The sequence below is a fragment of the Anser cygnoides genome, chromosome 4 (genome assembly GCF_040182565.1).
Source record: "Anser cygnoides isolate HZ-2024a breed goose chromosome 4, Taihu_goose_T2T_genome, whole genome shotgun sequence".
Lineage (NCBI taxonomy): Eukaryota > Metazoa > Chordata > Aves > Anseriformes > Anatidae > Anser > Anser cygnoides.
The window spans coordinates 23481766-23605146 of record NC_089876.1 but is presented as its reverse complement, the minus strand read 5'-3'; the positions used below and the strand labels follow the sequence as shown (position 1 = coordinate 23605146).

Sequence of the window (123381 nt, the reverse complement as noted above, 5' to 3'; positions counted from 1 at the left end):
TGCCTAAGAAGCACCACCTGTGGCAGGGCTGACTTGATTTTTGAACTGCCCCTCCACAGAGCTGCAAGGCACCCAGTTGGCCTAGGAGCTGCATGGGATCATCTTCTGAGGCAAAATTAATAAAAGGATATGTAAGGCTGAAGCAAGGAGAATGGGGGAAAAAAGCTGAACAGTTTGGGACAGTAGGAGCCTGCTCTCCTGACCCTCAGAGCAGAGAAGATAAGGCAGGAGAGACCCCGGGCCTGTAGTGCTGGAAGATGGCGGAAGCCTGTGAAGAGACTTGCCGGCAAGGTTTGGAAACTGCTGGAGTGAGTGAGTGACTTCTCAGTTATTCGGGAGCAGCGGGGTGTGGGTTGGTGGTGAGTTTGGATTAGAAGTTACCTGTGACAAGGATTGGCCTTAGCACAAGAGTTGACAGATGCCTGTTATGTGCTTAGAGGGACTTAAAGCACCATCAGAGCTTTTGGTTGACTAAATGTGTGGGGAGTCACTAGTATACGTAGTCCATATGCAATCAGTTGATCTGTGATTATTTTTTGTTGCTTTAAATATCCACTACTCTTGGTTCCTCCTTACCTCTCTCCAGGTAATATGGTGTGATGTTTGCATGGAATAAGATATTTTGAAGTCATCAATGAAAAGTAGTGAATATGTGAAAGTACTGGTCTTCAGTATCTTGACTTACATTCAAAAGAACTATCCTTTAAAAGCAACAGCTTTAGGAGAGTGTTGAAATACCCATGTAGTGTATGCTATTTTCTGTTTTTCAAGGTTTTTACTCTGTGTGTGGAGATGTACGGAGGGATATGGGAAGGAGTGTGATGGTCTGTAAGCAGGGAACAGGTTTGGGGTAGAGCAGCTGAAATATGTATTTGTTGGCAGCAGAGGGAGCTATTGACGTTTTTATTGGCAATTCAAGAAAACTTTCTAAAGCGTGTGTAAGTGTTAAACACAATAGCAACAAAAAGCTCTAATTTAATCAGTGGTACCTCAGCAATTGCATTTTGCTTCCCCAGGCTGAGTGCCTGGGTCTCTTGTGCCCCAGGAGCCAAAGGGGTGAAGTAGGAGCCGGGTGGCCTTGGCTGGTGGCAGCCCTGTCCCTGTCCCCATCCCTGGGGCTGGAGTCAGCCAGGAAGTGGCTGTTGTAATTATTGAGAGGAACAACGTAACTTCTCCTGAAGCCAAATTTTTAATCAAAGTGATGGGCGAGAACAGGATCTGCGTGGCTCATGACAATAGCGGCGTGCATCAGCTGCTAATTAACAGAAATGCATGACTCTGGAAAAGTAATTTGCAATTGGGGTGGAATCTGTGTATTTATTTTTATTTTGATTAATGTTGGGTCTTTTCTTTTTTGAAGATGCTAGCTGAATGAGTTTCATATGCAAGTCTGTATAAACAGGAGATTAATCACTAAAAACTAACAATAACCCAAATCAGACAGCGGCTTTGTTCTGGCAAAACAGGCTGAATACTTTTTAGAGTAACCTCTGTATCACTTTTATCTACCAAACTGAAACTTGTTGAGTTAAAAACGTGTAATATTTCCTCAGTCCTGGAGATTTTTTTTTTTTTGAGGGGGGGGGGGGGGTGGATATGCATTGTGAAGAAACTTGTACTGCTTTTGGCCACAGCAAAGTCTTTTCATATAGCATATCTTGTATCAGAAACACTGAAATTTGCATGGATTTTTTTTTCCTGAAGATTGCATGGAGAAACTAATCTGATGAATGACCTTGTGGTCACTTGATACCATCTTGTTGCTGGAATTAGTTCTCAAATGAGAACTAGAGGAAAATAAAGCTTTATTTAGATATCAACCTCTAGACATGAAATAGAAGCAACCTGTGTTATTAATTCCAAGAGATTCTTGGCCAAATCCCTACAGTTTGTCATCAAAACTTAAACAGTATTTTCATTTAATTGATACATTCATGTTGGTTGTAGTACTCAGTTGCATTGCCTCTGTTGCTTACCTTCCTCTCATTTCAGATAAGTCTCGGTAACTTACTTGCTGTCTCATGGTACAGCTCCAGGTGTTAAAAGCCAGGGAGAGCATATGTGGGCACAGACTGGAAATCTGGCCATCCTTGAGGTTAAGATGAGAGGCTCGCCTTGCTCTGCTTCTGCAGCCTCATAAAAATGAAGCTAATCTCTGGCTGAGTAAATAGCAGCGAACTCAGTGAGCAAACAAATTAACTTGCAATCTTCATGTGACATGGTTTTATTGTGGGGTTGGTTCAGTACTTTTTGTTAAGTCATCTGCCACCTGACGTAATATCGGGATGGTGTATTTCCTGAAAGACTAGTTTTGTTGGTTTTGCTACAGAATAAGTTTTTATTTTTTTATTTTTTTTTTAAGTTTGTACGGAATAGAGTTGTCAAGCTGTTAAGTCCTGTTTGATCTGTAGTCATTTCACTTGTGATTCAAAGCAGGGAATGGTGCAACCTCTGCGCGGTTTTGTTCACGATGATGACTGTGAGATGAATGCTTGTGAGCTGTACTTCAGGAACTGGGTTAAAAACAAAATAAAGATATCCATCATCTTTCCAGATTGAGAGAATCCTGTTCTCTGAATGAAGTCGTACACGAGAATATTGTTCTTCTCTGACTACAGAAAGGGAGGGATGGGGGAATGGGTAAAGGAGTTCAGGCAGTAAGTTGGTTGCTCCCCAAAAGAAGTGGTGGCCAGACTGGTTAATAAAAATCTGTTGTGAAGCTGGATTAAATTATGTTTAAAAAAATAAAATTGTATTTAACAAAAATGAATTAACTGCTTGTGTTGAGGCATAACATCACTGTAATCAATATCAATTTCTTAGAGAATCCATGGTGTGCATCTAGCGTTTTTCAGAATTTCAGCATCTTGTTGCTTGAAATTGAAGAAATCCCAAAGCAGCTAGAACACTGCTCACTCAGTAGTAGCTGACACAAGAGTATAATCTGTAGGTGCAGACTGAGTATTTCCTGGTTTTCCAATTTGTTCAATGGTTGCGTGATCTGAAGTCTACAAAGTGACTGTGAAGGTTCAAAATGAAGGGAAGTTTAAAACACAATTTCCCTGAGACCCCAAGTGAAATTGTTACTGGGGAAAGAGTCCTGAGATTGAGTTGTCTGGCCCTGTATGAAGTTTGGAAAGCCTGTCCAGGGAAGTTGCTGGTGAGTTTCTACTTTGATTTCACGATACTAAGAAAAAAAAAATCCTTTGCCAAGGACAGTTCTTGCTGGAAAGACCAGTGAAAATTTTTATCCTACTTCTTCTCAGTGCTAAACACTATATAAGATACAGGTGTACTAAAACCCAGGACACAGTGTCTCAAACAATTCTGTTGATAATAGTTCTTCTAAAAATAAATTATTTTTCCATATAGAACACCTTTGATAAATATACTTTCTTGTTTACTCAGCATGTTAAGGAAGTTCTAATACATTTAATTTTGAATTGCTACTCTTGTGCAATTTAGATTCAAATTTCCATCTCCGTGCAAGAAGAGATGTCACAGTTCAAGATAAAATGTTAACAGAAATCATTTCAATGCAATTAAAATGTACAACTTAGGCATTTGAATAAATGCATGAAATGCCATATACACGGACCCTAATAAATGTTGATATATTATGTTCTGATTTAGCAAAATGTGGTACATCAGCAAGATTTAATCTTACGGAAAATTAAATCACATTCAGGAAATTAAAAATGCATATACAACACAAGGGCAGGATTCATTTTGATATTTTTAAGTCAGTGTTTCTTGTTTCGTGATTTACATGATGATAAAATTCATGTTTTTAGATTACTTAAAAGCAATCATATCTGAAGTATCTTTTAGCAAATAGGCTTTCTATTTCTAGATTTTAATTTTTAATGGAGAGTATCCATAGCAACGCTTCCCCAGCCAATTGCCTTTGTTCTTTAAAATAATAATAATAAAAAACATCTGTGTGGAATTTATTTATTTCCAGGTTTCTGCTTTCCTGCTCTGATCCTGTTTGCTGAACTGAAGAATTCCACAGTATCACTTCAGTTTCTCTTGTTGCTCTGTAAATGAACTTGCCCCGTAACGTTTTCTGTAGGAGTTAAGTCAATTCACTTCCTTGAGTTGGGTGGACTGGGCTGCCTTCCATTGTGGGTGGCATACTTGGGAATATTTGTGTAGTTTTTGCGAGAAGTCTTTACATACACAGTTTATTCTAGATTCCAGAAACTTTTTTGTTACTTTCTCTCTTTTCTCAAGATATTAAACTTTATTTTCACAAATGTCTGACCTAAGTGTTCAAAAGCCAAATGGCTTGTTCAGGCTGGCAGTGTTCACATTTCTTTGTGTGAACATCTGAGAAGATTGAATAAGACTTGGTTCTGACATGATTAAAAGCTGTTTTCTAATAGACGAAATTGTGGAATTTAGAAATTATTTCTGAAACAACTGGTTCCTCCTGTATGCTCGCTGTGCAGAACATACCGTAATGTGAGAAGTGGCTAGGGGTTCTAGCCACTTTCAACTGTGAAGTGGTGGAGCAGAAGGGAAATAAAACTATATACATATGTTTTTAATATATTCATGTAATAACCTGCATACTGTTAAATAGGAGATGAGGAAGTCTGAATGTTGGTGATCCCTCATTTTTGTTTTAGGAAAGCTTTCCATATCCTGCAGACTTGAGGGATGCAGGTGCCTCGTTGACATTTTTGGTAAGGAGGAGCATTGGCTGGGTATTTTCCATGCAGTGAATATACTCATTTCACACTGCATTTCGTCCCTCTTGCAGTAGAGGCAATGGGAACTTGGTCCACAAGAAATAGGATATTTATGGCCTGGATGGTCTCCAGCGGAGGATGCAGGTGCAGTGCCCTGTGTTAACGGGCATTGGCCCTGGTGGAGAAGCGTGGTCTGGCATATCTGGGGAGCTGGTTTTGGTTTGACCATCCCTCATGGGTTTGCTTTACTTTAGTGCCTGGGGAGCAAGATAAGAAACTGCTCTTTATTTTATTTATATATATATATATTTTTTTTTGCTTAAGTCACGTTTTAAGGTTCGTGTCACGGTACGGCAGGCCCTGGGGCCTGTTCTCAGGCCTGGCGGTGCCCTCAGGGCCCTGACAAGCTTCTGGAGCACACGGAGGCCTGTGGTGCTGTCGAGTTTTTCCCCTCTGTCCTGGACACCTGTCCCTGCCACCTCCCTGTGCCCTGGCGTGGTGTCTTGGCATGACTTTGTGAGGGGCTGGAGCGGCTGAGGGGAGGACGGGGTTTCCTCTTTCAGCATCGGAGAAGTTACACTGCAAAGAAGAGGATGTGCTGGGAGCGCTGGAGGTGGATCTGATCCAAGCCGAGCGAGAAGAGGTAAGTAAGGGAAGTGTGCACTGGGTCCACCTTGGCCTGGTGGCCGTGGCTTTGTCATTCTGTAAATGCAACGTGCTGGTAGTCTTCCCCTGTCCTTCGGTGTTACATGAAAATGCTTAGGACTGCCTACTAAAAGCTGGTACTTAACGTCGCTTCTCAGCCTCGCGGATCTGTTTGGAATCTGTGTGGTGATTTACTATTCATGTATTTTTAAAAATCACAGTGGTACGGATAACTCCCACTGAAAAAGGAGGAAAAGGGTAGAGGAATCAGATGGTAAACCATGCTGTGATTCTTGACATAGAAAGCTTTATTTTAAAGGTGAAATGTGGTGACATTTTAGTCTGTTGCTGACTTTAAAGTCTCAGCTTCAAGAGAAATAGTCTTTCAGTTGCACTTAGGAGTATCATTTATGTTAAGAGAAAAAGAGATCTTTGTTTCTACTTGCAGTATTTGGATGAAAAGAGGGAATCTGCATTTAAACAAATACTTTAAATATTTACTTATTACTGAAAATGCACTTTTTAACACTCTCATAAGTGTTAATGGTTAGACCAGCATTCAGCATATACTGTTGGCAAATATATAGTTGATGCTTTTTATGTATCTAATGATATTTTTTATGTAACTGTTGTATAATCAGAATATGCATAAAGTACAAAAGCCACCAGATAATTTTTCGTAAGTTTAAAAAAAATTTATTGAGTGCTTAACAGGCTGAGAAACCGTGAAATCTCAGTACAAAGTTTTAAGCACTTTCTCTTTCAACCATTAATATCCCACTTTTGATGAAATGACAGCACCAAGTTGGTCTCTAACTCCTTTGCTTTTCACAAGGAATACAACAAAAGTAACCTACTAGTCTGAAGATCAGAGAAATGGTAGACATACCAGGAATGCATCTCCGATATTTTGAGGTCTCATGTTTAATTCAGCTTGTAAGCTCGATCCCTTTCCTGCTGTAAGTTTAGGGACTGCAGACAAGTCCGCAGAGGTGGGACCACACTCATTCTTCATTGTTTGCCCATAAGCAAAGCAAATCTTGCTGGGGAGCCTAGAGACACAACCTGTTTGCAAACTGTCATGTTAGGGCAAGTGATGTATGCCTGGAAAATTTAGCAGATTTGAGAGGTCTTGGGTTGTAGTTTCACAATAGTTTAAATCTACGAAACGAATAGGACTGAGTTTTGATTCCTCTCCAGCACTTCTGATAGCATGTGTGCAGTTCTTATGAGCTACTTCAGCTCATTAAACCACATGAATTACCCACTCTTGAATTTTACTAGGTTTCTGCTGTTTTAATGAACTAAAACAGGTCACTGGGGTATCAGATTAAGTCTGGGGGAGGTATAACAGAAGAGGTAAGGTTATTGTCCCAATCCCAGATGTATGTGCACAGATTTGGGCCTAATCTAGAGTAGAAACAAAAGGAACCAAGACCATGCTGAAGTGCAAGCCACACTGCCATCCCCATTTCACACTGCATCCTAGAACTTTGGGCCAGTTTCGTTTGTGCTAACATGATGAAAATCCGTATTTTCTGTAGTTCAGTTTTAAATAATGGAATTTCTCTGGACCTGGAATACACGGTGTGCACAGACCCTCATGAAAGTCAAAACTGAAGGAAACATTTGCATGAGACCTTGTGAGGTGGGGACACAGCAAAATATCCTGTGTGGAAGGAATGATGCTTTGCCCTCCTGGTTGGCCCTGTAGAGAAGAGCCTATCTCAGGCAGTAGGAATTAAAAGGCTGTGTAAAACAGCTGAAGGGACAGAGATTTAGTCCCATCTCTGTTTACATATGCTGTTTGTAACAGCTGACTACATGTACAACACATGCATTCATGTAGATCCAGAAATAAAATCTGGATCTCAGCCAGTGTATTAGAAAGAAACCTTCATCTAGTATTCATCATCATCCTCCAGGTCTTCGCCTGCAGTTGCAGCTTCCAGTGCAGCCAGAGCTGCTGCTACTTCTGCGTCTTCCTCCTCGATTTCTCCGTTGATGTCTTTGTGGCTGGGGTGTGGGGGTGCCTGTAGTGCTGTGGTCACAGCCGTGGCAGTGATACCATCAAGAACATCCTCGCTCAAACCTGCGGAGTCAGTTTTAGAAGGTTCAATACTGCTTTCCTTCGTACGTGAAGGTGGCGTTACACAGAGGCCCTGGACCTGTGTGGCTGACGGCCTGGTGACTTGGTCTGAACATGCACAGTTGACCGGAAAGCTGTCTTTTTCAACATAGTTCTTGAGTCTGTTGACGTTTTGGTGATAATCTATATCTGGCAGCTGTATGGTGGTGTTTTGTGTCTCCAGCATCGCAGTTCCTCTGAGAAAGACACTATCTTCTGCAGCCTGGGCCTTCCCATCCTGAATACTGTTTGGCTCATTGCGGGCTGCCTTCTTGTGGCCGCCTACTCCTAGGTCAAGCTCCTGGCCACGCTCATTCGATTGGGTATAAAAGTCTCTAGTGCTGGCTGAAGGAGGCTCTGCTGACTGGCTGGAGGTTCCCTGCTCACTGGCTTCTTTCACTGGGTTTGTGTTGGGACCGAAACTGGGGCGCGCTCCAGCGCATGAGCTACCACCATTGACTGCAACATCAAGCTTTGCAACACATCTCCCAAGGCCATCCTCTTGAAAAGCGTCGCCTCTGTGGTTCCCGAGAGTTCCTTGTGTGCTATTTACCCGATTCTTGTGTTCTGTTCCATTTAGCTCATCCTTCTGAAGTTCGTTTTTGTGATCTTGAATTTCACTGTTCTGCTTGAATTTGAATTTGTTGCTGCTTTGCTCATCCCGTTTGTAGCTGCTGACTTCATGAATGCATCCAGGTGACTGTACTTCTTCTGGATCAAAAATATAGCTGGAGTAAGAAACAAAATACAGAGGAAATGTTAATCGTTTTTCCAGTTCCTACTATTAACAGTGTAATTATGCTTAATTTTTAGCTGGAGGCCTTGAGGAACCTAAACTGAATGGACATGTTGGGCCATGCTGTAGTCTCCTGGGAGTGACAGGGACTGACCCGTGCAGTGAGGTTCACCAGGAGCATAGGAAGATATCAGAACCTTCTGCTGGCTAGTGCATGCTTCCAGCTTTGCTTATTTTTTTTTTCCTCTGGAGGGTGGATTAGCTGATGATTAGTCATCATATAGATAATGATCTATATCGTTAATTGATGTGCGCTCATATAGTTGCCAAAAATACTTCATTTTTTTTCTGGTGCTCTTCCTCTTAAGTCTTGCCTTTTTGTCCTTTTTCTGTATTTGTCCCCTCTTTCTTTTTTTACTTAGTTTTCCCTTCTGCTCTTAACTGTTCCTTGACTTATTCCAGAGCCTCTCTTTTATTTCTCTCATCCCCTTTCTCTTGTAGGACCAGTTTTCTTCCCAATTCCTTACCTGTTCTAGAAATGTGGCCAAGGGGAAGAGTAACTGTCAAGTGGGGCTGCAGTGTTATTTCTAAAACTATCTAGTCTCCCTCATCAGGAAGACTTTTAGTATGGAATTGTTCCCACAGCTAACTATATAAAAAAGCTACGAAGGAAGCATGGGTCTGTAGCTCATGTTCATTGTTCAGGAGAGAAGGAGGATCTGACCAAGCCTGTGCTCCTCATTCTGCTGAATTGAGGGGAAGCTTGTGGTAACTACATGAGAAAAATCTTTTTGGTAAAGTTGAATTTTCAGTGCTTTACAGTTCTTCTGTGACTCAGGAATTATAGAAATGAACCTCAATTACAATAAATTAAAAGGACATTCAGGGGAAATCAGTATGCCTATGCTCTGGCATGACTTTAAAGATACTGTAGACTTTGGGAAAACTTAAACCTTGTAAATGGGCTTAATTTGAGCAAGAGGTGTAGAGGAGCACAAACATGTTTTAATGTTTTTCTTTTATTCAGTCTAAGCAACTCTTACTCTGTTGTACCTTTGTATCATTTTGCAGCACCTGCACCCCATCTGGATTTTCTTTAATCTGAAAAGAGAGAGAGGGAAGGCAAGGGAGAGGGGAAATGAGTGAAGCGTTATGAAATTAATGCATGGGTAATTGCATTGAAAATGATGCTCATGTTTAGAAATGTTTTATTAGCCAAAAAGGAAACATGCCTACGCAAGAATGGATGCAGTACCGTTCAAGATCTTCGTAGCTTGCTATCTTGCATTGACAGTGGCCTGTAGTTGGGGAAGAATTCAGGGAAGAATTTGAGTTCTTTAGCAGACAGTGGTGTTCACCCAGAATGTTTTCCTAGTCTGCAACAGTTTTATGATTTGACGACGTCTAAGATGGGGTAGTAATGTGTTTTTTCTGTTTGTTTTTGTATTTGATAGCTATTGATGGATTTCTCTTCTATAAATTTATCTTGTTTCAAGTCTTAGTTTGTTTTCTGAACTCAGGTAAATTGCTTGCATCTACAGCATCCTTTGGTGAGGAGTTGCACCGCTCAGCCTTGCCTGTGTGAAGAACCACCTGCTTTTGTTTGACTCGAACCTGGCTCTTACTGGCATTATTTGATGCCTCCTACTTGGTGTATTGGAACAGGCAGTGTACATCACACCCTGGCGTCGTGGTAGTACAGGTACTGTACTGCCACCTTCAGCTCTGATACTCGGCCTGAAGAATCCTCATCTGTTGGAATGCTCCCGTACTCACGTTATTTCAGGCCTTTAGATTCCCCTTCTCATCGCTCTCTGGATCTCTTATGCTTTGACATCCTTCTTGAATTAAGGGTGGGAACCACAATGCTCTCAAGCTGTGGAGAGCCACAGATTTACTCTTAATTACTGCTGTCCCCACTCACTTGGGAGCTGTCGCAGAGACAGCTACTGAGCACTGGCATGACCTTGCTGTAGATCTCTCTCTTAATCCTCTGGTTAGACACGGACGTGTTGCTGGCGTGGGCACTTTCTTACAGTGTTGTGCACCTGTGTTTTACTACAGTTTGACTAGAGCAGTCAAACTGCTCGTGTCCTGCTACATCTCTTTATCTTGCAAGCTTTCTGTATATGTTTGTCATTGTCTGATCCAGCAAGATGCTGAAAGCCACCTGTTAAGTGGTTCATATGTCAGTCTTTTATTATGGAAAGAAGTAATTTGGACCCTTGAACTTTTATGTTCTCAACCTAAAGTGAAGGCACAGATCTAAGCATCTGAAAATCCTAGTAAGAAAATTATTCTTAATTTTACAGGTTGGGTCTATCTTAGTTCAAGTTGATCAAGCCAGGCCAGTTTGTTAATGGTCTGTCTGTTATTATTCAGGCTCTTTCTTTATCTCTTGGTGCTCTACAGCCTTACATACTTTTGTTGTTGCCTAAGGACAGCAGCTCACTTCCCATAAGACAAATCAGTGGCGTAAGGTCAGGGTATTTTCTAGAGTGAGTTATTCAACGAAGGAAAATAGTATTGATTTATTTGTGCCAGTTCAGTTTTCCCCCAAACCGCCCAGCAGTGATTATGCTAGCAGAAACTATAACACTGTGTCAGTTTATTGTCCCAGTTTCGCCCTCAAAATCTGACTTCTCTGCTGCTAGCACTGAACGTAGTGCCTGGAGGCAAGTCCCTTGTTCCTGGGCCTGGATCTTCAGCAGCTGGCTTTAGCTAGGACGCAGCTGCTCCTACCCATGCTTTTTGTCTCTGTGCCTGAACTCTCCTGGAGCAGGAACTTTTTTAAAGGAGAAAGCAGCTTGGTGTAGCTCGGTGCCTGTCAGGATGGTCTGCATGCCAGCTGCTTTGCTTCCTCTCGGACTGGGGCTGCTTCTCCCTCTTCCTTAAACGCATTCTCCCGTGTTGCACCCCCAACAATATCTTATCAGGAGTTCTGATGCAGGGTTTTTTGTCTGAAGAGTGTGCAGTGACCACTTGAGGTGGCCATGCCCTCTTTGCGTGCATCGTAGAGGCACCGGGGCAGGTTTGGCAAGCTACGAGGCTCGTTTGAGCTGGGGCACGTAGCCATCTTATCTAGACAAAGCAGAGGTCTTAACTTGCTTTGATTGTTTTTAAAGCTGAATTAGTTGTAGCCCTTCTTTAGTTTAAGACTGACTTGAAGCTTCAGTAGAGCTAAGCTGTATGCTGATGCTTTTGACTGACATCTTTAGTTTTAGCTTAAGCCTGCTTCTAAGCCAGAAGAACAAAAACTGCTTAAAACTGACCAGCCCTTGATAGGCTCAGCCTTCAAGTCTCGGCGCGTTAGGGTAAGTCGCAGTGACTGCGTGATCTCCCTTCATGGGAAAGGCAACGTATGTGTCGTATGCTGAGCCCCTTTCTATACAGGCTAAGCTGCTGCCATCCCTGCCATTTGTCATAGGCTAACAGCATGCAAGTATTCCAGCTCGGGTAAAATCACGATGACTTCGGTCACTGTCAGTCACCACTCGAGCCCACTGAGCTGCCCACACACCCCTGGTGCTTCACTTTAAAGTTACTGGTTTGGTGAAACCAGCCTGGGTCTGTCTGCAGCTCTGCGAGCAGATCCTGCTGCTTCTGCTTAATCTTTGCCCTGACAAATTTCCTACTTAGTGCTGATATTTATAATGTTTTAGGATTTTTAAGAAGAATCTCACTTATAGGTTTTAACTATTGGGAAGTGTTAATTGCTGTCCTTTATTCTGTTGTAAAGATGTTTGTTATCTTCACAGAAAGCAATTATAAATGGAAATTACTGTTCTTATTTTTATAAGAAGCCCTTTCCTGTTTGTGTTTTTTAATTACAGCTACTGTTTGAATTATCTCTGCAGCTACTGCATTTAAGCTTTTCAGCTGATTAGTTACAACTGAATTTGTCCTCTGGCATGAATGAGTTATAGCATATGGATATATTTTATGCTGCATTTTTATGCTTATAAATTATTTCATATCCATGAAGTAGGAATACAGTTTTACAATGTCACTGTCTAAACAACGTTGTTTTTTTTTTTTTCCCCTCCTTGCCCTATAAATAGTCTTTCAAGCCAAGGTTGAAAAATAATTCTGGGGAACAAATTGCTTTCATAGCATGAAAAGACATACTTTAATCCTACTTACTTTGTTTTAGGTAGCTTGTTCTAAAGACTTCGGTATTGTGTGAGGTTCATAGTTCCGCTAACAAACAAGTAGCATTGATAAGCTCCTGTCTGGAGAAGTCTGAATCGAGCACGTTATGCAGATTTGCAGCAAAAAAGGGTTAGAGAGCTCAAGCGATGGGTAATTATCTGTGACCGAGTTTAAAAAGACATCTAGAATAAGACATTGCATCCTTTAATGTTGTTCCAACTCTGTCTTTTTATAAGATGTTTATTCTGTTGGATATTGTTATTCTGTGCTGTTAAATTAAGATGCTTTCAGATGAACATGACATGATGCAGAATACTGTCTTGCAAAACACTTTAAGGGTTTAGTTAAAAAAAAAAATAATAAAAAGCTGCCTCTCTCAAGTGGCAATAAAATGCTTGGCCTTAACATTTAGATCCTCAGAATTCGGGTCAACCTGTTCCTAATCCCAAACACCATTCTTCCTTGATCACAAAATACTTAAAAGCCTGTACATTTCTCAGTGGTTGTTACACAGTCACTTAATTCTGAACATTAGCACCTCTCTTGGCATTAAATCTCTACTAAAATGTTAAGTATAGATTTACAGATTGTACTCATTTATTTTTTTAAGACTTGCACTTGGAGCATTTAGAGGGAAGAATTGGAGCTGTTCAGGAGAAAGGGACGAGGGAGGCCTGGGTTTAAATTCTTCCTCTCTGCTCAATTTTGAACTTCTGCTTTTCAGCTTTGAGAAGCTGCTGAATTTTCTAAAGGTCTCAGAAGCTGAGCTTTTACCAGTTTCTTCAAAATACCACATTCCTGCAGGATGTATGTTTTCCCCAGCTACCCCAGCAGACCCTGAGCTGGCCGTATGAAAAATACTCTAGATGTATTTTCTTGGCAGTGTGTTAAATGAGTGTTCACAGAGACACCAGGAAGACCTGATGTTATGAAAGAGTGAATTTTTCTTGAAGAAAATTTTATAGAAAAGCAAGTACTTTCAAATCAGTGGGGAAAAATGCTGCTCTGGCTGTTGAAGAGGTTGTAACCGGATTTAATCTGAGGAGAGCAGAGCACCAATCCTGTCAGTAAAGTACATGCTGAAAAGAGGGAGGCTGTAAATGTTCTGCTGGCGGCACCTGCTAGGAGAATGGAGCGGGGCTTTCCTTAGTGTGAGACCTTGCTGGGGATGACACGAATGGATGGTGTCTGACTCCACAAATGTGAGCTTGCATTGCAAGGCACAGTGCGCTTTAAGAGGTGTCTGCTTTGCTTCATCAGATTTGAGAAACACAACGTATCTGATTTTAGGTTATGTAATAACACAGCTTCTATTGTCTGTTTATACTGAAGCTGTGTTATGAATAAACAAAAAGCAAATGATAATGTCGTGAAAAGGGAAGGGTGCACATTGTAGAGATTAAAAACGTGTTGACAACCTTTCTTGATATTCTTGGAAGTTTACATGGAAACAGAAGAAGGCCAATATAATATTTTTCTTCAAAAGAACAGAAGTACTACACACCATGATTTATTTTTAATCCCTCCAGAAGTGGAGGCATAAAGGTAAGGAGAGAGTTTTTTTTTTTTTAAATATTATAAAATGTGAACATTTTTTGTCCCGAGTTTATAAATTCTGTCTCGGTGTCTCTTGATCTGGGTCATTCTTAAGCCTTTTTCCCCTTCCCTTAAGTCTGGTTCTGAATGAGCTTTTGCTGTTTCTTCACCTTTTCCCTCTCCTCCCTCATTTCCCACTCTAGATTGCAAAGTAACCTGTTTTTTCCTGAGTGTATTACCCAGGCTGCTGAGCCTGGGTGCCGCATCTCCCAGCGGCCTGGGATACGTGCCTCTTTCTGCTCGCTTTCAGGCAGAGGCACTTCTCACCCTGGGCCCTGCCCGTGTCTTTCCTGTCAGTCTGCTGTGGTTTCTGCTCCTCAGCGTAAACCTGCCCAACCTCTGGGTACAAAAAAAAAGACACTTTTTTTTTGAAAGTGTCTGCAGAGAAACATGTAAAGAGGGCATATTAAGGAACTGGGGTGGGAATAACCTCAGACAGCTCTCGCACTTGGCAAGCTTCTCCTCGCGGAAGAGGCACGGCTTGCTTCTGTGCTGAGGAGGCATTCCCTCCTCTCGGCAGACTTCAGAGGCTGTCCGCACCGTGTGCCCAGGCCTGAGAAAGGCTCAGGTGTGCCGAGGCGTGGAGGAGGGACGTGCCATGTGCTACCGAGGGGTGGAGGCAGCGGAACAATTGCTGTGGGTGGCAGGTAATATAAAAGAAGCATGGAAGGACTGTGGGACAGATGGTAGGGCTGGGAAGAACTATAATTGGAAATGTAGGGAACTAGTAAACATACACCAGAAAAAAGCACCAGCCTGTGGTAGAGGAAGAGAAGGATAACAGGGGGAAGGTTGTAAAGGAAGGAAGAGCAGAGATATAACTTTGCTAGCCACTCTGTATGCAGGCTGAACACTGCTTTTGGGTGAATAGCATCTGTGGGAATTATTCACTTCGCATAAAGTACAGACAACTCTTCACGTCCTGCTTTTTTCCTGACCATACTCGCTCTTCTGAGGGCAGACTGTCTCCAACAGGAGTGAGAATTGTTCTGGGCCCAAAATGCCTTTCTGCTAATGCTTTGTGGAAACTGCTACCACTGATGAAAAGCTTTGGAGCTGCCAGATAAGTGCCTTCTGCAAACAAATTGCTTTCCACAAAACTCCAGATCAGCTCTGTATCCGTACCTGACGGTCACAGCACAACTTAACTGGAACAGCCATGTTTAGCATATAGGTGACAGTCAAAAAAAAAGTGAAAAATGAAACCATAAAGCAGGGCTGATGTCTTTCAACGAGTCTCTGGATTCTTTGGCATCTCTTGCTGTAGCGCAGTTGGTACGAAGGCGACAATTTGATAACAAGTCTGTGTTTATCTCTGCACTAAGGCCAGTACTCAGAGCTGGGCTGAAATCTCTCTGCTTCCTTCTGACTGATTTTGGGTCTGGCAGTTTGTTTTAAAAGTGCTTCAGGGAGCAACTCAATCGTCACATAGCATCTGAAATAAATGAACCAACCTGAGGAGGTATCAAAATATGGTCCCTTATAGAAAATAGGTCCCACCTCATGGGTTGTTTGTACTTCTTAGCTTTTCCATAGCTGAATTGCTTTCAGGTTCCTTGTTCACACTTCCTTTAACTGTAGTATTGAAGTATCAGTCCCAAGTTGCAGCCGCCTTGCAGCCCAGCCCTGGTGGGACTACATGCCTGTGCCGCCCCGGTCACCCAGTAAGAACTGCAGATTGACTCTCAATTCAGCCCCTGCCATCTACACTGCTCTGCAAGAAAAGGAAAAGGTGCCAAGTGCTTCTCCTGGTGCAGCGTGGCTTATCCTCCTGTTCTGAGGATGGCAGGCACTATATTTGGGAGCAAGGAATGTTGGAGTGTCTGCCAGAGAGATCCTTGTGCTGTCCTCCTGCCAGCACAAGGTTATTGCCAAGGTTGCAGTTGCCTGTCCTGCCCTCATTACCTCATTACTCCTGCCACTCCAACGTGCTCTTTTCCATTTACTTTACAAACAAAGCTGGGGAGCTGATCGGCCGACCAGCCACTTTCCTTCTCTGCTGAGGCCTCATTTACCCACTGAACTGTTCATGTGCACTGCCAGTACTGCTAACTGCGAGGATAAGTTGGCAGAGGGACCCACTGAGGACCCTGTTAAACTTCTTCAGCCACGGTGGTAACTTAGGGCAGTCACCTTTAGCTGTGTGTGTCTGTTGGTGTTCTTGTTCCTTTTCAGGTTGTTTCTCCTGGTTTTCACCAGTAAACGTCATCACTGTGTGAACGCAAGTAATCCTTCTTACACGACCTGCAGCTGTTGAGAAGAATCCTTACATATTTTTAAGATGATGATTAGAATTGAAAAGGGAGAGAGGTGTCAAAGGGAGTCACACAGGCAACTGCACATTCCCATTTTTATGGGATTTTTTACAGGTATTATCAAACACATTTTTCTATGAAAATATCATTTGTGATTCTATTGCATTGTTGATATTTCTTCATTTTTTTCTTATAATAAAAAATATTCTTTATGGCTTGCTTTTGTCAAAACCCCTGCTTTTGCCAAGGAAAAGTCAAAATTATTTCATGGCCTTTCTTTAAAAAAAATTCTTTTCAGAAAAAATCAGAAATCAAAAAAATCTCACACCATGTCATTCAACAGGACTATACCCAATGTATTTTACCATCTGCTGTCATCCAAACTTATTTCATTCATCCATGCTTAGAGGACCTTTTAAAACTTCTGACTTATCCTTCATTCAAATTTATCTGAAATGCTCATATCCACACCCTCACTCTTTAATTTTTCTTGAAAGAAACAGAACTTGCGACAGTGTGACTCTCCCAAAATCTAACCTTTGCAATCCAATGATGAATTTTCCCTGCTGCTCCCCTTCTTTCCTCCCTTGCCCAACTAAATTGGGCCTGGGGCTGTTAGCTGTTTGGGGCAGTGACCTGATTCTTGGTGTTCCTGCGATCGAAGTGGCAAATCTCTGGCTGATGTCACCCACTAGCACTGTGTACAGACAGCAGCTGTTTGCTTCAGTGAAGGAGGAATTTTGAGTATTTTGTGTGCTGTTCAAGGCATGAAGTTTAGGGTTGTTTCTGGGTGTAGGGACTTAAACATATTATTTTTGCTTATTCCAAGAGAAGTCATGAAAGTGATTTAGACTGGTAGTTTTTTTTGCAGGGGGGAAAAGTGGCTTTATCCAGGGCTGGTATCAAAACCTGGAAATTGTTGTGCCTCAGAATCGTGCATTGCTCCTTATCTGGGAGTTATGGGACTCTGTTATGGCTCCATAAATGTTGATGCGTTATGTTCTGATATAGAATAGGTCTCTCACTGAAGAAGTGGCTCCAATGTCACAGTGCTGGTTTTTCAGCAAGGTAACAGCTGGCACCATAACAGAATCCTTAAATGACAATGCTGTGCAAGCAGTCATAGCAAGGGTAAAAACAAACCGAGTCACATTTAAAGAGAACTGTTGCTAATTAGTTTAGCCCCATACTTTTCAGGAAATTAGAGCAAAGCAATTTAGTATGAAGAAACACATAACAAACACTGTGCTTGCCCAATGAACCATCACTCCAGCATCAGCTAATCACCAACTACGGCCTACTCACCAAATAACCAGTGGGAGTAATGTTATCGTGATTTTAACATCTATCTGCCTGTGGCATCTGAAATATGTGTTTCAAGTGTTTCTCCAGAAAATTTTCAATAGTAATTGACAAAAAAATTGCTCTTCATCCTAGGATCACATTAGCAGTAGACATTAATTATCATATACACAAAATAGTGCAAACTGTGTTATATATCCTTGGATTATTTATAACAGCATCCAAGGGAGGGAGCAGTTCGCCTAGCTGAGAGGTCATCTCCTGTGCAGGAGTTAACCAAGTCCTCTACTTGTGGCGTTTCTCAGCACTGGGGAAAAGCATCTTGCCAGTGTGACGTTCAACTACAACCTGATGAGAAACAAAACTGGCAGGCAGGCTGCTCAGAGCAATGGAAATACCTTCTTACATTCCTATTCCTACTGAAGAGCCGAGAAAAGGTCAGACTTAGCCTGACTCTGCTGATACCAGAAAAAATATGTACTAATTAGCTCATGTACACATAGTTCTAATACCAGTACAGTTGGCAGTGGCAACACATGCTGGTGTAAATACCTTAGCTGGAATGGGGAGCATCTGATTTCATGCAAATGCAACATCAGAAATGCTTCCCTTCCCTACCACAGCTCTCCCCAGGCCCTCAACTACCTAGCTACGTCTTCATCAGGTCCTGATGGTACTTCTGCCCTCACCTTGCCCCCTCACCTCCTTGTTTTTGCAGGCAGCAGCTTTGCACCAAATGAAGGCGCAGAGGCAGGCAGGCCCCAGGGCAGGGAGGTTTGAGCGCTGCCAGCACAGCGTGAGCACACCTGCACTTGTTTGCAGGTGCGCTGCCAGACGGGGAAAGGAATGAAAAGTTTGATGCTATCAGGTTTACAAAAGGTGTTTTGTTTTGAGTTGTGACTGCTGGTTATTGCCTACGCAGATCTTCCACCACGTGTAACAATATGCATAGCTGTGTTAAGTCCTGCTAGCTCCTCCTCAAAACGTCCTTCTTTCCAAGCCAGGAAGGTCGGCCAGATCTTCTGCTTTCCCCCCGCAGCTTCCTGGTGGTATTGGGCAGTACGTGAAGTCCCTTGTTTCATTCTCATTGTAGCTGTTCCCCTCGCCTTCATAGCAGGCAGCTTTCCCCTTTCTCCTGCAGGCTGTTAAAGGATGAGATGTGCCCCGGCCAGCCATCTTCTGCCTCTCATTGCTCTTACATGTAGATGAAGCTATTCTTCTCACCTGCTGGGGTTGGGTGCTCAGCTCCCAGCCTGTCTTTAATAATTCCTCCTTTTCCAGCCCGTCATCCTGGTCCACGTTCAACAAACAGGCCCTGGTGCTGCGGGTGCTGCACTGCTGGGAGCAGCAGGCCTGCGGGCAGCCCCTGCCCTGCCTCGCTCAGCTCCCTGGTGTGCCTGGCCCCTGACAGGCACCGAGGCCTGTAAAATGGGATTGGGTCAGTCCTCTTCTTCCCCTCTATCAACTTTGAGGTTGTTCTTTTACTGTTTTATTCTCTGATCTCTGTGGCAGCTGCAGGGCTTTGCTTTAAACGCCTCTGGAAAGGTGGAGCTCTTCGTGAGGCCCCTGTTACTGCGGTGTACAGGCCCGCAGTGCACGTGGGACACGACTTCGAGGTGATCTGAATGTGCCCTTTTTCTCTTCTGTTACCCTCCTCACAATTGATTTTAAATATTGAGAAGACCTTTAAGAGGAAATGCATTCTCTCTGGCTAGTTCCTCGTCGCTCACAGCACTAGGTCACGGAGCACTTCCCTACCGCTGCTATTTACCACAGAAAATGTTTGTTTTATTTCTGGTGATTAAAAGGAAGAGTCGGGCAAAGGGTGAAACTCTCACAATCATTAGCCAGTTTGCACAAAGGAAAAACAAATATAGCTCGCAGCATAAAAACACTCATTTCCTCCTCAGCCAAGCTTATTCCCTACATCTGTTCTTCCCCAACTTACATCACTGTCTGGTGTTTAAGTTACTGAAGTTCATATTTCCTGTCTTTTAAAGTCGTTAATCTTATATATTATACTAATTTGTTCTGTAATGGTGCCCAAACCCCAAGTTGTATTTAGGGCCATATTGTGCAGACACCAACGTAGGAATGCACTGTTTCCCAAGGGATGCGTGGTCTAAATGTGTGACAAGGCAAAAAATGGGTGTGATAAGCAGATGGTCATGTACGTGTGAAAGAAGCAATCGGCAGAGAAACTGTGTTTAGGGACACAGCTGGAGCCTTAAAATAGCTGTAGCCAATTTTTATGCAACTGAGAGAGACTGTGTCTGGAGTCTGATCTCCTTCAGGATGTTAAAGTGTGTCTCGGCAAGCTTTGCGCAATTATGCGCTTTGGAGAATGGAGTCTGTGGTTCCAACCCTTGGTCTGAAAATCCCTGGTTATATCTAACGTCTTTTTAAAACTCTTAACGTAGAAGCAGCCCTAGAAACAGGGGCTGAGCCTTCTTCACATGCTGTCGAGGACGTGACTTTGAGACTGAGGGTCAAAGGGAACCAGGGCTCCTAATTTATGAGGCAATTTGCTAATCCTTTGAATACTAGGTAAAATAATCACAGCCTCCCCGGTGGTTTTGACTGGAAGCTGCAGTGGCGGCTGTGTTTTAGGTTGAACATTGTGCTCTGTGTCTGAGCGAGATGTGGCCTTAGGGCACCTGCCCGGGTTTGTGGCCTCAGCACCACATGGAGTTTCAGGCCACAGGAAATTTGGCAAAGTCACAGCCTACAGCAAACTGAGAGCTCATGAAGCCCATAGGGAAACCCAGCTGAAGTGCCTCGTCCCTCCTGGCCTACATGCATGTGAGTGCTTGATTATAACCCTTTGCCTCTTAGACTCCCAGTCCTATCATGTATTTGGCTGGGCAGCCTTTCCTGAGGCCTGATACAAATAGTTTCTTATCTTACAGTGCCCAGATGAGCTTGGCAGGGGGTGTTTCGCTGACACGTTTTAGGGTGGTAACAGGAGGTTGCTTCCTGGTTCTTGCTAGAAATATCTTTACTTTGAGCTGTTACCTAGGGCCTGTCCTTGGTGCACTGCACTAGGTGCTTTCCCCCTCGACATATCAGCTGGAGGATCAAATACCTTAAGTTTAACTGCTCTATCCTGCTTCAGTGATATTCTGTTTCACTTCCTTCCCGTTCAGTGACCTGGCCTGAACAACCTGAAGACCATGAGCCTTTTGCCCTGCGTGCATCCATGTTCTGCATGCCCACATGAGAAGCAATTGTACCCTGAAATCAGTGGAGACCTTTTGGCCTCCTTGAAATCTTGATGAGTCCCTCCATTGACTAATTAAGACTAGTTGACTATGTCACTGGAAATACTGAGGTTTTTATATATGTGCTCTTGTTCTTTAGACTTTTTTTTTTTTTCAGCTAAGAACTGAACTATTTCCTAAAGCTACATACAATTCAAAATTTGATGTCCTCCCCTACCCCCCCTTTTTTTTCCAGTAGGTTCATCAGAGCTATCTTTAAAATAATAAGGAAATGACCTAAATTAAAGGTCTTGTGATAGCCTCCTTACAGATGCTTCTATTTCTGTGTACAGGGTTAGCTGGAGGAGTGAAATTTCAACCTCTGGATAGAAGGTGAAGTAAAGAAGAAAGGCTTAAAAACTTTATAGGACTCGACACGTTTAGGTCTCCAAGAGACAGAGAGGGTAGAAGCATGGATAGACGTGCTAGAGGATGGAGAGAATAGAAGCATGCTACTTGTTTCATCAGTATATTAAAAGCTGTGGCAAATTATATGAGCACAGAAAATTCAACTGTTGCTGGGAGATGCCAAAGGCATCTGTTAAGGACAGTAGCAGTTGAAAGATATTGCTGCCCCTGGTGAAAGATAAGATTTAGCTGAAATTGAGAAAAGGCAGATGCTGTGGTCAGAAAAGGTGTGTTTGGGGAAAACAAAGTGTGTCAGGGGCTGAAGTTGTATCTGGCCCTTGACAGACTTGCTTTTGGCTATGTCCCTTTTTGGCTGCATGTGACTTGAGGAAACTCAGGTGAATTTAGAGTGCCTGAAGAGGCATAGCCAGGGTATCTCAGTCGCTATGTGCGACTGAACCACACAGTAGTGCCAAACTCAGGTACTCAGCAGAAAATGAGGGCACTGCTGGTCACCCAAGTTGCTGGTTTGAACTGGTATGGCAGTCCCTAAGATCCTGTAGTGATGCAGGATCCATGTGGTAATGTGAATACAAAGCAGATTCTCTCCTGGTTCTTTTGTAACTGTGATGTGGCCTTAGTTTCCTGCACCCTCACCAGAGGGGACCTGGAGAATGCAAATAAGGGCAGAACCTGCCTTTCAGAATATTTATTACTTCTGGGGCTGAATGAACCAGAAAGTGTGCAGTTTGATTTCCTTTGCAGCACTGACAGGAAAGCAAACAAATCCTTTGACTTGAATTTCGTATGTCAGCGCAACTGGCTGTGGAGCTGCTTGTTTTCTTCTCTTCTGTCTCAGAAGTCATTTTTCCTTAGACTTCCATTTGCAGAGTCAGCCAAAGACTTTGAGCCTGTTTACATATAGAAGTATTTTGTAGATGTGGATTGATTCTCGAGTGAGTATTTATTTTTCTCTGTTTTGTACCTTCTGGAATAACTTAATTTTTATTATGTCAATCATATGGATACTGAAATCAATGAGAAAATTCTACTTTGGACATTAGGAAACTGGAAAATATTGGACAGTGAGTGTGATAGCTAAAGCCTACTGCCACAGGATGAAGTCTGTGAGAACAACTTGGCAGGCCAGGCTGGTTCCCTGCTATGTTATGTGATTATGCTATGACACTGTCACATAGCTGCCACTAGCTTGCAGCATAGCAGCACACTGTACATCACTATGAATCAAGCTCCTGGATCTTAGATTTCATCCTTTGTCTGCTGAAAACTGTTGCTCTATTTGCTTTGTGAGCAAAAAAACAGGGAACAGTACTGGCCTTCTGCAGCAACAGGGGGGCTACCAATAGCAGAACCTTTAAAAACAAATGCTGTTGTAAGACTTTGAGCCTTCAGGTGGTCTGGGAAACACTTGGAGAACAGAGGAAGAGGAGAAAGGAGAGAAAGTGGAGACCTCATGTTTTAGATTTCATAAAATTCTTGTAAGCTGAAAGAAGAAAAAATACAAAATTTATGAAAGCAATTATTAAAAGTAAGTGCACTTAATGGTACAAGTTAATTCATATGCAATTTTGGTATCTTGGCTTCTTAAAAACTTATTTTTTGTTTGCAAAGCAGTTTTGTGGATAGGCTCACTGCTTCTTTTTCCTTTTTGTTTTGGTAGTGGGCATGAAGAGACGCTGCTGGAATTTAGCAGGCCTTTATCCTTCAATTTTGTCGTGCATTTTTACGTGAGGGAACAATACTCTGAAAGTGGGCTCAAATGCCTATGGAGATTGCTTCAAATAGATATTGCATATATGCCTTTAGGCTTGATCGAGGCCAGGTAGGATATGTGATCTCAGCTGTGGTATTCAATTGTAGCTTTGAGTCCCCAAAATTATTTTGCCCTGAATATTTCAAATGCTTCTGGTTTGTTTACATCATCCAAAGTATTGCTAGTGGCAGGTGTTGTAGTGGTGGTATACTGTTCTGAACATCAGCCTCGCTTAATACAAAGAGAATTGGATAAAGCCCTAAGCAGTTAGCATGACTCAGTGGTTCTCTTCTAGTAAAATAAAACAAACTAACAATAACACCCTAAATCCAACAACAACAAATGGTTCAAGGGGCTTGCTTAAAATTGTCAGGATATTGGGTTTGACCATTTGATGGAATAACCTGCAGCTCTTTGAAAGGGGGCTGCTAGAAGTCAATGTGCTCTCCCTCTTCAGCCAAATCAATTCTCTTGTTTTCCAGTTTGTTCTCTTTCCCCAAATTCCCCTCTTTCTTTCCCACACTGCACTAGTTTGTTCTTCCCATCACCTTTTGCCTTCCTTTCTTCTTTTTATCCTTCCTCCTTTTTCACCTGTGTTAACTGACCTGTCAACTTTGTGTTCCTGTATTTCCTTTTTATGGTGTTTAACTTTTTCTAAACTTCAAAGTGGAAATCTGTCACTTGTTACAACAGAAATATTAGAGGTTGGAAAGAAACAGTTCAGAACCTGCTCTGTCACCAGTGCCTATAGCTGCAAAGCATCGTCGTTAAAAAATAAGGTACTGCAGAGAGAAGAATAATCTGGTGACGTTCTCCTTTGTGGAGTGATGAAGTTACAACAGTGAATGACCAGTAAGTCTTAAACCTACACAAGAAGAATAAAAAAGAAGTCTTACCTTTCAGATTGTACTCCATCGACTGCTGGAAAGGTTTGGTTTAAATATCTTCATCCTGCAATAGTAAAGCAACGCTTTGAGTGGTTTCTTTGTGTGTCTGCACAAGTAGGATATGCTGAGGAGCAGGCGGCCTGCCACAAACAGTGTGGAAGTATAACATCCTCCTCTTCATGCCATTGTAATTTCTTAATTTACACAGTGACCAAACAAATCACTTGAGTAATATGCTCATCCCCTTGAGCTGAACTGGAATGCTAACCTGCTTAAAGTGAGCATGGGCTTGCCTGCTACAGTGGATTAGGGCTCATGTAAAATGTTTACACTTATAATAACAACAATAAACTTAGAAAATCTTCAAATATTATGGGAATTCTTTTTTCTTTGCTGGCACCCAGGATACTTATAGTATCAGCTAAAACTGCAGTATCCTTGTTAGAAGTTTCTCCTTCAGATTTTCATAAACTTTGAAATTTAAGAAAAGCCTCTGGCATTGCACCAATGTTCAAGGTATCTCGTAAAGCTATTGTTCTTTCAGATACGTGTGCCCTAGGCTAAACAGAAATTTTGGTAAAATGTTTTCTATTAAGGGTTTAGAGAGAGATAAATTTGAGAGATAGCGATAGAGTTAAACTGAAACAGTGCGGATGCTTTTTCTCCTTTAAAAATATATATATATTTTTGTGTTTCTTGTTAGGGAAGGGAAGGTGGACATATGCCCACATGGATCTGTGTGTGCATGCAAACCTGTAGCAAACATTAATCCCTAAGTCAGGGTCAGATCTGTGAAATGGTCAATGTATTTTACTGTGGGTTCAAAACTTTTGCTATGTGCTTCCTTTCATCCTTAGCATCTCCCTGCCTGGGTAGCAATAACTTGAAAAATCTCAGTGCAGCTTATGTTACAAGCTTTGACTCCAGGTAGTTATGCTTGCACCACCAAGAGAGAGGCTTCCAAAGGCTTTGAGATCCCTTTCAGCAGAGCTCTGAAAGCCTGAAATATGGCTGAAAACTAAATGCTCTCTGCCGAATTCAGCAGCTTGTGGTTTGGGACCAAATTGAGGTGGCCCCGATATCTGCTGTGAGTCATTGCTAAGGAGACCCTGAGCACGTTTGATTCATTGCTCTGCTCTGTTGCCCTACAGCGAGCCACTTAACTTGTCTTGTATGCTACCATTTCACATCCTTCTCAGAGCTTAATGTTTGGGCAGCACTTTGGAGATTTATGGCGCTATTCCGTCTCATTATAGTGCTGCAAAGGGCTGAGAGTGTTTCTATGCATCTGCTAAAGGTGCTGTTGGTACTTTAGGTGGAGTAAAGAATAAAGCTCACGAAGACTGAGTCATTGCGTCTTCCTATCTTTATGTGACTTTTTTTCTGGGGGTCTTCTTGTCTCTTTTTACCTTAATTCCATTCTTGTTTGATATAGCTGTCATCATTAATTACAAAGTAGTTTATTCTATTTACTTTTTGTTCTATTCTCTAATTAATCTTTCTTGCAGTGTAATTTTGTCTCGATGTTGTTATTTGCTTTGTGTAAGCCATGCCCTAAATGAAAGCAAAAATCCCTGCAAAAATGAAAAGCAAAATCCGTGGCCTCTTGCCACATGTTGAGAGGATGCAGATTTTATTTAACAAAGGCAAAAGATGTATCCTGTTTAACTCAGGCTTACAGAGCATTCTTATCCCCTGTGAATTGCTTTTGTCTGTTGAACAAATTCTGAAATAGTAGGTCAGCTATAGGGTTTTCATTAATTTTTAATTGGGTTTTGTGTGTTTATTTTAAGTCTACTAGGAAATACGTTTCTAAAATTCCCTAGAAAAGGAAAATGCCAAAAAGGAGAGCTGATACAGCTTACCAACAGCTATAACTTGAAAGCTTACCCGTTATATTGTGTCAAGTGATAACTGATTTCACTGTGATGCATGTCACTGGTTTTTGATCTAAACATAGAGTTGTTTGTTTGTTTGTTTGTTTTAAGGAATGAATTACTGAAGCTGCTTATAATGTTAAAAATGTGCTGAAAGCTCAGCATCAAATGCTGGATGCTTAATGGAATAAAATGTGCAAGGCAGGATTTCAAGTGAATCAGTGGTTCATTTTCTCTGTCAGACAGGATCAGACATAAACCAGGCTATGTTTATACTTAAACGTGAGTTAAAAATATCTTCTTTTCATTGTATTTGGAGCTTTCTTCTCTTTTACGTAGTGATAGCTTGGAAAACGGTTCTTGTTCCTGCAAATTACACTCAGACATCTTAACTAAATACTCTTTTTTACCATCGTCTTTGCTTAGCAACATCCCTTTTGAGATATTCTTGGAAACTTAATACTTGTCTGATGTGTACAACAGTGTTCATAAATCAAGGAATGTCGCCACATCCTGCTCTCTTACATTGTTTAATACTTTTCATATTATTGTTTCTGGGAGAGAAGCACAAAGCCTCACGCACCCACTCACTCCAATATATTGCAGGACACAACTACAAATGACCTGAGCCCCAGCCTTTGGAGCACGGCTTACCATGGTGGTGCAGGTTGCCCCAGCGCGTGAATCGCATCCACATGTTTGTCATGGACCCAAGCAGCAAGGAGCTTTCACATTCCAAAATAACCTGGAATTTAAACAAAATCATTAGGCTCTCTGTACTTACGTTGTAGAAGCTCCTATTTGCATTTTCCATTTCATTTGGTTGCTGAAAACAAGCTATTTCAAAGTCATATAGTCAAAATCTAAGTGCAATACCCCAGGCCTGTTTTGGCATAGCCCCTGGGTACGCTTCAGGTCCTGAGCATGCTTTTTGCTGGACAAAATTAACATTTTGGGTGCCGTAAGCAATTATTTCCAGATTTACCTTCCCGTTCTGCGGTTGAGTCCTTTGCTAGGCTTGCTTTTAATTTTTTTTTTTTAATAAAGTTGCATTTGTAAATGCTGGACAGCTGATCTTTCTCTGATCTACATACTTTCCCACTCCATTAGGTGCTCCCAGTGTGAAGTTTTCAAGCACCATGCACAGGTCCTGTGCTGTAAAATGTTGTGTAAAGCCAGCCAGTACTTTTCATAAGAAAAGAGCCTTCCTCACCCTAAGGATCAAAGAGGAGCAATGTCTGTGTTACTGAGAACAGCGATACAGGCTTTGACTTATTCTTTCCAGAAGTCATAACCTGCTCCTCCAAGCTGATCTGGAGATAGCTGACTGTAGACATTTCTTCTTTTCTTTTGTTGGTCAGAAGTAATAGAACTCAGTGCTGTCCCCAGCATTTTCAGAAAAAATGTTCAGCTGTCATCCGTGGTTTTAATTTATGCCCTGAGACTTGCACCCCCCTCACAGTTTCCTTCCCTGCTCTGTTAGCCTTGGTCCTGCCCCCCCTGTACCTTTGTGGTATTGTTCAAATACTTTCTCTGCTGCAAACTCCAATAGCTTTTAGGGGGATCTTTTTGATCATTTCTACTCATCATCTCAATTCAAAGTTCAGTGGAACGAACCTCTGATTTACATGCATTCTTTGTGTTTCTGCCCATGTGTTTCTCTGTAATTGTTTGCATATGGTTGTATTAATGTGCTCTTTCCTGAAGACAAGCTGAGACGGGTTTCATATGAGGGATCCTGAATGAAATGTAGACCCACTGCTTGTTCATGGTAAAACTGTGGCTGACCTTGCTAGGAGCGGGATCAAAGCCTTTAAGAGTCAGTCTGTTGCAAGATAATGAGAGGGAGAAATGTTGTGAAATCAAAGCTGAATTTGAAAATCCTAGATTGTTCCTGTGAACGCTTAGAGTCCAGAAACAGCCTTTCAGCTGTGGGACTGCACACTTCTCCCCGAGGCTCTGTAGGGACGAGGAACAGTAGAAATGTAGAGAACTGAATGTCTTGCCTAACTAGGGAAATTGAAGAGGGAGAGAAATGAGTAGTCAGTTTTCTTACAAAAAACACTTAAGAAGTCAAATCGGGTTGAGGTTAGTTATCCTTGCAATCTTTTTTGCACTCAAAGAGATTTCCAAGGCTTTTAATATATTTATCAGTACACTAGTTCCTGAATACTGTCATTGTGTTTCTTGTAAATATGAAATGTGTCACTGAAAACAAGAAATATGGAAACAGGTGAGATAACCACGCATCAGTTAACATGTAAATGAGCACGTTTTAATAATTCTCTGAGATCTGATGGATCTGCTTGATTTGTGGAGAACTTGAGCAGTAACAGAAAAGCTGTTTCCCGAGTAGTGAAAACAAGCTGATGAGAGGAGATATCTTGATCCACAATTGAAAATAGAAAAAGTAGGCTGAAAATAGAAAAAGTCTTCCAGAAGAGCCCTGTGGTCTTGCCATTTCCTGGGTGCATGGGCTGAGCTTCCAGTTGCCAGCAGTACGGGTTGAGTTTTGCTCAGTTTGTTGTAAACTGAAAGGTCATAAACTGCTAGCGTGCTGAATGGTAAGAAGTGGTACGTTCAAATAAGCGTGGGGATTTCTGGAGAATTATCGCCTTTCCATTAGCTAAGACAGCTTAGGATGGTGCCGTCTGTTTAAATGATCTTGCAGTCCATTATCACGAGTCTGTTGGTGTCCAGATACAGGTTCTTAGCTGTAGCTATCTTTTTGTGAGGCCACTTTAGATCTCTGGTGAAGAGAGAGATTTTTATGTTCTATTTGTCCCACTGCTTTTGCAAATCATGCTGGCTACTGTGTTCTATCTCTTCCTGGCAAGTAATGACCACGAGCTGTTTCACATGGTGGTATCTGTCATACAAGGTTTTCTGCTTCCTGGACCATGAATCACAACAAAATAAATTTACGTTTTATGAAGTGTCATGAAGAATCATAAACTACTTCATTGGAAAGAACCTCTGGAGTTCATCCTGCCCAACATTTACACAGTGGAGGTCAACGCAGGTCTACAGCTTTCTGCAGAACATGCAACACCTACGTTTAGCTCATTAATGCAGGGGAAGCTTTGATCTTTATTGGCAGTGTCCGCGACAGCAGCAAACGCTGGGCAGGTGGTGCGGCGTCAATAAACTCTGTCTATGTTTGTGTAGTTCTTTGTTAGCAAAGATCTCGCAGAAGTCTAGGGTGAAAGTTCAACATCTGAGGTTTTCCACTCCTGTAAAAATTTCCTGTTCTTAGATTGGGCGTTAAATTTGTGTTCCAGTTCCTTACCTCCAGATTTCAGCCCAAAATGCTAGCAATCTGTCTCCTCTTTAAAGAACCTGGAAGAAGAAAAGAACATATTGAGGTTTTGCTGAATATCGGTATTGACATATATTGTATGTGCTGTGGCATCTTCCCTCTAGAAAAAGTTTCTGTTCTGTTCTACTTGTGGCGATTTATCTGGGTCTGTTGTTAACAAGACAGTTTATCATTGTTGCAATAGATTACAGTTTTTCTCAGATACCATTTGTCTCTCATTTTAAAGTTATTGTCAAGATGACCAAAATAATGAGTAGATAAGCGATGTCTTTTGAATGGGACCTTTGAGAGCTTCATCCTGCCGGTTGCTTGGGCACAGAGATGTTCAGGTACCCGGCTCCTGCAGGTACTATTCAGCCAGCACTGAGAAGCCGTGTCAGCGGAACAGACAGTTTGTTGTGTGGAGCACCTTCCTTTGCTTTCTAGAAGATGAGGATATGCACAGCCTTTCATATGATCAGAATCTGAGAAATCAACCTACCCAGATGCTTAAAAATTAATTAGGGGCAGAAAGAGCAAAGCCAGCTCCTGGTTCCTGCAGCTGTCAGTGCCCATAAATCAGCTGTGTTTTTCCTTTTGAAACAAGGCAAGAGCATGAATTTAATTAATGGGTTTGACTTGCTCTGGAAACACAGAGTAGTCACCCTCTCCACACCTTTCACAGATGCTGCAAACATACAAATGTTATTGTGTATTTACTCATGAATGCCTTCCAGCATCATTGTGCTAGACACAGCTGAATGCCTCAGGCAGGTGGCAAGCCAATGACTGCAGCAAAGCCTTGTTCTTTGGGCACCCAGATCGGAGCCACAAAGGAGCAGCAGGTTGGAAGTGGCACTGCCGTGGTTCCACCCGAGTTCTGCTCAACAAAGGCATCGGTAATGGCTGCTGCAGAACACTGTGGGGAGAACAAACGGTGGGTTTGGGCTGCTTTGCATGATTGGGAATTAAATTATTAAAAAAAAAAATCATGGAAATATATCCTACCACTTTGTTAAACAAGCAGACCCAAAAGCTTATTCTAAGTTGTCCATGAAGTGGATCATCAGGAATCTCTCTGACTGTATTGTTTGCTTTTTCTTGTATTTTTAATTCTTGTTACGTGTAAAGAAACACAGAAACTGTCGAACTTGATCAGACTCAAGTTCAGTCCTGTAGTGAGCATCAGATACCTCTAAAGAAGTTGCGAAAATGCCTGTCAGGGAGATGCTATTGTGCAACTTTTACATCCATCAAACGTGGCTTACATCTCTTGCGTTTGAAGACTTACATTATTCTAAAAGTTAAATCTTTTTTAAACTTATATTTTATCTGGTCATACTCCCTGTTGTAGCATAAATCTGTTGTTTTCCCTAGAAACCTTATTATATTATTTTTCCTCAGAGATAAATGTATAGATACCAATCGCCCAGGCCAGTTATGCTAGAAGAATAATTTTGTTTGCTCGATTTTGAATTAGGCCCTTTTTTGATCTGTTTGGGTGTTTCCTGGTATTTATATTAGGTAACCCTATATTATATAAAAGGATTATATATTATCCCTTTAGTCTACAATGCAGTATATGTTTTCATTGCCTCTCTCTAGGCGCCTAGAGAACTTTGAAAAACGTATACTACAAAACACAGCTTTTTTGGAATAAACAGTTTTTCAGAGCATTATTTGATCTATACGGGTTGGTGGTTTTGTCTAGTGTGGATGTTTCTGAGAGGCTGAGTTAATCTGCTAGCAAAGACATTTGAAAAACAATAGAGCTTTATTCAAACACTGAAAAGTAAGCCTGAAGATAGGGAAAAATGGTTGAATGTTGCCTTTTATTCCCTGTGTTGCCTACAGGTGTGAGAACACCCTGGAAGCTCTGGAACAGGATGGCGCGCACTCTGCTCTGATGACTTGAACCCTGAGATGTCGTGCTAACACCATCAGTCCTAATTGTTTGGTCTTTCTGTCTTCCTTAAATCTAGGGTTTGGGGGCAGGACCTGTCTGGGGATTCCAGGAGAATCAGGCCTCTAAGTTTCAGAACAAGATTACCAGACCTGCGATGAGTGCATTTATGAATATTTATGTGGAACTTAGGATTCAGAGCGAGTGTTGAGCGCAATCTGCTGCACATTTTAATCAGGAAAAAACCTCAGACCTCTCTTCCTTTCCCTGACATACCTTGAAAAGATTCACAGCTCTCAGTTTTTAAACACTCTTGCCAAAACAAGAACATCCATAACAAGTTTCAGTCACAAAATGGGACTTCATTGCTAAGTTTAAGTGTTTAAACGCACTTAGGACTGTACTGGCCAGCCCCTGACATTGGTGATTCTGGGAAATGTTCACGAAGAAAGCCAAACACCAGGCAACGGGTGTGCTAGGTCTTTGTGTTTGTTATAAGAGAGCATTTTTTCATCTAACTGTAGAATAAATATTTTAGCTTTCTCTATATATAGCAGCTTTAACCAAAAGACTTTAGCCATTTCTTAAGTTAGCATTACAGCTATACCTGGCAGTGCTTTATCGTGTAAAATCTTCATCAACCCAATTTTATCAGCACAACTGCCTGTAAAGGCTGTGTTGCATGCTCTGGGATCCTTCATAAGGATGGTGGAAAAAGGAAATAGTCTTTCCTGCTGTTGGCCTGCTCTCATTATTGATAAAGCCCATTTTCAGAGTAAGGAAAGGTGGAAGAGGCTGTGTTTCTTCTACCCTTTTTTAACATAGTTCACAGCACACGTTAATGTGCACCCAAATTTATGGCAGCTTAACCTTCGTGCTGCATGGTCTGCCATGGATCTGCAGTCCCTTGGTGTGGATCTGCTGCGGATCTTCTCCTTGCTTGCATTTGCTGGGGAGCTTGTGTCCTCTACGTTCTTACAACAGATTATTTTACTGGTGGGGGAGAAGGGGAGGTAGGTACACTGCCTGCTTTGCTTTTTTCCACTGCCTTCCTTAAAATTGTCCGGTGCCTCTGATGCGCCATACATTGCCACATGCAAACGTGTCCGTGTGATTAGCCAGCCTTGCCAGCTTTGATCTGGGTTGCAGCTATCTTGCTTAGGACCTGGATTTTGCAAGCAGTACTCCCAGACACCCAGTCATCTCCCAGCCTCTATTTTCAGGCAGTGGTGACAAAGCAGAATCTAATTTAGATACAAAAATTCTGAAGGTTTCTGAAGAGCGAATGTACAGTCATAAGCTCTTCTGCAGGCAAAGAGCCATGGGGAGCCTCCTGTGGAAATGGGATTTCCCTCCGTTCACATTTCTGAGGATGTGGAAATGGATGACACTAAATCCTGGGTTATAATTTAGACAGTGAGAAGATTGCAGACTGATTCCATAAGTAGAAAAATCCCTTAAGTAAACACATAATGTCTATAATCCTGTCAGTCAGAAGATTAGAGATGCAGTCAGATACTAACTTATATAAATGGCTTAGCAGCAAAGATTGTGCTAATAGAGGTAAGAAACACACTGTGCTGAAGGCCAGGGAAATGGGGGAACTCTGAGGAATGGTATTTCCTGTATAAGCAGACGGTGTAACAAAATGTTCTGAGCTAAACATGACTCTCCTAGCGCAATATTTGAGATAACTGTCGTTATGTAGATTGGTGGCTGAAAGCAGCCTGCTGTGCTCAGCTTTCATTCATATATTTGGATAACATATGCAGCCTTTAAGGCCCCAGCTTCAGAGTGGGACTCGTTCCTGCAGTTCCCAGTGGTGTGAATATCGCACTGATGTAGCCGAGGAGCGAAGCGACGTGGGGTAGCGGCGCTTCAGCTGCCATTTTAAGGATTCAGTGCTATCAAACACAGCCTTGGGAGCAGGCTTTCCTGATCACTTTTGCTATGTGTGTAACATATGTTCCTTGTTGCTGTGGTGAGTGCTTGGAAAACCCTACATCACCAAAGCTAGTTGTTTTATTTTTTAAGTACGTATTCCTCCAGGTAGAAAGAGCAGCTGTCCCCAAAGGTCAGAAAATGATACCACCAAAGCAGTCAACAGCTCTTCCCTCATCTCCTCCTGGGCTGCATGCTGCTTACAACAGACCAGGACCAGCCTGCGGTAGGGTAGCTCTTCCGGGTGAGAAATCTAGGTGTTTATCATAAACCTTAATTGCATATAATGGCCTTAAAGGTACATAAAATCTTGCCAAAGGTAACTTCTGGTCCATTTTCAAGTTCTAGCTTCAATAATGGCAATATTTGCAGCCTCCAGCCAAATGAAAGCCCAGGAGAATGTATCAGTAGAGAGTCCTCTGAGCAAAGCAGGAAATAACCAAGATGAAGACTTTGAAAACAAGAACATTTCCCTAATGTGGTCTTTAAAGCTCATTCAATGTGGGTAGCAAAGGTGTTTATCAGGCAAACTACTGCAATTCAATTAGACTGACCTAATTTTCACTCCTGCTCTCTCTGCTGCAGATTTCCACGCTGATACCATTTAGCTTTAAGACCACGCTGTGGCCTGGGTGAGACTTGGGTTACAGCACCGCTGACTGCAGGAGTTTAAATACAGGAGCTGCTGTCAGAAGGGGCGTCTTGTGTGCGTGTTCCTCTCAGCTGAGAAAACTGAAGGAGGACTGTTTCGGTTTGGGCAGATGAAACTCCTCTTAAAGGAAAGTAAATGGTCTTGTAGCACAGAGCAAATGCTACTGGCTATGATTTATGCAATTTGTATACTTTTTAAATTAAAAGTGGAGGCTATAGGCCCATTCATCTATATTTTACATCATTATCTTTGTGCTGACTGCTCACAGTGACACACAAAATGGCACACAAGTCTCACTAAACACCTATCCACTTAGTTGTGTGCATCACATCCCACAGTTAGCAGAATTGCTTATGCATTTCAAGCAGTTTTATCTAGAAATAGAAATTCTTACTGGGCATTTCTTCAGCAGCATCTGTTTTCTTTATTTAACTTAATTAAAAGCTGCTTTAAAATGCATTGACGACATCAACATTTGGATAAGATTATGGAGTGATGGTTCTGGATTCCAAGCCTTTGAAATATAAAAAAGTTCTTTTCGAAGCATGAAATTACTTTTTCTTGCAACCTATTCCTTAATTTAAAATTAATCCTATGAGAATGATAGTCCAAGCATCTATTTAAGACTGAAGCCTTGTTTGCCCACAGAAATGGCACTGTTGTGAAGCAAGAGTAAACTAATCAGCGTAAACCAATTTTAAATCAGCGCATCATTCTTATGTAGAAAATTGCTTCAGTTTAATTCTGCCAGTGCAACACCATGCTTTCATTAGCGCAGTGTGTGTAGTATGCAGTGCTCTTTCCGTGAGCAGCTCCGAGCAGCGGGTTTGCAGCTGAAGCAGTGCCACTGCAGCACCTAACCCAGGCTGGACGCTCGCCTCTCCTCTGCTGGGACACCCACGGTGCCCAGGTCCAGACTGGGCTTGCCACGTGTTGGCATGTGCTTGCAGTCTTCACGTGCAGAATTGATACAAAAATGTTAGCTTTAAATGATGAGAGGAATCCTCTTCGTTTGCAGTCTTTGATTACATCGTCTATAAAGAAGGCCTCAAGCGTAGGCATTTATTATTCTGTTGTAGGCTTAATTTAACTAAACTGGTGTGATTTGTATGTATTCCTGGGATTGTAAGGAAACAATGTGAAGCTTAGTCAGGAGTCCTTTTGATTTTACACTGACTAATGCTATGTAACATATTTTGAATCAGCTTGACTTAAGTTTTGGGAGGTGGTTAACGTCTAGCAAAGGCTTGCATTTTCTGCGAGGTACAGCCATTACTGAAGTTAAGATATTCTCATCAGATAAGACTGATACCAGTCCTTCAGTCATGAGATCTGTTTCTCGCAATGGATGGCTCTCTGGATTTTACAACCATCAACTTTTTAATGTTAAAATCAGTTAAAATTAAAATCCCGGGCCTCGGTAACACATCCCAAAGCCAATATTGACACTGTTGTTCTTTTGCAAATCACCTTTAATTTAGGGTCTAAGTAATTTACATGAACTAACATGAATATTATTCCCTATAATAAGAACTACTTTCCCCTCAACTGCTCAAGTTTCTGCAGGCCCTACTGGTAGGAATGTCTGTATGGCCTGGGAACACTGGAGCACGTAGGGGGCTTTGTGGTCCCTGACTTTTTCTGTTCCTTGTCAGTCTGCAGGCTGATTGCCAAAGACCTGAGCTTCTGTCCTGGTTTGGATCAGTGTGCTGGTAAGAAGAGATGGTGAAGTGACAGGAAAGGGGTTGAGTTTCTGATGGAGACGCAGATAGCCAGCCAGATTCTATCAAATCCTGCCTTGTTCATGTCAGAAAGACACTAGAAGTCATTTCAGCTAAGATAGACTGGCAAATCTGCATAAAAATGTAGTTGTTACTTTCCTAACCCTCCTGCTATCTGATAGAGTTTCAGTCTACACGGCTCATTGTGGTGAGGCGTGGAAGGTGTCTGAAGAAATAAGATATTTTTGTCCTTTACAGGCTTTTTCACACTATGTTATCTAGGTTATTACCTCTTGAAAACCTTTAAATGTATCAAACTTATATTTTTTTATTTCCTCTATAGCAAAGCTTTCTTTCAGTAAAAGTCATGTATGAGTGACTTGTGGTGTAACTTCCCATCACAGCTAAATTTCTGTGATGCTGAACTGCTGCCAAGAGACAGCCCTACTCTCACCAATTTCTTTGAGCTGTTCTGTATGTGTGAAAAAAGAAAAAAATATATATTTAAAATTCATGATGGACAAAAGTGCCCTCTGGGAAAAACAAAACTAAAAAAAAAACACACAACAATCTGCTGTGGCTAAAGCTTCCTCTGATCTCACAAGGTGAGAAGAGCCTGTGAACCAGATGCCTTAAAACCATTGCACCATCCTAGGCAGTTGGAGTGGGTGCCAAAATGCTGTCCCCTTGGACATTGGCTCTGGACACAGCCTCTGGACCAGCAGCTGTGGGGAGGTTTTCCTGAGAGGTGAGAGGACACAGAGGCAGCACTCCACTGATCTCCTCCTTCCTTCCTCAAACAAGAACTCTCCCTATTCAGGTGGCAAATAATAGCGAGAAAACAACAAGGGAGTTTGCGAAACTAAAGCCACTGTTTAATTTGCAGTGCCTGCGCTCTTGTGAAATTGGGTGAAAATGCCAGCCCTGCTACAGAGAGGCGGGGAGTGGAAACCCGTCGTTGCTATTGCCTCCAGAAAGGAGTAGATTGTGTGTAATGTTTTACAAAAGAAACAAAGTTTGGTTAGCGTGTACTACTTTGAAAGATCCCTGATATTAAATATATATACATATACACACACATAATACATTATATTTGTAACATATATATATTGCTTTTTCATATAGTAGAAAGTTTTACAGACATGAAAGGGGTGGAAGCTTGGAGATTCAGGCTTAGGGAAAAGACGTCTCCATGGGCAAAGTCAGAGGAGAAGGAAACAGGTGGCAAACATTAATATTAGGGTAATTAGCTGTGTGGGTTGGGTGGAGCAATGCTTGGGGAGGACAGCTTTGTGGCTAAGAGGCCTGGCAGCCTTCTTGAGGCCCTGCTGTGGGCACCCTGGCCCCAGGTGGGCTTCAAGAGCGCGGCTCTGGCCCCCAGCTCAGGCCACAACCAGCTGCCACCCTGCTGTGCTGTTTGGGTTATCTTAGTGCCTGTTATGTGCTAGGTCTTGCCCCACAAAATCGGTGTTGCTGCTTAATGTCCTGTTACTGGATGTGACGGTGGCTTGCAGGTGGCAGATAGCCTTTTGTCTGAGCAAGGCAACTTGATGTTCGTGGGCCTGCTGTTTCCTTGGCCTCCAAGAGCCCCTGCTGCTGGGTGAGCTCTAGCCCCCCTCAGGTGCATGGCAGGCATCGGACCCCGCTGCTGCCAAGGCAGCAGCCCCCACACCTTGTGGGGTAACCTCCTGAGGTCACCCATCCCCTGGGATTTTAGATACCAGTGGTATCTGCTTCCTAAATCCAAAGGGATTAAAACTCGGAGTTTTTGCTTCTCAGGGATGGCGTGTCCTTTACTAATCCACAGAATGGGATCAGGCTGTTCAGCCTTGCTGTCCCAGCAGCAGCAGATGCCAGAAGTCTGGATCCAGTCTGGTGCCTGAAACTTTCTATTTAATCTGGCAATATTTAAATAGGGTATGTCGTACAGGTGGCTCTGTGACAGCCAAAGCAACACGGTCTTTATCACCTCCGGGGCCTGTAGATGCTGCTGTAACACAACCAAGGAAACCGTAAAAAACTGAAGGCAGCTGTCTTGTTCTTGATGAGCTGATCTATGAATTACCTACAGCCCTGTTAAAAGGGGAAATCTTATATGGCAGCTGCGTGACAAGCTCCTGGAGGAGAGGGGCAAGGCCCTGAAGCACGGTGGGAGCTGGGTGATTGCGCCCTGCCGGTGAGGAACAGCTCCCTTGTCCAGGCATCTCGCCTGAATGCTTCAAAAAAGGGCATTCGTGGAAAGCTTTGTGGCAATCAGTTGCGATCTTTGCTTCCATAAAAAGGTCTTCAGGCCTCCTGGAAAGCAAAAGAAAGGCATGGGGAAAGAAGAAAGGTGAAGCCCAGGCTCTGCTTCAGGCATACCTTTGTTACTAGGCCTTTCATAAGTGCTCATTGACTCAAACGTTAAGCCTTGTTTGTGTGGCTTTTTGTTGGACTGGAAACACTGCCTTTCTTACTGGGAGCAAAGTGTACCGACTCGGTGAAGAGATTTTCTCAAATCAGGCTTTTCCAGGTTTTATGGTGCTCTAGCCTTTATTTTCTACACGGGTATGTTATTTTTTTCCATGGGAGGAAAGTAGCAAAAGATCTCTGTGTGGGAAGGTGGCATGGGAGGAGGGTGAAGATAGCTCTGCAGACAGGCTTCTTTCAAATACCACCCTAGAGAGACACTGCAGGTTTTTGGAGACCGGGCTCCATGTGGTAGGTGGGAGGGGATTTCTGTGCTATTGATTAATTCCAAATTGTGTGGGATTTTCTTGGCATAAATGAATGGGGTCTTTGCCAGTTTAAGCTTAATTTTCCTTCTGTCAAAAGAGCTACGAAAGCTATGTGATGAGGAAGTTTTGAGGACAGAGGGCTCCTGAATCTGCAGGGCTTGATGGAGTTAATCTTTTCATTTGCCCAGCTTTTTCTGGGCGGTAGTATATTTACTCATGCAGTTTCTGTTGCAAAGTTTCCAGCAGCCTTATTCAAGAAACCCTGTATATCTCCTGGAGCACAAAGGGCTTTTTTATATCTTCAGATATTACGCTCCTTACCGGGGATGCCATGGAAATGAGGAAAACCAAAACAACCAGCATAAAGTAGAAATCCTGCACCTTAACAACAGAGCCTTGCACAGATCGAGAAACAGAAGGCCAAATTTAGAAAACAGGTGGCTCTCGGTGGACTCAGACCTTGGATTTGAGATTTTGTGCCAGGTGAGCTATTCAGCTGCATTAACACCGTGCTGTACAGTGAGCTCTGTGGACAGAAGAATATGGCAGGCTGTAGGAATGTGAGATAAAGTAAAATCGAACAGGGCAGAAACAGTCTGTTTCACTGAACAAAGAAATCTCAGTCTATGATTAACTTTATTTCGAGTCAAGAGTAGAGCAGATCTAGGCTCTCTCATGGCACGATAGCGAACAATACAAGCCCTGTAGCAGGGAGAGCATACCACGACTGGATTATCTGCGCTAAACATACTTCAGAGAAGTTCCGTCAGGTTTACTTTATCCTGACAAATGCTCATTTAACGCAGTCGTTACAGCAATGCAAACCACAGGTTTGCAATAAGCCATGCTTGTGGGGCTCATCTCAGACGCTGGCCTTATGAAACAATTTTTGTTAGAAAATTTGTTTTTTTTGCATCAAGCTGCAATGATATGGAAAATAGAAAAGAATTTTATAAGATTAGAAGAATCAATGATTTACGGACTCCAACATTGTGAGACAAAGACAATTTAACATGTTTGGCAGCTTAACAGGTCTGGGGGAAAACCATGAAACTTGTGTTCCTTGTAAGGCAAGCAGAACTCTTAGGGTAAAGAGTTTATGTTGCTTTCATTGTTTCAAAGGAAAATTAAGTTAAATACAGAAAAAAATGGCATTTTGTATGCCTGGCAGACTGGAAAATATTTTGGGAAGATTTCAGTTACAACTGGATCTTCAAAGTGGAACATAAACAGAAAGAAACGATACTGAAGCCCGTTTATAAATAGCTTGAGTTTGCAAGAGTTACATCTTTGGTTTCTTACTGCTAGTCTAAAGTGAATCCTACACAAAGGACTAGGTATGACCCACAAAGCGTGTGCTATAAATTTGTTGCTCAGCCAAATGTATTTTTTCTTGGCCAAACTGAAAGAGAGCACCATGAATTAACAACTCAGCCTCCTGCCCGAAGACAGACTAGAGGGTCTGAGAATCAGAAGGCACGGGGCTAAGGCATGCACAGAAGGATGGAGTGGAAAAATAAATGTAAAGACTGGAGAACAATGTACTTGGTACAGGTGAGGCTTTGAAAGAAAAGATTGTCTTTGCCCATCTTAAAAGCAACAAGTTGTTGTCCTGTATAAAAGCACTGGTAATATTGATCACTTTGATCATGATTTCTTATCCTTGCTGGTGTTTCATTGGATCAAAAGACGACGCGCAGCTAAGTAATACAGCTTGCGCTGGGACACCTGGAGAAGACCCTTTCCTCTGAAGAATTTGATATGTTGTGGGTGCAGAGATGACATACTTTGTGGACAAAGAGGTAATATTGTTAGTTATGTCAGATATTGGTGGTCCACAGTTCAGATGACTGCCAGTACTAGCATGTAGGAGTACCAGATGTTTAGTGGTATTTCAGCGAGTGGTAAGGCTCTGCTGTGCCTGGCTTAAGCAGTTTTTTCTGAGATTATTTTGCAGGCTGAACTGCTTAGACCTGTTCAGCTCTGGGTATGTTTGAGAAGGATCAAATATGTAGAATAAAAATAAGAATAATTCTAAAAGAGTCTAAGCCATACACATTGATTTCTTTGTCAGGCCATACCTGTATCAGACAGCTTTCAGTTCTAACACAGCCTCAAAGATATGTAGCCTCATGCACCCGGTGCCTCTCTTTTTATTTTCATTTTTTTATTTTTTGTCCTTTCCCTCCTGTTCCATTCCTCAGGACGCTCCCGCTACGTGGTCCTGCTTCTACATAATAAGTGTGGGAAACATGCTAGGATATTTTTTTACCTCATTGTTCCTGAACGTTTCACATGAAGAATGGTGGGCAGAGAGCAGAAAAGCAGAGGATGGTTTGGGCCATGGTTACAAAGCACTGTGAAAATGGGTAACAAACCTTTTAAAACAGAAAGATACAGAATACACTAAAACTACTTAAAGCCACACTCAAAAATCTTCAAGAAAAGCCTCTGATACAATACCTTAATAAAGACCCTGTCATGTGATGTGACTTTTTCTCTTACACGAGTTCTTTGCGACTCAAAGGGTTTTTCTTTTCTTTTAAATACTGCACTTAGATTAATGTGTAAAGCATAGAGGTAATTTAATCTAGAGCTGTTTAGAGCGCCTGTGAACTTTTCCATTTGGTTATTTTAAACCAATTTCCTTAGCAGACATTGAGTGGTGATGGGTGGCTAAGGGAATGATTTGGCGCAATGATTTTGTGAACAAGAGTGAAGTGTTTTTATGTTGTGATTACAATAATTATTTCTCAGCAGAAGGCAGGCCCAAAGCATTGACCACGGCATTAAAAAGGCCCCAAAATGGCAAAGATATGGTAACGGTGAGATAGCAGTGAAATACAGATGCATTTCTGCAGTATTATTGCTTATCTTGATTGCATTTGCAACCATTTTCAGTTTCACTGTAGAACAATACTTGAAAGTTATAGAAAGGTATTCATTCCTCTGAAAGACTTAGGGTTATCTGGAATCAGGCCAGCTGAGTAATCCCTTTTTTTTTTTTTTTCCCTTTTCCTTTAATCTTGTGCAAAAGAATGGGCTGTATTCACCAAAAATTATCAATGGAAATTGCACAATTAAGTCTGACTTGTAGGACTCTGCCTTTGCAGCGGAGCAGCTCCCGATGCTGTGCGCTGACAACATGCTGACATTTCCAGCAGAACTCCTTGTTCCAGAGAGCTTATGCCACGGCTATAAACGGTGCGTCTCAGGTAGCTCCATCGTAAGGCAAACGTCTGCTGCCTGTGGGTAAGAACCTCATTTATTGGCCCGTCTGACATGCTTCCTCATGATGGGAGAGTTATTGACAGTAGGCTGGGACTTTAAAGGGTTACTCTCTGGAGGCAGATTTGGCTCTTAGAGCATTCAGGAGACTTGGATTCAAATTCTGCCTCCAGCATGGGGCTGATTTAGCTTCTTGCTTCTCAAACCTGGTCTTCCCCCATACAAAATGTGGATATCAGTGTGGGTTCTGAGCTAAACGGACTCACTGTCTCTCTCCAGGAGACACATCCAGCCACATTGTTTTCAGTGGTGCCACAGTGAAGCTTTATTGTGGAAGGATGGCAGAGAAATGAAACAAAACTAATGCTGTAGTCTGATGAATGCATGATGCTGGTATTGGCCATGAAAGCATGCAGCTTTCCTTCCCCTAGCACAAGCTCTTTGTCTTTGCTCTGTCTCCTTAAGAGGTCTTAGGGCTTTTTCATCATCTGTGCATCAGCAAATCTGTCTGTTTATACTCTACATAAACATAGAATGGATGGAAACATTTTTATGGAAGGTAATGAATTGGATAATTGCAGTGATCATTAGTTTTTAATGTATATTGGTAAATATGGAGTAGCCTTTTAGCAATCTGAGCGTATTCATCCAATGCAAGGAAAAATATTCTCAAGTGATTTCAATTTAAAAAGAGATGTTAAGGATGGAAATGGGACATTGTACATGGTTGTAGCGTCTCAGGCCCCTGGAGGCCTTCAGTTTAGGGCCGATGACTGTAGCTTCTGTTTCATTTACATTGCAAATGAAATCTTACGGTATTTTTCTTCTTTATGCATGTTTGCCTGTGAAACGGTGCCTGGCAGTTGAGTCTGTATCTTTGCTGTACAGACACAGCCTGTTCACTGCTAACGTTCAGCGGAGACACGCACGCATTCAGGCTACAGCAACACAGGGCTGCTATCAAGCCATGCAACATCTGCTGAATTCACATGGGGAAAGGGAACATGAAAACAAATACACAAAGGGCACAGCTACTGAGATGGTAAATATTGTTTTTTCCACACCACACCCAAACCAAAAATAGAGGTGGAAAGGACCTTAACAAAGCTTTATTCATGTAAGTGGAAGATGACAGAACTGCCTTTTTTCTTTTTTTTTTTTTTCTTTTTTTTTCCACTGAGCTCTACACAGTGAGCAAGACCATCAGCTTACTTCAAAAACCTGACACCGTCCAAGCCTTACGCCTGTTTTTCTCTGAGTAGGTCAGAAGAGTACTTTTACTATGAATAGATCAGAGGAGTAGCTCCTTGGAAATAAACCACGTTAAAATCACCCAAATCAGATCGCTATCAGACTTGTGTGCTGTAAGAGGAGTAAGAGCTGCTAACACTTTTTGGGGCAGGGGGAAGAATCTGCAGGTAACTTGGTCCCGGAGCTGGGACGTGCCCTGGTGTGGGCAGGGGCATGGAGGGAGAGATGGGGAAACTGGTGGGCTGTTGTCGAGCTGTCAGGGCACAGGCCCTGCTTTCTGCATCCCTGACTGTTGCACAAAGCTCAGCTGCTTAGTAAGGTAGATAATGCTGGACACTTCCAAACCTGCTGCTGATAAAACAGAATTGCCAAGTGGCTGGGGGATGAAGGGGGAAGGGAATGCCATAAATACAGCTCAGGCAGTAAATTCAACCATTGCAACAAATACAGGGAGAGGATGGACTTTCAGAGGAGGAGGGGACCCACAGCCTGGCAAGTCCCCAAGCTCCGCACATCTCATTTGGGACACTCCTGCCTTAAAGCAGCCTCTGGAGCCTCCACATCAAGAGTGCATGGGCATTAATCGTCTGTGGGCATTAATGCCAACCTGCCTGGGCAAAGTGCCTTTGCACCCAGGCGCATCGGGCTGTGTATTTTCCTCCTGGCCTGCGTGTGAGGATTTGACACTGCTCCCACTGGAGCCAGTTTGACAAGGTCCCAGGGTGGACTCCAGGCTGAAAGGTTTTTCAGTTGTTTTGTGGGTGTGTTTCCTGTTTCACTAGGGGTACTCTCCTCCTTGTTACTCAGCTCTTGCAGAAAAGCACATTGCCTGCTATAGCAAGGCACTGGAGCTTGTTTACATAAAATCAGAAGATTAACTGCTCTTTAATAGCAACACACATCTTTCTTTAATAGTTGGGGAATGATTCAAAGTGGAGCCAGGCCCATTTGGTAACGCCAAAAAAAGTAAGCTGCAGGGAGATGGCTTATTCCTTTCTCCCAAATGGAAAAGTAACTTATGTGAATTAATAATAGAATATTTGACCACAAATACTTTTCTAACCAGAAAGCATCTGCGGCTTTGCAGCAAACATCTGTGGTTAAAGTGAAGAATTGGAAGTTAAATAAACTTGTATAGAAACTGCAGACAAAAATGTCACACACAAAAGAAAACGTAGGTCTTCCCCCCCCCCCCCCCCCCCCCCGCTTCCTGCTGTAACTGATTAAATGTTTAGTTTCCAAACAATGTATTCAGCTCTTAATAAAATTTTAAAGTTCCTCCATATGTCCAAGTGAAAGTGACTCAGAGGGGAGCTCAAGGAAAATTGCTGTGTTGTTCCCTCTTGGCAACAATCCCTTTTGACCTTGCTACCAAAACTCATGTATTTTGTCCCTTTTGATATCAAACTTTTAATAGGTAAAACTACATCATGTTTCATACCTATTCTCCATGGCAATACATCCTGCTTGCCAGCACTCTTCTTCAATAGCTCAGCAAAACCCTAAGTTTTCCATGCATCATTGCTTGCACATGAAGCGAGCACACTCAGGGGATAGTTCAGGTGTGAGGAGGCCAGGAGCTGGGACCTGGCCTCCCGCTCTTGGTTCAGCCGTGCCCTCCCTGCAATGCGTCTCAACGCTGCACATCCACTGAAGACCAGATGTTTCACTGTTTCATTTCAAATGGACCCCCCATGGGAGTGCTAGAACAACCAACCTGTGCTAAAAAAAAAAGCCACCAGTGTATTTTCTCTCACGAAAGGAAGGAGGCCCAGAGATCGTGTACATTTTTTCCTGTTGTTAACTTTTTTTGGTGGAAGTCTCATTCACACTCTGCTGTAAGGTGACTCTATGTAATCCTCAGATGAACAGGTTTTGAAGGAGGAATTGTAAGTTTGAAACAAATATTTATTAACTGACTAAATATCATCATATGTCAGTGTGTTGCATGTGTCAAGTCCCATGCCCACCAAGTCAACGGTGAAACAGTGGCAGTGCAAGACATAGACAATGCCAAGGCCGTGTCTGACTGGATACTGTGCAGACACAGAAGGCCACCCCTTCCCAAAAGACCTGAAGGAAGGCTTTCCTAAGGTGGTACGATAGGATGGAGCCAGGGGAGACCCTGGCCTCCTGTGTGGGCCCTGCCTGCTCCAAGTCCTCCTGCTCATTGTTTCTCCACAGCGGGAGGGAAAGGATTGCACCCCAGCCTGTATGAGGCACCTTGGCTTTCAATTAGTTAAAGCCTTAGAGCAAATACTTGTTGTAAGTATTTCCTTAAGATCTGATAAAAACAACTGTGTGTTTAGAGAAGGGCCTCAGCACTCAGAAATGTTTACCTTGCTTGCTGACCACTTTCTAGCAGGTTTTCTGAGGAAGACACAGTTCCCTTCACTTGCAAGTTTTGCCCTGTCTTCCCACCTACCTAGAGCTGCGATAAAATCAGGTTGATGATTTTCAGTATGAACCTTAAATCTGGTACAAGTTTCCTGAGATTTGCAAGCATTTGTGAAGAGGTGGGTTGGCTTTTGAGCAGTGCTTTGCTTAGCTTTGGTTTGAGGGGAAAGAGAAAACTATTCCAAAGTTGTGGAAGTGTTCTTGTTTCTATGTTTGCTTGATTTCTCCCCAGGATCAAAGAGAAAAATTCAGTTGGGTTTCCGGTGATCTCAGTTTCCAATCATCTCTTTCCTTTCTTGTGTATGAGAAGGAAGTCTTTGATTTGTGTGTCCTCACCATGCATGAAACAACGCTACATTTGACTATGCTGATGTGACAAACCGAGATAACAGGTTGGATTATTTCTCCAGAAATTAAATCAGTGCAGATTCCTGTAATGACTGTAAAATTGTTGCTGTAAAGAACATCTGAACTGCTAGAGTGCTAGCAGCACACTCCTCACTTGTGTTCCTCTCCTCTGGAAATGAGCGACTTCTCGCCTCACCCGGTGCCTGTTTGCCCACAGAGTAACTTTAGCATTCCTTGTATCTCCCATCCTACAAAGACATGTTGTGCAATCAACCTTCAGCAGCTTTAGCTCCGTAGCTATTAAGTGCTGGCTCTCCGTGACCCACCGGATTTGTACAAACATTTGTTAAAAGAGACTGGCTGAGGCCGGCTGTTCCTCCCTCAGCAGGTGCAGCCTACAGGTGAAAGCCTGTGTCACAGAGCGGCTGTTTGGGTGGGAGCTCGTGCCTTCCCCACTCTCCCCTTATATTTCAGTTTAGCTTAGCAAATAAGAGTTACTGAATAGGTTTTTAAAAACTAATTTAAGCTCAGAGGTCAGTCACAGTAATGTAGAATAGTTATGTTAAAGCGTGGTGGCTTCTTGCTACATTCGCTATGGCGAACTCCTCTGCTGGGAGGTGAGCAGGTCTGTGGGCTTGGTAAAAGATTTTTGATGTCCTGGGCTGGACAGACCAGGCCAAAGTGGGGTCTTGGCCCTTCTTGACATTAGACCTACAGTAGTTCGAGATGGGCACTCTGGAAGTGCCTGACTGTTTATTTCTTTAAGCACTAGTAATAAACTTGTTGGGGCTCAACCTTTCTCAAATGTACTTGAAGTACTGGTAATGATAAAGCAGAGAAAGTTGACAGCTTATCAGAAGCAAGGTGCTGTAGGTATTGTTATTCTCCACTTCTTATTGGTATCCACTAGCATTACGTGGGAAGAGGAAAAAGAGATGGGTTTTATAGAAAAAACTGAGGAAAAAATACATTGCTTGCAATTACCACCCAACCATCGTAGGAGTAAAACAATAAACACCGCTTGCTCCTTTCATGCAGTGGCAATCCGCAGGGGGTGGAAACCTTCTGATGCACTCGAGATCTTTGAGTAAATATGGATTTTGTAGCTCTACAGAATGTAGTCTACAACTAAAATCCTATAAAGGGATGAAAATGACGAGTTTGTGGAAACCCGCCTGAAAACAATTACAGTTTAGAGAAAAACTGTGATGAGAAAAAGGTCTTTGTGATACAAATACTAATGCTGTACCCCAGAAATATCCTTCAGCAAAAGTTAAAAAAAATAAACTCCTGCAATTTTGCCAGCAGCTCTCACTGAAACTTTATCACTTACTGTAAAAATGGCTAAGCTTTAATACAATTTAAATTCTCAATTAATTGGGTTTTAACTGACTTTCTTAGTACTCCCCTATTTTGTAATTTTCTCTGCTTTTATAGAGCACTGAAAAACTGAAGAACCCTCCTCATCTGCCTTTCATTTGCTTTTGCAAGATTTTTTTTTTCTTTAAAATTCACCAAATTATAGGAGGAGAACTCAGAAATCATGAAAGTCCAGCGAGGAAGCCACATCCACTAAAATACGCTTTCATTGAAGGGACTGAAACAACGTGCAATTCATGGCATAAGTAAAGTCAGAAGAGCTCTAAATCCCTTTGATTCAGACATCAGACGCATTAACACCCCCTTCACCTCACATACTCTAATGCAGCTGTTTCAATAACTAAGAAATCTTAAAGAAATATGACTTTACCAGCAGTTACATCCTGTTTAAGAACGTTGTTTTGTTTGGATTTCTGCTGAGCCAACTGTGTTTCCGAGCATAAAAACATTGCTGATTCTACAACAGGTGAAACAAGCGGGGTCAGGTATTTTCCAGATAAAAGTATTAGATTATTGTGAAAGCTGAGAAAGAAAGAGTGTACAAGATATGCCCTGGAAACGTTTTCTCTCGAAAGCACAGTGCTGTAAGTTTAAAGGAAAGAGAACTTTTCCTACCTGTAGCTTCTGTGCTGATCAGGAAGTGTAGCTTTTTTCTGATTGCAATCTTCCATGGCTTAGCGTGGCTTCTGCATTTGAATGTTAAATATGTAAGAATGCCTTGTTTAGCTTGGGAGTTCGCATGACCTCTTAATGAGACACTGTAGTTAGTGTCATTGGGTATTAGGGCGTCATGTGACTGCAGATGAAAATAAAATCCTTTAAAGTTTGCATTTAATACTTCCTAGAATCTGTAACCCTTTACCTGCAAGCTGGATAAAAACCTGACAGACCTCGCTGCTTTCTGGCCAGGGTTAGAAGCAGGACGGGAGAGAGAGCACGTGCCAAGCAGTTCCCTTCCTCTGGGACACTCGCTTACGACCACAACAAAGTCCAAGGCTGGCAGTGTGTTAATGCTGTCATTTGCATGTTCTTCAAATTAAATCTCCCCATGTCACAAGCGGTGCTGAAGGGCTCTGGCAGAAAGTTCCTCTGTTACATCAGAGTTTTGCCTAGCAGTGAAATTTAATCCCCGCTGTGCTGGGTGATGCTCCATAGAGGAACCCGGCTTTAAGGAAGGTGTTTGCAGGCACCCCATAATATTTACTGATGAAACTTGCTGACTTCCCTGGGCTCCTTTTGGTTTGGGTGTGGTGTTTCCAAATGTGCTATGGAAGGTGTTCTGCTGCCGCGACCCAGCTGTGAGAGTGTTCCCTGTGCAGGAGGTGAGATTTAACTTAAGCAATATCTGCAGGCGGCTGGCTCAGGTGTTTCCCAGCTGTAACCTTAACGTGCATCAGTGTACCTGGAAACTGTAAAAAAAAGCCCTGGAAAAACCTGGCACCACATTACATCAGCTCACTGCATGGGTCCCTGGCTGGGGGGCCAAAGCAGCGCAGGCAGAGGTAGCCTACTTGATAACACTTCGGAAATGTTCTGCTAAATCCTCTGTCTGTCTGTGGTTACGTGAGGTTACTGAAGCGGTTATATGTGGTTCGGCTGCTGTACTGGTAGGTGTGCTGATTTCACCCCAAACAATTGTGGACTTAGGGTTGCCCCCCTGCCTGGCAGGGCTCGGAAATGTGCCGGAGTCCTGCTTGCCTTCCTCAGGCAAAGTATTCTGCTAAAACCCCACTTCATCCACGAGCAGGGTTTGCCTTGTGTTTCCCCTTCCATGCCTCGCAGTGAGCTGAATGTGAGTCTGCCAAACTCGTGTCCGGAGCGGGCTGGGATCCTCAGGCCTGTGCCAGGGCAGCAGGAGCACCGACTGCACCCCCCAGCCCCGCGTGGTGCCAGGTGCAGGGAACAAATGCATAAAGGCTGCTCCGGGTACACTCGTTTTAAGCAGAGCTGTGTCAGAACATAAAGCCAAACAGCATCCGCAGGCTGGGGGTTAGCGAGCTCCAGCAGAGCTCTGCAGCAGCTCTTTGGCAGGTTTTTTTTTTTTTTTTTTTTTTTTTTTTTTTTTGTTTAGGATATTCCTGTTGAGAAAGCAGTCTACCTAGAAAAATTACAGCCCGAGAGGTTAACTTTGTAAGTTCAGATACCATCAACTTTATCTTACAGTGGGAACTACTGGGCTCTTTCCAAACAGACAGTAGAATAATGGAGACAAGCAGCAGCAAACCATCCTATTTAACTGATCTCCTCTTTTCATCTGTGCGACAGGGTGCCTGGATTTTTGTTTCATCCCTCACCTTGTGAGTGTTATGTATTTCACTTCGAGTCTGTTGACTAGAACCCAAAATGCACGTGGAATCAGAGCGGTGGCATGAAAACAAGGAGATGATTTATTTATCTCTGTTGCATACTTCCATAAAAGTAAGAGCTGCGCTGGGGTGGTGGTGTTGTGTGGTGAAAGCTGTGCTGGCAGGAACATGTGGACGTGCCTTACATCTGCCTTTGTATATTCCCTGCTCAGGCTGGAGATGGGACTGCGCTGCCACAAAGGCACGCACTGTAGGTGGAGGCTGTGTCATGGCTCGGTGTAATTTGGGGGCTTTGCAAATGGGACAGGAGCATCCCCACCCAGGCAAGCAGGAGCAGCGTGGGCCTGGGACAACAGGGCAGTGGAGGCAGAGAGAAGAGCTTGCTAGGAGCAGATTGTAACAGTTGGTTTGGGAACCACTTGTGATTTTAAGAGGGTATTCTGCTGGAGTGGATGTCTCGGGAGAAGGTTCTCTCACACTCTTCTGGTTATTGCCCTATGTACTCAAGTAAATTTACTGTTGTGTAGATGAAACTTCAGCATTCCATAATGAAAGTCTCTTTTCCAGAGAGGGCTGGTGGTGCAAACTGCCCCTCCTGGAGAAGCATCTGGTACAGTGCCTCATCCTGCCCTGGGGAGGATCATAGAATCACAGAATAACCTGAGTTGGAGGGGACCCACAAGGGTCATGGAGTCCAACTCCTGGCTCTACACAGGACTACCCAAAAATCAAACCAGATTCTGATAGCACTGTCCAAAGGCTTCTTGAACTCTGACAGGCTCGGTGCTGTGACCACTGCCCTGGGGTGCCCAGTGCCCGAGCACCCTCTGGGTGCAGAACCTTTTCCTGATAATCCAACCTAAGCCTCCTCTGCCCCAGCTCCATGCCGTTCCCTCGGGTCCTGTCGCTGTCCCCAGAGAGCAGAGCTCAGCGCCTGCCCCTCCGCTCCCCTCGTGAGGGAGCTGCAGGCCGCCATGAGGCCTCCCCTCAGCCTGCTCTGCTCTGGGCTGGACAAGCCAAGGGGCCTCAGCTGCTCCTCATATGTCTTCCCCTCCAGGCCCTTCACCTTTTTTGTTGCCCTCCCTCACCCTTTGACCTCTCTGTAGAAACTGAGAACTGAGATTGTGATTTAGACCCATGCTGAGACCTTCAGTGGCTTTGTAAAAGTCACAAGACCACCTCCAAAATGCAAGGAATGGTGTTCAGTGACCAGGCTGGGAAGGTAAACCAAGGGAAAAAATGCAGCTCCGTCGCTTTCCCTGCAGCCAGGTGGTGCTCCAAAAAGGGGTGTTGAGTAACATCCTTAACAGGGTGTAACAACTTCAAAGTAGGTCATATTTGTAGCATAAATATGTGATAATGATTCTTAATAACATGGTCTTGATAACCCAAACTATCTAGAGGCCCTAATCCACTTTATGATGATTACATGATCATTTTTGTGAATATATCAAAAATAATGTGTGAAAAAGCAAGATGCCTTAATGTATAAAAATACTTTTCCAAATTCTGTCCTTTTACACTCTTAATATTTATGTTAAAATTTTGTATTAGGTTTATGTGGCAAGGTTTTGGTAGCAGGGGGGCTGCAGGTGTTGCCCCTGTGAGAAGACTCCAGGGGCTGCCCCATGTTAGGTAAGAGCTGGTTCCAGCCTGGGTAGATATGCTATGTATTTTTTTTATTCTTAATTAACAAAATAAAACAATATAGATTGTTGCTCCCAGCCTAATGGTATTGACCCAAAGGACCCATTTTATGACGTATCACACAGACTCATAACAAGCATCACATCAGTCAACTTGCCCTGAAGAAGTTCCAGTAATTTCTATAGAGTGAGGGTGAAATCTCAGGATTTTAAGCTGATGTGGGGCTGAAATAGTGCGTACACACACATGGTGTAAGACTGCTCTTTTAGTGATGGACATTTGTTGGATATTTGTTTTAAACTCCCTTTGCCAAATGGCTAAAACTTCTGTTACCAGAGGGTTCTGTATCGAACTTGCATATGCAGCATGAAGAAATCAGGGCTGAGGAACCACTGGAACCTGAATGCCTCCTGAATGCCTGTTCCAGGCTACCTGTTAACTCACATTTTGATGTTATCTGACAGTAACGTGAAAAAGTTAAATGGCCACAGGCCATGTGAAATGAAGTCACGGGCCGTGCATTCCCCAGCTGTGGTGCAAAGGAAATGACTGATAAAAATATTTTTTCTAGCTGACCTCCGGCTTACCTTTGTCTGCCAAAGAATTTCCGGCTAATTCCCCACTAAAGCTTTCTTGCAGCTACAGCCTATTCCTAGAGTCTTGCGTGTCAGAAAATATGGACCCCATCTGAGCCCGTTTATTGAGGCACTTTAGATAATGAATGAATGAAAGCTTTGTTCTGGATATGCAAATAGTGCTCCATAAGAGAAAGTAAGTAAATTGATCTGTTCCTACGAAGGGATAGAACAGCACATAGCGTTTGGGTCACTTGCTATCAGGGAAACTTTTCACCCTGTACAACAGTGTGGAGGTACTGGGGGTCAGATTTGCGAGGGGACCGTGGAGCACTCCGTCTTGCAGCAGCAAGTATTTGGCTACCAAGCAGGTAAATGTCATTCAGACACATATCTGCTGCTGATGCTCAGTGCACGTGAGGAGTCTGACACCTGAGAGAGAGATTCAGAAAGCTGGAAACCTGAGTGAGGTACAGATGTACTGAGACGGAGAGAAATTACAAAGAGGGGCAGGACCTAAACAGCATTCTCAATCAGATTACGAACCCAATCCCGGGCGAAAGGGCTGAACTGGAATAGGAGTCACGTTCATCTTTCTCAGTGGTTTACAACAAAGAGAAATAGTGGTGCTGCCCCATGCCTGCTGTCCTTGTTCAGAACGCAAGACTAAGGTTCAAACCTGATGAGAGCACCTGTGCCTTTTTATTTACAGCACTAACACTTTCTTGTGCCAGCCTATTGTTTTGACAAAGACCTAAAATCAGTTCCCTCTTTGGCCCGAGACAAAGGGAAGACTGCTCTCACTGGTGGGCTGGTCATCTGTTTTGGTGGGGACTATCTCCTGCCCCAAGAAGCTGTCCCACTGTGCAGAAGGGCATTGAGGCAGAAAACAAGAGGAACAAATCTGTGTACTCCAGCAATAAACCACTCAGATGAAGTGGGCTGGGCAGGGTTCTGGTACTGCTTCCCGACCAGGAAGAGTGTTTCTCTCTCTGTGTTTTGCTCTGTTTCTATGCTACGCTCAGTTGCTACCCAGTGTTAGCCACGCTCCTGGCAGGTAGGAGACCACGTATTTTAACTCTTTCAAGATTGACATGAGTGCGTTATACCTGGTTTTCAAAAGAAGTTGGAAGTTGCTTACCTTCAGAACAGGATCCTGGGAGGAGTGGATCCCTGAGCCACTTCTTTCCATCTCTGTGGCTCTGCAGGGGAATGGGATTTCAGGTGTCCCCCTCTCTTCTGTGCTTTCTAACAGATAGGTTACACAAGTTTTGTCTGTTGACTTGCACACTGACAGTGTGCAATCTAGTCATAAGCAGCATTTTTTTTTTTTTTGGTAAATTTCAGTGGCTTTTGAATGATTTATTTAACTGTAGGGTGAAAAATATTGGAATTTTCCTTACAAACCTAGCCCTTAAAAACATTTAAATACAAGCTAATGGGAGCTGCAAATGCATGCAGCTGTGTCTCTCTGACAGCATGAAATTTGCTGTTGTGGAAATAGCCAATATATATTCTACACATCATTCATTTAAAGTCTCAAGAAGAGCTGGGAATGCCACACTAAAATGCAGTCTCCTACTGGGCTGTCCCTAAAATTAAAACTCTGCAAACACGCACAGGGGTCTGTTTCCTTAGTTTATTAGTACAAACAATGCATACACAAGACTGTATATTGTTTGAAGACTGCAATAGATTTCTAATTTAACAACTCTGTAACAAAATTTAACTAAATTTGACATTTATGAAAATATAAATCTCTGATTGGGTAGGTTTTCCCAACATTACAAAGTTTACATAAAAACATTCAGTATGATCTATTAGTTGCAAACAAGTTAGGAAAAATCATTCAAGTCACTTAATATACTATATTGGCTTGTACATAGAACATTCACACACTACATTAAGTTCTAGCTTAGCATTCATTTCTTGGAAATTTGTGGCATGGAGTTCTCATTTTAAAAATAAAATTGGTTTGTTTACCTCATTTGAAAAATTTTCCACAGATATGCCATCTTTAAGGTACGTAAGGAGAGAAAAAAATTATCCTTTCAGATGTTGTCCAGCATTTCTTTTACTTGGGCAAAATGGATTTTTTTTTTTTAAGCATTTGTCATTATTTCATGTGATTATTTCACAATTTCTGCCTTCAAACTGATAAAACTGTACAAAAGGCTCAGAACAGTTCTAAAGCAGAAAGTGAAGGTAGTAAGTAAGAAAAACCCATTACAAATTGGAACAATAAAGAACCTTTGGACAGCCTTTGCATTTAGTGGAGAATTTTAGCACATATACAAGCAGTCCCAGAGTGTTTGGTCATCTGATCTGCATTTATCATGGGAAAGAACAGAAATGATAGTAAGGCAAATGTCATCAAGAATAAAACATGGCATGTCTAAAAGCTTTCTATTAAGATTACTTTGGGGACATAGGAGATATTTTGGACTTTCTTACAAGAAAACGGATAGCCACCTTTTAACATAAAGAAATTCATACGTTTAACTGTTTATCTGCAATGCCCTTTCTCTTTGAAAAAGTTTTCTTTACGACCTGTACTAATAAACACTGCGAAGACAAAAAAAAATCCCCAAACCAAAAAACAAAAACCCAAACCATATATTCCTTTTATGACCTAGTTATTTTTTTAATCATTTTCATCACAATACAGAAACCTGAAATCCCTGCATGCAATTAAAAAAACTAATCTTTCAGTCCTTTCACTGAGGTGAAGTATTTATCACCTCACATGTTGACATGTTTGCAGCTGACTGATGCCTACTCCTTTCAACTCAATGATTAATCCCAATTAAAAAAAAAAAAAGAAAGGGTAGGTATATTTTAAATGATGATGGAATGTATCAAGTGTTCCAGGTTGGCAGGTGACATCTTGTCATTGCACCATCAAGCAAGAAAAACGCATTTTTGCAAGTGGGTATAAAGTTGGCTGTTAGCTATAGACCCAGCCCTGACCACCTCTAGGCGACTTGGTTTATAAAACAGTGGTCTGCCTTTCTCACCGGTCAGGTAGAGCGTTAGCTCTAGTTGCAACAGTTTGTCAATTCCACGTAAGGTCACCTAACTTCTGTAGTAGCATAACAATTTTGATAGTATTGCTAGAAATTTTTGGCCCTGGTGAAAGGACTGAACCTTGTATTCCGAAATTTAAAAAAAACCCTGCAGCCGATTGCTGATATATTTGCTTCACGTTTGCTTTTTTTTTTTTTTTTTTTTGTGTTGTGTGTGTACATAAATCTAAGAATATTTGTCAAGGAAAAGACGGCTGGTCTGCCCTCTGCTGTTTCTGTCTGTCTTCCAAGAAATGCACTGATTTTTACTTGAATTCAGAAGACAAATCTATGCATGTATACTATTACTCAGGTAAACTAGTCCAGACGGATACTCAGTTGTCAGCAGCAAAACTGTGTCCTCTGCAGTCTATGGCTGAGCACACTTTTTCGTAGCAATAGTTGTGTTTTTTGGTTGGTGTTGCTTCACTCACCTCCGGCTCTGTAACTGTAATGGGGCTATCCCTTGCAAATACTTCAGTTGATTCCCTCCAAATGCAGTCTGCAGTCACTTTGAAGCTATAATTGTGACATTTTGGCCTAATCACTTGTGTCGTGTTGTTGAAAATCTGACGGCTGTTTGAAGTAGCAATTTTAATTTTCAGTGCAGCGTCGACTCGATCCACTACCGTGTAAGTGCCTATACTTCCGTCATCAAATCCGATAATAATATTTAAATGTCTCTGTGAGAGTGCAAGGAAAGTGGGAGTTTTATAAAGAGAGCAGGCACCGATGTTTTTGCCATCCGCTAGCCTCATTACAATTAAACTGGAGATCGCACCGTTGTCATCATCTTCCTCACCGCGAAAACAGATGTACACGAGATAGCGGCCATCACGAGACAGCCTTTGCCTCCAGATGATACCGGGAGCGTGAACCACACGAAGTTTTCCGCTGTGTAGATCAAGCACATTGATGTTCTCATCACCACGGGTTATAATTCCTAGCTTGCCGTTTGGGGACATTTCAAAATCTTCCAAATTTTTTAAGAAATTGTTAGGCAGTTGTACACGCCTGCAGATGACTTCCTCTGTTAGGCTCCAGATGTTCACTGTTTCAGTAGATGTTATAAATACTATAATATCTGGGCAATCCGGTATCAGTTTGATGTCCACAATGCTTGCACCATCATCGCAGCAAAACTTCTTGGTTATACTGCCTGTCCAGAGGCTCACTGCCAACACTTTATTCTTCGCCATTCCGACTACAAAAGTATTTGCAGTTGTTATAAATGCGTTCTGTAAGGCAACTAAAATATTGCAAACCCGATGTCCCGTGGCCAGTCGCCAAACTCTGGATGCATTTTGCTCACAGAGGGAGACTACAAATTGGTCATTATGAGTGATCATTAGCTCTGAGATTTTTTGTCCATTGATGCGAAAGATGTTTTCGCCGCTAACAGTGTGCCATACATACTGGCTGCATTTATCATCCGATGTAACCATTATGTCTCCAGAAGAGGTCAGCACACAGTTTTCAACAATTCCTTCGTGCTTGAACACAGCTTCAATAAATCCAGTGCTGAAGTTCCACTTGTGGACAGAATCTGATCCATCCAATGTGTATATTAATTCCCCTCTGGCCGGCAGCACCAGTCTTTGGATAGGTTTGCCGGATTTGTCAATGTTGGACATAGCAGTTATGATGTCTATATCCCAGATAGAAAGGACACCACTGGTGGATAAGGATAGCAGCATGTTATGATGATTTGATTTAATTAGCCTGACTATAGTTCCTGAGATTTCCTGTAAGCTTGCCATGCACTGTCCTGTATCTCTTCTCCAAACAAAAATGGCTGAGGTATTTTCCATTGAAGCAATTATACAGTTGCCATTTTTGGACAACACGGCAGATATAAAGCGCTCATTGTGTTTAGCTCTAAACTTTTCGGCCACCTTCCACACACGAGTGTCAAGAAGCTCAATGCTGAGAGCCTTACAAATTAAAATTGCACTTTGGTCTTCGGAAAGCTCTATGCTGACAACCTCGCTGTCTTCTCTCCTGCAGTCAAAGTCATCCGTAAGCTGGGGATTTGCGATCTCCTCTGTATTCCAAACGGAGAGGCTACCCTCGTTGTCCACCATCACCATTTCTTGGGCTGTGTCCAGAATGAGAAGGAATTTCACAAATCCACCAGAAAATTCGGAGGTCACGGTGGCCAGCTTCTCACCGCTGCCTAAGTGAAAAATGGTTGTGGTGTTCAAATATTGCCCGCAGAAGGCATAAACTCCGTCCGGAGAGCACTGCACGCAGGTCACTTCGTACCAGCAGTGGAAGTGATAGAGAGGCCAGCCGTAAAGCAGGTCTATGACGGTGACATCTTTGCTGGCCTCCAGCCACGCGAGTGCATGGTTGACCGATAATGTAAATCCATTTATAAAACTGGAGCCCCCCCCTATTCCACAATGTTTTGACCCCTTAATTTCCATTTCAGACAAAAGACAGGAATTTATGTTATCGTATATCAAAAGGGTGTTTTTTGTTGTAGCCACTACAAGATACTTTTCGTCACTAGTAAGTTTCATCCCTAAGATAACAGATGGAGCGGTTGTAATCTGCCTCAGGAGCTGGCGGGTCTCTACGTCCCAGGTGCTGATGGAGCCGTTTTCCAAAGCAGCGATGATTGTGCTGGGATTAAAAGTGGGCAGGATTTCCGTGACGTGCATGCAGCTGGATGACAGCGGCAGGCGCTCGGGGCTGTAAGTCACGTCCATGGATGAATGCAAAGGGACGATAGAGCAGTACTTGGGCCCGTCCTTGTCGCATTCTAAGAGGAGGTGTCTGAGTTTAGGCAATGAGCTTACTACTGGCAGAAGCCTCTGCTGCAACTCAGCGGAGAGTGACCCTGGGTATTTTACTACTTTGAACTTTATGCTGCGGAGGGTACTGGCCAGAAACTTCAGCTCCTTTTCTTGCGAGCAGGTGTAAGCCAGTTCTATGTCGGAAAGCGCTTTATCAAACTGCCCTATCCTAATCATGGTGTACAGCCAGCTGAAGTTCATAATGACTCCGTACAGAAGATCATCTGTTCTTCCACATCTCGTCAAGTGATGAATAAGCTCCGTCATTTTTCTGTGATTGATAAAAAAGATATCGGGCTCTAAGGGATTACACTGAAAAACCCACGGCTGATCAGGTGCCTGCCTGTCAAAAGCAATCTGATCCATGCAGTGCTTTTCGTCTTCATTCAGGCCTCTGCTGTCATGGTTGGGACAGCCATTCAGATACTGGTCGTTGCTGTAAAAAGGTTTTCTTCGCCCACCTGACCAAACACCAAGGAAATACTCTGCCATGACTGTGTGCATTTCTTGCAAATCTTCTTCATTGTTCAGGTACAGTTTCTGGGCAATTAGTTGCAGGTGCCTATTTGCCCAAAGCAGCAGTGTTACATTTTTCACTTGTCGCTCTATTAAGTATCCCTGTAAACCCTCCTTAAGCCTTGCAATGTATATGTAGGGAATTCTCAATGGGTTACTTTCTCGGACACTCTCACTGAGTTCATACATAACGCTGTTGTCAAGGGCTAAAATATCTTCCAGTTCCATTTCACTCAGGCCAGATTTGGACATAGTGATGTAGCCAAGTGCTCTTGACAGTAGTCGCGATCCACACTTGTTTTCCAGCGACCAAAACAACTGTTCTATGCTTTCATGTACAGTGACACAGAGGGAGGACTCATCCACATCTTTGTGAGATCTCCAGTTCCTGACCTCCCTGAAGGTTAAGTTCACAAACATAGGCAGTGTGCACTTGGAGAATGCTTCATTGACGTAGATCTGTTGCCCTGATGTTACTTTTCGTTTAACTCGCAGCAGCTGATGTTTCAGCACTTGGCTACACATCTTTCTGTCCCTTGCAGTCAGTTCAATGTAGTTGTCTTCTTCATGAATAAGGCACCTCAGTTTTTGCAGGATCCCATGCTTGTTTGGCAGTGTTGACAAAATTATCCGTACTGAGCGGGGGAGGTGAATGGGAAGCCACCAAAGCTTCCTACCATCATCGCTATCTGTTAGCTGTTCTAGGGCATCGAAAATTATCACCAGTGGCCTGTGGAATGAAGACTCATTCAAAAGATTTATGAACAAGTCCCGCAGGTCGTGAATCTTTTTTGGGTAACTTTGTACGAGGCAACGGTAGTTGACTGCTAATTGCTCACAAACGCTTTGAAGTATGTTCTTCAGATCGGTACTTGTTTCGGTGGATCCCAAAAATCTTATAACTACCACAGGGTCAGAATCAGGTCCCATCTCTTCCTGCAGCCAGGAATAGGCCTAGAATGTAGAGCACGATTTAGTTAGTATCTAAATGAAGCACAGTAACAGAGTTTATAAATAGTAACTGCCTATATATATATAATTTTTTTTTAAACGTTACTGGTTGAGTGGAAGTGCTCTCACTAGCAGTTTGAGGTTGCTTTGATTTATGTGCACTGGGTGAAATTTATATCATACGTCATCTTTGTTTAGCCCAGGCTGTATCCCAAAACACTAAGACACAGATCCACAAAGAGGATCTTACATCTATGAGGACCTGAGCAGAATTTAGTCTGTAAATCCCAGGGTACTCTTTGCAAAATCTGTGTCTCACTTCTGAAAGTCAGTAGGCAGATGCTCTTATTAACAACCTTCCTTAGACACTGAGCGATCATCCTTGGCCAGGCAGACCTGCTTGGCACCGAAGCTTGCTTAATATTCATTCACAACAGAGTTATAAATACATGCCCTGATGATTTTGGTGGACAGGGATGGGAATATAGGATTGCCCATTCCTAGCTGGTTATGTTAATTCCTGGACCACTGAAGTATGCTTTCTCTTGGTGCGCTTGTGGCTCTAACACTGCCATAATGGGTAAAATGTATTTCTTGCTTTGTTTTTTTTTTTTTTTTGTTAGCATACTCTAAGCGAGGAATGTGGCTCTAAATCCTCTCAGTCCGTGCAGGCTAACTCACTCAGTTCTCTCACATGCTAAGTCTTTTCCCCTCACTTAAAATATTACAGAATATTTTAAAAGAAAAACATAACCAGAGCCTCAAGGTTAACTTATGTACTGGGATCTGAAATGAGATTTTAAATTGTAAATCCCAATTTCATGTAGGCAACTGATGTGAATCCAGGAAGTCACATTTGGGATAGGATTTTAAACATTATTGTTCCTTTCTATACTTCCTTCTGGCTGATAATGGCTGTTTCCCAGCCTACTGTGCCAAATTCTCTAAGCACATTGCAGGGAACTCGAAGTTGTGACTTCTAGCTAGAGAATTAGGCTTAGAGACGCCAGCCTGTTTTTTTTTTTTCTTTTTTCCCTGCATCTGGTACTGCGTTGCAGTGTTTCCCTCACGTCCCTGTAGTACTCAGCTCAGTGGCTGAAGCAGCATATGTCAGCTAAACACAGGTATTTTTGCTGGTTATTGCAGATAGATTTCTGGCAAGTGTATTTGTAGCAAGCGTATCAGTCTAATTCTGGAGTAATTTCTGATGAGAACATAAAACAAGATAGCACGACTTGGAAAGACATGCTGTATTTGTGAATAAGACTAAAAACAGCATATGATGTTTAGACGGTTCCAGATTTATAGGACCTCTGTGGAACAAAAGGGAAAAAGATCACTCTGAAATACAGGTTGATAACTCAAAAATATGTTGATCCCTACTAGTTTTTTGAAAGCTCTATAAGCTTTTGTTTCAGTTGGGCATTATGGATACATGTTGCTAGTCAAAGGAAAAGTCTTTTTCTCAACATGTATACAACAATAAGCAGTATGTCAGTTTTATAATCTTTATTTTATGTATTAAAGACTGATATATTGTCAAGAGGAAGAATGAAAATCTAGCCTTCATGCACAAATGCTCTTGGCATCACCAAACTATGCAAGGTATTTATTTACCTTCTTTGCCACTTCGGCTAATAGAAGAGTTTTCCCTGTGCATGGTCCTCCGTATATGATAAGAGGGTTAATGTGTCCTATTTTGCTAGGTAGAACGTATTTGTGAACTATATGCAATGCCTCACATCTGTATTCATAAAAAGTGGAATATGTTTTACATAGTGATGAATGCTGAAGAACTTCATCATACAACAAGTCTGTCTCTGTGTCAAAATTCTGCTGCACTGTTGCCTGGATAATATCGATCATGTCTTCATAGAATTGTTTACCGAGTCCTTCAATGTAATGATTCTCCACTTCTTGGGAGTAGCCCAGTTTCATGTCACAGTGAGTGACGGATGTGTACACTCTCAGATTGGAGGATGCGACAATGGTGGGAATGAATTCATCCCTGAGCTTGATCAGCTTCTCATGGGCTTCAGGATCTCGTAGAAACTTCCCAGCTGTATGTACCACGTCCATGTATTTTCCCATCTCTGGAATTTTAACAAAACGCTCGATGTTGGCAATTTTCCGAATGTAGCAAACACACTTCTTTAGGAAAGCTGGTGTTTGTTTACCCAAGGCAAAATCAAGTTCATCTTCAATAGCTGAGGATGAAAAGAGAACACAGAGTCTCTGTTACCTTTTCTTTATAAACAGTTCAAGACCCCACCCCCCAACATGCAGACTCTTAAATGATTGCATCTGTTTTCTGTGAAAAGAAGAAAAAGCACAGAAAAGTTGCTTGTCTCAAGCAAGAGCAACAAGCACGTTTTCCTCTTCAGTTAGGTGAGAAATGCCAACAGAAATATATTTTCATGTTTGTGGAAAGGTTGATAGAAAAGATAATAAATGAACATACAGAAATAGTAAGTCTGAACTTTACCAGAGGAAAGATATCTCTTTGCTTGGCTGTGTTTCATTTTTCCTTTCTCATACAGCAATTTCACAGCAGTCTTAAAAATCTTCTTAATCTCTTCTGATATATCTTGCCATTTGTTCTCATTCATAGAGTTTGAAGAAGATTCCATCTTTTAAAAATATCCATAGTTAAACAGCAGCTGTAATACATCTACCACTTCAAAAAGTAAAAGTCTAATATTTAAGGTCATAAATATCACAGTAACAGAGAAACACACACACTAAAAATAAATAAGTTCAACTTTTTTATACTGCAGATAATCATAATATATTCTTTTATCGAATTATAAAGACTATCTACTTCGAATATTTTCTCAATTCCTCCTGTAGGCAGCTGATGCAATATTCCTCATGAATAAGACTGAGAAAACCTTAATAGAAGAAGGGTTTTGAGAACCGGAGAACCAAGCCTGAAATAATGATAATAAAGAAGCGGTCTTATTTCTCCTATTAAAGAGAAGTAATAATAATAATAATTAAAACTTGGATTTCAAAACTGAAAATGAGGTTCCTGGTAGTGGTAAATAAGCACCTTATATTTGAAAAATATAAGTTTTCCTTAAGGCAGCTGGTAGTCACCGCTGCATGACCTACTGCAAGTGACGTGTTTAAGGGGTCTCCAGTTTTCCTGGTGGTGGGAAGGTGCAATAAGAAAAAGGGTGGCCTTGAGGGCTACGTTCCTTAGCAACTCTTTCTCGACGTGTTCAGAGCGGTATGTCTTTTATTATTTCCAGTGAGTTTATAAGATGTAACTGTTAGCTTTAAGTTATGAATATCCTTTTGACTACTCCTGTTGTGTCAGTAGCTTGAGGAAAGGTACAAAGTTTTAACAATAAAAAAAGCCAAGCTTTATTCAAAGGACATTGTGCGCATTAGCAAAACAACACATAAAGTTACAAAACTTGCTTCCTCCCTTGCAGTAAATAAGTCAGAATTAGTCACATTATACTGCATTCAGCTCATTAAACACTTCTGTGTCAACGTTTTTCATGTTTACAACGTTTTTTCATGCAACAAATACTACATTCTGCTACATGATGGGTGAATGCAGTATAACAATTTAATTTCATTCTCTTCTACACTGCAGTACGTGCTCAAAACGAATGTTTGCTCTGTTAAGGACCTCTCTTCTGTACGCTGAAATCTGTCCTTGGATATATAGGATGTGTACGAAGGCAGAACTGAGCCCTGGGTGATACATAAGTCTTTATTGTCACCAGTTAACGACAAATGCATGTTTTAAAAATGATAATTAATGGTGTTCAAAAAACTTCTGTTAGAATATGGTTAGGAAGTTAATAGTATGGGATCTGCCCAGGGACAGCATTAGGCACTTCAGGACTCTTGAAAGGCTGTTTTTCAACTGATAGGAAATTTTTTGTAGGTGAATGTGACTTACCGTATTCTGGTAGCTCTTCAGCATTTCAGATTTTGGCCTGAGGTAATACGCTGGTGGCACTGCGTTCTCATCCCTGCAGTACCACTCCTCTAAAATCCTTGTCTCTAGCTTAGCCTCTACGGCAGCGTCCAGGATCATTTCAAATTCGGCTGACTCAACTTCCCCTGGTATTCGGATGTTGCCATACTTCTCTCCCAGTAAGCCCTGTGTATTTGCAGGAAAGTAGGGATTACATTTTTCTTTTTAGAGATGCCAAGACCCTCCTCAGGATCTGAATTTCTTAAAAACCAGTGTGGTAACTAGTTTCATGACTTTGAAATTACTAGAAAGGCAAACAGATATAGTGTAAGATGAATTACTGTTGAGCTACATCCAACTACTATGACTTGGTAGAATTTCAAGTAGGTGCATTAGCTTTCTTAACATTAACCGTTAATAAAAATACAAAGGCATTCAAAAGATGTAATTAAAAACACCCAACATATTTTCTTATCACAGTACTGACTTGTGTATTATTGATTCCCATTAGTTGGCATTAATCACACATGTAAAAGTGAATGTAGGAATCCTTTTCTGCGGACTACAGGTTAAGGATGCACCTGTGAATTCTTTACCTCTTGGTTTTATTCTTGGTTTCCACTGCAACGGAACATAAGATTTTATGTTCTGTTTGGTGAAAATTCACATGAATTTGTGTACAATTCCCATTAGTATTATTAAAAATGTGGCTTCTACCAGAAATACCAAGATCAATGTTGTAGAACCACAAGCTGCTTTGCTGTCTCATATTCCCTTACTGCAAACAATGCTCAATGTCTTTGCCCCAGTAGCTGTCCAGGGAATGAACAGTGAGGCAAGGGAAAAGAGTTTTGACCAAATACCAAATAGAAATGGATCAAAGCTCATTTTAGTACTTAAGTGCATATATTTGGTATAAACGTAAAGGTCTGTGGATGTTAGACCACTTCTTTTTCTTAAACTGTGGCACATAAGATTTGTTACCTAAGTAACTGAAGTTTAGAATATTGTTTATAATGCTATGAGTACATTTTTTATAACTTAGTTATGTAGTTTGCTGCCTATAAATATTAAATAAAAAAGGGTTTCCCAACCCAAGGAAAAACTTTTTGGAAGATAGAGCTGTAAGACATTTCTGCATTCTTTCTACAAACTTTTTCACATTTGTGACTATCTGATTAATTCTGCATTCAAATCTTGGTCCACAGAAGTAAGTGAGAATTCTCACTTCATTTAAAATAGAATTCCATTTTTTCTTTCCACATTTAAATGTATTCAGTAAAGATTCTGAGTTAATGAGAAGGAGTACTTAATGTGGAGAGGAACCAACGGTATCAGCATCATGATTTGAATTGGAAAGATCTCTTAGCAAAGTAATGCTAATGCAAATAAAGTAGTACCCTAAAAATGTAAATGCTCTTGTTTGTAAATAATAAAAATCTAAATATTCATTTTTAAACCACTCATCATAATGAGAAGCTGTTTTAAACTTTTTCAGCTGTAACTAAACCCTGAAAATCAATAACTGATGGTGATGAAGCTTGCTGCACAGATTATAAAAGCGTGATGCTGCAGATACCCTTCTCTGAAGCCAGTTGTGTTGGCAGAAGGAACTCATGCGGCTCATCCTGCTAGATGCTGCAGTCTCAGAGCACAGACATCCGTGCAGTTTACATAAACACTTCCTAACCTCTTTCAGGCAAAAGCACCTGGGCTAGCTTAGACCACAGCTCGCATTGTAACCTGGCTGTTTTTTGCCTGGAGCTGACTGGGGAGAGCTCACATAAACTACAGTGCTGGCTCTGATGGTGAGTGGTTGGCCTGAGAGCCCAATAATTTTGGAATTCTGGAGCTGCAGAGGTTAAACAAAATATAATATTATTTTCCTTCTTTTTTTTTTCAAGTGAGATTAATAACTCTATCATGCTGAACTGCAAGCCCTAGCACATTCAGAGTGATATAGAAATCTCCTAAATTTCTCTCAGTGGAGCTTTGCTATGGAAATTTTGCCATTACCTTGTGTAGTAATTGTTACTTAAAATTCATTAGGCTACACTTTTTCTGAATTTAAGTCCAATGGATTCATTGTTTCCTGAGCAAAGATCAATAGCTGGGCCTTTCACTAACAATATTAAAATGTCAACATTAAAATGTCTTGTTTTAATGTACTGCATTTAATCAACTAAATTTGTTTTGGAATTATTCTGTGTACTTTTTGGCTTCTCTGGTACAGTTCATGCTGTTCCCTCTCCACTGAATAAGAGATAAGTAAAGAAAAGCATTACTTTAAAATTGAGAGACAGGGTTTTTTTTGCTCTATTTTATCTGTCATTGCAACAGACGTTATGTAAATAATCTTGCACTAGGGAACATCTTCCTGACCAGTTGAGCAAAACACATTAAAAGGTTTTTTTAACACAAGCAGAATACTAGAATCACTGTGGATGGTTTTATCATGAGCTTTTAAATAAAACTGAGGCCTACACAAAAATATTATTTGAAAGCCTTTACATTTTTTAATCAAATGGTCTTTCATAACTTTGCCCACTACATGCCAGAAAACCATTGTGGGGATTTTGGTAGAAATGCTTCATGAGCTGCATGAGTTAGCCATGCTCAGAGCACTCCTCTGAAACTTGGCTTTCTTTAATGCAGGCATACTGCTTCGTATGGCTGGTCTGAGCAAGGAAGGGCTCAATTTTTTAACCAAAACACAGGCATTTCTGTAATTAAAACAAAGTTAAGGAGCAGCAGAACAGAGATTTTGAGGACTCTTGGGGCACCTACTTGGTGAATGTGTGCATTTAGAAAGGCAAGTAAATGCATTAATAACTTGGAGGTTCTTATACTGTAAGATTAACAAGTAAATAATGAGGAAGAGATATAGGAACATGATAGGAACAACAAAAAAAAACCGAAAAAAAACCCAGAACTGGAATGAAAGGAATTGATTATGCAGGCAGAAACAGCAAATCATGAGTAGGTCTACCATTTAGAGCAGGGCAATCCAAGGCACTTCACTGTGTTGTGTTCCTCTTGGAACCCCAACAGAAGTTAGTTCTGGTATTAGTATCCAGTTCTGTGTAATCATTCAAAAATATTCTTGGTAAAAAAACTTCTTTGGTAGAAAATTCTTCATAGAGTCATTCCTTTGCTGCTTGATAACTCCAGGCTAGCCTAAATTTACGGCCCAGTTTCATTGGCCATCAAATTGAGGTACTGAAACACAACTTCTTTTCATTTTCTTGGAGAGGACAAAAGTAACTCACACTTTCTCTGAAGGACTCTGGTATCACATCCCATGACTGCAGTAACAAACTCCCAGCCAACCCCAAACTTGTGTGGGATTTCCTGCTCCAGCTGGATACATTTAAGCATATGGGACCCCATGGGTTTCATCCCAGGGCACTCAGAGAGCTGGCTGATATCATTGTGAGACTTCTCTCAATTGTTTTTCAATGGTCTTTGGGATCTGGAGAGGTCCCAGTTGTCTGGAAGCTGGCAAACATTGTGCCAATTTTCAGGAAAGGCAAGAAAGAAGACTCTGGTAATTACAGGCCTGTCAGTCTCATTTCAGTGCCTGGTAAAATTATGGGGAAAATTATTCTGGGAGTTACTGAAAAACACCTGAAGGACAACGCAGTCATTGGTCACAACCAACATAGGTTCATGAGGGGAAAGTCTTGTTTAATGAACTTAATTTCTTTTTATGACAATGTTACGCACCTGATTGACCATGGGAAGCCAGAAAATGCAAAATTTTTAGATTTCAGCAAAGCTTTTGATACTGTTTCTCACAGTATCCTTCTGGACAAAATGTCTAGCATACAGATAGACAAAAACATAATGCAGTGGGTGAACAATTGGCTGATGGGTCAGGCTCAAATGGTTATAGTAAATGAGATGCATCAGGCTGTTGGTCAGTCACTAGTGGGGCTCCATTTTAGGGCCCATTTTAGGAGCCATTTTTAGCTCCATTTTAGGGCTCCATTTTAGGGTCTGTTCTCTTTAATGTTTTCATAAATGACTTGGATGGAGGACTTGAAGGTATACTAAATAAGTTTGCAGATTAACACTAAATTGGGAGGAGCTGTTGACTCTCTTGAGGGTAGACAGGCCTTGCACAGAGATTTTGACAAACTAAAGGGCTGGGCAATTACCAACAGTATGAAGCTTAACAAGAGCAAGGCTGAACTCCACGTGGGATGGGGCACCCCTGGCTGTACGTACAGACTAGGGGATGGGAGGCTGGAGAGCAGCCCCATAGAAAGTGATCTTGGAGTTCTGGTTGACATCAAATTGAATGTGAGTCAACAGCGCGCCCTGGCAGCCACGAGGGCCAACTGTGTCCTGGGGTGCATCAGGCATGGCATTGCTAGCTGGTCAACTGAAGGGATTGTCCTGCTCTGCTCTGCGCTGGTGTGGCTTCATCTCAAGTACTGTACAACATAAGAAAGGCATAAAACTATTAGAGAGCATCCAAAGGAGGGCAGCAAAGATGGTGAAGGGTCAACAGGGCAAGACATACGAGGAGCAGCTGAGGTCCCTTGGTTTGTTCAGCCCAGAGCAGAGCAGGCCGAGGGGAGGCCTCATGGCGGCCTGCAGCTCCCTCACGAGGGGAGCGGAGGGGCAGGCGCTGAGCTCTGCTCTCTGGGGACAGCGACAGGACCCGAGGGAATGGCATGGAGCTGGGACAGGGGAGGGTCAGGTCGGATATCAGGAAAAGGTTCTGCACCCAGAGGGTGCTCGGGCACTGGGACAGGCTGCCCAGGGCAGTGGTCACAGCACCGAGCCTGCTGGAGTTCAAGCAGCATTTGGACAATGCTCTCAGACACATGGTCTGACTTTTGGGTGGTCATGTGTGGAGCCAGGAGGTGGACTCAATGGTCCTTCCGTGTCTCTTCCAACTCCAGATATTCTGATTTTGTGATACTATGATTTGCATGCACGGGCCGTGAAAACTCTATCTTCCTGTGCTTGGACATGGTGATGAGGCATGGACGTATCTCCTTCTAGCTGGTACCAGGGACTTGCCACCTCCCCTCTACTCCTTTTGATTTATATCTAAGTGTATCCTATCAGGATACCACAAAACCACCCAAAACTTCAGATGCCTAAATGAGAAGCTCAGAATCACACATCTTTCTCCAGGGGCTTCTGTGTCCGAGCTGCACCTACACAGGAGGCTTGCAGCAGCCCCTGGAGATGTTTGCCCCTCTCTCTGTATTCCCTGTACATTCAAGTAGGAAAAATAGAACAAACGAGTTTGAAGAAAATATAGTTTCTCACAATCTTCATGTTGCTTCATGCTAAATGCAAATAAGAATATTGTCATTTACACCCTTTATGAAAAATACCACAGTACTGTACAGTAATAAACTAGAACTTCAATTTGTGGTAACAACATTGGAACATTTTGATGATTATTATAGGAAATTATTTTTAAAGGGAACAGTAATGTTTACACCACATTCAGTACCAAAAGACAGTTTTATATGCAGACTTATGAATCCAATGTCCCACCTGATGAGTCATTTTCCTTTAATAGTAAAACAACAAATTAAAGATTCATTAGATTGCAGGTGATTGAGCTGTTTAAAGCGATCAGGCTGGCAAACATGTATAAAACCCTCAGCAATGAATTGTGTCTGACAAAACTTTATAGAATTAACACAGAGCAACCTCAGCAATAGTCTTGTTAGCTTTGTTGCGCCTGAGGCTGATGTTAAAGGAAGATTATTAAAGGCAGATTAAAAAATTACAGGCATAGTCACAATAATGACCAAAAGGAGGAAACTAATGAGGTTTGGATTTCATCCTGAGATATGATGGATTCATAGTGCATGCACATAGTGCAAGTTCAGACATCATTACTGAAACATTCATGAACCCTAATACCATACCTTATATCAATAAAGAATATGTTGAAATTTTGGATATATTTAATTTCAACTAAGATATTTAATTTCTCTAGTATATTTAGTGGTAGATAAAAACAAGCCATCAAATTATCATAGATTCATAGAATCGTAAAGGTTGGAAAAGACCTCCAAGATCATCTGGTCCAACCATACCCCTACTCCCAATATCACACACTAAATCATGTACCTAAGCACCAGATCAAGTTATTCTAGCAAGCTGGACTCATTACTGATTGGTTTCATTCATCTTTTTTTTTTTTTTAATTTTAAGGAAATTATACAGTAACATCTGAAAATGTCACTTTAAAAGTCAGATCTGTAATGTTTTGTGATTTCAGATACTTTCCACCTTAAAAGCAGCATTTTTTTTGCCTCTTTGCCAACAGAGAAAGCTACGGATTCATTGAAAACACAGTTTTGTTGCTGATGAATGATCTGATCCAACAATCTTTTGCTGGACTTCATGGGATCAGTCCTACCACTTTTACTGCTTGTAAAGTTGCACTTGTAACACTGAAACATATCAAAGTCCTCTCTGCCTCATCTCAGACAAGTCCTTGATTGCCAACTTTTTGAAGAATAAATATTCAAGAAATTGCCTTTGAAGGAATTAAATTAAACCATAATTAATTTTTTAACCTAAGATACCTCTTTTTGTCCAGATCTAAGCACTTAAGCAATTTGTTTTGGCAACAGCCAAGAGAGATTCAGAAGTATATTGTCCCCATTTCACCTAGCAATTAGGTGCAGGGAATTAAGTCTGGGCAGGGATTCAGACCTGTGACAGGTCTGCAGTGTTTAGTTGTAATGGGATAGCAGAAGCTATTGTTCCTAATTGTCAGCCCTATCATCTTCACAGGAACTGCACACTGCTGAAGTAGGAAAGCCTTGCCCACTTGTGAGTTAGATCCCGAGTGACTCATATTTCAGCCTGCTAAATTCATGTAAGCTTAAACTGAGATCAACTAATCAAAGTGGAGCAGCTCCATTAGGAGAAAGTGGTGAGGATGCAGTGAATACTTCATACTCTGGGCTGGAAATTGCCTGCAGGCACCCAACATCAGCATTCAGGTGTCACCGAGACCCACTAAGTGGTTCCTCAGGCAGATGCCAGACTTGTAGGGATTTAAGTGCTGTTAAAGTGCCTTAGGGCATTACATTGTTCATCTGTTGTTAGGGGTTTGGCTGCTCCCACTGATGTCCCAGAGGTTCCTTCCACTCATCCCTAAGGGAATCACACCATGCCTCATCTCATGCATGACTGACAGTAAGGCCGGTAATGAGGCAGCTCACTGTGGACAGAGAGGTTTGTTTCAAAATCTCTCCTGAACTGAAAGAAGGACAAGTTTGTGGTCAGCAGGTACATACCCAAATCATCAGGCTTCTTGGAAGCTGGCGAGCTGCCTGAGTCTGCTCTTCCAGGCTTCCTTCCACTGGTGGATACATCTTTCTATGAAATAAAACCTTTTTTTCCCCTTTAAAGCCATACATTTCAGTCAAATAGCCATTTTGCTCAGTGAGTGAAATGTCCTTATTGCACTAATGCTTGCTGTGATGTTAATCTATTAGCTGATAAAAAGTATGTTACTGCTATAGATAGAAAAGAAATAACAAAAATATAAGATCAACATTTCTATTTAACTTCAATTTTAAAAGACCTTAAACATTCTAAATGTTCTGTCTAAAAAGCCTACTTTTATAATCAAATGCTAATACCCAACAATTTATTTCAATTGGTATGTACACATATATGTATGTGTATGTGCAAACTGAAGACAAAATCACCAGCACAACAACAGGAAATGCTCTCTTGTTTTCAAACCTTACTTTTCATATTTATACTGGCTACATTCTATGTCCCATCTTTCATCCTGAATTTCCATGAGATAACACAGCGCATTCCCATGTCCATCCTGCCCAGAAGGCTGGTTCCAAGTCAGGAAAGGACCTCAGAATTTGTAACATACAGGCCTATTTACCCTCCTGGTCTGCAGAAATGTGGGCTGAACTGATATAAGCAAATAGGTAAATAAGGACTTGAAAATCTGGAACAAAACGGTAAGGATATCAATTTTAAAGGGCCTTTTATTTAACATCCCATTGAAAGAAATTTAGTACAACTAGAGGTCTTTTTGGTTTGTTGCCAGTGTATTGTAACCGTATTGTAGCAGTACCCTATAGAAATTACATATGCAATATAAGGTGATTAAGATATCTCAGGCACAGCCAGAGATATTCTGGGGACAAAGATAAAATCAAAAAGCACAAATATAACAGGCTTAGATGGACCTTGTTTCTGAGAAATAAATATTATTTGAATTGATACTACTTGCTACAAACAAACAGAAAAGAAATGCCCTTTATTTGTTCTTTTATTCCTTGAGGGAACAATAGCCAATTCCTCTCAAACTCAAAGCAAAAAAATGCTAATGGCTAAACAACAGTGAATCATCTGAACTGAAAAAAGAAAAGTATATTTGCTTAAATTTATTTGCACTGCACTAATGATTTCAACAATAAGAAAAATAAACATATGAATCCATTGAAAATCTCAACAGAGTATACATGTTAACTGCTTGTTAGGCTAAACTGCAAGGAATTAAATTAAACTGATCTGAATCAAAGTGAACAACTGAAAGCAAGATGGAGAAGGCTGTAATAAGGCACTTTATCCAAACCAAGCTTTAGGAAGCTGGAATTCTAGGGTATATGGGGGCTAAAAGATGTCCTGAAAATAGTTGCCTCTACTTCTGTGTCTGCTACCTGTAATGCGGTGCAGTGTCAGTGCCTTCTGATGCTCTCACATGGATGTGCCTGACAGAATATTCTTCAAAATCAAAAATATGAAGGAAAAAACAAAAAGCCAAAAAAGTTGTAACCTGTCACTTCCAAGATGTAACTGCATTCAGAACAACTCTTTTTGTTGTTAAGTACAATAGTTCAGTTGGAAGGGACCTTCTAGTCCAACTGCCTTACTGCCTGCAGTTGTAACGCCATGCAACTTAGGAGTTAGTGCAGACCTTTTAAATTTCAGTCCTTCATTCCTATTTTGCTTCGTTTCAGTGTAGACGCTGGTAAATTCCTAAGGCTTTTGCCACTAACTCGGACTGCCTATCTATAAAATGAGGATAATGACAGCTTGCAAAAAAAAGCCACAAAATCCACAAACGAACAAAAAACATTTTCTGTTTTGACTGCTAGTAGCAAAGGATGTTGTGTATTTATGTATCAGCTGGGACGGGACTGTCACTTTACATTCGTCTTGTTTGTTTTTAAGAGAAAAATGATACATTAAGAACAGTAGCAAACACTTTAATTTGTTTTTTCCCTATACCTGGTGATAATAATAGTGTCCATACTCCGATCCTTTGGTTGAAGCTTGCAAGTAAATATATTTATTTTTAGAACTTCACCTGACTGCACAAAACATAAAAGAAGAAATTTATTTTTTTCTTACTGAAATTATCAAAGTGAATGGAAAACTGAAAGTATAACAAAGATATTTCTGCACTGAGAAAGAGATTTTTTTTCTGCCCTGCCTAGATGTGCACTTACACTCCCTGGCTTGAGAAATATTGCTGTGTGCTGGGTCGCAGAGGTATGCCTTAATTTCTCTTTTTTTTCCCCTGGAGGCACTGCAGAAGTACATGGAGGTGGTGGTAGTGGTGGCACAGCTATAGGTATTTCAGGAAATTCATAAGGATACTGCTTTTAGCTCCATGAAAAACAAAAAGGGGTTCTTGAACTGCCTTGTAAGAAAACCAACTGTAATTGCGGCTGGAAGTATGGGGTGCAAGCGCTTAAGTCTTTTGCTGTGAGAAATGTACCTGGCATGAGGTGTGAGAATGATGTTACTTGATCCTTAGCCTGTCTTTTAGGAAATTAAAGAGAACAGCTGAAGCTGAGTAAACCAATTCCCTCAGCTCTGAACTTCACCCACAGTGCAATATTTTTAAATCTCAAAGCTTCTGCCTAGTGGTAGGGAGATATACAATAATGGCGAAAGACTTCTCAGGATGTGGTGGGTAGGAGCTAGCAGTCCGTCATGCAGGGAGATGTGCTTCCTCAGAAGAAATTCATTACCTACTTCCCTGACACACTTTGCTTCATCAGAACTCTCTTCTGGATGTGAAAATATCAATGGTGCCCTTCCTCCACACTCTTCTGTCCCCTGTGTGGTCACACAACACCAGTTTAGTTCATTTTGTAGCCTTTTCTTTCACTGCCACTGCTGGGTCTTCAAGCTCCCTGAGCGTGGGTACAGGTGAGAAAATCAGTCAAAAAGCATAAAATAAGATAAGGTCTGTGAATAAAGATAGGGGAAAGGACTGAAGATTTTGCCCACCTCTGGCGGTACACTTGAGCTCTCACTCTGATTTGCCTTCAGACAAATGAATCATTTTCGCTTTGCCCTTTTTTTGAAAATGGGTGGGAATCTTCTTAATGGGCATGCACATTTTTCCTCTCATATAAAGCGTGGGATCTGGCAGGTGACTTCTACTGCAAGCCCACATTCCTGTAAATTCTCTGATGGGTCCCACAGCAGTTTTTAATAGTGGAGCTGGACAGAAAAACAAACTACGAGGGCGAGATGTAATAGAAGATTTCAGCAACCAGCCCTGGACTGGAGTCAATAACCTTGCCTGTGGAATCCCTGCCCTTCCTGCAGAGGGTGGGAAAAGTACCTTTCCTGGAAGATCAACCCTGTCTTCTAGATGACAGCATGGCTGTGTAACTTCACTTCGTAAAATAATCACAACACTCACCCAAGCAGGGAGGAATCAAGAAAAGGTCTGAAACCCTGTCCTGCATCTCTTAGGTGAAGACTGGGTAATGGAGAAATGATTCTTCTGCCACCGCTGCCTGATGTGCCTCACTGAGCAGCCAGGGGTGCAGGCATCATGGAGCCGGAGAGGAAGAAGATACCCTGAGCCTAGGGCTGGGAGGACAGGACATTGGCTTCTGGACACCAGCCCCAAGGAATTAAAATCTAGGACTCCTACTGCCCTCTTTGGTATGTTTCATATGAAAGAAAGGATGCTGCCTCCTGCTTTACCCATGTACCTTCTGAAAGGAAGGGGCCACATTTTTATACTCTGGGAAATACAGTTGTGCTAATGTCTATAGGAAGGGTTGCTTATTTTCCAAATTCCCATTTTGAGATGATATTTAAGATAAGTGATGAGCCAAAGAGCTTAGACTGAGGTAATTTTGCACATGGCAAGATGAGATGAATTAGGTACCTAAGGGATAACACAGAGGCCTCTAGTCTGTAGTCACCTCCAAAGCTGCAGCAGCTGAGGAGGAGTTTTTAGGACTGCGAAATCTATCCATGTTGGGCACATGCACTCTATTGGAAGTGGACCTCTACCTTTGTATTCAGTAACATAATTAAGCTGTGTTTCTCAGTAACATAAATAGCCACTATAAAAGTATTAGAAAGTGTTTATTAATGAGCATCATCAGAGGCAGAGATCACTGATGGGATAACATTTTTAATAACCCCCCCCCCAACTTTAGGAAACCTAAAACTAATTTTAATATGATGTGACATTTCACTGCAGATTTCTTTTTGCTGTTTTTTTTTTTTTTTTCCCCTTTCTTATTAGAGCTAAACAGATTGGTATTCATTGAGAGTGCAAATGAAAACCTAATTTTGTAATTAAATGTCAAGAAAATGTTTTCACAAGTTGCACAGAATAATAGAGTCCCCATGAGCCTGATACGACCCATGACCGTGTAGTGTGTTGTAAAGCAGCTAAACACCATTAATAAACATGTTTTGCAGGGATATAAAACAAATGAAGGCCCAAAGGCAAGCTTTTAGTGTAGGGGACATTAGTTCTAGCAGACAATAATGCTACCTCTCCACAGCACCCAGAATTCAGTGTTTACCACTGTATGCAAAACAATGTAATATAGTTAAATGACCTCTCTGATAACTTGAGACGTGATTTTTTTTTTAATGCACAATTTCCTTCTTTTTTTTCAGAGAAGAAAGCTGAAGTTAAAATTAGTATTTTTCAGCTTTCTTGTCAGATGCAAGGAGTGTATTGTGCCCTATGATCTAAGTCAGTCAAGGACTTCTAGTAAGTGGTACTTGTAGTGTCTACTGCATGCATGTTTTGACAGGTAACTTCAAACACCCAAGTAACACGCGTTGTAAAACTTCTCAACACTGTGAATAGTGACTCAGTAAGGAGCTTTAATAAAAATCTGTTTCTATTTTATGTCTGATGTCTCTTACGTGAGAGACTCTTAACTCTATCTCAGCGTCTCTATCTCCCTCCCAGCCAAAACCAGGACACCCATAAAGGCAAAAGCCATGACAAGGAGTGAGACTGTTTCCAGATAGGACTGTAGGAGGTCAGGAAAGCAAATCTCTTCCTTCTCAAGGGAAACAGAAAACTGGTAAAAATCTAGATGTTCTTTCATGGAGGAATGGGATCACAAAGAGAAGTATCAGCTCTTTTGGGACTTGAGAAGACCAAACCAAAGTTTACACAAGAAATCACATGGATTTGACAAAAGAAGCTAAAATTAAAGCAGCAGGGGTAAATGATTATTTTGATGTACTCCATCCTATGCACTGCATCTTTTATGTGACTTGGCAGACACAGGAAATCGTCCTCTAATTTGAATTTAGAATAGACTAAAGCAAAAAAAAGAGTAATGCTCTTGTCATTTAGTATATTTTTAAGAGGGAGATGATGTAACTTTAGAGAATGGATTTAATGCAGAAGAACACTCGGGAAGACACAGAGCCTGAAACCATTTTTTTTCAAAGGAATATGATCTCAGGACATTATTCCCTGCCTCCAATAAGACCAACTGGAAATCTTATCCCTGATGTTTTGGGAATGTAAGAGGTTGGAGAAGAACAACTGTCAGCCTCTCTTCATTGCAGATGCTACTCATGACATGGTGGTACTTTGTTGTTCACACAAAAAGTGATTCTACCTCTAAGTTAAAAAGGAAAAAAAGAGGAGTTAACAGGATTGTGATGCACTTTTATCTTTTCTGAAATTGATATATTACAGGTGAATGTACCCCCCCCACCCTAATGTAATGTTTCACAGCTGTAGCGTCAGTTAGGTACGATCCCAGTAGATCCTTTTAGCAACAGAAAAACACTCTAAATGTCTTTAGAAAGCCACTGACTTTACAATGTCAAACTTCCTAAAATTTTGCTATGAAAAATTATGACTGACGACAGAGTAAGATTTTTTTGTTATTGATTACATTATTGATATTTGAAGTAAGAATGGCATGATGTTAACAACCTTGCTTAGAACTTATCTTGCCTAAATGATTCAGATGGTTTTGCTGATCTTACAGCAAGCTGTATTCAATAATGGTTTGGGGTTATGATTCCTCCTGTTATGTAGTGTCAGCACAAGAGAAACGTGGGTTCAAAGGGATAGTCTTCTATCCCTTCAGCAAAAGAGAAACAGGACTTCTTTGGGAAGATTGAAGACGAGTCTGTGCAGGGAAACAGACTGGCTATTTCCTATTCCAACTGATAGCAGGGATCCAACAACAGCCGAAGCTGGGCAAACCAGGAACTAATATGGGCAAGCCTTAGCCAAGCCTCTCTAGTTATTGAGGATGGTACAGTATAATGACTATTTGATTAGTCTTTCTGAGCATGAGCCTTGCTATATATATACCAGGCCTAAGACACATCCTGGGTAGGAGGCCACTCTTATTTCTATGAATTTTTATGAACTGATGTAACACCAAATCTGCTTTGCAAGTACACGTGGAATGGCCTGGATTATTAATTTTGATTAGTTTCTGGATTTTTATGACTTTTATTTATGATTTTTTGTATCCTTATTTGCCATTTGTAATGAAACATTCTCTCTTCCAAGCCAGCTGGCAGTGGTTTCAGGCCTTGTTTGGACAGTTGGTGGCTGGTACGCTCTGAACAGATACTTCATCAATCGTCTTCAAAGGTGAAAAGAAACGATTAGATAATTCCTTGCACAAGAAGAGATGCATATAGAAAGACTATAATTTGCCTTCCACAACAATGTTAGCAGTATGGTGGCCCAGTAAACACAAGACTGATACAGAAGTATCAGTCAATTCTGCATGGTCTTACATGACTTGCATCTGTGTTCCCTACCTTTCACACGCCTGGAGGGGAAGAACTGTTTTTCTGGTTTATTAAACTGCAGTAAATTTGAAGGAGGCTACACAGGACAATAGCATAGCTGCAGGCTCCATGGAAGGAGCTAATAATTTAAACTGCAGTAACAGTTAAGGAGAAAAAGTAAAAATATGGAAGGGATCTCCAAAGAAACTGACCTGAAGCAAAAAGAGGAGAAAAGGCTCTGTCATTTCATGGCTGGAGGAACAAACTGACTGGACATTGACAGCAAATGTGATGATGAGTGGGAAATTGCTTGAGAACTATAGGAGCTGGCATTTCAAGTAAGTGTATTGGCTCAAGTTCTGATGCCCAAAGTCCTCTACCATTCTCTGTGCAAGCTAATGAAGAGCACTCAAGTCTAGTCTTAGTGCACCAGTCGGGGACCAATAAAAATAAAAGTGCGATACTCTTTGCAAACGCTTGCCCATGTACATGTGCCTCATCTGTGTCTGGACAGAGCTAGCATGTTTCCTCTGGCATGGTATGGTCTTCAGATATTCCTCCTCTGTTCATGCTCACTAATCGTGTTTAGATTGGACCCTGAACAACCCACTGAAAGTGACTGGAAGGCTGGATTTCCAGTCACCTGGGTATTCTGCATCACTGGCCACCTGACAACATTTTTTGTTGTTGTTCTGAAGATTTATTTATTTTTTAATTGGAAGGACAGCAAATCTTTTCTCAATAATATAAAATCACCAATGGTCACAGACTAACCACGTAAAATGTTAGTTACTTGGAATGTTACTTATTGCATGAAAACATGACTGCTTTAAGTTGAACTGTCTTAAAACTTCTGTTGTGACTGCTATCATGATTTGGAAAAATCATGAATCAATGATGTAATTAGGGATTTTGGGTGATAGAACAATTTCATCCCATTTGAACAATCTAAAACAGCATCTAAGGAAAATAGAAATACACACATCTTATTTTGTAGCTTAAAAAAAGCCACATCAAATGGACAAGTATCTTAAAATATTCACTCTACTGTTTCCACTCTTATTCTTTATTTAATGATATCTATCAAAAGGAGACAGACTAAAGAAAGCACTGTGAGAACAGAAATTAAAACTTTCCTTGCCTTCATAAACCACATCCTTTAGACACCTGACAAAGGTTGTGACTTATGAAAACAATATTATTTGAAGTATTAAGAGTGCCAGCAATCTTTAGTCAATTCACATTACCAAATATTAAGAGAATACTAACCCTAATAATTTAGTTTATAAGAAATATAAACCCATTCTTTCATAAAGTCATCTTCACAACTGCTACATTTCAAAATCTGCTGTTCTTCAATATTACCCAATATTAGTTTTCCATTTACAACATAGTTTAAAAAAATCACCTTTACAAATCCTCTTGGCTTGCACTTGCTATACTTCAAGAGTGAAGTAGGTCAAAATAAAACTTTAGCTGTAGTAGCTTTCTAGTGGGTTATCTTTATGCCTTTTCTAACACTAATTTTAAACTAAAATACATGTTGTACAAGCACTAAATGCTAATACTGACTGCAAGTAACAGGTCAACTCATTAGCCAAATATTTAAAAGTTCTGTAGCATGGAAATGAATAAAAAATAGCAAAGGACTTTAGGTCATGACACTTCTCTCAGTAAAAATACTATTTTGCCCATGCCATGAAATAGCATGACAGAGAGACAGAGTACACGCTCTGCTAAACGATGTGGCCACGTGATGTGCTGTTGTTCCAGCCATGAGTAGCACAAGTACTCTGTAGTCTTTTTTAAAAAAATTAAGTATTAAAATAGTTTCTATGCTTTGAGAAATAGTTGACAAAGAATATGTAGTTTACTCATAATAATTGTGGTCTCTGTAGCATTCTAAGCAAGTGTTCTCTGCTTTATTTTTTCCAGGTTGAACAGAGTAAAAAACTAGTGTGAAGTTTTCCAGCTATGAAAGAAAGAAGTATATAATATTTAGCTGCTACATGGCATACTAACAGACGTATGCCATGTCATACTTCTGGCATGTCATGCCAACTTCAAAATAAGCACCTTGCACTGAAAGCAAGTATTTTAAGAGAAAAGAAGAAACAGTGTATGGATGCATGTCAGCATCACCATGATGATCACTGATACTTTCTCTTATTTTTTCTTTTGTAAATTATTATCTTTCCTTGAAGGAAAAAGTACCCTTGAAGAAAAAAATATGCACTCTGATTATCTTTAAAAAAAAAACCCGTGCTGCTGATACCAGCATTTTAGAATATTCAGACTGGAAAGTGAACTTGTTACCTGCTGGGTAGGTCTTTGTGGGTGTGTTATTGGAGAATCAAAGAATTCCTGAATCTCTGGATTTTAGAAAATGGAAGGTGCTAGGTGCTAGGTACAAGCAAGAGTAATAAGAGTTCTCTTTGAACTTATCAACTCCAAAGTTGACAGTAGTATGCCTGCTACATACTGTAAAGTACACCGTTTCTTTACATAGAAGCGAGATTGTAAAGTTTAGGATTTTTTTTCCCCGCTCACTCATGCAGAATAGCTCATGTTGGCTTTCTGATATACAGTTTCATTTACAGAGTAGAACATTACATCTAGTTGATTAGAATACTACCTCGGAAGATGGTTTGGTACAGCTCTTGAGGCTCCAGAGAAAAATAGATCTCATAAATCTCAGGCAGCCTATTTCTTCCTCTACACATTATGAACAGAATGAAGCAAATTTGAGTTTACGCAAATCTCATTCTCACTAATATGGTCATTCATATTAAATATCATACTTAACCTTTCTGGAAGGCAGCACCAAAAATTCCAATTATGTCCCAAAAAAGAAACACAGTGACTTAGTACAAATCATGTACAATCTTCTGCAGGCTTAAAATGCGAGCTATTTAAAGACTACATCAAGAAACAACTGAAAAACATGCAGTTTTGATGTTGCATGCAAAAGCTGCCTGATGAATCTTGTAGCTATTTTCAATGGATTATGGTTGAAAAATGGATAACAATTTTTAGGCCCTAAATTTTAGAGAATCAGAGATGATTCACAGGAAAATACATTCACAGACCTAAAGAAGATCAAGGAACTCACTTACAATAGCTTAATCATATAATATTATCCTGCCCTCGATTCCACTTTGTGTGTATATGTGTTGTTCAGAGACAAACACCAGGAAAAGGGTTATCCACCGTTGGCCTGTTAGTCTGAATGAAGACCAAGGCTTGCCGAGGGGAAAGTCGCATACTATGCCTTTAAAATGTAATTACTGGTTCCATTTTGAAGGGTTTTAAAAAATAGACAGAGCTCTCCTCTGACGTTTACGAAAAAGTCTTTCCTGTCAGTTATCCCAAAACAGGATTAGTGTCCTCAGACCTCTACTTAATGCCAACATTAATGCCAGCAAGTCATACGGAGCCATTCCTGATATGATGTATGACTCCAAACCCACTTATATTAGTGGGAATTCTTATTTGGATGGCTTTCAAATCAGATGCTGAATGAGAAGAAAATTCATGGTTTGATATTTCTTCCTTTGAATATATGTTATTGGGAGAAGTGGGCTGTTGTGCTTACATCTGGTTTCAGCTATTTCTCCTCATTCATTTAAAAACTATAATCTAGATCTGCTTCCTTGAGGAAAATTAAATTCTGAAATGCACTAAGCTTTTCTAACTTCTGCTGAATTCCTTGGTGCTTAGCATTCCCCCTGACCTGACTGTTTTAATATAGACACATTTTCCTGACTTCAGTCTTCCTAACTTTAAATATGAGGCTGTTTTCCCCAGAGAGCAAAAGCAAAATGTAAATGAGGTGTTCCAGACCCTGTATGTATTAAGTTTTCGCATCAGGAATAAATCCTAAGGTAATACCAGAACTGATCTGGAAGTGGAATATTTAAGAATTGGGAGTAAAACAATTTGGATTTTTCTCTGAGCTGGAATGCACTTAGAATTAATTATCAAGCATTAGCACCAAGCAAAGAAAACCACATAGCAGTGTGCTTCATAGAATGATTCAAGCATGTATTATACTGCAGGAACAAAAAGATCTGGAGATGTAAAAACTATTTTGCTTCTTGATTTTACCATATTTCATCTTCAATTTCACTTCAGGGTGATTTAAGGACATGCTAAATATTGTAAATTGCTAATATTCATTTAAAATCCTACTGGAAGCCCAATTTTATAATGTTAGGACTTTCTTAACAGCTCATTAATGCTGAAATTAACAACAAGCTGTCAATAATTTCAGAGGGATAATGTAAATTACAATCTCTTGTTTGTACAGAGCAGGTAGAAAATTAAAAAGTAGAAGAAGGTCTGGTCTTCTTTGGACCAGATGATCTGAATGATGGCTGGGGAGAATCTCTTAGATTTGTACCTGTCAAAGCTGAAAGTTCAGTCTGGATTCATTTAAGTATTTATTTGCTTCATTTCTAGACAGTTGCCAAATCTAGTCAGTGTTTTCTGTTATTTGATTTAGTTATTGTGCTTAAGCAATAGCAGTCATACATCTGCTTTATAAATCTGCCTCTCATCCTTACTGCTGGTCAACTTCAAATTGCATTGAAGTTGTGATTTTGTTTTTCCGGTATAAATGTGTCCAAATGAAACACATTGTAATGAGAACCTGTCCAGAACCTACTTTATACAAACAACTTATTATATGTCTAAGTTGCATCCCTCCTTATACTATTGTAAGTATGCTGACCTTAAGGGACAGCAAGTAAAGTTGAACATGTATCATTAGTATGTGATAAAAAAAGAAAAAAAAAAAAACCCAGGAGTAAATAAAATATTAATTTTTATTCATTTGGGATCTTGTTTTACCTATACGATTTTGCTAAATAGTAGCTGGCCTTTTATCTGACCATAAAAATGAACTGAATTTCTAAGCAAATTAGTCAATGACCAAGAGGTCTGATGATATTCATATGACACCAAAATCCTGGACACTTCATTTGACTGAATATTTAATTGAAGAAAAAAAACAAACACACAGAAAAGGCATCAGAAAACTGGGGGCCAGGCCAGAACCAAGATAGTATGCTCTGTATTTTTAAGAGGAGTCACACAGAAGGATAAATCATAATTGATGAGGATCCCACAATAACACAATACATGTTTGCAGAAATTTGCTTCCAGTTATGCTGGTCCTATTTTTTTTTTTTCCCAGAGAACCAGTACTTTTTGGAAAAAATACCTGCGAAAGCTCATCCTCTCATAATTACACATTCAAAATGTACTTGAGAAACTTCAAAGTTCATGCTTAGACTTGCTAAAATTTGGTATTGGTCTTTGTACTGTGTTGACTACAATTCTACTAAGACAGAGTCCAAAGGACGAAGAGTCCTTTGCTGTATGTCCTGTTACGAATAAGGAAGTACCTCTGAGTTTTTGCCATGTCTTGGGAGACTATCACTAGTAATGCAAAACATAATTCATAAGCAAAGATTATCAAAAGCTCGTTAAGTATTCCCTTTAGACAATGAATGGGAACACCTGCTGAATTTTCTCATCTGGCTGCTCTTTTTAACAAGCAGATTACAACCTATCCTATAACCAAAAAGCCTGTATTTTGGACTAGGACTTCAGTGAATGCATCAGGTGAAGAGGAATAAGAGGTTAAGTGATCTCCATTTCTACAATGTGCTCAGGTTTTAAAGACAGAATAAGCACCTTTATTAGTACTGTATTAGTATTCTTTCAGTGCAATGATTCAGTGCTGCATTTTCCAATGACTTTTGAAATGCATGGTTTTTGTGTCTGATATGCTACAATTCAATTTGAAAGTGCTGGTGTAACCAGCGTCTAAGCACAAATTCGAACATGTTGAACTGAGCAAACTGTTACAGGCGACAAACTCACACTTCACTGCTATTTCTCCCTTTCATTTTACAACTGCTCAGGATGTGCTCATGCAAGAAGAGGAGCTCAGGCAGAGACTGCGTGGTGCTGCACAGCTGGACAAGAGCACCCGCATGTTACAGCTTGCTGGGTGTGTTTGAAGAGGAGGGCAGAGGAGCATGCCAGTTCTTTCATCTGTACCGAGGGCAAACAACAGCAGGTTAGTACCACCTACTAGTTAGGGAACCCCAGGAAAAGGGCAGTAAACTCTTTCTGCAAATATTCACTATAGATTAACAACGCTCTAAATATCAAGCACTGCACAGCCTTAATATCAAACACTACACTTCTGTTCCTCAACTAGCAACTAATTACCTTCTCATGTCTCTTTGCTGCCAATGGAGAAATAGGTGCACCTCAAGAAGATGACTCAGATATTACTAGAGGTAACTACACCTTTCTACTGGTTGTTAAAGGTGTATAGTCTGGATTGAGAATAGACACAAAACGGATGAATCCTGTTCATGATCATTACTAGCAATGGGATAACATAACAGTCATTGTCACTCTAATGCCTTGACTGTATTGCCATCTCTTATCAAGTTACTGGGAAACATGACCTGACAAAATGTAAAGGTTCCAGTGATGCACTGGAGACATATTTATTTGATCTTGGTTATCATTATGTACTGCAGAGTTTAGTAGTTCACAATGTAATAAATATACCGCATTTCAAACCCCCTATCTAAAGTACAGAGACAACCAGCATGATTTCTGTACAAAACTTGTATGGAAAATATTTTTCCTACAGAAATAGTACTTTTTTCCCTCATAAATCTTGATAACTTTGTAGTTCAAAAATAGCATAGTATGTATGTACACCTACAGTAAGGGCTATGAGTTTCTAAATGATCATGTATTATAGGTACTGCTTTTACATAGATAAAACAAACAAACAACCAAGAACCCAAATGAAAGCCCCAACAATTTCCCTCTCCCTTAACTGAATCTAATGTTGATAGAACTTGGGTACCAGGTAAGTTGGGGACCATACCTTCCCAAAGAAAATGCCACAGGAAACGAATTACCCACTTTTTCAGAGCTGCTTCCTCCTTTTCATTTACGAATACATTTTCATTTGTTTTTTGCTGTTTTCTATCTGAACGAAAGCTTAAGACTTCTATCTTCTGCACTTTAATTTCATTTTCTCTTCATCTGATATCACAATACAGGCACACTTACTATAATCATTTCATATCCGTTAGTTAATTCTGAACACTCAGATTTAATCCAAGATCTGAGTTTGAATTAAGGAAGCAGCAACTGAAAAGTAAGAAAACACCCAGCTGAATGGAAATGGCAAGCTTTTCAGAACTTTCTCAAGAAATGGGAAGTTGCCCAAAGTCTGCATTGCCAAAGTCAGTTTTTAATTATGTTACCATAAATTAGAACTAATTATGCTTTCTGGAATGGAATCATCTTCAATTTGTGTTGTAAATGAAATAAAACCCATCCCACAAAGGTATAGCAGAGGAAAAAACAAATGTGCATAAAGAGATTTCTGTAATTTTGCCAGTCTAGACATTGGGAGAGCTATTACGCCTGTCCATAGCTGGAAAAATTGGACTTAATATTGAGGTCTTTGGCTCATTGCAACCTCTTTGCTGACTGTTTTATTCTGTTTAAAATTTCTGGTTTGGCTTGATTTCTCTTCTTTCTTTAGAAACAACGTCATGCAGGCAGTTCTTAATAGTTTCAGAATTCTGAGCTGCTAAATTATTCAGCAATGGTGTATTCAGACATTTCTTTCACTGAGAATTCAGAACATGCATGTTTAAGAGCATACATGGGTAATTGCAGGTGTTGCTAAAAGAAAAATGCCAAGCCTTTCCGCTCTAAGTCAGTAGTACGCTAAACTGAAGCAACATTGTTTTTTACTTTCAGACCAATCCTTGAAAGTTGGTACAAAGGTCTGTAATAACAAAATGCTTGTATTTTAGTAAAACTTCTGCTAATGATCAGTATAATAACTGACAAAATCGGTTGAGCAGGATTAGGCATGCTTACTTGAAAACATCTGGTCTGATTACAATAGTTAAAATAATGTTGGTTGTCTTCTTAAATGCAAATGAAGAGTTTTGATAGAGGGCAATTTAACTGGAAACTTACCCTAATGTCTCCACAGCCCTATAACTATACACAGAAAAAAATGTCATAACTCACCCATGTATTCCTCTCAAAGATGGAGACTCAAGGCAGCTGATAAAGAATAAGTTTGGGAATAATAGAAATATTTATCTTTTATAGAAGTATCCCTGATCAGAGCAAATCCTACTCATTGTAGTAATTTTTGTACATTCTCTGAAGTCTCCCTTTCACATAGTACCTCTCATACAAAAAATAAGCCAACATTCTTCCTAAGTCATCTTGTCTTTTGCTTTGATACTTTAATAGATGCTGTTAAGCATACAGTTCATACCACTGAACTGCCAAAGTCATTAGAGACTCTCTCTCTAGAACCACCCAGAAAGTTCAAGAAAAACATCCTTACTCTTTGCAGATAATGAGGACATGCAGCTCTCCAAACAGCTGGCAAAATGCATTTATCAAAAGCCAGTATACTTTTTGTCTATGCATTGAAAATTAATACAGTCAGCATACCATGCACTAAACTGCTCTTAAAATATTTTTCAAGTGGCCTATGTTCATCTTAAAACATGGCACAAATCTTTCTAAGCACAGCAGAGGTAACAATTCACACTATTCTGAATTGTATAGTTAATACAAAATCAGTGACAGCAAAATCTATTGTATATGATTCACTGGGAGGGAGAAAAGCATACCTACCAGGATTATATACAGTCTACTGTCAGTGCCTTTCAGTTGTTCAGCCCTATGTGGTGTTTGGCATGACTTCATAAATTCAAATTGCTCCAGCTAAGAAGCTGCGAGGAATAGCTGAAAACTGTCTGTTGAGCTTGATATAAAACAACAGGTTCATCTACTGTAAGATACTTCTGACATTAAAAGAGATAGGTAAGGCTTTATAATGGCTTTTATAATGTTTTGGTCTCTCCTTTATGCCTAATAAAAACAGCCACTGAAAATATATCCTTTTTGTCAGTTTTACTGACTCTTTTAAGAATCCTAAAAGCAGTAGTCTGGCGAAGAGAAGGCAGCGAGCAGGAAAAATCAAAGAATCAGATTCTCCTCAGGTTGTCTCTGACCTCCAGTCTTTTCAGACACTAATAAATGGCATCCTAACTTGTCCTGGGCTTACCACACAAAACAGCAAAACCCAGATGAGAGCAGCTAGCTCCTGCCTGCTGCTGCGCCTCTACAACTAAGTCCTTCTACGCCAGCCAATAATTCATGTCTGAGAAGTGCCAAGAATTAATTAGCGGTGGCCTCCTTACACAAGCAGTCCGTCTTCTTCTGCTGTGGTGGTAGTAAAATCACATCTTGTGGTTTTTAAACACAACTTGCTATAGGGACTGCTCATGAAAGATCCTTCCCTCCTCTCCACTCATGGGGAATAATTGCAGTTACTGTACAGTGCGGTGTAGGGAAACTGTTGGTTGCAGTGAGGAATATCAAATATTCAGAAAGAAGAAAAGAATACATTTGTTACTGAAATGCACATGTTAGGATAGCTAATAATCTACTATTGTTGTAAAGGAGAACATTATTTTTATACCCACAACAAAACATGGACCTGCAGAACTTTTCAGGCAATCTTCTAACAGCTTCATGCGAGTCTTCTGCAGCTCGGGACTGTCCCATTCATCTGCTTCAACTCCCCAGTATAAGTCTATGACCTGGAAAATAATAATTTGTAACATTGTTAATGTATCATACGCTCTTTCTACTTATCAGATTAAAAATTAACTTTGACAGCATGTTGTGTACTGCTAGGCATTGTTCTGCAGGGCTGTGAAAGGCAATGAGATCTATATCCAGTCCTCATGTAGGCTGGCAGGGTTTCCTTAAGTAGTAACAATTTGAGCCTCTATTTTCCCTTCCAGATTTTTTTTCTGTTTAGATTGTAAGTACACTCTAGGACTGGGACAGGCTCTCATTTCACATTCATATTTTTGTGAAGAGATTAGCATGACAAGATCTTGATTTGATGTAGTCTATTTGCTACTAGATTGCATATAATGGATAGGTAAGAATAATGACAAAAGCATTGATAAAATCCTGGCTTCACGGAAATGAATGGGAGTTTTGCTGTAGATCACATTCAAGACTACGACTTGACACCCCATGTCACTTGTAGCCACAGGATATAAAACCATCCTGTGCGCATGGCTCAGAAGAAAGAATATGTGCAGTTCTGTAATATCGTGCTTCCTTTGTTGGCTGGTCTTTGTCACTTTGGAAGCAAAGATTGTACAGATATGCAACGGCAGACAGCTTGCTGTTCAGCCTTTCATTTATAGCCGCAGACTCAGCTTTGTGATGGTAATGGGATGCAAACAAACTCCTGACAGAAACTGGAATAGCGATGTTAAACTTATTTGAAGAAATTAAGCGATGAAGTGTGATTTCACTACACATTTTAACTAAGAGGCTGAATTCTTATTGTGGACAACTGAAATTAAAAGAACAGGGAACATATGTATGCATTTATAAATTTTGGAATAAAACTTATGGTACATGCTACTACGCCCTAGTTTAAGCTGCTGTTGAAGTTTACGTTATGTATGTACCTTGAACAAAGAAGTCCAAACTGCCAGTTTTAAAAAATAAAATCAAAATTGTATTGAGACAGGAATACATCACAATATTGCTTATTATAATATTATTTGTACTGTGGGAGCACCCTGGTCTTGCTGTGAGAAACACAAACACAAAACTGATTGTTGTCTAAACAGATCAAAAAATTGGCCTGAAGATTTAATATAAGAGCTAGCAGTGGGTTGATGTAAATTCACTGGTGTGTAGCTGGTTAATCTCCTTGGAAAATTTCTCATAACAATAAATGACAAGGTTTAAGACCTAATCCTAGAAGTATTTATGCCCATGTTTAATTTTACTACCAACAGCATTGTTGGTTATTTCAGGCAGAAAAGTTTGGGACCTGTGTCAGCATTTGCTGGAGTAGGAGCTCTGTTGCCAAACACACTAGGTGATATACTGATCATGAGTGAAACAGCCCTAAGTATAAATGCATTGTAGCTTACACTGCCAAGAAAATACACTTAGCATCTTTATTTTTTACAGACACTCTGTTCCAAAATTTTGTTGGAACAAGAGTCTTCTGCCTTATAAAATCACATCTCAAACAGCCTTCCTATCTCCCTCATTTTTACTCATTTCTTCTCTGCCCTTTGTCTTTTAATCTGATTAGGAAAAAGAAGTGTTCTCTGCTTTCTCTCTCCTGTCTGTTATTTATCTACATGACTTCATTCCTGAACTTCATATTGTATTCAGCTGTCTGATTACTTGAATGATGTATGATAGAGCTTAAGTATTCTAGTCATAAAATTAGAGCATCTTAGCATACAGTCAAAAACATTTGAATTAGTGGTTGAAGAAATTTATTGTGCTGCTCAAGTTCATCTGAAACATAGAGGCAATTTCTATTTTAATTAACTGTTCAGAAATCTGATAACACTGTAAATGTGAAGAGGAAATTCTCTGGGATACTGTATATTGTAGGGGCTCGGCACCTGCCTTCCAAGTGTTATAAGGTTATAGATTATTTTTATTGGTAACATAATTTTGGTGCATAATATCTTAATGTCTTATAATTTGTCCTGCAAAAAGAAATGTTTTAGCCATCAAACCTCTGAAGGCACCACCAATTTCAAAGGGAGGAGCTTATCAGTTATTCTTTGTGCCAACTAAAATAAATAGGATATACTAAATTAAAGAAATGAAACAGGAAGACAGCTGTGTCTGCTGTTGAAGTATATTTTCACTTACACTTGGAGGAACGGCTTGACCCCACTCTTACATTCAGTAAGGCTGTCACAGTGAGATGACAACCAGTGCTCTGTGCAAAAGCCAGTGCAACAAGATGGGCTGACACTGCTCGAGGTTAGTTCCACACAAGTCACCTAATGGAGACTTCTCATTCACGATTCAGTGCTTCTCCTTGTTTGTTTTAGCTTTTGTCCTACCAATCTGATAGTTTCATAGATTTTTCTAATTAAATGGAATAATTTTCTCTATCACATCTGACTGCTTACAGACACTAAAGTTTTCATTCATGCAAAGACTCTACTTTCCTCACACATGCATCACACAGTGAAAATGATTTGAAACAGTCCCATTGTTCCCAAGAACAAAAGAATATGCTGTTAGTTAACTACTGCTAGTTATCCTCCAAAATTTTTCTATTACAACTACTTTAACTACTCTGTATTCCCCCACGCCCCCAAAACCCTATATTCCAGGTATAAAATACCATGCATTCTGGAAGCATGTTTCTCTGCTAACTTTATTTCTGTCTTAACCGGTACCTGTTTTTCAGCAATATTTGCTGATTCAATAGAAAAGGAAGTGCATCGAACAATAAAATCCATAGAGAGATTTAACATATTCTGTTCTGCTTCTATGCACAGGTGGCTATCTTCCCCAACAGCTCCCACCAACTTTAGGATGCCTGACAGATCTCATGCCTTGCAACACCTGCAGCGCTTATCAGTGGAGCCAGATGACTCAGTGGTAGGTGGAGCAATGAATGTCTTGGAACATATTTCACTTAGGTCATGATTTATCATGCAGAGGGTGTTTTCAGAGCAACCTATATAGTAATGCCTTTGTGGCAGACCTTTGAGGTCGCTCACGTTTGTTCAGTACAGGATCATGTAACAGGATGCAAAGTTATGTGTTCTGGTCTGCAGAACCAGAGGGAAATATAAATGTATCTCTGTAACTGAAAAGTACATGATACTTTCTGGACACCACTGCATTAAAATCAGCTGTGTTGATTTTGCATGCTAACACAAGAAACATCACAAGAAACAACACAATCCATCAGTAGTAGGAAAGACTACCTCCCCCAGAATACTTTACTATTTTCCCTTGGTAATTTTGGGTGCAAGTTTTTCTACTTTGCTTCCTCAGTAATGTGATAACTTTTTAGTTGTTTCCAGAAATGTGTCAGTGGAGCTGTCTCTCAGACCTCATATCACATATGGACTCTCCTGGTGTTGAAACTATAAGATAAAATAATTTGCTTCCATGAATATCAACTAGAGTAAACTTAATTATTCCTCCCCTAGAGACTACATTACAATTCAGCTGAAGACAGACATGCTTTCTCCCACTAAGAATTCAGTGGATTATGATCTGTTTGGAGGAGACATTTCCCTCCTCTCCCTGACATGTCTCCTCAAAGATGACTGAGAAATTAAGATGCTGAGAGAGTTTATATTGGCATTTTCCATGAATATCACGTGGTAGTAACAGGAGAGAAATGTTTTATTATTTCAGTATCTTTTGATATTCCTTGCATGTACCACTGCACCTGGGGCTCCCCAATCAGCTGATGAGCTAGGACCTTCAGAGGAAGTTCTTATATAGCCATAATCAGAAATCACTCTGGAATTTACCACCATGCAGACTCAGCAGCTCCATTGTGACTCAGGGAATTAAGACCAAATATCCTAATTCAAGAACTTGTTATTTTGATTAAAAGCCAGCTGCACGTACATCAGGAATAACACACTGTGAGGAACAGGATGCTATCTAAAAGGCAATAGTTGTTGTCAAGGAAGCTATACTCAGGAGAGATGAGTTTCCGGGGTCAGTGAGATGGGATGCTAACATTAATATGTGAAGAAGGCTTGAAGATTTAGAACCAGATTTTTTGAAAAACCAAACATTTTTACAACATTGCATGCTGCATTTGTTTCTCTTAACAGAGAGCTAGTTCAAGGCACGCTGACATAAATGGGTCTGATTGACCTTACTGGACTGTGAATGAGGATATACCTGACTTAAAACTATCAGTAATGTAACTGCAATGCCAAACTTGTGCGTTTTAAATCAAATGTAACTGTACTTTTTTACTAATTGGCTCTTACCAAATTTGTGTATGTGTCTTCCACAGTACAAAGGAAAATTTGAATTGAATGAAGCAATGGGAATGTTATGATTGACATTAAAGGAAGCAAATCCCATAGTATAGGAACTATAGGCGTTATACTATAGGCACAATAGGAATTTTGTTGAAATATTCCACATTCAATTCATTTTTTTAAATCAGATTTTCAATACTCACCTGGTTAAATCATTTTCCACATTAGAGTAGAAGACAAACCGGTAAGTAGCTAAAACAATTAGGGGACTATGCAGATGATGAAATATAATGCTGACGATATGAAATTAAAAATATATCGCAGGGATGACATTAACTTTCGTATGGTTTCTAGAATCAGAGCACAGTATTTCAGCTCTGATATTATTTATCCTTAAACAGTTAAAATACAGATGGTTTGATTAAGTTTCTAACGTGAAAGTTGTCACTTGGTTGCTGTATTGCTTGTGCCAACAGTGAGATATTATGCTGTAAAACTGTGCAGTTTTTTCATCTGTTCTGGATTTACCTCAAACCTGCCAGTAAGATAGTTTAAGTATGTCGATGCAGTACAATTCATATATATGAAATATAGTTTTTGTAATTTTCTATTTTACCAGTGATAAGACAACAATTACAACATTCAGAAACATTATACATTCTGAACAGAGTTAATTGCAAGAAATAGTATTTATCATAATGCAAGATTCAATAAAACCTACCTGAAATTCCAGGCCATAGTTTTCCCTGCAGAATTCTCTCAGCTTAGGATACACATGCTCTCTTAGGGCATTCCTTTCTGCTATTGTATCTGTGTTGGGAAAAAAGATGTTATTTATATGAACTCTCTGCTTTCAGTCAGAGATACTGATTTATCCACATAAAAAGAGCCCTTAAAATTCACAAACACACCCCTGATGAAAATGTAGTGTTAGGATTTGATCTCCAAACTGTATGTTGTACTTTGTTCTGTTTCACATAAATGCGTTTATGTGTGCAACATCAGGTTTAATACCTATCTTCATATGCAGTGTATATTTCAGTAAAGTGCAGCTGAATTCATCTTGCCATTCAGCAATAAGTATTTCTTTAGCAGTTTGACTTCAATGTAATTTTTAGGAAGTTGGATTTTACTAATTAGAAACATAAAACAAAGAGATACACCAAAGATGAAACAGACTATTGCACTTAGAAATAAACTAATAACATTAGTTAATGACATAATGTCAAATGCTATCACTTTCCTCAACAACTTCAACCTGATAGTACCTTAAAAGGCAGAAAGAAATAATAGCATCTTACTTATGGTATTTTTTGGTCCAGATGATTCCCGATAGCATACTAAATGTGCAGTTCTGACATCAGGTTATTCTCACCATGCAAAATGACATATTTTGATAATAAAGTACAATATTGTAATAGCATGCCAAAAATATTACTACATTCTATCTGTCCAAGTTAGTCTGAACACATTCATATAAAACATATCACTCAAGAAACAGCCAGTCGGATTTGAAGTAGATTTGTTTTGTAATTAGACCTTGTATAGATAATATATTTTATTGTCCCTCCAAATAAGATTAAGATATGTGATGGATTTTACTAGGCCTAGATTGTGGCCAGTGTTGCGTGCGTTAAGACACAGAGGGCTGACACTGTTGCTAAGTTATTTTCAAAAATAAAACACAACTGTTGTAAACCACTAGTTCCAAGTGCTGCATGATACAAAAAAAAAAAAAACAAGGCTAACTTATAAGTGATGGAGAACACCTACTGCAGTTAAAGCAATGTTTGTATAACTAAACTGCAACAAACTAATAGGTTAAAACTGATTTAACAAGTCCTATATTGTTGTAAACCAAAGACTTGTGTTCAAGTCTAATAATGTTTTATTTATCACAGCCACAGTCGATACATTTAAAGTCACAGGTCTGTTCACAGAACCAAGGCCACAGATTTATACTCTTTTTCTATTTTGACAGTTCTAGGAGATTGTGTAATATTTCAGAGGTATACTAAAATACCAAGGAGGAGATTAAGAATTTAGCGTACTGAATTAAATTATGGATTTCACAAATGTGTGGTAAAAATACCATTGTTCTTTATAAACAGAAAATAATCCAGAACACCTCCCAAGAAATTATTTCTTGTGAAATCTGCATTCATGTAAAAAGGGTATACCACAAAGGCTCAAAAGTGCAACCGCGAGCTTAATCCACTCAATCTGATTTACCACAACCCTTCCTCCACAAGCCTTTGATGTGGAAGAAAGTCAGAGGTGTGGCAGTTTTCATAAAACACTCTAAGTACAACAATGTTACGTATTTATGACTTCTAGCTTTAAAATCCACTAAACATGCTAAGGTCTTCTGAAGACAAAGAATGGTCCAGAAGCATAAGTCATGTTGCTCCACTGTAAAATTTCTATGTGACTGTGGGCACACCATGCAAGGGGAGATCCTAAATCTGCAGTGCAGTTTCTGTGTGTCTGAAGTGAACACTGGAAATGGGGCAGACGCTGTTCTGGGCTACACTGAGGAGCTCAGTCTCACTCTCTCGTTTCCCTTTTGGGAAGTTATTACCCTCTCCTTGGCACAGGAGAGGCCACATCAGCAGTGCAGCACCCAGTTCTGGGCACCCCAAACCAGGAGGAAGTGGAAGAAACTGGAGAGGCTACTGAGGTGGTCGGGGCCAAGTGCACGGCCCACAAGGGTAGACTGAGGGATCTGGCCTTGTTCAGGCAAAGGAGGAACCAGCCCCAGCCTACAACTGCTTCTAGGGCAGTTAAAAAGATGTAGAGCCAAGCTTTTTTTGGCAGTGTCAGCACAACAAAGGCAACAATGACGTGCTACAGCTTGGGATGTTCAAGTGGACATTAGGAGAAGCTGCAGCTGGCTGTCCAGGGGCTGTGACTCTCTGTCCTTGGAGCTTTTGAAAACTCAGCTGGACACAAAAAGCCCACGGCTGACCGAGTTCATGCTGGCAGCACTCTTCAAGAGGGAAGTTAGCCCGGATGACCTCCTGAGCTCCACTTGCAATCAGCAATCCAGTCTCTCAGAAAAACCCATAGGTTTGGTTTAATAATCTGGACTCCCTGTTTCGGGGGATTTCAACCCCATTTGGGCTCAACCCCAACAAGTACTTGGAGTACATCAGACCCGCACATCTTTTTCATCCAAAAGAAACTCAGTTCATGCATACCAAGACTGCTCTGTGATGTGAGTCAAAGCGTATTAGATGGCGATGATCTCAGAAATGTGCTCCAGATCTGGATGAACACGGATGCATCCTGCAAATGTTTAGGGAGTGCAAAAACCAACGCTTACAGCCCAGAGCTCCATAAATGACCACGAAGGACGGATGAGTTGCTCCCTCCTTGGGATCCACAGTCATTAATTCTCTCTCATACCCTAGTGCCTAAGTCAACCTTTTCTTACAGGATGTAGTACACAGCTAACAAGGCTAATTAGCCTGAGGGTTGCAGCGTGCCGACGCAGCAGTGCTATTTCTGCTCCAAAGCAACTTCTCTCAGTACTCGGCTGGAGTCATTGTACTGCACAGTGTTGCTTGTAACTTATCATAAAAGCTACCCGTGTATTTCGCTTCATTTCACATACCTCACATTTTTTCTTCTTCCCCTCACAGCTACTGAGGCCCTTAGATCAACCATCGATACAAGACGATATATTCTATGTTCTTTGCCTTAACACAGGCATGTTTTGTCATGCAAGTCTACCAAAACACAGAGCATCCTATCTTCACAAATGAGGAGAATAAACTTTGTTGAAAACTGGCTTACTAGTCAGTTACTGAGCTAAACCAAAAATGATTCTTGTCCCTTTGTAAACTGAAATTAATCACAACCATAGCTTTATTGTTAAGGAAGCAGCAATTCACTATTACTATATGCACTTAAATGATCAGCATGACAGAAGACAGTGTTAACAGGGAACTAAAATCAGCTAAGCTGCAGGAACAAAAAAAAAAGTTACTGAGAAAAGGCAGAAATTAAGAGGAAACGTGACTGAACGATAGATGGGAAATACACTGTTATAGGTATACAACAGATAAGCCCGCATTCTGCTGCTTTCCATTTACATCCCCAGGACCCACCCTGCAGAACCCCACCGGCTCTAGTCTCAGACGTGGTACTGCTCCCCGCAGCATCACTTGTAGAGGCTTGCTCAGAAAATGAAACAGCATGCTGCAAGAGCAGTGCTACATTTCTAAGATCCTAAAAATCACATAAAAAGAGATAAAACATTCCTTCAACTAGAAATGTGTTCTGGATAAGACACTCAGCATACCTATCCTGTATTCTAATCCTTACCTCCAACTCTAACGGAATGTGCTTATTTAATTGGAGTCTTGAGTCTGGTGACTACATTAATGAAACTGAAGAATTGCTGTATTCATAATAGCTTGTGAAACTTTAAGGAAACAGAATTGCATCTAGTTAAGAGAAGCTACAATAATTAGTATGGATGGCAGATAAGCCGGTTTAATTAAATAAAATCTAACCTGATTTACAGTGACAGCAAATCTGTGAAGCTGGCAGTTCCCAACAACAAGAATGTCACGCAGGCAAATTCCAGCTTCCAGGCTGCTGCTACAGATGAACGGATTAGCTGAATGACATTCTTCTAGCAGACAACATGAGACAGGAGCTGCGAGACGAGCTTTATGCACCTTCTAATGGTAATTCAGATGCTCTGAAATCCAAATGATAGCCCACAACAAACTGTGGTTATGAAACTGTATCTGCAAAAACGTAAGCCAAGACGTAAAAATGATAACCCTAAGCTCATCTCCAGCATACAATCAACCACAAAAATGGCATTGTTTCAAGTAAGACAGTGTCTTGGTGAAACCACACCTTTCCTACTGGTGCTAGCTCTTGCTGACTGCTGCCTCATAAGCCAGTCCACCGCCACGCTCTCCTTCCTACCTGTCCTGCACTTTGCCTCAGCTGCAGAGTTAACCTTTTGTCAGTGCTCGTGATTAGAAAGCTGATCTGAAATCCTTTTTATTTTTTTCTTAACTACTTTTAGGTAGAAGACAGGCTGTTTCTGACGTGCTGTATAGGCAATGAAAAACGACAGCTGGCTCCAGTGGGTTTAGACCTACTGGAGACCCTTAGAAACCAGATGCTCTGACGAGGCTGAACGCTGAGCTGAGACCACCGTCAGGGCCCTCCTGCTCTCCGTGCATCCCCAGTACAGTTCTGAGGACAGCATCGAATTAGCCATGTACACATTTACAGCCTTTCTGCCAAATAATAGGCAATCACTGTTTAAGCAGGACTGTTCGTGTGAGGTGTGATTTCTGAAGGCTTGCAGCTCAGTCAAATCACTGCCAATTTTCATTACAGTACTCCAGGGTGCTGCTTCTCAGTGTGAACTATTTCCATGCTAAAGTCTGACCTTCAAACACAAGCTGTTTTCCTATTAAAGTCACTTTTATTTTTAATAGGGAAAGTACATATTACATTCTCATGTTAGTAAACAGATGATGTGTATGTACAAACAGTTGCCGAACATTAATCTCTGGGATAAAATATGTCATGGAAAATGGCCCAGCTGAAGAGAATTCCAAAACATATATGGAAGCGAACAGGAGTTAACACTGAAGCCCTGTGAAAGTGCCTGTTTGCAAGCACCAGATATTCTGCCCTCAGTGCAGGCTGCCCAGCCTCTCTTCTCGCTGATGGTTGTACTGGTCAGAGTCGAGCCACAGCGATGGAAAGGCTGCTTCATGTGCACGGGCTGCAGTCCCACCGTGACTTCCATCCAACCAAGGCTTGACACAGCTCCGTAAGGACGTTGCTCACCATCCTGTTACCATGTGTTTGCACGGTATCGTTACACCTCTGGTCACCCAGGGAAGAGCTGCTTGCTCCTTGTATACACCAAAGAAACAATTCCTGTGTCATTTCTCTGTGCTCGGTGTACCAACGCTTTGCAGTGCATCGGTACAGAAGCTTGAGTGGAGATCCTGACCTCACTTCTTTCACAGCCTACTTCTTTGCTAGCTTAGTTGCTGGTGTAAATGCACACAAATAGGTTTATTTTAACACAACGTTGGGATCTGTTGTGCATCCACAGAGGTCTGAAACCCTGGAGGAGCAGAGGACATCTTGTAAGCAGTCCTAAATGCATATCCACTAAGAAACCTATCTATCCTCTTCCTTGAACTATTCTAAATGCTTAGATTTGCTGGGTGGGTAGGATGGATTCTTGCCTTGGGATTTTTTAAATGCATTACATTATTAAAAATGTGCGTTTTATAACCTTTGTCTACTAACTGCAGTGAGAATTTCTGTATAAGAATTATCTAAGGATATGATGCAAATAAGGTTAAAAATTACTTAGGAGCAATACCAAGCAAGGAAGTGGCTGCCAAACCTCTTAATGCTAGTATGCTCTTGTCACATACAACTATTCAACTGAATTATTCCTTTTAAACTGCCTTTTTTTTTTTTTTTTAACTAATACTGCACAATAGCATTGTGTATTACCCCTGTAACTAAAAGCTTTGAATACCAATAGGTAACAAATGTCCCTAAATATTATGGAAACCTTGTATCTGAAAATAATACCATAATAATAAGTCATTTGCATTTCTATAGTGCCTTTCATCTGAGAATCTCAGAGCACTTTGCAAACAATGAGTTTGAATCATGTAGCTGCTAAGAGAGGGAAAAATGCCTTGAGTTTCCCAGCACCCTGACTTCCTAGAAAATTAACTCTAAACACTGTTGACATTTGGTTCCTTTGGGATTTCTGTGTCTAGAGAACATTGCAATAGGCATCCAAAGCTCCCCAAGACTCTGTTTAGGTAGACTGGGAAGGGAACAGATTGGTCTAGGTTATTTCTTCCAGCGTCCCCTTCCCAAACACCACCACCAAGCTTCAGGTCTCTACCTTCAGGTCTCCAAAAAGGGAAATGAGAAACTGGACAGACTGAAGGCCATTTGTTAACCAAACTAAAAACCACAACGGATTGCAACTCTCCAAATTCTGACTAGCAAAACACTGCAACACTACTGCAGTGTTGCACACAGCTGCTTGTCCTAGCATGGCCTGATGGTGGGTGCAGAATGGGTTAGCGCTCTAGCCACCTGGCTATTGTATAATAACATTGGTGGCATCTCCCTTTCCTCAGCCTTCACAGTTCTTAAAAAATAAATAGAAATACAACAGTAGGCTGAGCATTTGAGCCCAAAGGAATGGCTACTTGGCTTCAAGTCAGTAGAAGTAATGGAAAACAACATTAAACTAGCAAGTAATACTGGAATGTGTCTCTCAGTTGTTAAGAAATGACAAGGTTGAGCCTTCAAATTTGTGATCGACATCAGAATGTATTAGCTCTTCTTTTTTAGCCCCACATCAAACAATGGCCCTTTTTACTGAGATGCAGTTTTTAAACATATTTGTTTGAAATTTTCCCTTCTATCAGTTCTGTGAGATGACATATTTAAAGCATATATAGAACATTTATTTATTAATTTTCAAAATATACACTTTAATAGTTGGCTACACTTCACAGTGACTTCTTATAGAATACCCTGCATCTTGACTGTTAATGTGATTAACCAGTGCCACCTATTGGCTTAGCAATTACACCCAGCTCTCAATATATATATATTTAAAAAAGGAGGCAATTGGTAAAATAAAAGAGGTCACGACTCATGTTAAAATACAGAATTTAGGGGAAATATCAGTATGGAATTCACATGACAGAAGGGAAAAGCTGTTCCTACATCCAAATACCAGTCGTCTTTCAACACAAATATACTGATTATTCACCAAGATAATTTTCCAATGTAAAACAAATGTTATTTTCTGAGAGTTCTAAGTTTTGTTATGGGTGTAATATGCTTACACGCAACAAATTTGGAGCCTGATCCAAAGGTCAGTGAAGTTAATGGAAAGATCTGTTAGTCTCAGTGAATCCTAAATGAGGTTCTATACTTGTGGCACGAATTGGAATGCCGCACCTTTTGATGTCTTACTGACTCCCGTAGAGTTTGGATTAAACCCTTCGATTCTTAAAAAAAAAAAGTAAATAAACATGAAATCTAGTGGGTATGGTATTGGAGAGGACTCTGAAGCTGAATTTTATCCTTACAACCAACCTCACATTAACCCTGGGGGACAGAGCTGCCCTTCCATGTTCTTAAAGTAAAGAGAAAAAAAAAAAGAGGCTGCCCAGCAATCCTTTCCAGACTGTGCAAACAGTTCCTGGATTGTAGCTTGGGTGCCTAAGCATCCTTACATCCCTCAGAAATGACGTGTAGCAAACCGTGCAAATGCAAATATTTGCATGCAGATGCCAAAGCACAGTGGGAGCTTTAGCAGCACCATGGGCTGAAGGCAGAATCTCTCCAGGAGGGAGAATGCTGCATTCTGCAAGCTGCACAAGTGGAAGAATTCAACAAAATCTAATTCTTTCATTTAATAATGCAAACTAGGAAAGGCTCTTGAAAACATGACAATTTACAAGCAATTATTGTCATACAATTAAATGATGTGACAGGAGAAACTGAAGACACAGCACATTTAGAGACACCAAAATTAAGTCTGAAAATTACCTCTGCAGAACACCAAAGCTTATTACAACTAAGCAGTGGAAAACAGCAAAGCCTGCAAGGACAGGAATTTGCAACTATAATCAAAATTAATGTCAAAGAAAAACTTCTGAAATCTAAAAGAGGATCTCGGAATGAGCTGCGCAAAGCTGCGTAGCAGAACATATACAAAGGACCAGTGCAGTAACAAAGATATATGCAAAAATCCTACTCATTCATCATAACAAAAAAGTTATGGAATTACCTATAAAACAGGAAAAAAATGCTGTACAATACTGGAAAATGTTTTAAACAATTAAGTTGTGTGTGCAGTGGTAGCTGTACCGTTTCTTTCTGCCATCACTAGACCCAAGAGAAACCGATCAGGGTATGTTACCGACGTGCTTGAGGGAAGGATGCGGTGGCAATCGATATGACCACGGCATCTCACAGACATTGAGTCTCCTCACCACCCTGCAGATTCAAGTGTTGGAGGCAAACAAAATACTATGTTGCAGGGTTTGGGAAGGCATGAAACAGGAGAGCCATAAAAACAACAAAACCAAAACCAAGTGAAAGCAAGAGCCACACATATATTTCACGGCACAGACCAGTACAGGCCCATTAAGCACATCTCGTTTTGAAGAAATTCCAATAAATGCTCCTGCGTGGCTTTACACCTGGCACCATGAAGCTGCGGACGAGCCCTGTGAGGCCGTTGGTGAAGCTGCGCCCCTCTTCTCTGAACTCGTTCCTCAGGTTGGAGAAAACGGCCGTGCCCTGGGTCACTACAACATGGCTGCAGCCTGGTGGGCCAGCTGGGAAAGCCTGGCGGTCAAATCTAGCCAACTGTGGGGCTTCGAGAGTGATGGGCGCTGAGATACCCACAGAAGTGACACTCACTACTGGGGAGCTAGGCCTACATCAATTAAGCAGGAGTTTTCTCTCTGCAGTTCTTAATACTACGCAGCGAGGACTATCAAGTAACATCACAGCACATTAAGAGCAGCACGGGGCTGCGGCAGAAGCAGTTACTGAAGAAGAAGAAACTACCCGATACTGCCGGCAAGGGAGAGCATCTGCAAGAGAACAGGCCTGGGTGAGGGGGGGGTGGGGTGCCAAAATTCAACCACGCCTTGTCTAGAGGAGAGCATCTCCATCAATTTCTCCTGCCCTTGCACACAGACAGGTTCTGCCGTGCCACAGGCACCCCCGTGCCAGTGCTGTATGACAGCGCCCAGCTTTGAGGCCGAGGAGAGAACTCCGGGCAGGGCCTGCAGCAGAGGCCACCAAGACCCAGGACCCCGCACAGCTGCCTCCCTCCGACACGGGGTGCAAGCCCCCAAAGGCACCCAGCGCCTGACAGACGCAGCAGGATGGACTGACTTCTGCCCCTGTTCCCCCTTCCCGATCCTCATGATTCATCTAAGCGTGATCTTTTGTGAAGGTTATGTAATCTAACCGGAAGGGCTGTTTTTAATTTTTCTAATGCAGCTGTTTTTATGATTCCATTATCTTTGTGACTCGATTTTGTTTCCTCCCTGATTTTATTAATTTTTCTTGCTACCCACAGTTAGTTGATGACTTATTAAGATAACAGCAAATTTGTATGTTAATAATCTTGAGTTAGCAATTGAAAAAGAACAACACACGTACCGATCACTTGCTCCTTTTGTGAAGATGTAATCAAAACAACTAAGTCCAGCTTCTCGCAAACACCTCCCAGAGGTTTTTACCTTTCACAAGTGCGATATAGAATTTCACAATTGAAGAACATCCAGAGGTGGCATACCAAGTTAATTACTCGGTGACCAAACTCCAGGCTGCCTTCCAAACTAGTGCTTTGGAATGACTTTAGCTGTCTTTCCCAGCTTTTTGCTTTTATTTTGAAAATAATGATATGAATATTAACTATTATTCTTACAGAGGGGTACTTGAAAGTACTCAGAGTGTATTTTTCACAATGGTTTGTTTGCAGGAAGTCAAGGGGACGTAAAGAAGGCACACGGACGGTCATGCCTCAGTGCACACAGGTTGGCGCGTTCAGTCCCTCTGCTGCTACAGGGATTTTGTGCCCCCCCACGACATCGTAACTGCGCTGCAGCAGGAATGTCATGCAGCACCTTCAGTGCACCATGTAACGCAAATTCAAGTTTTCTACTAAGCCCCTTTGTGTCACAATGATGTGAGCATAAATGTTATGTTTCCCATACGGAAAACAATCCCATTAACTAACAATCTGTGCAGAAGCATAAGAAAGACAAGTGAAGGCATTGTAATCCAAAAGTCCTTTGAGACAGGAAAACCATTACAAACAGAAGGAGTTCTGAAAGAAACGCAGCAGTTAGCGCTGAGATGCACACCGACCTATTCACACGGAATATTCTGACCAGGGAATTTTGATGGATGCTACCCCCATGAGCCATAATGACCTTTAAAGGAGGATAAAGATCTTTTATGAGGCTATACTCTCAATAGCAGTGTGGAAGATGGTTGAAAGGATGGACTCGACTTCATTTCCATTTCTAGCACTGCCAGACACTAACAGTCTTCAACACAACCTATGAAGGTGTTTGTACCTTGGCCACAGAACAGATAAAAAGACAATGTGCAAGTCATATTTTCCTTCTGCACCCACATATGGTTAACCACAATCGAGCCCACAACTTGGGATCTTGTATCTTTTATTTGAAATGATTCTGAATTTGCATAATGACTATGAGGAACTGACTGTGGTATTAATGCTAGAATAATACACCAGCGACAGAAGTGCTCAATGGAATTACATAGTATTATGCGCAGTTGATTATAGAAAGCATAAAACAGAAAATCCATAATTAAAACAGGTAGTATGTAAGGAGATCATTTTACCCCTGTTTTCTAAAGGAAGGAAGAATATATGATGATCTCTCTTACACACCCATCTTCCATTGTCTTCTGAAAAAATGTTTTTAACTCATTGACTGACATTAAACAGACCTGACAAAATGACATGAATCCCAAATATGAGGATCCTAGATAAGAACAGATAATCAGCTAAATATGAGAAATCCTGTAAATGAGTCTCCTACTCCCATTCGTAAATGAACCCATCAAAGGAAAAGCAGTAACAGGAGCTATTAGACACTTCAAAAATGCCTCAATTGAGGGAAAGCTTCACCTGAAACATGCAGTCTACTGCAGGACATACATCTGTGGTAAAATAACCTTTATGGCAGATTATTGCTTTATATTATTATCTGTATTTTGCTCGGATGCATAGACCAGCTTCCTGACACGGCAAAATAATGAACAGGCAGGAACTGGATTTGAAAAATTTATGAATAATGACATTCACTAGTGAAAGCTAATGAAATTCATTGCAAGCAAGGAAATTTTCAGGGAATTTTTTATCTTTGGTAGTTTTTATTGACTAATGAGCTTATTTTCTGCCTGTATATGTCACTATAAGCACTACCAGTAGTGCTATGGAAGAAACAGTGCAGCTGTACACTGCATAGTCCATTTTCCCGTGTGTTTCCTTAACTGGTGTGGAGACGGTGGAGCTGTCATTAAAAGTTAGACCATCTTCTGTGAGGAATGGCACAGGTATATTTGAGCCTGCCGCAGGCTGGAGGAGAAATCCAAAGGCCACGAGAGGTCCCTTACAGCCTCCTCTTCTACGATTTGCAAAACAATAAATAGCTGCATAACAAAAGAACTGCCTGGGGTCCTCTGTCCTCTGCCTGGGGTCCTCTGTCCTCATAACAGAGGTCCTTTGACCTCTGATACGGTGCTGTGGTCATATTTCTGGTTAAAATGGCATGTCATTTAACTCAACTGCATTCATTTTGCTCAGCAAAGAATGCTTAATTCTTTATAATCCCATGTTGTAAATAACTTGTATTTCAAAGTAAATCGTCATACAGACTTTGCTACTGCCTTGATATGCCAAATACAGGATTACATAAATAGAAATGCTTCAACAACATTGCATAAATCTTCATCACTTTTAAATGTAATCCAATGAATATATAAGTAAATCAAGACCATTACCAAACAATAATGGGATTTCATCATTCTCCTAACATTTACCAGTAACTAAAAAGGAATCTGAGAACCAAAAAGAAAGCCACTGCTTACTGTTCACTGGTCTCAGTGTCTGAGCTATTGCAAATATGATGGGGTGGAAAATGAAGAAGAAAAACAGCTGTTTTCTTCAGAAAAAATAACTTAGTCTTGCCAGAACAATATAGACTATTCTCTATGATGCTAGCCACCAGGATTATTTATCAAGAAAGAAAATATTTTCCCTCTGATTTCTAGAATTCACGTGGCCTTTATTAAACCACAGCAGGTATGAAAAAATAAAAAGACGAATCCTTCATTTTAAGGAAAGCATTTATAAAGCAGTCACACATGATTTATGTTATGTTTGATGATCACGGTAAGGCAAGATCCTCCAGATGTCTCCTGCTGGCACAGGAAGGTGAGGAAAACTGTTAGTAACAAAATAACCCCTAGATTTGACTCTTAGGACACACAGGACTCCTTTAGATTAGACTCTGTACCTTAGACTCCTGACATTATTGAACACTGTCATTTCCTTATTTATTTCTTAGTATGGCTCCATTTTCATATATGGAAATAAGAACATTCCGATAACGAGGTCTTCACAATTAACCTCGCTCCCCGTGTAAAGATAGACAAAAATGGATCATTTACAATGATGCTTGTGGAAAGAATTACTCTTTTAGGGAGATTTGTTTTTAGGTACGCCTACTCCACAGATATTTCCACTTCTGTATTTTGAGATCTCTTCTTTGGCTGAATATGCACTGCCATGCTCGTACAAAATTCGCACTGAAGTGAGTAGTAAGGCATTTCAGTGAGCAACAGACTGTTTCAAAACTTCCAACATTTCAAAGGTTATTGCTAACACCAAGACTATTGACTAATTAGTGAAGCAATTAGACAAACTCACGGAAGCAAAGGATCTCACGGATTATTAAACACAAAGATCTTTGTCATTTTGTCCCTGTGATCTCATTTTCTTCTGTTGTGCATCTGAAACTGTCAGGAAGAATAGCAGGCTCCATTGGGCTCGCTATGTCTGACCTTACTGCATTTGCTTCTTGTTTATCTTAGAATAGCTGATGTGCATAACTACAAACATGGATAAATTCTGTCATCTATGAGTATTAAACCCACGTGGTTATTTGAGATTTCTTTTAAGATGGACAGCCATCAGTCTAATAAAATCCAGTCAGTGAGATCACTTGTGAATACACGTGCAAACTGAGGCAGTGTCAGGGCTTCTGTTACATTCACCCTAAAGTGCCTATGTTGCACGGTCAGGCATCAGCCTTGTAGACCACAAATAAACAATACTAACTAGCAGATAATATATATTGGGACCACTATCCTAAAGAAGGGGTTTAGAGGGTTTGCACAAAACATTGAGTTTGCCATTGATTTTTAAATTTGTGCTCCTTTATGCTTCCGAATGCCTATTTGGTCCTTTTATAAAGTGCGTGCTGTGGCTTCTAAGAAATGCAACTGCTCTGTAATAAATAACATGAGCACATCGAAGGGTCTAGGCATCAGCACCGCCTGGCCCAGAGGCAACGCTACAGCTGGGGAGTTGCTTGAAATGAAGGCTGTCCAGACAGGGCTCTCAGTCATTAATTCTCATTTCATCTTAATGTTCTGTAAAAATGTTACTCATTATAGACTCTAAATATTCATCTAATAAATAACGTTGCTACGCATCATACATGCACTGCACTGAGGATGTGTCTCAATACCTGCTTCAGGAAGAGTAACAGAGGGCTGGCGGACGAAGCTGGAAATTTACAATGCAGAGATGAGCCTTGTTTGATGAACCTAATTGCTATTAAGAGTGAGATGGACTCTATTAATAAACATTTTTGACTATTTAACCGTACTACAGGTGTGTGTTACTATACTGAAGACTGCAGCTGTGCCACCCAAGCAAGCAAACACTATGAGCAGGTTGTACAATCCCATTTTCCAGTCTTTGACAATTTGAAATCTCATCTCTTCAGCTATGTGATCAGTCCCAATGGCTGATATGCAACAGCATGGCTCTGGATTAAGTCCTGTGTGAAGTCCTACCATTTCCTAGTCTTTCCTCCTTGATAAATCTAGTCTGTAAAAAAGACTTTCTTCTCGAGATCCGGATTCTGCACAGGAATGACTGCAGCTGACCAGTAACAATGTCTGTGCAGCGCAGCATCTCGTCTCTGAGAACAGGTCTCAGGGGGTGCTCACAGAGGTAGTTTAAGAGCAGGTGGATGAGGGACAGGTGATCGTGGTGGTGTCGGGGTGTTACAAGAGGGGTGTGCAGCACATCTCATTGCCTGATGCAGTGGCACGCACACCGCAGCCTGCAAGGCCTCGGGGCTCCCTCCACAGTACCCTGCTGCACTCCCCACTTTCTGCTGCCACTGATTTAGCCCTACTCCTCTTTTGGCTAAAGATTTTGGAAGTAAGAGCCTCTCTCTGATACAAGACCTAAATTAATAAGATTAGCATCAGGCCAGTGGAGTTATTTTAGAGTTGCACTGGTACAACCATGATTAAATTGAGTTTTCTAATTCTATCTGTTATTATCCTTCTTTAATTAAAATTCCAGTAAGGGGATAAAGCAGCTATCTTGAACCCCGCTGCCTGCATTAAAAACTGCCAGAATTTTCTGTATTCCTTACATATGACTGTCTACAACTACATTATATCTACCACATTCAGTATATAAAAACCTTAAATTATTGGTGGCTAAATATTGGCAGTGTATTATGACTGCAGCCTGAAAGGATATCCTATCACAAAACACCCAGATGAAAAATTCAAAGAAATTTCTATTGTTTCACATGAAAAAACCTACTGTCATAGCTTGAGTTAGAAGCTCAGTAACTTCTGGATCTGAAGTTTTCCTTCTGTAATAAGTATTTTAAAGGCTAATGTAGGATTTTGTCTTGTGCGTTCACACTTTGTGAACACGCATATGCCCACGCAGACATATATGTAGGTTTACTAACCGGAGTTATTTCAGTGCATAGCTTCGGAGAGAGGACACCAAACGCCGTACATGTTGCAATACACTGTTCTTGTCTTGGTGGGACACGAATCCCGCCACAGAAGACGTGTGGTCTCCTTAAAAGCAAGCCGTAGGAATCCTAGCTGGCCTGCTGCACAGCAGACTGCTGCTCAGCTGAAGGGCACCCCGCTGCCCCTGGCCGGGCAGCAGAGGAGCTGCTTGGTGCGGACCAGGAAAGGCAACGTGATGCTGCCTGCGCACCGCTGCCTCTTCTGCCATGTGTTGCACCTTGCTGGGGGAGAGGCTCACAGCAACGGCTCCACTCCGTACTGCTGTTGTCCATCACCTAACGTAGTATTTGCAGTATTAGTAACATGTGGAAATTGCGCCTGTGTTTCATATTCCCTCACTCTGCTTACATACTACGTGAAGAATACAGGGGCCTCAAGCTCCTCGTCACCTCTCATGGCAAGGGTGACCATTCTGCTCAAGAGCAGGGCAGGCTCCAGTGCCCTACACACGTCTTGACTGTGCTGTATTCTTGTTTAATAAAAGGATGCGAGCATAAAATACATAGGACTAATCATGCAAAGATATCTGAAGAAATAAAACACTATTAGTAAAGTTACAAAGTAAGAAAAGAAACGGTAGGTTCTGCTCTGTTTTAATATGATTTTTTCAATGGCACAAAAAATGGTTATAGAACCTAAGTTGTAAATGCATACAAACCTGAAGGTTTACAAGTGTACTTCTGGATAAAATCTAAACTCCTCTGTAAGGCTCTTACTGCTACAATAGCATTTAACACAACCCAGTCTGTTCTTCAGTATTGCTAGTATTACAATGGTGAGTGTTGCCTTTTGAACGTAAATACCCAGTTCTCCTGTGCTAGCAGCAAGTTTGAGAACTGCCCACAGCACTGAGGTTTGTGTTTTTGTACATACATTCATACCATTTTATACACTTTATATGATTCCATAGAAAAAGAAATGTTAAGTGCTTTTTAATGTATTTAAATAACTGTCATGCAGTTAAAAATGTTAAGTCCTGTTTATTTTTGGTTTGTTTGTTTGTTTGTTTTTTACCTAGGTGGGGTAAATACCTAATGTAAACTTTTGGAGCTCACAATATCAGATGTTGCTTAGCAGGAAAATGACTGGTTTTCTGGCAGTTTTGCTCAGCAAAAGATTGCCTAGTACTGAGTCTGGTTCGGATGTACCTGCCCTGCCTTGCAAAAGGCGTTACAGCCAACGTGAGATTTGGTCCTACAACCAAAAGGAAAGTCAGACCTTGCTTTCTGCTCAACTATGCTGACACCAAAGGTGGTTCTGTGGCATGAGAGGTAAGAGAGAAAAGTTCGCATAGAAGTAGAAATACTGAAAATGGCCAGCTTTTTTCCAAGCTTACTGAACTGTAGGTGTCTGACCACTGGGTCTCCTTAAGTAAGGCATACTTCAATCAGGGCTTGTACCAAAACCAGATACTTGAATCATGTTGCTCTCCTGAACACTGAGATATCTACTCAAGTTTGCCTTTAAAAGTGTTGATTTTTTTTCCAAGTGTAGCTGGGTTTGTAGCTCTCAAACACTACAGTGATGTGTGTCACGTAAAACCATAAATAGGTACAAAGTTAGGTAACCAGAACTAACACTTAGCGCAAAAAAAGTCCTGGAGTTATTTGTCTCCACATCTCCGCAACACCTCCCTTGCAATTTCATACCCTTGAACATCTGTGTTTTAATTTAGCTAAGGAATAAATTCCACCCAGATTATATAAAATTGTCTTTATAAAAAGATCTTCATGCAACATATCCAAGCAGGGACACCATATGGGATTTTGGGGCTGGACAAAATGGACCATCATTAATGGTATTATTCTGGCTTTGGAGTATTAACATTACCATTGCCTTAGTTATATTTTTCTTAAGAGAAGCACAAGATTTCAGGTAAAAATATGCCTGGAATATGCTAAGAATCAAAAGTTATACCTTTCGCTTATCACATATGGCAATTACATAGCAACTAAAGCAATCACAATTCTTCGTCTGTTATGAGTTATCCACCCTTATGTTCATTAACAGTGAACCACAAATGCACACAACATTTTAGTTTTCCTTTCCTGTTTACATCAACGTGTAAAAATACACGTAATTCCTGCAAAGCGGCCTATAACAATAGGTCCAAACAAAAACATTACTAAGACTCATTTCTGCAGTCATCAGTTATAGGAATGATGCTCGTCTAGTCAACAAAACTAACTGCAGGTGAGAATTTTGCCTTATGTATCACAAGAAAATACATAAATTGGGCACTGAACATTTGTGCTTTATTCCAACTAAGTGTTTTTCATATTAATACAATGTCCTGGATTAAGCACGTCACTGGAAAATAAGCCAAGTTGGACAACTTGTAATAACTCAAGAAACTCAAACTCATTCAATAGTGTAACACAAGGAAATCTCAGACAGTCTAAGGGGAAACTGGTGAAGTTCAAAATGTACAGGTTAGTTTTATACTGTTTGTACAATGGAGCCATTAAAAAATGATCGCAATCTATTATTACCCCTCCAACATTATATTATTAAATAGTTTTAATATTTGAAACTTTAAATGGCCATGGGAGGAACAGAACCCATGAGCATAGACTTTCTTTATTAGAAGGGCTTTTAAAACAAAGTTTGTTCATGATCTCAACACAATTGCTTCTGTTGCTACAGGCGAAATGTTTTGAAAAAGCAGCCTTGTCAAGACCCAGACGTTAATTGTCAAGACGCAGAAAAAAAGAAATTCTGTGCTGGAACTTACGAAGTATTCAGAGGCGCTGCATGGAGAAGAGCGCTGTAATCAGCTGGAAGAATGGATGGAAAAGTCAGCAGCCTTCCCACCTGAAGTGCTGGGTGCAAGTTAAGCCCTACCTACCCTTGCAGGTAAGGGTGGCTGACACCACCTATGTCAGGACATATTCAGATGCTACGTGAAGGCATTATCAATCTGTCTTCCATGAAACCACCTGTGTGTAGGATTTGGTTTTACACGCACCCCTCTTTAACTCATTCATTTCTCTCTGCTATATTTGTGTCTTCCCAGACATGAAAGGCTCCCTCCCAACTAAAACATAAAGAGCTTGAAGTAAAAAATGACTGATGTCTTAACTAATTGAAGCAATAACTAGACCCTAACTAGAACTAGCAAAGGGCTAACTTCCCTGCTGCCAGAAGAGCCACAAGGAGTTAAAATGATCTGAATTTGACTGTATGTCCCAATTCACAGGACTTCATTTCCAAAAGGGAAATCCCTAACTCTGCTGAAGGCGTCAGTTTCAACCAGGATTTGCATTACCTTCTACCCTCATATAATTTCTCAAAACAGCAAACTTTGTAACTTGATTTTCTGCTTCAAGCAGTGACAAGAGTCACCGGCACGGTCCGAATCCATATAGCACTGCTGTCACCGCTCAGCATGAGGGGGGGTTGTCTGGAAGTTTGCACCTGTCAGATTAAACATGAGCTGTACACCAGTGGAAGGCATTGCATAGGCACTACTGAGCAGTAAATAAACTGACATTAACTGATTGCCGTGACAGTCCACAGATTCCGACAGGAAACAGTAAAAGCACTTATTACAATCAGACGAATGTAACTTCCCCTCTCAGCTTGAAGCAACCAAAATATCTTACGACAAGTGATAGATATTTAAAGCAAAATCTTCAATGTCTATTAGTCCAAAGATGTATTTAAAATATGCCTGATTGCTTATATCTACTGAAACAAGAAAACAAACCTATTTATATTCAAATAATAAAGGAGCCTTAATGTTTCTAAGGATCCAATCATCTTCAGTGATATGGAGAATGATTAATTAATGCCAACAATTTGAGCAAGAAAATACTGCTAATTGCTAGAGAAAAACAGTTTGACTTATCTACAAAATTTGGTCTAGAAGACAAGAGGCTGTAAAATGAAGTAATTCTGTTCCTGTTAGTCATGCTCACTGTTGCTTCTTGTTTTTAAGGATTTCTGATCTATTTTTTAGGGATTTCTGTTCTATTTTACAAATAACCACTTTCCAAGTTGCATTATAAAAATATTTTTAAGTCACACTAAGGTATGCCCTTAAAGAACGGACCAAGCCCTGATTCATCAGAGTTCTCCAATATCCACTTATTAAACGGATGCAATTCAAGAGAAGTGTTATTTTAAGTCTGTGCAAAGTTGGAAGTCTTCCTGCGAGCGGCAGCAGTGTTAGTCCCCGAGCTCCTCCGGCACCGCCGCGCACAGCTGCCGATGGAGGTGGGGGGCTGGCAGCCCCCTCCTTCTGTCCTGCCACCCTCAGCGCCATGAGGAAGGGGCACCAAGGCACTGATGGGCTGAAAATTAACAAGGAAGGCTTCGGAGGCATTTGCTGTAGCCCGAGCATGCTAGATGGTTTACTGAGTAGGAAGAATTTAACCTTTTTCTTTCCCCCAACACTCTTGCATTTTGAACTCTTCAGGATTTTTTTGCAAAGAGCACTTCTGCTTCCAAGTAGTTTACTAGATGATACCTAATTCCCACCGTAGACGACTTTTGCTTGTTTATCAATACAGTCTTTTCATAAGGTCACATGCAGTTAGTAATACTCCTGCGTCAGTGCTATCATTGATAATAAATAGTCATGGCTGCTCCTCATGCCTTGCAGCCCCTAATTCCTCACCCATGTGTCTCACTTTGGTAATTAAAATCCATACCCACTCTGAAATTTCTATCCCACACTATCATTTCTAAAAGCAGGAGGAATGCTGCAGATAAAATTTTGGAAATGAGGGGTGTTGATCGCTATGACCATGTGAGCCTACAAAGAAGCCAGTGCAAATAATTCTCAGGCGACTGAGTTATTTCCTGCCTCTTGGGGTTTTTTCAGGTTAAAATTTGGAAATGACACCACCAGGGTAAAATCCTGCAAACGGATATAGATGGCTTCAAAACGCCACTTTCAGAACGAGTTTAGTGGTTTTTTAGCTTAGCAAGTATGCAGCCAACATACCAAGCTAACCTGACGATAAATGCCATTCACGTCAAATACGGAGGCATCGGCACCGTGGAGGGAATGCTGGCAGAAATCCCATCTCCAATGAGTAACATCCCTTCTAAAAATTCACGCCAGTTTTCTTTCGGAGCCAATTAAACATTTTTTTCCCTGATTATCACCAGTTATATCTTTGCTTAGCTTGCAACAATGAGCTGCAAGCATTTTAGTGCCCTCCTTAAAGGAAGGGCTCTTAAAGCACGCAGGGATCTCGGATACAAGAGCTGAGAGCAACTCGGGAGAGCTGGAGGTGCGGGATTAACTCAAGCCAGTGCGATGCCCACTTTTTTTGCTCATTTAAGTATTCGTGCCAAGGCAATTTTCACTTCAGAAATCAAACGTTTTTGTCATTGCAGGCATGATTTTCAGATCTGCGGTGTTTGCACAAAGGGTGACAGTACTGTTGAATTAGAAGCGCTGGGGGGGACGGTGGTGGGTGGTGGTGTGAGAGAGAATTGTGAATACAGCCGGCTTATCTTTAGAGGCAAGAAATGTCAGAGGTGCCACTGCCTGATTTATGGTTTCCTCGCGCCGGGTGGCAATACGCTCCGGCAACTTCATCCTTACGAGCGGGACAACACCTCCGGGCCGCATGCAAACAGCCGGTACCACGGCTAACCTCAAAAAGGGCTTTCAGCAGCAGGAGGGCTAAGCAGTTGTAATATGTGACCCTGAATTTATGGTACTAGAACTGCTCTGTCCAAAAGAGCCTCCCCACCACCACCATCACCACAACCAGTAGCACCACCACGACCAGTACCATGACCACCACCACCACCACAACCAGTACCACTACCACCGCTACCACCACCACCACCCCTGCGGGCCCAGGCCGGGAGCCTTGATCCTCCCGGCTGCTGTGGGGACGGGACGTGAGGAACCCCCCCCCCCGGGGCCGGGGCACGGGGGCCGAGGGGCCTGCGGGCGGCAGGGGGAGCCGCGGCGGGGCCGAGCCGGGCCGTGCCGAGCCGGGCCGGGCGGCCGGGTTACCTTCGGGGTTGGCGCTGATGAAGACGCGGACGCTCCTGCCGCTCGGCACCAGGTGGGCCGGCAGCGCCGCCAGGTTGCCGGCGAAGGCCGCCCGCCGCAGCGCGGCGTCCCGCGGGCAGGGCAGCCTGCCGCCCGCCCCGGCCGCCCACATGGCGCCGCGCCGCAGGGCTCACGGCAGTCCCCGGCCCGCGCTGCTGCTGCTGCTGCTGCTGCTGCTGCTGCTGGCGGCGGCCGGCGGCCGGGCGGCGGCGGCCATGCGGCCCCTGCGCTGCCTCCTGGGCGGCGGGGAGAAAGTTTGGCGGCCGAGCCCCGCGGCGGCGTGTCTGGTCCCGGCGGGGTGGGCTGCGGGCAGCCCCGCGGCGCCCGCCCTCCTCCGAGCGCTTCAGGGCCCCCGGGCCGGATTTTTATAGGAAAAGTGCCGGCGGCGCATCCTCCGGGCTCGCAAGAGTTCAGCGCCCTCCTTGCGTCTGCAGGAGTCCCGGCTGCGGAGGTACAACGGCAGGATGCTCGTGCTGCTTCCCCCTTCCTTTTGTTCTTTTCCTTTTTAATCAGTTATTTATCGGCACGAAGGCTCTGAAGAACGAAAGGGGCCGGTCGCAGCGAGCGGCGCCGGGCGGCCCCCGTGCAGCAGCAGCAGCGGGCGGCGGGGCGTCCCGTCGGGCGGCGCCCAGGGGCGGGCGGCGGGGGGGCGGCGGGCCCGGGCCGGGCTGCACAGCTCGGGGACCGCCCGGGGAGGGGCCCGGCCGGGCTGGGGACGGGTTGGGGTCGGGGTTGGGGTTTGGGTTGGGTTGGGCTCGGGGGGATGCGGGGGGTCCCGGTCCCGGCGGTGCCGCCTCGGCGGGCGGGCGTGGAAGCGCCTGAGCGCGCTGGAAGGGCTGGAGGGAGAAGCGAGCGAGGCGGGCGGCGCTGCCTATATAGCCCGTCGCACGTGGGCAGCGCCGCGCGGGGCTCGTGCGCGGACAGCCGCGCGTGGCGCAGGGCGGGCGCGGTGCGTGTCGCGGTACGGGCCGAGCGTGGTACAGCCCTCAGCCACCCCGGGACTGGGGGAGCAGAGTGCTCGGCTCCCCTTGGGGAGCGGAGTTGGGGGGCCAGGGGGTGCCCTGTGCTGGGGCACAACCCTCTTGCACCCTGGTTTCTGCAGGGCGTGCGAAGTTGCACGCCGTGCGCGTTTGCATGGGCGTGCAAGGGAGTAATTTTGCCGCTGTTCGCTCGCTGTTGCTTTATCAGTTCCACGCCCCGTAAATTTGGGGTCAATTTCAACCGAGGGGCAAATTTTAAGATATTAACTGTTAGGTAACGTTCACGTGAGCTTGGCTGGGCAGGGGAGAGTGCATTTATGTGCAAAGAGTAAAAGTATACAGCGTACATCTCAGCCATTAGTATTGCAGTGTCACCGGACAGAAAGCTTGTGGTGGTGTCGTGGAACAATTTCAGAGTGCCTAGGAATTGGAAAATCCCCCTTTCAATCAAAAAGTCTATTCCTGTAGGATTCTGGGGTGTCCAATAAGGATCAAATCTCACTTGAAGCCTTTCGTGGTAGGCGTGCGTATTTCCCTCCTCTGTGGGTTGCCTGGTGCTCCATGTAAGACAAGCCTGAAGCTTTGGTATAATTCAGTTAAAAAATCTGGCAGTCATGAGATGCAATTCCCTAGGAAATGAGGCTTCATATATGTCACTGCTTACACAACTATCGGGCTTATCTGCGCTTCGCTTACCCTTTGTGTAGCCACTGTGCTTAGATGTGCCTTTTTCTGGCTTGTGTCACTAACAGGTAATTTCTTTAATACAGAGCTGAAAAGCAGCTCCTTGAGGCTGCAGACAGTTAATGAATGCACGAAGGAAATGATTTATAGCGTAGGCTGAATTACATCTTACGTACTTTGCTGGGACCGACTGTCGGCTGGGCTATCTGCTTTGCTCCTCTGGCACAATGTACCAGGCGGTCCCTAAATACGAATTTGCTGGGGGAAGCAGCCCCCAGTAAGGACGCAGACTCTCACTTCATATTGCTGCTGCCTTGGAGCTATCACCAACAAATTTCTCAGGCAGTTTCTTTGGAAGATTAAGCTCCTTGGGCTGCCCCTTGCCAGCCATAACAGTGGTTTTTTGAGACTTTTGGGCAGTCATTTTTACTAAGTTGAAAACTTGAGCTTGCATCATTTGAATTCCTTTGGAATTTTGTCCTTGACATCACTGACAGTAGCATTGGCTCTTAACTGAATGCATCGTCCCACAAGCCCAGGTTGGGTGAAGAGGGACCAGGCTCATCATTTCCAACCGGTCGCCAGCTCCCGTGGCAGGGACAGCTGCACTGCACATGAAGCAACCAGTCCTTGCAGCTTGCAGGCTCCTGCCCTGCGGCTCCGAACCTGTGCTAATCCCAAAATCGCCATTTTGAGCTGTAAACTGGGTTGCCTTTATGCATGACTCAGCTTGCTGCCGTGGTAGCTGCGAAGGCTGAAGTGGTCAGGTGCCTCAGGGTGGTCATCTCCTCAGCTGCCCAGCCTCAGCCTGCCTGCCGTCGGGGCTCTGCATCCTGCGATTCGGCCCCTTGGAGTATATATAATGCTGGGAAGGAAGCACCGTGAGGCTGAAATGGAGAGGGCAAAGAAATGAGTACAGAGAAACTAATTTACTGCTTCACCTGAGACTTTGTCAGTATGTAGGCACTCCAGGCTAACTCAGTTTGGAGATTAGTTGGTAGCTTCTCTTAAAAAATAAAAACTTATTTTTTAATTCAACAAAAAGAATGTCAAGGAATGTCATTCACATTAAAATACAAATCATAGAGAGGATACTGCTGTGTTTGCCATAAAAGCATACATCAAAAATATCTTACTAAATTTCATATTGAATAACAGATTTTCTAAATTTCATAGTTCAGCAAAATATGCTACAAGACAGATTTTAGAGCCAGTGTTTGTGTCTGAGTCCCAAAGTAGTTAAGAGGAAGCTGCCTGAGCACAGATTTGCATCCTTTAGGAACATTGCCTGGAGGCTTGGCCCCCAGACTTCCCCACTGACCTTATTGGCATGGAACAGGTCTTTAGAGTCTGACATTAAGGTTGATGGTTCACCATTTTGCCCAACAGGAATAAAACCAGACCTGTGATTCTCCAAGAGCCTGTGTATAAACACCCATGACTACTGGCTTGATCCTGAAAAAACAGATCAGCCAAGTGGCAGAGGATCTCTACTGGTGTGCATTCAGAACGCATCTTCCCCTTTCACCTGAATGTTTCACAGTTATCATTCTGTCCTGATTTCCTCCAAGTTCAGATTTATCTGAATAAAGCTACAGAAAGCCTCCCTTGCTAAAACGCGTGAGAACAATCGGGTTATTTTGTTTCCTGATGGCCTGATCCTGCATTAATTCACACTGAGCAGCACTTTACCTCTTGAGAAGTCCCACAGGCGAGTGTAGCTCAGTAGTACTGATCCACAGAGATCAATACAAAATGCACCGAGTTGTTTGGCTTAAACCCAGCGTGAATAAGGGTTCACAGCTTACAGACGGCTGTCTGAGGTAGCATGGCATTCTGAGTTCAGTTTTGTGTAAAACTGAGTGCTATAGGGTCAGCTCTCGTAGTCTGAAGAGCTTGGGCAGTAACCTGGGCGATACGCTATGGCAGGGTTGCGATAGCTGTGAGAAACCGATTTATTCTGCCTGCAAGCTAAATTTACGTTCTTGTGCATATGTACTTCAGTGCGTGTTGTGGGGTGTTGAAAAGTGCTCAGCAATGGTCTGGTTTCACTCTCACAGGAGTCAGCGGAGACATGCTCAGCAGTTCTGCTGAGGTGAAGGCAGACCTACAGTCACCACTTTTGTATGTAACGGGGTCATAATATCCGAGTTTTTTATGGTATCTTTCAAGTGGAGCGCTTTGCCCTGCACTAAAATACAACCGCTGAGCTAAGACCTAGGTACTTAAAATACCCCCTCAGGTGTTTAGAGCCTGGATCTGCCAGGGGCAGCATGTTCAGCCTTCCTATTGCCTTCTTTCCCAAACTCTAGTTATTTGCAGTGCTTGGCAGGGCAAAGTTTGAGGTCAGGTCAAAGATCCAAGTGTAGGAGTCAGCAAATTGACCAGTTTCACGCAGAAGCTGAGGGACTCCTGTGCAGAACTGCATCCTCTTAGTGAATACTAACTTAAAGCTGAGCGGTTTTTGCAGCTCCCTAGCAAGCTGGCCCAGTTTTAGGAGCAGGCAGTTGCCTAGAGCGACAGACGAAAGGAGGCAATAAAATCACATTTTAAGCAAGAAAGAGACCCTGTGACTCTGCGCCTGTTCCTGCCTGTTTAATGAGGGCTCGGTGCATCCCCCAGGTGTCATTCTCCCCAAGCTGCTGAGATGCCAAGGCCAAGCAAGCTCCTCACCACAGGAACCGTGGCCACGGTCGTGTTGTTTGAACATCCCAGTTATTTGTTCTCGTCTCTGCTTTAGCTTGCTGCTGCTGAAACTGAGGGGAGAAACTTTCTGTGTTCCTTTTCTGCGCCTTCTTCTTGACAGGGCTGCGTTGCTTTTGCAAGGGTGGTTGGATTGGCAGGAGAGCAGGGGCAGATGTGCTGAGACGAGAGCTCATAGAATTCATGCTTCACTAAAAAAAAACCCTGTTATTATTATCCTTGCAAATTAGGAATGACAGGCTGCCTAAGCTTACTGGGTTTATATTTATGTCAAGAAGCTGATTGCAAGAAATAAGATATGTCCTAGCAGATCTTACATGGTACTGGGTTGCTGTAAGGACCTTTTATAGCCATTTCGGGGCTCAGTTAACTCTACTTGATTTATACTTCCCGTTTCTACGTAGTTCTGAGTGCTGAAAATATGCGTATGTTCAATTTTGTTAGATTTTGCAACTTTAGTCAGTTGCTGCGTCACATCATGAGGAGAGCTGTGAGAGGCAAATTGGCCCACATCGGCCCACTGCAATGTTCTTCAGCTTCCTCTGAAACAGCTGGTTGACAACATCCAAAAGAAGATGCTAAACTACATAGGCTTTGGTCTCATAAAATGAGAACGAGTTTGAGTTTGTGTGTTTTTCGCTCACAAATACATTTTTCCTCTAAGTGAGTCTGTAATGAAATCCTGGTAACTTCTCCAGGTTCTCTGCACAGTTTAGTAATAAAAAAAGTTTTTTTCTTCCATTTTGCTCTTTTGTATTTTGAATATACAATACAGAATATGTGTCATAAAATAATTTCTGCTCAAAAGAAAATGGATTTTACAAGTGACGTAGCTCCAATGTTGGTTCCTCAGGGTCTATTTTCCTGCCAATAAATTTGGATTTTGGAAGTAGGTGCATAAGGTTTCATCTGCTTGAAGTTTTAAGGATACAAAACTTCATGATGGCAGTGACTACTCAAATAAGGATATGGAACATGTAATACAAGGATGTAGCATCCGGCATTTGGTTTCTTCTAGAAAGTCTGCATACACGCACGTATCTAGGTACAAAAGTAGCTACCCTGAACTTAAGTAGAAACTGGGCACGAGCTCCTGATTTTGTTGAAGGCAGTGGGAGTTTTGCCACTGACTCAACTGAATGGTTATACAATCCGAAAACCTACAGGATTCAGGGTGAACATTTTCTTCCAATCTTAAAAGCTGGAGTAGAAGGAGCCATTTTTGGAAGTATTGTAATAGATGGTGGATTTGAGTTTCCTGCACGATAGTAAGCATTAAAAGGAATTAAGAGGAGGTCAGAGACTGGCAGCTCTCAGAGTAGGAAGGGCATGGAGTGTGGAGAATCAGATACAGGCTTTTTGATCAAAGTGCAAAATACTCTATTGGCCTCAGCTGAGACTGCATTTCCAGTTGCAGGGAGGAGCTTGGATGTCCCACAATTAAGAGACAAATATCCTTCTTTAATTTTTCCCCAGCAGAGTTTCCTTTACATTTCCTTGTATGCCATTGTTATGACATTGGTTGATCTGCCTGTGTTCTTACCAGTATGATATTTAAGCCTTCAAACCACATCATTTCCATAAGTGCTGAGGAGGGAACTCTAACCTGGAGTAAGAATTTCCAAACAGGGAGGAGTAAGAACAGTCCTGGTTTTCAGGAGCTGCCATGTGGTGTAATTATGCACTTGTACAGTATACAGAGTAATTTATATTTCAAGGAAAAGGGGAAGATAATACCTCCAAGCTGGTTAGTTTTGTGTCTTTGTAAGCACAGGAGTACTTCATTCTCACCTCCAAGTCCCAGTCTGACTTGCCAGCTGGCATCGGCAAAAGGGCTTCTACTTTATCCTAAAAAAAGTGCACCACCAGGAGCCTGGCTTAACACCTGTAATGACAATGGTCTGGGTATGAGAGGTTTGCTTTTCTTTCATTTTCTTCTTTTTGAGGTTCTGTAGAAACTCTCTTTGCAACCTAGCAAAGCAAACATAGCCTTTTCTATTAAAACGTTGCAAGTGGCTGCACCACACCACATCTTTATTTTTATCTCTTATGTCACACTTGATTGAAGGGTTCTTCGCAGCTAAAATAACATGATGAAGGCATGGAAATTATTTTTGTCTTACTTTCTCCTGGAAGCTTAAAAGAAACCCGTTTTCTCACACAGAATTCTCATGCATAGATGTACGCTCCCCAGGGGTACATACGTGCACACATGCCCACACACACTGGAAAGACACAAAAGGATGTATGTATTGCTAAATTCACACAGGGAATACGCAGTGTTAAGATTGCAAAGTTAGTCATTCAACTTTGTTCATATAACTTTAAATTTTACCTGTTGCACATATACATTATAGCAGTCCTTAATTAGCTGACCCGGTACTCTGTTTTACCACCTTTTGATATAACTCAGTGCAAAAGAGGGGTTCCTCACGGAATAGTGTTAAGCTCTCAGTCAGTGGCATACGTGTCAGTGACATACGTGCTCCGTGGCACACTTGCTGCTCACTGTTCAGACCTCGTCTGCAGATAGATATAGCCTTTTTCTCCTCAGCACTTCCGTGTCTTTTCCCAAGTTAGTAAAGATACTAAGTACATAAGCCCTTCCAAAACCTGAATTCATTTTCATAACACCCAATGCAGAGGAAGATTCATTACTGTAACATACTCATTAATACCAAAAGTTTCTGTTAATTTTGGATGCCCTTTCTGAGATACCAAGGACTGCTTTTTTTTTTTCAAAGTAACTGGTATTAGATACCAAGTGCAAGTAGCAATTTTTATCCCCATCAGCTGTAGCTGAGAGTGTTCGGGTTATTTGTGTTCTAAGCTTCAGGCTTTCAAGTCAGGTGCTCAGAAAAGGAAGAGCCTACAATTAGTGATCACCCATGAAAAATTTAAAAGATGTAATTAGCATCCTAGGAAGTCCATGGTGGAAGCCAGGATGGAAGGTAATTCCCTCCTCTCTCTGGAGCAACATTCGCTTTTTTAGCCATGAAATGATTTTTTCCTTTCGTGTAATTCCTTGCCTCATTGCTGCACCTCCTAACCTCAGCTAAAAATAAATCATGGTCCTTTGACAGCAATCTGCTTAGTTTTACAGCCCTGCCTCATCCTTAAAGGTTATCCATAGTTACAACAGAACAGGCAAAATATCCTCCCATGCATTTTTAACTTCTTACTCAATAATTTCCCTCCTCAGCCCACCATCACAGATCTTCCCACATTTCCCCCAGGAGGAGGGAACCTTCTGTGTTCCAGTTTGTGTCCACTGCCTCTTGCCCCGCCTCTTGTCCTCATCCTTTTTGGCCAGCCGCTCACTCTTGGCTTTTTTGTCCCCGTGCTTTCTATTGGTCACCACTTTGCTCGGCGTTTTTGAGCTCCCCTTCTCGCCAGGTCCCCGTCAGCCTTCCCCTTCCCCTCTGCCTGCTCTGCTCCCTGGCAGGGGGTGGTGAAATGGCCCCTACCCATGCTGCTCCCTGGTAGATGCTTCTAGCATCTAAAAGATGAGCTTTGGTCTTCCAAAAATATGTACTGGTGGTGGTGGCAGGCATGCTGAAGTTCCACATGGTGAGAACTTTCGAGATATACCTAATGGCTTCTGGGTCTAGAAAATGCTTATGGCAGAAAAGAACACGCACATTACACTCCCTCTGAGGAAGTGAAATCCAAAGAAAAGCCAGAACGTAAAGGAGGAGGAGGGACAGAAGGCTGGGATGTTTCTCTGAGAGTCGGTCCAAGTTTCTGTGCCACAGCTTTGCAGAGATTGTTGTGGCAAGTAATCTTGGACTCGTGTTCAAAGCAGCAATTAGGGGGAGGCTGAATCGAGTGAGCATGTACATGTCTGCAGCAGAGTTAAGAGAGGGCCATCTGCTGTGCAGCATTTTGTGAGTGTTTTCTAAGTGAACTACACCTGCTGCACATGTGGTAATTAAATTTGAAATAGAAGAGTCAAAATATTCCTGCTGCAAGGTTGTTGATGAATAAGGCTTACCAATCTGATTATAGACATTTATATATTTATTTGTGCACATTACATGACAAATAAAATCACCACTCTGATTTGTTTGTGCTAATAGAAAATAGACCCATTTACACTCCATTGTTAATGTGATTTTATGGGATTTATTGACATGGCAAGTTTATTTTAGACATATGAAGACATATGAAGACCCAGGAGAGTGGGATTGCAGTAGTAACGTTAATTTGTCATCTCAGTGCTAAGAAGGAAGGGAAAAAAAAAAAAAAAGCTTGCAGAGCTTTATTTTACCTGCAGGGGTTCTGAAGGAGCAGCTGTCACTTTTTTTAGTCTTATTTAATATATGCCATCATTTTTCATTGTGCTCCCGATTTGATACTGCAGCTATGCTGGGGGAAAAGGAAGCTCTCCACCTGCTCCAAGTCCAGAACAAAGTGCTTAATCTTGGAGACAAGCACTGAGAGCAAAAGGGGGTTTCTCTCTATGAATCTAGTTGCTCTGCCGCAGAAATAATGGCAGTGGATTTCTGTCTCTAGTCTACTGTAGCTAATACTGATTTCTGTAAGCTGATGTAGCGTGCAGTACCCTATTACCAAATGCCATCACAGACATGTTTTGCAACCACTGCCATGCCACGGTTGCACAGTGCTGTGCTCTGAAGTGTTATGAAGGCCCTCGGGCAGCCTGAATGTAAAAACATTTGGTGAAGAATTGTGAAGACAACTATCATCATCTGGGGGGGGGGGGTTAATTTGAAATAGGCTTTATCCCCAAATAAAACCTGTCATTTGGGTCACTGCTGCCATAGAACGGTTATTTTTTTTCCTACAGAAGCAGGAATAGTTGAGACTTATTGTTAGCACTTAATCATTTTTGGTAAACCATTTAAATAACTCAGTAAGCCTGTCTCTTGAGTTCTGTATGCCTCGTTACAAGGAATGGCTCCAGAATCTGCCCTTTCACCAACGTGCAAAACTGCACATCCAAAAAGTCTTCAGAGCTCCCAGCTGCATGCTCCCAGTTCTATCGAAGGTTGCTGTCAGTGTGGGGTCTCCTCTTGTGCTTTTCTCATGAAGAAAATCTTCGTGTTTGGGGCTAGATGGGAGCAGCAGCAGGCACTAGATGGGGACAAGTGCTCCGACGCTCACTGCCTGCTTCCCCCAGGCACAATCATCCAGATCCTGCTTTGTTAAGTGTCTTCATAGCAGGTAAGTGTGCTGAGCGTACGATTTGATAGTATCTTATTCTCTTGGCTGGGCTGCCTGGTGGGTACAGTCACTCCTTTCTGAGGTTTCCTGCATGAGACGGTTGGCAGCTGGTTTTCCAGGAGGTGCTGCTTTCTTCTGTTTGTCTGGGTGCCAGCTTAAACCGTTTGGACAGCTTTAAATCTTTCATAAAGTGCTTCTTCAAGTAAAAGCTTTGTTTTAAGGTGTCCGACTACCCACAAAAAAACTAAAAATAATACATTCTGTTCTGTGCCTGCGCCACAACTTGCTTTACTGGCTTTTCTGTGGCCCTTTTCTGTTGGCAGGAGGGGGGCCTGGGGATGCTGAGCGATCATTCGGGGATGTTTGGGGCACATCTGGGAAGCTGAGCCCCACATTCATGAATCTTAATGGAAGTGAATGAAACTCAAGTTCACTTCTTACCCTTTTTCTGTTCAAAAAAAAAAAGAAAAAAGAAAATGAAAGGAGCTCACAGCCTTTTATCACACCGCCTAAATTCCTTTATTCGTGAAAGCACATAAAAATCATGCAGGCTTAGGAAAAGTGCCTTCCTCAGAGGCCATGAGCAGCCCCGTTGATTTCTTTAGGAGACAGAGCACAGCTAGAGCTGGGATGAAGCCCTCAGCCTCCTGCTAGGTTGTATCTTGCTTGTGCACATTCAGTTAAACAAATTGCTAAATCTGAGTCAGTTTTTATGGCTTTGTAGTTTTGTACAAAGTATTCAGGTTGCAGATTGTTACTGGAGTTGAAAAAAATATGTTATTGTGTGTAATAATAAAGTAGACAGTAAAATGGATTTCCTTTTAGGTTTCCTTTGCTCCAAATATGTACTATGTATTTTCTTCAGCTCACTGACAGAATAGTCTACTGAATGAGGCATGGTCAGGGTGTCAGGAGCCTTGGATTTAATTTCCAGGCCTGTCAAAGTTTTCCTGTGCAATGACTAAGCAAGTCCATTAGGACTAGATCTGCAGAGAAATTTAAGGCTATAACTCCAGGTGACCATGATCCTTCTTCAGCTGCTGCTTAATCCTTTATTCCGTAATTGCTAATTTAGGTCACTCAGCTGTATGATTTCTGAGAGTAAAATTCCTAAGAAAATAATTCTTCCCATGAATTTTCAGGAGCCAGGGAGTCAAAGGTGGGACTGAGGACTGAGTAGCTTTAGAAGTAAGTTTATATACATAGTTTCCTTATTCATGAGCTGTGAGGGTACTAACATACAAGCTGTAGTACCTCCTCACCCCCCAGGGGTGCTGGAAGCATGAGAGATCATGAGTCCCTTTCTGGGCAGAAATGTGTTACCTCTGGGTACTTCTGTATGTCCTTACAGAGTTCAAAGACTGTGATCTATAAAAAAGAAGAATTTAACTAAAATTGAAATAATCCAAGTTATCAAGTCAGAGTTTAGCCAAGACAGTGGATTAAATCTACTACTTTCAAGATGATTGCTTTTGATGCTCTTGTAATACAAGTGCATAAGATGTTATTTAGGTTTTCACCTGGAAAATAGCATTTCAATCCATACACTGTGCTAAATTCATCCTGTGGTATTGAATCAGTGAGAGCAGGTAGGCACTACAAGTTACCATGGCACCTCCTGGGCGATTTACCTCATGGTTCCCTTGAGGAGCGGTGTCTCTCATGTGAGTACACACACCGCTTCCTGGGGCAGCGTGTTTGTATTAATGGTGTTCCTTTTTTGTTTGTTTACGTTTTTTTTCAGATATAACACCAAAACCGAGCTTTTCAGATCAGCCCTTTTTCTCTGAAGACACAAGCTTCCTGTGTGAAACATGTGGGCCTGACCCAGGTGCTGAGGCTGTCGGCATTGCTGCTTCTGTCAGCCTCCGTGGAGCTGCTTGGCAAGTAACGTGGGCACAGTCTGATGGTAT

General features: G+C 41.6%; 2 protein-coding genes and 2 long non-coding RNA genes across 5 annotated transcripts; 2 read left to right on the top strand and 2 right to left on the bottom strand.

The window, feature by feature from the left end:
* Positions 1 to 6012: 6012 nt before the first annotated feature.
* C4H4orf19 (chromosome 4 C4orf19 homolog) lies at positions 6013 to 47379 on the bottom strand. Its single transcript, XM_048072927.2, has 6 exons — positions 47109 to 47379; positions 28947 to 28996; positions 26312 to 26402; positions 23790 to 23844; positions 9260 to 9307; positions 6013 to 8198 (listed from the first exon to the last, which is right to left on the bottom strand). Exons 5-6 carry the CDS (start codon positions 9289 to 9291, stop codon positions 7244 to 7246), a joined length of 987 nt encoding a protein of 328 aa, XP_047928884.1. The 5' UTR covers positions 9292 to 9307; positions 23790 to 23844; positions 26312 to 26402; positions 28947 to 28996; positions 47109 to 47379; the 3' UTR covers positions 6013 to 7243.
* On the top strand, positions 37345 to 42116 carry LOC106039113 (uncharacterized). The gene is made up of 5 exons (XR_010831020.1): positions 37345 to 37719; positions 38195 to 38372; positions 39579 to 39691; positions 41003 to 41141; positions 41981 to 42116. It is a non-coding gene; the product is annotated as an uncharacterized lncRNA (long non-coding RNA).
* Positions 47380 to 52646: 5267 nt separating the features above from the next.
* NWD2 (NACHT and WD repeat domain containing 2) lies at positions 52647 to 112540 on the bottom strand. 2 transcript variants are annotated; one of them, XM_066995752.1, is made up of 7 exons: positions 111876 to 112540; positions 90936 to 91024; positions 85883 to 85999; positions 62274 to 62477; positions 60840 to 60984; positions 59972 to 60561; positions 52647 to 58357 (listed from the first exon to the last, which is right to left on the bottom strand). In XM_066995752.1, the coding sequence occupies exons 1-7, from the start codon at positions 112024 to 112026 to the stop codon at positions 54422 to 54424; spliced, it is 5232 nt and encodes a 1743-aa protein (XP_066851853.1). In that variant the 5' UTR covers positions 112027 to 112540; the 3' UTR covers positions 52647 to 54421. The 2 variants fall into 2 exon arrangements, with proteins under 2 accessions (XP_066851853.1, XP_047928882.2); XM_048072925.2 differs by lacking the exons at positions 90936 to 91024; positions 111876 to 112540 and having other exon boundaries at positions 85897 to 86005.
* On the top strand, positions 82263 to 109012 carry LOC136790660 (uncharacterized). Its single transcript, XR_010831018.1, has 4 exons — positions 82263 to 82401; positions 88754 to 88856; positions 106911 to 107163; positions 108539 to 109012. It is a non-coding gene; the product is annotated as an uncharacterized lncRNA (long non-coding RNA).
* Positions 112541 to 123381: the final 10841 nt, after the last annotated feature.

Coding starts and splice junctions, on each gene's coding strand:
- NWD2 (XM_066995752.1), bottom strand. CDS start 112,026: ATGTGGGCGGCCGGGGCGGGCGGCAGGCTGCCCTGCCCGCGGGACGCC. Junction 91,025..111,875: donor CATCAGCGCCAACCCCGAAG/GTAACCCGGCCG, acceptor TTCCCAACACAG/ATACAATAGCAGAAAGGAAT. Junction 60,985..62,273: donor TGAAGAGCTACCAGAATACG/GTAAGTCACATT, acceptor TATTTTTAAAAG/ATGGAATCTTCTTCAAACTC.
- C4H4orf19 (XM_048072927.2), bottom strand. CDS start 9,291: ATGGGGTGCAGGTGCTGCAAAATGATACAAAG. Junction 8,199..9,259: donor TGCTGCAAAATGATACAAAG/GTACAACAGAGT, acceptor TTCTTACTCCAG/CTATATTTTTGATCCAGAAG.